The sequence below is a fragment of the Brienomyrus brachyistius genome, unplaced genomic scaffold (genome assembly GCF_023856365.1).
Source record: "Brienomyrus brachyistius isolate T26 unplaced genomic scaffold, BBRACH_0.4 scaffold49, whole genome shotgun sequence".
Taxonomy (NCBI): domain Eukaryota; kingdom Metazoa; phylum Chordata; class Actinopteri; order Osteoglossiformes; family Mormyridae; genus Brienomyrus; species Brienomyrus brachyistius.
In genome coordinates, this window is record NW_026042324.1 from 1,159,873 (window position 1) to 1,304,051 (window position 144,179).

At 41.1% G+C, this 144,179-nt stretch overlaps 2 protein-coding genes across 5 annotated transcripts; one reads left to right on the plus strand and one right to left on the minus strand.

Annotated features, from left to right (window-relative positions):
• The first annotated feature begins 17,667 nt into the window (after positions 1–17,667).
• LOC125723485 (transmembrane protein 263-A-like) lies at positions 17,668–99,139 on the plus strand. The gene is made up of 3 exons (XM_049000101.1): positions 17,668–17,847; positions 18,509–18,608; positions 97,047–99,139. The coding sequence occupies exons 1-3, from the start codon at positions 17,842–17,844 to the stop codon at positions 97,325–97,327; spliced, it is 387 nt and encodes a 128-aa protein (XP_048856058.1). The 5' UTR covers positions 17,668–17,841; the 3' UTR covers positions 97,328–99,139.
• Positions 86,172–105,860, minus strand: LOC125723482 (carbohydrate sulfotransferase 1). Of its 4 annotated transcripts, none has more exons than XM_049000096.1 (3): positions 105,442–105,860; positions 103,299–104,145; positions 86,172–86,391 (listed from the first exon to the last, which is right to left on the minus strand). In XM_049000096.1, the coding sequence occupies exons 2-3, from the start codon at positions 104,101–104,103 to the stop codon at positions 86,351–86,353; spliced, it is 846 nt and encodes a 281-aa protein (XP_048856053.1). In that variant the 5' UTR covers positions 104,104–104,145; positions 105,442–105,860; the 3' UTR covers positions 86,172–86,350. The 4 variants fall into 4 exon arrangements, with proteins under 4 accessions (XP_048856053.1, XP_048856054.1, XP_048856051.1 ...); XM_049000097.1 differs by lacking the exon at positions 86,172–86,391 and adding an exon at positions 102,433–102,779; XM_049000094.1 differs by lacking the exon at positions 86,172–86,391 and having other exon boundaries at positions 102,433–104,145.
• Between the last annotated feature and the right edge of the window lie 38,319 nt (positions 105,861–144,179).

The window sequence follows — 144,179 nt, forward strand, 5'->3', positions numbered from 1 at the left end:
TGCGACATAAACAAAATGGAAAAACACCGAAAGTACAATCCAACACAATCATGACATGATAATACCTTGATAACTTTTCATAAGGGGATTCTGCTACATAACATTTTTGTCATATTTGTTACTAAAATACAATACTGTTTCCAAAGCTGGGATGCTGTGTGAAACGTAAATAAAACAGAATGCAATTATTTACAAACTATATAAACCCATATTTACTGAAAATAGATGAAAGATAACATATCAGACTCAGAAACATATTGAAATTGAGAAATGTTATTGTTTAATGACAAATGTATGCTGAATTTGAATTTGATGCCAGTCATACATTTTGAAAAAGTTGAGACAGGCAACAAATTACTTGAAAAGTTGTGCAATGCTAAAATAAAACACCTGGTTGAATAGCTCACAACTAATTAGGTTAATTGGCAACAGGTATGCAAGTTGATTGTGTATTAAAAAGAGCCTCCCAGAGAGCCTCTGTGTGCAGTGAAGATGGGGAGGGGTTCACCAGGTTCTGTGAGAGACTGCGTGGGCAAATAATGCAACAATTTAAGAATAATGTTCCTTGGTGTAATATTGCAAAGATTTTGAGATTTTCATTATGTACAGTACATAATATAATTAAAAGATACAGAGAATCTGGAGAAATCTCTGGACGCAAGGCACAAGGCCAAAACCCTATATTGAAAAGCGTCACTGAACCATATCTTTATTGATCTTGCTTTCTGCACTGTCATGCTGGGACAGAAAACTTTCCACGAAGTTGGAAGCATAGAATTGTCTTGGTATGCTGAACCATTAAGTGTCCTCTTTACTGGAACAAAGGGCCTAGCCCAACCCCTGAAAAACAATCCCATACCATTATCCCTTATCCACCAAACTTTGTAGTTTACATTTACGGCATTTGGCAGACACCCTTAGGCAGAGTGACTTACATAAGTGCTTAGAGGTTTCACCAGTGAATACATTCTGATATTGTTTCAGTAGAACCCAGCTAAGAATATTATCACTCTAAGAAACTATTGGCAAGTAATACATATACCCTGTACATGTTTTTAATGAGTGTAGTAGTACAGTTGGCACAATGCAGTCAGGCAGGTAACATTCTCCTGCGTCTGCCAAACCCAGAGTCATCCATCAGACTGCCAGACAGAGAACCGTGATTCGGCACTCCACAGAACTCCTCTCCACTGCACCAGAGTCCAGTGGCAGGATGCTTCATACCGGCGATTCTCAACCCGTGGGTCACAAACCAAATTTGGGTTGTGGCAAATTCTGAAAGGGTCGTCAGACAAAGTTGGAAATGTGAGTGAAAGACAATAAGATTAATTCACAGAACACAGGTCATATCTAAGTCTTCTTTTAAGCCACTATGGTGTAGCATTTTAAGGTAAAAGATACAACTGCATTTACCTTGAGGTAAAATTTGCTCCATATTTTCACCATGACAATTAGAAATCATAATGTCCATGCCACAGGATGCCAAATCCGAAACAGAATGATTGTCATCTGAAAAGTGTCTTGCAACAACTGATATTGGATTAGCTTGGCGAATAGTGCTTTCATGTTCACTGATTCTAAATCTATCTGTCTCCTTGTTTTACAGGGCCTATAAGACTCTTAAGGCTAAAATTAGCTCCCAACTGCCCAATTTAGGAGAAACTAAGTTATAGTAAAATAATCCTATTTTTTTTTTCACTAAGAGTAATTCACAAAGCAATTCAGCGCAAAAGCAGCTCCTAAATCTGGAAGAACTAAGTAGTCAAGGGGACTCCTGACTCACTAAGACCAGCTCTGAAAGAATCCCAAAAAGGCTGAAATCGATCCATGCTACTATACTATACTATATACTTTGGACATACTTAATGACACCAAAATACTAAAGTGGTACTGAAGAAATTGCAAGGGAATAATGATTGTTGTTGATCTTGTGAGGGATACCATAACATCTCCAAGCAATCGGAATGATCCAGTTACTCCCAAAATTAAATGTTGGGTAACTTTGCACTTTGCACTCTTGCAACAGGCAAAATGCAACCCTGTAATGCTGATAACTTGGGGATCTCCCAGGTGTCTGTAGGTCATTGCATTTCCCAAACAATAAACATGCTCTGTAGACCTCATATTATTTCACAATTGATTCATTTCCCTTTGGAGATTTGCCAACTGCAAAGAAACAAAGCCAACTTCATGGCAATTGCTGGTCTGCCCGGGGTGATTGGTGTAATAGATTACATACATGTAAAAATAATCACCCCATCAAAAGATGAATTGCCACTCTATTCAATTTCGAGTATAAAATTTTTGAAGTTTTTGCCAGATGGCCCGGATCTATGAATGACTCAGGAGTATCGATGGAGAGTGGTTTGAGGCAGCTATTTAAGAGGACCCATGTTCCAACTTGATATCATTTGGTGGGGGACAGTGGGTATCGGACAAGGACATGGTTGCTTTCTCCATACCTCAGCCCACAACCAGGTCCACAGTTTATAGTTTATAGTATTTGTTGCAGTATTACATGGAGAACAACTTCCGGACGGCTTCGAGGAGATTCTGGTCCACCATCTGGCGGTTCAGGGCGGGAAAGCGGTGCAGCATCAACCCTGTTTATGGTGGAGATGGGGCACTGCTGACCTCAGCTCAGGATGTTGAGTCGGTGGAAAGAATACATCGAAGACACGACACGCCTTCCAATGAGGAATCAGAGTCTTGGGATATGGGGGTGGACTCCCCTATCTGTGGAGCAGAGGTCGCTGAGGTGGTTAAAAAGCTCCTCGGTGGCCGGGCCCCAGGGCTGCATGAGATCTGCCCAGAGTTCCTAAAGGCTCTGGATGTTGCAGGGCTGTCTTGGTTGACACGCATCTGCAGCATCGCGTGGACATCGGGGGCAGTGCCTCTGGATTGGCAGACCGGGGTGGTGGTCCCCCTCTTCAAGAAGGGGGACCGGAGGGTGTGTTGCAACTACAGGGGAATCACACTACTCAGCCTCCCTGGTAAGGTCTATTCGGGGGTGCTGGAGAGGAGGGTCCATCGGATAGTCGAACCTCGGATTCAGGAGGAGCATTGTGGTTTTCGCCCTGGCCGTGGAACAGTGGACCAGCTCTATACTATCAGCAGGGTCCCGAAAGGTGCGTGGGAGTTTGCCCAACCAGTCTACATGTGCTTTGTGGACTTGAAGAAGCCATTCGAGTGTCCCTCGTGGCTAAGACACAATGGCTAAGACACGAGTGGATCAGGCAAGGACTAAGTACGACCACAGTTAAGGGTACACACTACAACCAGACACACAGCACAACAAGTATTTACACTAACAACAATTACACTCTGGGGTTATTTACAAGCGCTACAATACTTTTAAAAATCTAAATGAGTATCAGATTTGTGGAGTCCTGTGGGAAGTGCTCCGGGAGTATGGGGTGTCAGGCTTCCTTATAAGAGCTGTTCGGTCCCTGTACGACCGGTGTTACAGCTTGGTCCACATTGTCGGCAGTAAGTCGTACTCATTTCCAGTGAGGGTTGCACTCCATCAGGGCTGCCCTTTGTCACCGATTCTATTCATAACTTTTATGGACAGAATTTCTAGACGCAGTCAGGGTGTTGAGGTTTGGTGACCTCAGAATTTGATCTCTGCTTTTTGCAGGTGATGTGGTTCTGTTGGCTTCATCGGACCATGACTGGGACAGTTCGCAGTTATTGAGTGTCGCAGTTATTGATGAGAATCAGCACCTCCAAATCCGAGACAATGGTCCTCAGCCGGAAAAGGGTAGAATGCTCTCCCTGGGTTGGGGATGGGGTCCTCCTCCAAGTGGAGGAGTTTAAGTATCTCGGGGTCTTATTCACAAGTGAGGGAACGATGGAGCAAATGACAGGTGGATCGGTGCGGCGTCAGCAGTGATGTGCTGCATCGGTCTATCATGGTGAAGAAGGAGCTGAGCCAAAAGGCAAAGCTCTCGATTTACCAGTCGATCTACGTTCCTACCCTCACCTATGGTCTCGAGCTGTGGGTAGTGACCAAAAGAGCGAGATCGCAAGTGCAAGCGGCTGAAATGAGTTTCCTCCACAGGGTGGCTGGGCTCTCCCTTAGAGATAGGGTGAGAATCTCGGTCATTCAGGAGGGATTCAGAGTAGAGCCGCTGCTCCTCCACATTGAGAGGAGTCAGATGAGGTGGCTCGGGCATCTGCTTAGGATGCCTCTCTGGTGAGGTGTTCCAGGCATGTCCCACTGGGAGGAGGCCCAGGGGAAGACCCAGGACACGCTGGAGGGACTATGTCTCTTGGCTGGCCTGGGAACACCTCGGTATTCCCCCAGAGGAGCTGGATTAAATGGCTGAGGAGAGGGAAGTCTGGTCCTCCCTGCTGAGACTGCTGCCCCCGCGACCCGACTTCGGATTAAGCGAAAGATGATGGATGGATGGATGGATGGATGGATGGAGCAGGACTTTTTGTATTCGTCCTAGGATTTTCGCCCAACCTATGTAAATCTGGTATTATTTAAATCAGGAGACAGTCATTATAAATAATTACTTAAAAAATCCTAAAGTATACGTAAGGTACGGCCACCAGCCACCCCCAGACCATACTGTTTCCACATCCACTTCAATCAGACAACTGTATCTCAAGCCTTCCTCAGCCAATCATCACCAAACTTGAATATATCCTGTAGGAGGGTACTGGGGAAGGGCCTTCCAAGTTTGACGCTGATCAGTCAGTAGGGGGACCTACAGCAATGTAACATGTGTCTCTAAACCTGCAAAACCAGTGAAACTGACATTTTTCTCATTTCTGTTCAAGTGACATATTACTGGTCAAAATCCGTTGTACTATATGTTCTGTGAGTCAGGCCACATCAACATATATGTACTGTCTAATGATAGTCATTTGTATTTCCTTGTGATGTTTAAAAACTCAATAAATGACATATTCCTATAACTCCTAGAATCTCCAACCCACCTAGGAAATTGTGGTAGCAAGTGAATCAGGACATGGCCATTATGGATGATTCATAAACAACTTTCACCTTCCTGTACAGTATGGCCACCAGCCACACCCAACCTGCACCATTTCCATGCCCATTACCTACAGCTGCTATCCATATACGTCTAAAACCCACCTTAGCTAATTCAGCTGAAATGTCCTTATTTTTCATAAAACCTTAAAAGATTCATCACTTTCCCTTCAGCTAACTCCACGTTTTTAATTCCCTGTCATTTTCCTGCCATTTGACTTTTAGAAATTTATCAAACTTCAATGATACTTCAGCCAGTGCAGACCAGAACAATTTCAATGTTTGAATAAATTGGCCAGCAGGTGGAGTCAGTGCCATTCAATACTTTCAAGCATTCGCATGTCTAAATGAACAGCTTAGAAAAGAACAAAGCATGATATTACTACTGTTACATGCAGCAGTCCCGCAACTGAGCACTGTTGTTAAGAATATGCAACACGGCCTATGTTCACACAGGCAGTGTAAACAAATCTTAAAGATCTAGACTGGTAGGAAGGTGCCTACTTCTACCAACTACTCAGATCATCAGACCCAAACCATACATTAAGTCAGGTTCAGGCACTACACCAGAGGATTCTACATTCTGTTCGACATCTATTGACCTGTCAGACCTGCACTCAGAAATCTCCACCCTGTTACAGCACTATGTAGTTCTGTCTAACTTTTTAGTATCCTGGCCACCAGTGACAGTCAGTCCTCCAGTTCTCCAACATTACTCCTCTACTGTTTGTCCAACCAGGATGAAACCACGCTTTGGACCCTTCAGTCACTGCCTGCAGTTACTAATTTGATCTTAAAACTGTAACAGTAATGCCTACTTTGCTAAAATGATTGAGGGATGATTAAATTATAACTATAAATGACATCATTTTAATGTATTTAATAAGTTAAGTCCCAGTATTTTATATTTCATTGTGATACATTTAACTCTGCATTAGATCTTTTCCACCCCCTTTATCAGCAGGCTTCACTATGACTTCAGGGTTCCTAAACAAGGAAACAGCCAGTTAACCTGGAGTGCAGTTGGGTCTTGAATGAGGTTTAGGTGACTGCAAAGGTTCTTCTGCATCCCTTTCAACTAGCTTACAGAATACTAGCTTACAGAATACTAGCTTACAGAATACTAGGACAGTTAACCAGTGGACAAATGTACCTATATGTTTAGACTGGACATTTGTTGCATTTACTATATTATTATTATTACTATACTAATTATTACTATATTAATATTATTATTAGCATTTACAAGTAAGCAGGCTCTCCCCTTGTGATAGAAATATTTTACCTTAATGGATGAAAAGACTTGAAAGAGTTCTACCTTCACTTGAAAGGGATTAATGGGTGTAGGCACAAAGAACAATCATTTGTTCAAGATGGAGATCTCTCCATTAGACGGTCTCTGGTCAGATAAGATGAAGACCTGCACTTGCTGTCTCTCTCTCTCTCTCTCTCTCTCTCACACACACACACACACACACACACACACACACACACAGAGTTCATATTTATATATTTATATATTCCTATCATTGTGGGAACTCTCCATTCATCCTAATCCAGTCCTAACCATAACCATAGGTAAATAAGCAAAATAAAAGACTTTTGGGCTATTTTAGTTGTATTGATTCCATTCACAGATTTCTTTCTTTTTCGCAAAAAAAAAAGAGCTTTAAATTGTGGGGACCTGAAAAATGTCCCCACAAGCTAAAAAGTAGGAGGTTCTAGGAACTGAGTTTCACTTTGACATGTATCTAGTTGCTAAGAAAGTTCAACAACGTAAGTATTATACATGACAATTTAAAAGATCTGATGTGGTTGAGTGTGAACATATATTGCATATAATTCAATTTTCAGCAAGCCAACATGGCAAATATGCACCTGGACCATCTATTTTAGAGGTTAAAGGCAACTAACAGTGCAGAACAAGAGGGGCCACATCCCTTTTTAAAGCCTCCATATCCCAGAAACTAAAGAAAATACAAGAAACTAAATTTGCACACTAGTTATTGGGCACAATAACATTATTTACACGAAGTATGAAGTAAATCCAAGAAGCTCGGTTTCTAAAATCTGATAAAGCCATTTATCTGGCGATCCTGGAGCACTTTGTGAGATTAATTTTGCCAAATGAAAATAGCACAATCCAAAGAAAATATTAATATTGTTACAGTAAACCTACCTTACATACTCTCCCTATATCTCCAAAAAAATTCCAGTGTTTCCCCTACCATTATATTAGGGGGCTGCCTCGCCCCCCAACGGCACCTCCCGCCCCCCCTTGAATGTCAAGTTAATTATATAAAATTTTACTTTCTATATAGCTCCAGATCACAACAGAAGTAATTTAAGGCTACATTTCCTATAGAACAGGTTTATACGTCGTCATTTTATTAAACAACCTAAATAGCCTTTTGTTATTTATCTTATTTACACAACAGTTTGTTATTTTTGTCCCTACACGGTTGCATGTTTACATTTCCCCTCTGCTCTCTGTATCACGCATGGCAGAGCTCCGCCCCGATACACACTCACACACACACACAGGTGAGCACACTTCCACTAGCGGACAGAGAGGGCGCGTCAGAAAATATATCACGTTAACCACCTGAAAAGCAGACAAAAATATTTGCGTTTTTTTTGACTGTTGTCATTAAAAGAAACACATGAACACCATGAATCCTGTCGGTGCAGTTACATCTTTGAGGTGATTTTGAATCTCATCAAGTGTACATCCATAAAGTGTTTTTGTGAAGTGACAATAACATCCATCAACGATCAAACAGAGTAAATAGAGTAAATAATAACCCGTCCAGAAGGGTAATCCTCTTATCATCCCATCCTTCTCTTTGCTGTCACTAAGCACTGTTACTTTAATTTTTTGTGCTTTGTCTGATAACTTGATCAGATTCAGATGTTCACCCATATAATGTGCCTCCAAGTTGAAAAAAATCTGTCAATTTTTTTTTGATATATCGTGCTAATGGGATCAAATGTGAAACTACCCCATTTTTCATCACTATTTGGTACTGCTTCAGTTTAAGGGTGATCTGTCTTCAGATTTAATCAATTCCAGTTCAGCTCCTATATAATTCCTTTGTAAAGAGATCCATCAAAAAAAATTTTGTTGACATACTAACAGGATCACGTGTCAAAACTGCCCTTCTTATGCTATCACTGTGCAACACTGCTTTAATTTTGGGGCAGTCTGCCTCAAAATTTAATCAGTTCTAGTCCAGTGAGCTGAGCCAAAAGGAGATGCTGTAGATTTACTGGTTTTCCAAACCTCCCATGTGGTCGCAAGCTTTGGGTAGTGACCAAAAGAATGAGATCATGATACAAGTGGCTCAAATTAGCTTTCTATGCAGGGTGCCTGGGCTTAGCCTTAGAGAAGTCGAGGAGTTTGGACATCCGAGATTATCATCCATCCATCCATCCATCCATCCATCCATCCATCCATCCATCCATCCATCCATCCATCAATTTACTGCCACTTCTCCGGGCTCAGGTCACAGTCTAAGCAGGGATGCCCAGATCTCCCTATCACCAGCCACCTTCCATGCGAGCTGAGAAATATATATCTGTTGGGTATGTGTTGGGGCCTCCTCACTGGTGGACATGCCCAAAGCACCTCCCCGGTGAGCTGTCCAGGAGGCATCTGAGATAGATGCCTGAACCGCCTCAACTGGCTTCTTTCAATGCAGGGGAGCAGCGGCTCTACTTTGAGCCCCTCCTGAATGTCTGAGCTCCTCACCCTATCTAAGGCTGAGCCCAAGCACCCTGTGGAGGAAACTCATTTCTGCTGGTTGTATCCATGTTTCAGTCATGATTATACTGTAGGCAGGGACGGATTATGGGTTGTGTGGGCCCCTGGGCAAAACGTTCGTGAGGGCCCCCCCCCCCCACCACCAGCACCACCACCACAACCACCACAATTCAAGGGCCCTTGGCAGCCAAACACCCTCCCTATAGGGTCAGGGGCCCTTGAAGGCAGAGGATCAAAGAATGTAGGCCCTCTAAAATAGACAAACGAAAATACATTGTTGATGAGTGTTGCAAATTGTTTTGGGCTAGGGGCCCTGTGGGCCCCCTGCACCCCAAGGGCCCCTGGGCAGTGGCCCCGCTGGCCCGGTCCATAATCCGTCCCTGACTGTAGGTGAGGGTCAGAACGTAAATTGACTGGTAAATCAAAAGCTTCGCCTTCCAGCTCATTGTGGCCCCTCTTTTGTTCTACACTATTGGATGTCTTTAACCTCTAAAATAGGTGGCCCTGTTGCATAATAATACTAATATTAATGATGAAGTGAGAAATTTTAAATTCTCTTATGTAAATTTTAATATCTTAAGTGTTAATGTTTGTACATGAAATATTTCATTTAACCTCACATGCTGGCGACATTGGAGGGGTGCCCAATATGTCGATCTCAATCTATTGGTCAATCGCAAAGGTAGAGCTGGTAGATCGCATGGCATTAGAGGATGGATGACGCGTTCAACCACGGCAGCTGCTGCAAAACTCCAGCAAGCGACTGAGTCGCCTCCAGTTTATTTCTACTAAACTTAAGGGTATAAAAATGAATGGGGGAGCTGGACCAAGTAAGAAGCCAAAAAACCTACTACTTCCATACGGAACGGAAGGAGGTCTTTTTCCCACAATGCCATATTTGAAGTGCGTTTGCCTCATCTGTCAGTCTACCATTGCTATTCCGAAAGAGGGAAATGTGAACGGCATTTTACTGTTCATAAAAACTTCCCTCTGAAAAGCAAGCTGAGAAACGGAAAGGTGAGCGAACTAAAATCCCGGTTCAATTCAAAAATGCTTTATTTATCCCAAAGGGAAATTTATAATAAATGTGGTGGAATGAGCAGGGAGGGGGCATGAAGGATGTTCGACTATGCCACCTAGGGGACTTTGACCATAAGGAATCTCTGGTTGATAATCCACTCAAGACAAAGGTCCACAGGTTCGTTCACACAGAAACAGGCAGGGATGTGATTCTAGCATATATTTTATTACTCCTATTGATCCTAAAACAAATCTGGCAGCTTAAAACCCCAAAACAAGACAATCCAGGGCAAGGAACAGTTTGGTTTAGCACAGGGACAGAAAATGGCAAAAAGTAGGCAGGGGAGAAAGACTCCCCCACCACTACACGGCACTCCACACCACACTAAGGTGTGCTACCCACAGTACTACCAGTCCTCAACTTGGCCCCCTGCCTGCAGCTTTGCCATCGCCAGCGCCTGAGACCCTGGTTTTCTGTACTGGCGGGTAATGGGGGATCCAGCGGCGCGAGACTCCCCAGGGGCTGCCATGCTCCTGCAACAGTTGTGGGGGGAGTTTGCTGCAGTCACCCCAGCGTCCCCACCCCAGCAGCTGGAAAAGGCGTAGGAGATCCTGAGGAAGCTGCTCCACTTGAGGATAGAGCAGGCTTCCCCAGCAGGAGATACCATGCCCCCCCCGCTGGGCCCCGAGGTTCTAGCTCCGCTCTCTGAGATTCGTGTTCCGGTCCCTGCCCCTGTGGTTCTTGTCCTTGAGGTACCTGCTTTGCCCCCGGTGGTTCCTACTTCGCCCCCGGTGGTTCCCGTTCCTGCTCGGGCCCCTGTGGATCCTGTGCCAGTGATCTTGGACCTGGATCCAGGGTCATGTGTTTCCGTCGTTGGTGCCCCTATGTTTGTCCGCGTTCTCCGTAGTTTGTCATCTGTTGTCTGAGGTGGTCTTGTGTCTGTTCTGTGTGTCTGTGCTGTTCCCCATGGTGCGTTGATGTTTTTGCTTTTGTTTCCACAGGTGTCGTCGTCTCCCTGGTCTTGTTCCTCGCTCCCCTTAGGTGCATCCAGAGTGCGCACCTTTTTGGGGGGGGTGGTTCTGTCATGCCCCCGCTTGTCCGATCCTCCTGTGTGCCATGCCCCCCTTGTTAACCTCGTGTGGAATCTCTGTGTCATCAGCTGTTTCGAGTTGTAGTCATTAGTCCTATGTATTTCAGTCCACGTTCGACTGTGTTTCCCAAGTGCTGTCATTGACATTGTGTTTTGTTACTAAGTGTTTGCGCCTTTGATTAAACCCTTCGTTCCCCGATTTCCCATCTCTTGCTTCTCTATCCCTGTTAAGCACGACACCCAAGCCCAGCCTACCTTGCCTGAGTGAAACTGACGATAACCTTCATTCATCAGAAGAAAAACAACCATATGTCTCTCGTTTACACTTCTAGTAATCAATTGGCAGAACCAGGTTTTCAGCGATGGAGGAGATGATGCTTATAAAGCCCAAAACACAGACACTAAAACCAGAGAACCCATTAGCCAGCACATAACTGACTCTCGCTTAAAAAAAAAAAAAAAAACAGCCCGATAAAACATACCTCTTGCTCAACACAAGTAGGACGCCCAAAAATAAAGTATCCGCTTAAAACAATAGAACACGTTACCGGTCCAGACGCCCAACTCTCCGAAAGGGCGAAACCAAGTACTTAGCATTTTTATAGTAGGTAGATCAGTTTGACTTGGTCATTTATAAGTAGCTCGCAAGCTGAAAAAGTGTGGGTGTAGCCAATGTAATAAATTGATAAATTGTTTGAATTATATTTCACCAAAATAAGGGTTTAAAGAAATGCATTTATGTTTTGAGGGCGGCATGGTGCTGCAGTGGTTAGCACTGTTGCCTGACACCTCTGGGACCCGGGTTCGAGTCTGGGTCACATGTGTGTGGAGTTTGCATGTTCGCCCCATGTCATCATGGAGTTTCCTCCAGGTACTCCAGTTACCCCCCACAGTCCAAAAACATGCTGAGGCTAATTGGAGTTAGTAAATTGCCCGTAGGTGTGCGTATGAGAGTAAATGGTGTGTGAGTGTGCTCTGCAATGGGCTGGACCCCCATCCTGGGTTGTTCCCTGCCTTGTGCCCATTGCTTCCGGGATAGGCTCCGGACCCCCCGTGACCCAGTAGGATAAGCGGATTAGAAGATGGATGGATTTTTGTTATGAACTTTTTCTTTTTTTTGTTCTGAGTAGTTGATTTGGGACTGCTGTTTTGATGAAAATGTTTCCTACAACATTGGCAGTCTTCTCAGTAGGCCAGAAGCCTTGCTGAGGAAAAGTAGTCGTATGTTGGCATTCTTACCAACAGTGTATTGTAAAGTATAAAAACTATATTATAAGAATGAGATGTTAAGTCACAATGTATTCTGCCGTGTTTACACACTGATTAGCAGTTCGCGCTAAGCTAACGGAGTTTTGTAATAGCTTTTTTCTTGTTTTTGTCCGTTAAGGATGTGTGGTGAACGTACTCCTGATGTGCTGTACTGAAGTTCTTTTCTATATTCAGGTATGTGAGCGCTAGGTTATTGTGTTATGTAATTCTTTTGTAATAATTCCTAGTTTTGTGTTTTATGTATGTGCCATAACTCTATTGTCATTAATTCATGTTATATAAATTATTATTGCTGGTTAAAGAGTGAGTTAAAGTTAAATAAGTAAATATTGTAATGGTAATATAAAATATGTTACTTATATGATAATACGGAAGAAATATTATTCTGATTATATTTTATTTTATCTGCTATGAGAGTATATTTTAGTACGCTCTGTATCAGTTGACGGAAAGCCTTCCTGAGAAGAGGATGTGTGGGGAACGTACTCCTGATGTGCTGTACTGAAGTTCTTTTCTATATTCAGGTATGTGAGAGCTAGGTTATTGTGTTATGTAATTCTTTTGTAATAATTGCTAGTTTTGTGTTTTATGTATGTGCCGTAACTATTGTCATTAATTCATGTTTTATAAATTATTATTGCTGGTTAAAGAGTGAGTTAAAGTTGAATAAGTAAATATTGTAATGGTAATATAAAATATGTTGCATAGATGATAATACGGAAGAAATATTATTCTGATTATATTTTATTTTATCTGCTATAAGAGTATATTTTAGTACACTCTGTATCAGTTGACGGAAAGCCTTGCAGAGAAGAGGATGTGTGGGGAACGTACTCCTGATGTGCTGTACTGAAGTTTTCTTTTGTATATACTCAGGTATATACAGCTCAGGTAGCCTTTTGATTCATACAACGCAGAGAACAAGTAGAGAAGCTAACCGGCAGTAAAGACCGGTCACAGTGGTGCCGTGACTCAGATACGAACTGAGGTTTCTGCGGACTTCTGAAATAAAGACTTTTCAAGAAGATTGTGCAATAAAAAAAAATCTTTTGAAATGATAACACTCAAAAAGAAAGAGAATGAACAGCTGTAGAAGTATAGGAGGTCATTTAAGTGAAGTGTCTCCTTGCTACCAGGAACAAGCAGGGTTTTGCACAGGAACCTTGTTCACCCATATCATCTATGAAATGCCCAAGCCCACTGGGTCAGTCATTGTCCAACTCCTGAAACACATCATGCAGTTCATTGACCTGCACTCCGGCTGATGGCCTGCTCTAGGGGGTCATCTGTCTTTTGTGTGTTTGTACGGTAAAATCCCGTTATAAGAACATAAGAACATAAGAACTATACAAACGAGAGGAGGCCATTCGGCCCATCAAGCTCGCTTGGGGAGAACTAAACTAATAGCTCAGAGTCGTTAAAATCTTATCTAGCTCTGATTTAAAGGAACCCAAGGATTCAGCTTGCACTACATTATCAGGAAGGCTATTCCATACTCTGACTACACGCTGCGTAAAGAAGTGCTTCCTTAAATCCAGCTTGAAATGTTCTCCTGCTAATTTCCACCTATGGCCACGAGTTCGTGTATTTAAACTAATGCTGAAGTAACTATTTGGTTGAACAGCATCCAAACCTGTTAGAATCTTATATACCTGGATCATGTCCCCCCTCAATCTCCTTTGCTTGAGACTGAACAGATTTAGCTCAAGTAACCGTTCCTCGTATGACATTCCTCTAAGACCAGGAATCATTTTTGTGGCCCTACGCTGCACCTTTTCTAAGGCCACAATGTCCTTTTTAAGATATGGTGACCAAACCTGCACACAATATTCTAGGTGAGGTCTCACCAAGGAATTGTATAATCTTAGCATTACCTCCCTTGACTTAAACTCCACACACCTGGAGATATACCCCAACATCCTATTGGCCTTTTTTATTGCTTCCCCACACTGGCGAGAATGGGACATGGAAGCATCAACATACACACCAAGGTCTTTCTCATGATCAGCTACCTTTATTTCAGTGACACCCATGAAATACCTGTACTTTATATTTCTGCTCCCTAGATGGAGTACCTTACATTTATCGACGTTAAATTTCATCTGCCAGGTATCGGCCCAGTCACTAATTAAATCAAGATCCCACTGTAGCTGCTGAGCCACTAATTCAGTATCTGCTACACCACCCACCTTGGTGTCATCTGCAAATTTCACCAGTTTACTGTATATATTGGTATCCATATCATTTATGTAAATTAGGAACAATAGTGGTCCTAAAATCGAACCCTGCGGTACCCCACTATGAACGCAAGCCCACTGTGACATTGTGCCTCTTATAACTACTCGCTGTTTCCTATCTGTTAACCAGTTATCAATCCAGGTCGCTACGGTACCTAAAATACCAGTCGCTTTGAGTTTAAGTAGGAGCCTCTTGTGGGGGACAACATCAAAAGCCTTTTGGAAATCTAAGTAGATGACATCATAGGCCTTCTTATCATCAACTTCCTGAGTAGCTTCCTCAAAAAACTCCAACAGATTTGTTAAACAGGATCTACCTCTCCTAAATCCATGCTGGCTATCCCGCAAAATGTTATTGGAGTCCAGGTAATCTATCATTTTCTCTTTGATTAAAGCCTCCATAACTTTACCAGTTATACAAGTTAGACTGATTGGCCTATAGTTAGACTAATTACTTCTATCCCCTTTTTTGAAAATAGGCGTTATGAAGGCGTGCTTCCAATCAGAAGGTACCACACCTTCAGATAAGGATTTTTGAAACAGTATATATATACTATTATAACTGACTTCAAGGGATCTGCATGGCAAAACATTCTGTTATATCCAGAGTTGCTGTTTGCCTAGAATACAGGGCACCATTTACTCATGCCACACCCCAGCAGACACACTTGTGGTATAGATAATTATATTGTACATGTAGTAATTCAACTTTACCTGACCAGATGCGTAACTATTAATAATCTCGACTACATATCTGCACTGGATATCACCGGCACGCCACGCGCCTTGTAATAGTCGAACAAAACTACAGCTAAAAGCAGCCCCGGGGACCAAATTGTTTGTCCGTTATAAGCGAAATTCCGTCATATGCGAGTCCGCTATATCCAATGCTTTTCCTGCATGTTCGTAAAGGCGAATGGCCGGGACGAGCGAACAATATTCCGTTATAAGCGAGTCCACTATAACAGGATTTTACTGTAAATTGGATGGAATCCACAATAATATAGCAATGCATTGTCACTGATAATATACAATGTTTCTTCTGTTTTTCAGTAGTTCAAATGACACCTTTCAAGAAACTATTATCCACGGGAGAAAAAGCAAATCAGTCTCTGCTAGCAACAAAAAAAGGTTGCAGGCACCCACCCACCCAGTAAGCAGGTGAGACTCCCAGGCTTATTGAGAGTCTCCGTCCTGCCTGGTGGATGTCTGGTCGAAAAAATGCGAGCCCTCAGTGCTGTCATCAAAGCTAAAGAAGGGTATTTTGAAGGGTTTAAAATTTAAGAAATTTTGCAAAGTTGAACACTTCTTTTGGTCATTGCAGTATTTGATATGTATCACTTCATTGCCTAGAGGTCTTTTACTATAAGGTGAATAACATAGCTAAAATATATATAAATATATATAAATATAAAATATAGAAACATGTATTTCAAATAGGTGTATTGTTGTGGGTTTTCCTTCCCTGTCAAATAAGAAGTCAGAAGCCGCTTGTGCAGATCCAAATTCAGGCTTTGCAACAGTGAGGTTACAACCAAGGCTGGACACCCTGTAGGAGTGTGTCCAATATTTTTACACCAATTTTTATCATTCAACAATATCTCGTCACTTAAGCATCATCATTCCTTCAACCATTCACAATCATTGTTTTTTCCCTTAATCCACACCGCTAGGTGATAAGTCTGTCCATCATTTCTTTTACTGTTTGTTCCCTCAGCTGAACATAATTGTGGCGCGACCATCTCCACTTGGTTTTTAAAAAATGCTCAGCCGTGAACTTCTGGTGAACTCAGGCGAATCCTTTCCCTCATTAGTAAACCTTGGCAGCTTCAGCTTGTTGCATATTGTCTAATTAGGAGGGTCGATATTATATTTGTCCTTCAACATAGTGATAAGGTATAACACTAATAAAGGTGGATATTCATACATTCAGGGTTAACATAAAGTAGCTAACAGAACCTCTTAGGCTAACACAAGGTGCAAATACATCCATCCATCCATCCATTTTTCAAACCGCTTATCCTACTGGGTCGCGGGGGGTCCGGAGCCTATCCTGGGAGCGGTGCAAATACATAATCAATTGATTGCATTGTGTTGATTACATTATAATATTTACATTGTAATGATTACATCATGGATATTTGGCATAATTTTTAATACTTTTTAATAATATAATACTTATATTCTACGTTATATAGTGCTAAATAATATTCCATAGCGTTCAGACTTTTGACTGGTAACTGGTACTGTACCCTCACTATCCCTCACAGGGAGTCTTATATGGAAGAGGTGCAGAACCTGACAAGGCAGTGCGCTACCCAGAATTTGCACCCACAACTTACAACTTGCACCGCCCACAAAAGAGCCCATTGTGGGCTTCAGGAAATCTAGGAACAGTGTACATTCTCCTACTCCTGCTTGTCCCTTTTCCGCATTCCTGAAATTAAGATATGATAAGATAAAATGCAATTTATTCCTAGGACAATTGTTGATATGCATATGGTGGGATGTCTGTTATTATACATGTCTGCTTCTAGGTTTTGCACACAGAAACTGGAAGTGGAAGATTGTTGAAATAAAATAACTTTTATTGTGCAGTTGTATTAATTACCTTATTTTATCTATCTATCGATCTAATAGTCTAATATGGTATATTAGAATATATAATCCATCCATCCATCCAGCCATTTTCCAAACCGCTTATCCTGATGGGTCGCGGGGGGTCCGGAGCCTATCCTGGAATCAATGGGCACGAGGCAGGGAACAACCCAGGATGGGGGGCCAGCCCATTACACTCACAAACCTTTCAGTCACACATGCACTCCTACAGGCAATTTAGCAACTCCAATTAGCCTCCGGACTGTGGGGGGAAACTGGAGTATCCAGTATCTGGAGGAAACCCCACGACAACATGGGGAGAACATGCAAACTCCACACACATGTGTGACTCAACCCGGGTCCCAGAGGTGTGAGGCAACAGTGCTAACCACTGCACCACCATGCCGCCCCCTAGAATATATAATCTCATTATACAATACAACTTGTATTTGCGTCTTGTCTAAATGTTTGAAAATATATTTATATTTGCATGTTCTTGTTGCTGTATGTAGCAGAATATCCCAGTGGAATTTATAAAGTCCATATGAATCTTTTCAATAAAGATCTTGAATCCTTTTGATTGTTATGGAAGAACACACTACAGATGGCGGCTCACTGTTTCCCTCTGGTGACAGAATTTTCGTAGTGCAGCAACACACGGACAGTAAACATTCAAAACGTCACTTCCTGTTACACTAAAGCAAGAAAAACATATTCAAATCTGTAAATCGTGAAATACTTTTATTGATTCGAGCGAAAAATAAGCCATCTTCAGCACAGCGCCTTCTCGGAAGGTAGCTAAGTCGCATTTATAAACCAGAAGTGAGACGAAGAAGTTGTGCTGTGTTTCTGACAGCGATGAAGGTTAGTGGGGGTGGATTTGTTTTTGTCAGAGTCGTAGGCTGTTGCAGTTTCTCGTTATGCATCTAGCCGGATACTGTCGGGATGCCACAATTACGGATTGACTCTTTTATGTAATGAAAAAGTATGCCTAATAATTATATATAATTCCATTGCAAACAATGTTGCATGAAATCTTCTCACCACTTGCATGAAATAATTTAGATAACTGGTCCATAGACGTTCTTGCATCAAATTATGTGGATACTGTCGCGATTATAGACAGTGCCATTTGGTTTTCTTATTTTGTTATTTATCCGCAAAATGGAGGCCTTAATGTTGTTATATGGGTACTGTTTATGACCCAGCTGTGCATACGCCTACAGGTGGTGAATATCCTATTAAACTAATAAAATAAAACCCACGTGTATAGCTGTATCAACTGAAGTATGTACTTGCTATACGTTTATTTTCATTTCCCTGCACCTTTAGTTGCTGTTGTTTCAAAGTACAGAACCCATTTTATACCAGTTTATACATGATTTACCTGTTAAATTTTTTATCTCAGTTTAGTCTTTTAATTCATTTTATTAGTGCACTTTTCTTTGTCTTTTTTCCTGTATTATGAAATGAAACTCATGACTGTGTTAACTACTGTTCTCCATCACCCATTTTCCCTATAAAGGGACCCAACTCAGATAGCGATCTGGTGGAGGATGGTAGCCCATCGCCGGACAGCAGCAGTGAGGATCTGCCCCCATATCTCCGTGAGGAGCCACTAGAGGGTGAGGCTTTACTCATCTTCCTACACCAAGGGAAGGGAGCATGGGATGTGACACAGTACTGGTTTTAGGATATACTGGGGTGCCCTCCAGACTCAGTAACTGGTGTGAGAAAGAGGTGCACACATGCTTAGGTAAACAATTATAAGAGCATTAGTGGTTACAGCTAGTTTTTGAGTACATTATTTTTATAAGAATAGAAGGTACACCCCTCTAATTGTAGCTTCTGAATCAGTGAAACTTGAAAGTTTCCTGTTTGCACATGCAAAGGTATTGTCTGCTGTACCTAAACCGTGTTTATGATAGGTTCCAAAAGGAGGCATGTGAAAAGCTAATTTGGCAGAGAAAATGGTTACGCTTGAAGGTGTTATACTGTTAATTGGTAGGGATGTAGCAATTTTTGTCAGACCAAGTATGAGAACCAATGCTGTTACTCACTGATACTGATAACAGTCAGGCCTGGGTGATGTGCAAAAAAAAAAAATAGCAAATTGTGATGTTCTAATTTATAAATAACAGGATGAATGGTAATGTGGAAATCCCCCCCCCCACACACACACAAAAGAATACACACACATGGCATCAAGTGATGCACAAATTTTTTAGCTGAAAACAATGTCAAAGCATGAAAAAACAGTAGATGGATAATCCACAGTCTTCGTTAAAACTTGCCGAGGGGGTTGATTAGAGGGGCTGATTTTCATTGTGTAGTCTCTGTGGAAAACGATGGATCGACAGGCTGTATTTAATTATGATTTCAAAACATACCACTGGCAGTTTAAAGCTATATGAAGTAGTGGCTTGCAATCTTTTTACACTGTGTACCACCTCAGAAATTACTGCGTGTACCAACATTACAACATTATGCCTTATCGCCAAGAACAATATACTGGATAAGAGCTTCTGTTCATTTCAATGCCTGGTGGTTAATGTCTCTCTTTGTCTCTGTACTAGTGTTTGTATCAGTTTGTTCACTTGTATTAGGTGCATCCATACTAATTAATGTACTTTTGCAGCATTCAGAGTTTCTTCTCTTTTGGTTCTGCTTGTTTACATGTCTGTACATGACCATACGTGTAATTCAGTGTCATCACAATACATTATATATTAGACCCTTTTTAGTTTATAAAATCCTTTAATGGGTTGACAGGTTTACTAGGAGAACCATAGTGGGGACCTAAATCAATATTCATACCTGGCATATGGGGGTTTTGCTGGTAAGTGGAAGTATAGCTTTGTTACATATTCTTATGATTGATGTCTGCTATACGCTACCCTTAGCATATTTCTTATTAGCCTTAAAAGTGTTCAGCGAACAAACAAATTGCAGTGCAGCACACCAACTGTTTGACTGCTTTTTTGAAATGGACCCTGACAACTGCTTGCAAAACGATTTTCATCTCTGCATGTGGAGTCATTCATATCTGCTTTTCTATGTACAGATTTTGTTCATTTTAGTTTAAGTGACAGAAATGGCCTTTAGTTTTGTCCATATGTAAGTCATCAAGGATCCCAGCTGTCCAGCAGCTTGTCACTAACTACATGATTATGGCATAGATAATGAAGGTCACCGGTGAAAGAACGTTCTACTGTTTTATGCCTTCACAGCAGTGGAGCTGTACTCAAGTGATCTTAACAGCCACAAATAGTAGTGATTGTGGTGGATTTGTTGGAGGTGTCCAAGGCCTTGAAAAGCCAGTTATTTCACAATATTTGTAAAGGACACTGAGTCCTGTTGTAGTTTCTGAGGATTTGTGTAAATGTAATCTTGTGTCCTTAAGAGGGCGCCATTGTCCAACTGAAGACCAAGCTTTACAGCAAACATTTAAAAGCCGTTGCTTTCCTCCATATCAGTGAAACTGGGCTTCGGGAAGTTCATAGGATGTATTTTTAATATGTTAGTGTTTTTCCTTATATCTCTGGATTAGGATACACACAGCTGGTTGCTTTAATGTTGGAATGCTCATGCAGAATGAATTTGGCTTGCCATAAACAGTGTGAGAAGATTTATTTACTGTTCCAGGTTTTCTAGATAGAACCATTATTTTTAGGATAAACGATATGCCTGTGAAAATTATTTTACCAGTATAATAACTCACCAGCTCATTGTCCTTTGTTTCAAGTGATGTGTAATATAGTGTTAGATGCTGAGTGCAGGCCCGTAGAACAACAGCTGGCAAAAGCCACAAGCTTCTTAAAGGTTTCTGCATACTGTAGCTGTAAATATCTCTCATATTGAACTGGTCTAATTCTGAATGATTTTTTTTTTTTTTTGAATAATATGCTTAGAAAATCTATGAATCTTAATGCAGATTGTGTACTGTTGCATGCTAGTAGCTCTGTTTTAAATAATGGGGAAAAAAACAAGAAATACTTCATTAAAAATGTGCAATAAAAATGTATTTTTAAATATGAGTTTGTGATCTTAATATAGCAAAGTGTTACATTTACAAAATGCGTTTTATATATTTTTATTTGAATCATTTGGCAAATACCTGCATGACATAAAGTGTAATGAGATCGATTATCAAAGAAGCAGCACTGTAGTTTTCCTGTTTACAGGGCAATGCTTCTTCATTCAATCCTCCTCTGATTCAGGCACATCCAGGTTAATCCACATAATCTACTGAGTGACAAGGGCTTTGTCAACATTTTCAGGTTATTTACTGGCCGGTTGTAACACATCACACATAGGTCTGGGGCTGCAAAAAAAAAAAAAAAAAAAACTGTTATTTTGATAATCAATTAATCATGTGATCAGTCCATCAATTAATTAGTTAGTTGAGCCAAAAGACAGGGTTTGAAGAAAGGTGCAAATGCTTTATTTAAAATACAACAATATTTATAGAGTTGTAATAAAAACTTTCCTCGGTGTTGACAGTCACTATTTAAAATGACAACGTGTTATAAAAACAAAGATCTGCTGTCTCCCCCATATATAGCTTGGTAACGATTGTACGGCAATGATTTGATGGTATTTTCCGAACGAAAGATATAATTTGTCGAACTTGGGGTGTCCTGGCTAATTTTGTTGCCCAGATTTAAAAATATTGCGATATAGTAGTACTGCCCAAGCCTAGTAACATGAACAAACTGTTCATATAAGTTTACCCATTTTATTACACTGCTTGTATTTGTGATTGTTGCAATACTTTTACCCTCTGCTGGTCTGGTGGAATACCAATGCTGCACACATGTGCTGACCACGAGCATCATCCACAGACAAATGCAGTACGTACACATGGATCTCTGCACACAAATGCGCATGGATTGTTATAGCATATACTGGGGTACAAAAGAGAAGAATGAGCAGTGGTGGTGATGTCAGCATACGCAATGTATACAGCAAACCGCAAAAATGCAACCAATCATTGACAAAATTCTCTGTCAACTATTTTATTATAGATTATTATTAACGTTATTGATTAGGTGTTGCAGCCCTGCTTAGGTCATTCTCAATGTTAGTCAAACCAAACAAGGATCATTACAAACATTTGCAGAGGAATGGAAGAAATGCTGGCTTTCACTGGCTTCTTCCAGTGCTTTAGAAGGGTTTGTATCTTTTGACGAATGAAGGATGAACGAATGTTGTCTTCAGTTGTGGCATTTATATATATATATATATATCCATCCAACCATCCATTTTCCAAACTGCTTATCCTACTGGGCCGCAGGGGTGTGTGTATATATATATATATATATATATATATATATATATATATATATATATATATATATATATAATAAAACACTGTCAGTTATTATTATTAATATGTACATGGGTTCCATAAGAGTAGGAGATGTGGAAACTAATAATAATAATTGTCTGTATGTCCTAAGGGTGAGTGGACTTAGTGGCAAGGAAATGATGTACTGCAATAATTTATGACTTCCGTTCTCCAAAGCTGGAGTCTTTGGGGACATATGGCGATCATTTTATCTTGCGTATGTGAAGTGGAAAAGTTTGCAGGTCCCAGGCCATGATGCACGTGAAATTCACAATACATGTAGAATACATAAAAAGGAATATGAAAACATTATTCTTGTCCTCCTCTTTACTTTGAAGATTTTTTTGTGCCTTTTATGTTTGATGCCATACTTTAGACACTACAAAGCAACTGGGCTATGTTAATTTTGGAGATAGGGCTGAGAAACTATTGCTTTGATACTCTAGATTCATAGTAGATGATTTCACTCTTATGCCACTGATTGCAGTTAATGTGTTCATGTGATGCTACAGCCAGGCTTACATGGCTAGCTGATTTCTCCATTTGCAGCTCTGGTGCAGGAGATCTGTGGAGGTCTTAAATGCCCTCTATCATTGTCACACCCTGCATCCCTTCCCCCTCGTTCTCTCCCTTGTGTGGTTCTAATGAGCCACACCTGTTTCTTGTTTAATCTTACCTCTCGTTACAGCTCTCGTGTGGATCACCCCAGGTGCCTCTCGTCTGGTCTCTCATGTGCCCTGTATAAAGCATCCTTCAGCCCTGCGATCCTGAGTCCAGTCATTGATGTTGCTGCCTGCATGTGCTCCCCAGTGCGCCCTATGTCTAATGTTCTTGCTTGATCCTCCCTACCCTGTTTTGACCCCTCGTGGTCTGTTTCCTTTGCCCTGCCTCTAGTGTAGTTTCCTTTAATAAAGCCCCTTTTGGTTTTCCCGCACGCCTGCCTTCGCCTCCATCCCTGCCCTCGACGTGACAGTCATATGTTTTTTTTTTTTTTTTTTTTTTTTTTTTTTGCAGAATGGCCTCAACAGTGCATTTGGGCAGCCACTGTCATGCTAAAGCTTGTGGTCCATTCAGTTCTATAAGACCAGACCATCTGTTGTGGAGGCATTTCAGACACCTGCCACAGTCATTTAGGATATTGATTCAATGAGAATTGAAGTTACATTTTATTTAATTGGCCACAGAGTATCCAATAGTTTGTCTTACCGGGATAATGACAGACTGCTTTGGTACCTTTGGATAAAAATGGATTAGTGGGGTTAAATACTTGGCAAGGCTTGAGTGACATTGCAGACCCCAGTTCATATATTCCTGGGATGACCTGGATGAAGGGACCCTGGTGGAATGATAAATAAAGAAGAAGTTATCTGAGGCCTTAATAGGCCTGTCAGAATGTGCCGGAAGAGGCCAGGAGTAGTGGTCCTCTATACCAGAATAATTTGTCTGGGGGACTCAACCAAACTATTGTTTCTGAGACCAGGATCCTTCTCACCCGCCTCTCAGACATCTGATGCATTTCCACCAGAGGTCTTGAAGATTATGTCAAGGATGCTCTTAGAGAACATTATCCTTGAATGCTGTGTGTGAAACTCTTTATTGACTTTAACATTTATTTTTTTATTTATTGGAGAAACATTTCTTCCCCTGTATGAGTACTAGGTCAATGCAAATAATAAATACGCTATGGTCCTTCCATGATGATTAGTTGAGCCATTCAGGACCAGCAGAACAGTGGCAAAATATGAGCAGTTAATTAGAGGGCTTAACTTATATAAGTGGTTTGTCTTGAATTGTTTCTGTTAGAGGTTATCTTTGTTCGAAGGCAGCAAAAGATAACATACAGAGGAGACAATTGACCCCCCCCCCCCCACCCCCAACCCACGTACATAGCCTTTGTGAACCAACAGGCTCCTGGTATTTAGGCACACTTCATATCTCTGGCTTGTGACGTGTGCCTCAGCTTAGCATGTCTCTGTGATACTGAAAGGCAGGTGCTGTTGTTGGCCATGTCTTAGTGAAAAGGACACGGTTGAGCTTCATGACCCGCTGAAGGTGTAGGAATAAGTTGGATGGATTAGACTGGCCTTTCCATAAGGCTTTTTTTTTTTTTTTTGCTGTTTTGTTGTTCAAATCTTTGATCTTTTCAGTTAAACGGCAACTGTCTCACTATTGCAGTGTTTGCCTTAGACAAACATAGATGTTTCTTTTAAGCAGACAGCATGTCTGACACATTGAAAATCTTCCCCTTTTTGAAGACAATATTCTGTTTGTGTTATCAGTACAGTCTAATTCTATACTTCACTGTGTTTTTTTTTACAGTTAACCTAATTGCAGAAGTCATGTCAAATTTAGGGATCCAGTATGAGTTTTAAATGTTTTTCTTTTGATAAAAATTTGCTGTAGAATCAATAATCTCAAATATTATCTAATTTTAATGTTGAATGCAGCTATTAAGCAACTTGCACAGGGAAAGTGTTCACATGCTAAGGTCTTCCGTCCGCTGTGAAAAGTAGCTGTGTGATACTCTAGACTCCAAACCTTATAAATAGTTTATCTAATCACTGCAGTCTTGTTTGTAAGGCCAGAGGGGCTGGCTGCACCTCACTGTGGAGATTTGTTGTTAAATCATGGTTTTGTTTTGGGGCACTTCCTTTAGCGCTGGAAGGAAAGGGCCAAGTTGAATAATTGATTGCAATTGATTTCAGTCCAGCGTTGCTGAGAATAGAACTAGGAGAGAACACAGAATATACAAGATAATCATAAGCAGTACAGAAGTACATGAAGTCATACTGCAAATTTTGTCCAGTGTCAAGTCATTGGCACGATTAATGGCAGACTGGTCTAGAAACGGATGTCTCACTCTTTTTTTTGCATCAGCAAATGTCCAACAATTTTATAAGAAAACACTGTAAAATTCTATGTAATCTCGGGCAGATTAGGAAGACTGGGGCCCCACCCTGGTGCCAGATCTGGGGGGAGGGCCTTCAGGTGAACACCTGGTGGTTGGGTTTCTACCCATGGGGTCCCTTCAGGCAAATCCCAAATGTGTTACATGGACCCTCCCTCCTGTGGGCCGACCATCTGTGGGGGGGAGGTTGCTGTGGCAGGGAGGGGGGCTGCTGTGGGGGTCTGGTGCCATGTGGATTAGGTGGCAGTTGAAGGCAGAGGCCTTGGCAGACTGATCATCAACTGCCAATATTGTTTGGTGGGAAAAGGATCCTGAGCTTGTGTCTGAGTAGGCAGATACATAATATCTAGATAGTTGGACTCACCTCAGTGCACAGCATGGAACCAAACTCTTGGAAAGGGGGTTGCCCCAGGCGAGAGGTGCCAAGCAGTTGTAGGTGTACTTATAGCTCCTCAGTTTGGCGCCAGTAAGTTGGAGCTCACCACCATGAACAAGAGGGTTGCCTCCTTTTGACTACAAGTCTGCAATATATGCACCTAACACCATTTCAGAGTAACCAGCCCTCTTGGAAATCTTGGATGGGGTTCTTGAAGATGCCTCGCTGGGGGGGCTTCTTCTACTGGGGGACTTAGTCATGGGTCACAACTGTGAAACCTGGAATGGTGTGATTGGAAGGAATGGCCTTCCCGATCTGAACCCAAGCAGTGCTCTGTCATTAAGCTTCTGTGCTACACAGTTTTTCAATAACATACACCGGAGGTGGAGATTTCAGGTCCAGAGAGCAAAAATCCAGACCAAGATTTTGTTATACTAACCAGTTGAGTGTAAAGAGTCACAGTCACAGAGTACTCAACTAGTTGGTTGAATCATCCAAATGTTGATTTATAGCTGAATTCAGCATTTAAACCAAATGGTCTGTCACGGTGAAGGGAGAGCTGAGCCGGAAGCTATCAATGTAAATTCCTGACCTCACCTATGGTCACAAGCTTCAGGTAGTGACCAAAAGAATGAGATCATGGATAAAAGCAACAGAAACTAGCTTCCTTCACAGAGTATCTGGGCTCAACCTTAAATAGAGGGTGAGGAGACAGTCGAGAGGTGGTGGCTGGGGCAAGGGAGGTCTGGGCATCCCTGCTCTGGCTGCTGACCCTGCAATCCGGACCCAGGTAATCGATGGATAGATGAATTGATGTAAAATTGTAGTGTAGTGCTGTGGCTCAGTGTTGGCCCAAGTTGTGGCTCAAGCACTGTTGCAATGCATCACACTTCCAGGATTTTGGGTTTGAATCCCACCACTGCTGTGTGTTTGTGTGGAGTTTGCATATTCTCCCCTTGTAACACCGGTTTCCTCTGGGTACTCCGGTTTTCTCCCGCAGTCCAATCACTTGCAATTACACTAATTGGCATCTCTAAATTGTTGGTTGTATGAATTACTTACTGTGATGGACCACACTCTTGTGCCTCCAGACCCCCCCCCCCCCCCCCCCCAACTCCGACAAGGAATAGCAGTAAGAATTTGGATGCATGGATGTAAAATTGTAATCTAAGCTGTCTAGACTGAAGGTGTCAGCTAAGCGAAGAAATGTCTCAATGTGATAATCACTCCTTGCCGCCCGTAAGGAAAGCTGGGCATGCGACATCTTTTTGTTTCTGAAGCAGGAATGTTTGTGGTGTTTATTGTAAACAGGGTTAGGTGGGTCTTTTGTGGCCTCCAGAAAACTATGTTTTTGAAAAATGCTATTGATTCCAGTGAGAAAGTCGTTCTACATGCCACTATTTGTGTTTCTGATGTCAAACAAATTCTTTCATACTCTTGACTATTGCTCTTTAAATGCCTAAGAGCCAAATGTAAGTCTTTGTTGGGAGGATACTGAGTTAGAAATGATTTTCTGCTTTAGTTACTCCTCATTTACTAGGCAATAAAGAGGATTAGAGGGAATAGAACCAGAGCAGATCTGCTTTTTCTGGACTTGAGGTTATTGAAATAGAAAGTCTGCAGGACACTGCTCCTTGCTCCAGCGTTGCCTCCACTCACAACCGGTACCGTATTTTGCTTTCATCGTCTTGTTTTCATGCTTAGATCTGAAAAATAAACACACTGTAGCATTTTACCATGCAGTTCTCTGCTTTTTTTGTGTCAGATTTAGTTTTTTGTCTCATTTCCATATCACTGGTCTTTTAAAGATCTTTCTGAACAGTAATGCTCTTGTATCTATCACTAAAGACTTTACATCTTGTCAAATCAAGCAATGATTTGAAAAACTGGAAAAATGAACAAAGAACAAATTTGGTTTGTGAAATAATATCAAAGACTTGCAGCAGACGTATTTCAGAATGTGTTTAAATGGCTTCACTGTTTTTTTTTTGATGTTTTTTTCTTACCTCTATAACCCATTAAGAGGTGTTAAAAATTAGTAGTATCTTTTTTAGATTAAGACATGATTTATCAATTCTGTTTCATGTGTTTCCTATGTCTGGCTGTGAATTGTTGAATACTCACTTTAATATACCTACGTGTACTTAACAGGTTTAGATTTTTTTTTTTTTAAGTTTTTCAAAAATTAAAAATTACTTTGTTTTCTATTATTTGATGTTTTATTTTGAGGATCCACTGTACCTGGAGTTGTTTCATAGTTTCCCTGCTCAGTCGATTCTTTGGTGCCCTATTACAGGCAAAGTGCTCTACAGTCATTGGGAACTGTTGGTCATCTCGCCATCACAGGTGAGAACAAATGACACATTGTTCTGGGGCTGGGAGTCCAGGCACCAGATGACCTGTGTACGAGGTTTCAGCTGTTTCCTCATCATGGTGGTCCGCAGCTTAATGTGACCAGTGGCTGCAAAAACAACAGCCTAACACCCTCTCCAGGGGCCTTGCGAACTATCCAGAGTTGCTTTGAAAGGTACTGCGCAGAACGCCATTAGGCATTATTAATATCAGAAATGAGGTATTATTGACTTTCTGCCCCCACTGTTCCATCATGATGACAGATTCAGCCCATGCCAGGCAGAGAGGTTGATGGGCTGTGCAAAGGTGATGGATGGGTTGTCAGTTGTTGGTCCTTGCTGGAGAAGCGCGAGGGGCCCACTGTCCACGGCATTCTCCCATGGACCCCAGACCTGCACGCACTCACACTCACACTCACTCTCACACTCACACATACCCTTTTTACTTAATGAGGTGTATTTTTTTTTCTCATTCCAGAACAACACCAAAGACACCATCTGTGCAGAATTGAGTGGGTTTAATCAACGTTGATTTATTTGACATTGATTCATGGGTTTTCCAGTGTGGATGTTTCCAGTGTGGATGTTTGCAGTGTGGATGTTTGCAAGGCACTTTTGTTAGTTTTTTACCGTGACCATTATCACAACAACAGCCTTCATTCTGGTACACAAAGGCAAAGTGATGTTTGTACAGAACCTGTGCCATTTCATTTATGATTCCTCATCACATGCATATATCCCTATTGGCTCTTTTTTGTTTTCTGCCATCCAACCAGGAGTTCATGATGTGATTTATATGTCAGGTCTCTTGCTTTTAAGAGACTTTAAATGGTTTTTAGAGACTGCTGTCATGGTGGTTCCTAACCTGTTAGAACATCCCTCTGAAAAAACTCCAGTCCCACAGAACCAAACTGACAGACTTACTGCCCCTCCTTGGGTGCGCCCATATAGAACCGTAGCAGCAGCCTGCAGGTCCACGGGGTGACCTTCTGTTGTGCAAACAACAGCATGGAATTCAAACATAACTGTTTAATTTAAATATACAGCTGTCTTGAAGCCTAAATAATCAAAAATAGTGACTGTATATAAATATCTCTGCAGTTAATAAAGTTAAGTTAATAAAATAATGTCATCTAATGCTGGATGAGAGGCCTTCTCAAGTCCAAAATAAATGTCTCACATCATGGTCTCACAAAAGCAGCCACTTGTGGTTGTAAACACTCACAGCCTTTGCTTACTGTGGACCTTTTCGCCTCCGCCCAGCATGTTTCAGTGCACTGTACCAGCATGTCCTACATTTCAAGACTCTATTTGTTCAAGCTTATCTCTTGGTGCTGCTTGAGGACACTGGAAAATTGAGAAATAAGCATATCTGAGCTTGCTAAATTCATTTATAACATAGTCATTACGTTGGATTATCCCCACACTGGTGATTTGTCACATATTTCTCAGTATATGCTGAGATATATTCCCAGCAGACTTCATGAAGCTTCCCCAAAGATGTTGGCCATCCAACAATATATCAAAAATAATAATAATATATTTTATTTACGGGCATCTTTCAGGACGCTCCCCTCACCTTACATGAATTAAACGACGTAATAAATTATAAAATCAAGAATAATGTAAGAAACTAACACAAGACAAATTAAAACGAATAACAATAAAATAACAATTCATGAAAAAGAAATCGAGAGAAAGCTAATATATAATATATGCTTACAAAAGGCACCTTAGCTGTGTTTGTCATCGGTCTGAGAAAAGGATTAAAACAAATTACAAGAAAGGCCTAAACAAATTATAGCAGTAATAGTAACTCCAGCCTTCTTTAGGTAGCCATGAAAAAAAATTGACAGAAACCTCTCAGTGAGGCTGTAGCCGATGCAGTTGCAATGTGAATAAAGGACTTCAATCCACTTTAAGAGGAGTGGTTGTATGTGTTTGTTTTGAAGTCTTACACAGAGTATATCTATCAAACATTATGCAGTGACCTTGATATTTCGTTGTCATATAAAGCTGCATATGGTTTATGCAGAAACGTGGCCTTCACGATTATCCCATCCCATCACTCATTTGACAGATGTATGCATATAGAACAACTTGACAAGGTGCAATGAATGATTCATATGGCAGAGGCATAAAGATCACATTCTTCAAATATATCTGAGTCAGACAGTTTTTTGGTATTCTGGAGGAAAAGCTGGTGCATTGTCCCCTCTGCTGTCCTGGTCCTGGATGTCCTGTGGTATATGGAGTAATCTGGGCATCAGCAGCCTCGGTGAAAAATACCCAGCAGATCCAAATGCATGAGTGACACGCGGCTCCCTGAGAAGTCAGTAATTATATCCTCTTGAGAAGCCCAACAGTGTCCTACATCTTCCTTGGCAGAGTGAGTGCAGTTACAGTCATTCTGATAGTGAGATATTTCTTTTTTCCTCACTCCCATGGTGCTGGGCCCCTGATCTACTGCGATTCAACTGGGAGGTTTCGGCCGAAGGTCCTTGACAGTTTGACTGCTATATTCACTTGTACATTGCAGTGAAACTGGATTAATAGCACAGAACGCCGCCATGGCACACGCACTGTAAGGCTGATGAGGATGCCCATTAGCGGTCTCTAATCGTCTAATGTTTGTGACCTAGATTTTTAGATTTTGTTTCCAGGACACAATGAAAGCCAGATTGTTATATCTGTAGTGACTACTGTACATCTAAGAAGACCATAACCTAGCCCAGGGGTGGGCAATCTTACCCACAAAGGGCTGCTGTGTATGTGGGTTTTCGCTGCAACTCCCTAATTAGATTACTAATTAGAGGACTTATTGGCTGAAGAGTCCTCACACCTGGGTTTGAACAGCTGACCTAAAGGTTATCCCAAAAACCTGAATACACACTGGCCCTTTGCGGATAAGATTGCCCACCAGTGACCTAGCCAGTGCATGATACTGAGGTCATTACTCATGGTAAGCTGCTAATATTCACATTCATATTTCCTGTGGCTTCCTATAGTCATGAAACATTTGAGTAAAGCGCTGTGGGCATACCACCGATTTGTTAAATTTCAGGGGAATTAAGTTAGTTAATCCTTTCCATTATCTGGGGCAGTCATTGTCTTATCTCTTTTTGACCAAGAGTATTTGGGATCTGAAAGTGTGTCATTTTTTTTTTTTTATTACTTTAGTATAAAATGGAGCATTTCCCATTATCTGGGGTTTTTTCAGCAATAGCAGGGTGAATGTTTCCTGTTCAGAAATCCCTGTTCATAAGGACTAGCTTAACTTGTTTTGTATGTTTTAATGGTTGACAGGTACAGACAAAAAAGGTAAATATTTTAAATGATTCTTTGCAAGGTCTTTATACTTATCGGAATGATATTCTTAAATAATTCATTAAATGTAAGGCCTCTGGCAAGGGAAATGGATTGAAGTGACTGGAAGAATGTAAGGACAAGTTTATTGTGGTTTTGGAGTTTTTACAATGAAGAGAGTTAAACAGGAAAACAATAAAGCTGTTTGTAGTCTAGCAGAGAAGGACAGAGGTGCGGAAAACGGGAAATATTTGGGGAAGTATGACCAGCTGCTCCGGCTGACAGAGAGAAGATAGAAGCCATATATTATTACAGTTTTTTGTGATTTCTTAGACACTATCTTTGAAACAATAGGCCTTTATTGCAGAACTCTACTCACTAACCGCAAAAACTTGTGCTAAACCAGCAAAACATTATACATCTCTTGAAAAAGTAAACAGCTCCTTGTGTTTTCACGTCAATACTATACAAACAGACCATCAAATGAATTTGTTAAAAACACTTGTGGCTTTAGCTTTACCTGTGTGCAGAGTATAGCACTTTGCAAAGTGCTGTCCTACATTTAGCAAACACACATACACAGGTATCCAGATGTGTAACGTATGGATGCATATTACCATCATAACACATTATCAATACAAATAAGGTTTTCTTTGTCTTCAAAATGTTATAACACTGCTCAAACAACAAAAGAACAGTAGAAGACAAAAACCTTTGTGCTAGGAAAAAAAATATCAGAAACTAGGTTAAATCTTCATGTTCTTAATGTGGAAAGTAATTGGAAAAATAGTATAGTAATGTAGAGATCAGTGTTTACAGTTTTGCTGGAAGTGTGTTATAAAATTACAAATTGAGTGTAAAGCGGAGAACATGCCTTCATTTTGGCACACTAGGTAAATGGCTATGTGTGTTACTGGTTTCAGAGACAGTTCTTTAAGAATCACTGATACTGTTTAAGCATTCAGGATCTGTTACCTGACTCTAGCCTAGATCTTTCATTTGTGATTTTATTTTTGACTTGGAAGGTGTGTAATTAGCATGGCCTTGTTTGTTTGTGTTAATGTCTCCATGTTATCTTGAATGTTCATCCCTAACAGCTGCAGTGAGTGGTATTCAGAGAGTAATAGATGATAGAGAGGGTAGCTGCTGAAAATGCAGTGTGCAGTGCAACAGTGAGTGCTGACATGAAAACCAGGCTCCTGTGAGGAACAAGATGGCCAGTGTTTATATCTCCTCAAGCTTTTTGCTGGTCATTTGCATTTTACAGCATCATGGGCACAGATAATCCTTTTTTGATGTCTTGTTTTCCAACATCGTGTCAGATCTAAATGCAATTAATACCATTTAGTGGTATTGATTTATCTGAAGCATTCATGTTGTCATCTGCACTGCTCTTGCTGCCTTAAACATTCATCAGCTTAATGCCATTATTACAGGTAATGAACAAGGCCACTCACCGAAATCTCAGTGTTTAAACATTGGTGTGTCACTGATGATCCCAAATGAAGATGGAAATTGCATTTTGCAATTTTCAAGTGGAAGCTGCCATGTTGTTCTAAATGTACAGTACATTACAGATAAAGAGTTTATAGTCTCAGAAGGTTAGCGCCAGTGGGACAATATTTTGCATAATATGTAATTTCGGTGACTCTGCTCTGATTAGTTTAAATGAGCATCTGACACTGAGGTTTTATAGGTAATCACAAAGGCAAAGAAAGCAGGAATAATAAACACCAATAGACAGAGCAGAGAGTAAATGATCAGGAAGGGTACAGACTTGTAGAGTGATTACAGTCATTCTCAGAGTGAAGACTGTCTTCAGAGCACGTAGTTCGGCCCTGTGTGTCTAACTCAAAATGGTCAAATGGTAGGTCACTATGGAAAAAAATAAATCAGTAATTTGTAATGTCTTACAAGAGAGGATAGCTAAACAGAAGTCAATGTTATGTTAACCTTCTTATATCCATTCTCTGCTCTTCAGAGAAATCAGTGGAATACAGCATTACTACAGGAATCTGGGGAACCACACAGATTAATCAGGAGGAACAACCACAGTCCTGCTCAGCAGTCAGCCTGAGCTCTATCAGACGAGGGAGCGTGATCATTCAGGGCCATAAAGCCTGCTGGGAATGCCATTGAAGTAATTGGATGTAAAGCTTACCACAATTATCAACGTTAATGAAAGAATGTTAGCAGGCAGAAGAATGTAGTGAGTAACAAATTACTCAACCAGCGGATTCCATGTGGAGTAGCATTAAGATGCTGTTAAACAAAGATTTCACTTAAATAACATATAAAGTGAGACACAGGGTAAGACAAGGAAACAGAAGCGATGAATAACAGCTTTTTCCAATCTACACTATATAGCAGAAAATTTTAATGCTGAGGACACTGTAGAATTTGAATTTTCACATTTAGATAGTCGTAGTTTCAGTCAATTATGCTCATCAAATCTAAAATGACTTTTTTTCTGTTACAGTCAGAGACAAATTCTGGCAGTATTGCAGAGGGTTTGAAACTGGCCGCCTGATTTGTTAGCTATCAAGTTGAAAATGGTGCCTGGTTTAGTATGGACTAATGTCCCCTTATCCAGGAGTGTCGGGGAGCCAGAACTCAAAGTCATTTCAAATTGTTGATGCAGACTGCCGACTTTAATGGCCAATTCTGTTACCCTGGATACTTGTCAGTCTGACTGCAGACTCTGCTAGAAGGGCTGAAACTGAAATGACTTGCTAGACTTATGTTAAAACAGGCTGCCACAGGTGTCACGTTGGTATTTTGGGTCTTCTTCCGCTCATGGTCATGACTCATGGACGCTTATAACAAAAGAACAGCTATGCCAAGGCAAAACTCATATTAATATAGCATCTTTAATGCAGAGATGGGGAGAGCAAGCAGCTTGCCTGCTGAGACCTGAATGCAGTCGGCTCTGGAGGATGTCTGGAGGTCAGGCTATTCTATAAGGATTTCTCGGGCTGTTCTCATGACTGAATATAAAGCAGTGAGTTTGTCTGCCTGCAGTGAGAGGCATGCTGTGTGCTGTGGGGTGCTCCTGCACAGCTCACTGTAGAAGTGCAGTGAGGCTCAGTGGAAATTAAGTAAACTCACCACAAAACCAGGGAAAGAGAAGCTTTATTTGCCATTTGTGCAAGCAGATACACTGGAATGTGTTTTGTTGTCTTGTTTTCCATCTTGATCTTTTTTTTTAACAACCACACACACACACACACACACACACACACACACACAGGTTTGTAATTATATATCTGTGGGGACTCTCCATTCATTTCTATGGGGAAAACTCCAATGCCAACATGATGACCTTAACCCCTGCTCAACCCTAACCTTAACCATAAATAACCAAACAAAAAAACAAAACTTTTGGCATTTTTACTTTTTTGATTGTACTTACAGATCTTTGTGGGGACCTGAAAAACGGTCCCTGCAACGTCAAAATAATAGGTTTTTAATATAATGTGGGGAACATTTGATCTCCACAATGTAATATGAACATAACGGACACACACACACACACACACACACACACACACACACACACACACACACACACACACACACATAAAATACCTTCACTAACATCCAGTACATTTGCATCAGTGTAGTGTGTAATGCTGAAAACGTTGGGGAAATGACTCTGACTTAAACTGAGCCCAAAAGAATGAATACTGATGCACTACCCACATATCCACTTAATATAAAAGTTTCCTCAAAATTAAAGTTCCGTATTGGAACCTGGGGATGGCAGTGAATTCAGGAAGGAAGTCCACACGGGGCCTTTACGTAATGTTCCTGCATGCTGCATGTTCACAGATGAACAACTGTAGCTGTCCTTTGCAGACAGAAACATTCTGTTCTGGGTTGTACTATAAATCCTTTTTGGTAGATTGTACAAAATTGCTTTAAAAAATGTTTTTCTCCCTCTCCGTAATATACTTGCATATTTCATGTCTCTTGAAGCTATTAAAGTAATTTCTGGTATTTACTGCCTATAAAATGCAGGCTGTATTATTTATTACGATTTAAATAATTGACCATTTGGCTAATTATCTGGGAAAGCCAGTTATCAAGCGGGTTTTACCAAAAGTGTCCTGAGCTATTTTAATGTAAATTCTTTGAGGGACGTATTAAACTTCCAAGTTGACTGAAGAAGGTAAGGTGAAATAATATCATTAGTCATTTGAACTCTTTAAGAAGCTGTTAACAATGGGTTAATACAAAGTAGGTTTAATACAAAATATTTATGTTCAGATTTTAATCCTGTAAACGTACATATAGATTTTGCCATTGTTTCATCATCATTCTTTTTGATGAAACTTTTCACAGTGCTAAACATTTGCAGAACTAGTCCCGTGCTGATTTTGATGGGAGACAGGAAGAGGAAAAACGCTGCGAGTTACTAAGGGCGTTTTCACACTTGGTCCCTTTCAGCCCTGAAAATGAACTAAGAGCGATTTGTCAGCATTTTTTTTGCCCATATGTGAGCAGTCCAAGCAAACTCAGATCTCTCTGAAACAGTCTGAACTGAGGTGGTCTCAGTTTGGTTTACTTTAAGTCTTCGCTGTGGTTCGCTTAACTGGTGCATTGTGAACACAAAGCAATCCAGGGTGGCTTCCAATACCATTACCATTGTATTTTAGCGCTCTAGGTTTGCCATAGACAGATCACATGCAATTGCTCTGGGATGTTTGAGTAAACAAGTACAGTAGATGAAACCATGGTTGTACTGGAACTAATGAAATTCATAATGTGAACAGAAAAAGAACTGAATCCCTTTTCTGTTGGTCCACCTTCTGCTCCACTTATACATTACATATATAAAACGTGATTTTTGTGTAAATACATACGGTAAAATTTAATTGATAACTTACGCACAGTAAGACATTATGAACATTAAATACAGTAATAATAAAGCACATTGTACACCATTACAGTACTGTACTCTCTCAAATGAAAAGGAAACTTAAGTTTTAGCCTGATTCTCAAGAGATAATATCCAAAGAAAAGTGATGATGGGGAAACGGAAATCATGCTCTCTATACCCCTCAAAGGCTGCTGTTACACATTTTATAATGAAACATATAGTATCATGTACGTCTACATAACCTGTAATGAGAATAATTTATTTGTTTAAAAATTTCTTAACCAATGGTGGCTACTCGCTGACTTACAGCCTGTATTCATTTGGCGTGCAGTTTGAAACTTTCTGTAATTTTTTAACTTTTTTTTGAACCACGGTAAACCACAGAAACAGGAGTCTCACAGTCATATTTAGCCAGTGTCATTATGCCTAACCATTATGTCATTAAAAAAAAAATCATTAATGATCTTTAACATTGTAATCCTTTTGTCTTTATGTGGTAGAAATTTAGAAGACGTCAGTTTGTTTAAGAGTCTGACAAAACTTTATTATCGCAAAGCTTTGGGGGAACAGACACTCAGCGGCATTTCATGCATCTCATGATCTGCTCCCCGAACAACTAATGCATACATCTTTTATAGCCAAAAGGGAGGGGTCAGATATCTGTAGACACCAGCTACTTCTGCTTATAGAGGTCCAAGGCAGAGTCAACCTATAGAAGCCGGTTGTTCTCATGGTTTCACTACCTCATCTCGACAAGCTGTTTCCAGTTACTTTCTTCATCTTATTTCCCTTATATCCCCTTATGCTGCTTTCTACTTATCCTTCACATATGACATCAGCACAGAAAATTTTTCATATTGGTTTCTGTAACAGTTCTAACTCCTTGGATCAAGTCTGCACCTTTTTCCGGTCTCTTTGCAGATTGAGCTATCATATGTTAGTTCCTCATAAAATGCTTCTAATTTTAAAAGTGAAAACCCATTACTTCAGCAATCTTGCATTATTGCATTACATGTTTAGTATAATAACTATTCCAAAGCAGCAATTAGTCATTATAATCATTGTAATTAAATCAACAGTGTCATTATGAATTTCTTTGGTGATTATTAATTGAAATTACAATTGTATTTGTATTATCACCGATTTTTCTACCACATGTAATCTTTTGCATGTTTGCGCACTGCTGTGAGCGAGGCACATTATACTATCTTGATAATGAGGCTTTAAAATAACAGTGAAATTACTGCTGCATTGACGTCAGACCAGGTTTTTGTTGGTCAATAGCGGAATCGCTTTCCGTTCCCTCAAAATAACAATGAACCAACAATGCACTTGACTCCGCCTCATTTTAATAACAGCAACCCCACGGGCTCCCTTATGACTGCAAGTTCCTTTACTATTTAAACGGTGTGGGCCCTGTACCGGTCTTGTGCTAGCAAAGACTCTTGCGCCACAATTGGCACTTGTGCATGTAAAAACACCCCAAAGGAACAGCTCAGAGCATGTAACCATGTCAGCAAAAGCAGGTATAGAGAGACGAAGAAAAGACCATGTGTGTGCAGTTGTGGGAAAGAGAGGGTGAAATGACATAAGTGTACTACCATTATAGTACTGGCACCTGAACGGAAAAGCACAGATCCATTATAGCAGCAGCATGCAGATTAAGAACTAAAGACAACAAGAACTATGACTGTTTCCAGGCTCTTTTGGGTGCCATAGATTGTGGCTATAATTTCAAGTTTGTGGCTGGGAGTGTGACCCCTAAGGAGCTTCAGTTTCTTAGCTGTAAGCCCCAATTCTTCCCTGGATGACTGTGTGTGTAACTAATATTGTTGGTCTCTAGCTTTGTTTGTCAGATAAGCTACTGCATTGACATGGGACCAATGTAAATGTGTACAGCTGAACTTTAGAATTTTACTGGAAATTCAATGACTGCACCTGCGAACGCTGTAGTTGTTCAGTTTCTCACAGTGTTTTCCCACTGAAATAAGATAAACTCTTCCATTGAAAATACTGAAGTTGGGACTTTAAGAAGTAAGATTAAATTAACCTGAATGACAACAAATACTTTTGCCATGACCCATGCAGTGCAGGAAGAAAGGCTTGTGCACAATGGACCAAGCCACCAGACTATATTGAATTATCATTGGTGAACACAGGACTGGTTATTAGACATCAAAGCTCTGGTACCCAGAGTACAATGCATGGCTCTATTCATTATCTGGTTCCCTCTAAATGGCACCTGAAGTATTTTCTCCAGAAAGTAGGTTCACTATAAATGTTAAAGTAAATGGTTCAAATTTGCCATAAATACTCTCCATACCAAGAGTTTGTTAAATTCTCATAAGTCTGAGAAACATCTGAGAAGTTCTTTGTTACGTACCTATGGAAAAAAAAAACATGCCAGAATCTGGAACTTCACAACTGCGCATTATTCATCCTGAAGTGATATTACAGCATTTGTCATTCTGATCACGGATGGTCTGTGTGAGCATTATAAACCTCATGAAAAGCATAGATGTTCGTACCATGTCAAGCAGGAGTCTGGCTCTTTGCCTGAGGTTAGTATTTTCCTGCTAAAGGATGTAAAGCACAAAATCAAACATAATAAAATAGTTAAACTGAAATATGCATATATATATATATATATATATATATATATATATATATATATATATATATAAATTATATAAACTGAAAAATGTATACATTAGCAAGTGCAGCTCAGTGTTTTACGTGAAAGAATATTGTAAGAGATACACATTGTGTTGACAGTCACTTTTCCAGCATGCTCTTACGGTGCATTATTACAGGGGCTGGGTGACTAATCAAACCACCATCAAATACTACAACACCTGATTAATTTTCAGTATCTTACTTAATGTCATTTTATTCCAGAGGGAGACTTTGGCAAGTGCTTGTATTTCAGGCTTCCCCACCCCTAAAAAGACACATTAGATTTCTGTTAATTTACCCAAGCTGATTGCTTCATCTAGCAGATATAGTTTTGTCAGCTTCGATTTATGCAGACGGGAGTTCTTTAGAGGGGTATTCTAAGGAAAGTTTATTAAATATTGATAAGGCAGATTCAGGTTTTGATGATTTAATGACTTAATTATTTAAATCATTCTGTGGAGAATGTCGGAACACCAGCTGTTCTGTCAAGGTTTCAGCAGAAAATGTCATTTTACCAATACCAGATCTGTCTGCTTCCAGTGGGGGGTGTCACTCTCTGCCATGGGCCGTCTCGCATAAAAGAATCTCCATTGTACCATTAAACTGGGGTAGGAAGCCATTAATGAGTACTTACTGCACCACTATTGTAGATGTAAATTAGGCCAGTTAATGAATTACTTCAATTAAAAGACTTTGGGGTTTTAGGTTCCCGCTAATGCTGCGGTTTCTTTTGACCAAGCACTGTCCTTTTTACAATGGGAACATCAAACAATTACAAACTGCTCCGGTATCAGAAAAAGGTATTTAATCTACATAAGCAGACACAGTTGTGGACGGGAATGGATGGACGTCTGTTATGCAAAGCGGGGGGACATGGGGTCTTTTGTTTTTCATAATGTCAGTCACATGACTGCAACTTTTTTTCTGCAGCATGAGAATGAAAATGTGTCTTTTATTGTGGAAAGCTCTTACCCCTGATAAGAATTAATTCACATTTTCAGAATGCGTCCATATTTGAGCTGCAATGACACACACACACACATAGATATATCATGAATCAGAAAATTGTTTGCCTCTGAGATATGCATTTGGTAACTACAGGAGCGTGTGTTTGGTACTGCGTGCTGTTTTCATAGCTTCATACTTATCTTGCTTGCAGCTATTCATGAAAGATGCAGACCTTTATAAAATTTACATCAAAATCAAAATTGTTCCTAAAGGAAACACACCCTTTGTTCAACGTAGGTAGAATGAACCCCTTACAAAGGGTAAGAGCAGCAACCAATGTCTGTAGAGTGGAGAGAGCAATGAGGCTCCTTCTTATCCAATTTGAACAATGGACAATAGGAAACGCAGGCTGTGTGAAAGAAACCCAACCGGTGGTTTTTCTGTCCTAATTATTGTCCCCACTGGGAGTTGTTCAATTACAATGTTTTACAGTTTTTCCAACAAGACAAAGAAGTAATGGTGGAAATAATGTCAGGTTGACATAGCTCCCTTCTCTCCGTTTGCAAATAAATGGCAGTATTTTTTTTTACATGAAAACAATTATAAACCAGTGAGGCATCTGGCCACCATCTGGATAAATCGGTAAATTATTACACTGCATTACTCTCAGCACTGTTTTCCCCCCAGCTGTGTTTTGGGATGGTAGGTAGGGAATAAGGGGGCTGGGCTGGGAGTCTCCTGTTCAACTCAGAGCTACGGAATCAAAACACAGGGAGCAAACAAAATACAGAGGGAGGCTGGGGAGCTACAAGGAATGGGAGGCGGCGCTGGGGGAGAAAGCGCAAGGTGTAAATTGAAAGTCAGAGGTCTCCAGCCAAGCTTAGTTACCTGGAGATTAAGGTCTCTGAAGAAGCTCCTGGCAGGAAAAGCTGCAGAGGTGTATTGATTTGTCTGGAAGGAGGAGCTCGGGCCAGTTGTGACTGACCTGGAAACGTGTAACAGAAAGATGGAAGAGCGCCGCAGGATGCTATGTATGCTAAGGAAATGGCCCTGTTGGAGAAGGAGCCTGTTAATGACACACAGTTTGTCAAACTGTACCTGGAGAGTAATCTGCAATAGCTGGAGTTCCTTAGATAAGGAGACCTAGATTTCCTTGATTCTGCTTTCATGCTGATCAACCCCAAGGACAAATACAGAGCAGCTATGAATGCATAAAGTGTTTATTAGTGTCCAGGAAACATTTTACACTCACAGTATTCATTCATAAATCACAGGAAGGCATACTTGGTATTACTCTAGGCTTAATAACTTTCCATGTTATGACCAAAAACAAAAGGATTTCTGCATTATATCATGGTGTACGAAAGCAGCATAAACATAGACCTTGTGTCTGTTTGCAGTGACACACTCTGACAGCACAGCAGAATGTCATCACTTCCTTTTGTGATTGTAGCTGCTAAGGCCACAGGGTGTCATTCCTTAATAAGTCCAGTGGTGTGGTGGAGCGTCGCTGATGATGCCTAAAAAGCGTTTCAGGTCTGAGCGAAGTGGCTGCTGAATAATGCATAGTCCACCAGCAGCAGGCTGCAGTTTCCTTGCCAGTAACGTAAACAAGGGTGGTCTACACACAGGTACCAGCCTAGCAGTTTCAGTTTCACATTCTCTTAGCAGATATGTTTATCCAAAGGTTTTTAGAAATAAAACAATACAGTACATTGACAAAGTTCCATTTCTGCTTATTTCCTGTGTCATTTTGTGTTCATTATTCAGCTCAATGATAGCATATCATTTCCCCTTGTGAGAATGTGTGACCCCCTTTTTGGATCTTTTCCTTCCTGTGTCATCCAGTAGAGATCTATGGTTAGCAGAACTTGCCCTAATGGATGTGGCTGCTGTTGTGTAGCATAGAAAGGCATGTGTTTTACCACCCCTTATGTTATTGAGTATCGTTGATCCTATGGAATAGTTTTAAAAATGCAATATGTCATGAAGCAGTTCTGGCTATTATATGTAGGCCTATATTCCTTTGTATATTACTATCATTCATTGGAGATGTTTTAATCTTATTTGCTCTTGTAATGTAGCTAAGTAGTTAGTACCTTTTTGACCTATTTCTAGGTTGTAGATAGTCATTCGCCACAGGTTGGACAGTGGTAAGGAACCACAGATCTCTAATTATAAGAGTAATATTCCCGGTTTTGTCTTATGATTAGCATGCCTGCCATCACTCCAGTTTTTCCCAGGCCTGAAACAACGCTTTACATAATAACAGCATGTTATGTAATAACCCTACAAAATGTAACAAATTTTCACTTCATTATGTAATAGCATCTGCATTCTGTAATAATATGGCACATTTTGCAATGGACAGCTTGAACTCAATATGTAATAAATTTCCCCATATTTTGTAATAAATTACAAATACATATAACTTATTTACTTTTCTTGTTTTTGTCATTTGTTTGTTTACTTATGTATTTACCCCCATCCAAAAAAAAACCTGCCATATTTTAAACCTAGATGTTGACAGGTATGGATTAGGTCATAACACTTCTGCCTCTTTTCATCTACCTCCTCCGCGCCCTTTGCCAATGACAAAAGATGGAATCAGCACCAGCTGACATCCATTTACTGTAACTGCCCGTATGGCAAATAGGACCGTGCACCAAGGTCTCTCCCAGGGGCAGATTTAACTGCCAGTTACAGCAATTATAGACAGGAACTTGCCGGAAGTGCTACCTGTCTTGTGTTTGTGGATATGACCTGCAGTCATTTTCAGCTACAGTACTAAAGATGGAAGCGATGTGTCTTCAGTTTGCACTTTCAGATGTGATCGGGCCACCATGTGATCTAAGGCCTCTGTCACAATCATATTGAGATACTCGATATTTTTGTAATTGAAGAATGTCTGTATTACTGTGTTAACTATGAATTGAGGTTGCTCATAATTCTCTTTTATGTTTATATCTTGTTAACATGACAAAATAAGATGAAGATGAACTGTACTCGAATTTTTTAAAAGCATGAAAATGCAAAATTACTCAATTTAGTTTTTCATTAGAAGCATTTCATACAAGCTCTGTAGAAAGTGGAAAGTTTGTTAGATTAATACATTATAGATATTTTGCTATCTTTGCTTTATGACCTTAGGAACTGTAATAAATAGGTGCAGTGATCTTGAACACTGTATGAAATAACCTAGAATGAATTAAATTAATTCTAGCAAGCATGATGATTGTTCTATAATGAACAGTGTGGGTAAAGGGGAAGAGTGTTGTTATTCTGACTACATTCTTTCTGATCACACAATTTTTAGTGCGTAAGTTTAGATTTTATGCTAAAAAGCTGGTCTCATGATTTATAAGAAATAGGATTTTTGAGGTGCATTGAGACCATTTCTCTGTGTATTCTTGCATTGAGCAAAGAACAGGAAAAATGGATGTTAGAAGCGCCGTAACAGTTAAATTCTTGAATGGTTAGTAAGCCAATTACGGTGCAGTTGTCTCTTAAGGACATCTGAAATCTGAACGGATTTGTGGAGGCTCAGAGATTTGTTAATGATTAACTCATCACAATGAGCACAGATTTCGTGGTATAGCTGAAGGTATATCTGTATTCTTTTTAGAGTCATTAGCCCTCTCACCACTAGGATATATTGATGAATATTCGGTGAGACATTTTCAGATCCAAAGTCATGGCTTTGTAGAAAAGTCCTTGTTATCTACATCATGCTTGAACTGAGTACACAGGTACCCCCTTTTTCTTATCACTCTGGGTTAATACATCTCAACTTATGCCCTGTTTGCTTGTTTTTTAATAATTACAGGAAGTAATTCTGTTTCCCCCTTCACATTAACATTGAGTAGCATGTCTAGAATTCAGCTGGTATGCTTTTTTGGTGATGGGGACAGTTTACTGACAGGTATATTTTTTCATTAGAGGCTGGACTCTTTTTGGTTCTCTTTTTCTCAGACATTGCTGGCTGCCATTCTTTTTTTGGGAAAAACCCGATGCTATGCAGTTTCCTTTTATATGTAAGCGGGTTCCCCTGCAGTCAGTGGCTATCTTTGTTTACTGTGAATCAATGAGAGCCAAAGGAGGTTACTGTGTGGGTGTGAGAGGAATACACGAAGAATTCCCCTGGAAACCATCCAGAATGAGGGGATACCAAAGAACATAAATGACTGTGAACATATACTGTAGTAAAGATTAATTGCCATCTCTCTGCAAAGAGGCCTTGCGTGTTGCTGTGCTCACCGACACATCATCGTTAGCATATCACTTTCACAGGTAGCTGTGAGTTGGTGCATGGGCAAGTTCAAAATACAAAGACAGGCCTAGGTCTTGCTCTGTACAGCCTTGTAAAATCAACGTCTAAAAGAAATCCAATCTAAAAGACATTTAGCTATAATCATTTAAAAATGAGCCCTCTGTGAGAGTTGTGCCTCTTTAAGCTCTTATATTGAGGTGCTATCATATTATGACAAGCATTACTAAATCTCCGGAAGGGAGACCCATTGCTGGAATGTCTTGAGGTGTGATGGTCCCCTTTATTGAGCGAGATGCTTTTGTTCCTCACTCAAGGGAGTGAGTCTGCAAGAGCAGCTGTTAAAACTCCACCTGGTTACTTCATTGAATAATTTAAACTACTCTTCATTTATCTCTTGTTATCCTCTGTGTCAAGATTTTCAGGACCATCCATAATTCAACCAAGAGTTTGAAAGTAAATGGACTTCTGGGATCAATATTAAAGAAGCAGAATATGACTACAGTGCAAGTTCCCATTTTATGCTGCCGCCTGTAGTGCCCATCTGGACAGAAGATATCACCCAGTCAGAAGTGTAGTATATCTGAATTCAATAAATCTAATAAAATAAATGATCGCTGCCCTTGGCTCTGTGCATTTGGAGTTTGAGTGACTAAGTAGACTAGCATCCCATCCCAGTAACCCTTGCCTTATTTTTCTTTGGCTAGGCTCCAGGCCCACATCTGCTGAATAAGTTTGTAATGGAAGTGGTGGATGGATGAATGAAAAACAAATTCTTCTGTAACATAATTGCCCCAATACTTTGGTACATTGTGTTAAGAATGCAGATTATTACTTCATATATATGCACTGGACTTGTATTACCCCTCTGCAATGGATTAAGGTGCTTAAATGAACTGGTATACTGACCAGCCATAACATTAAAGTGATCTGCCTAATATCGTCTAGGTCACTTTCCCCCTTGTGCTGCCAAACAGCTTTGACCCACCAAGGCATGGAGTCCACAAGACCTCTGAAGGTGTCCTGTGGTATCTGAAACCAAGATGTTTGTCTTGTCAGTTGGTGGGACCTCCGTGGATCAGATGTTTTTGTCCAACACATCCCACAGGTGCTCAATCAGATCGAGATATGGGGAATTTGTAAGCCAAGTCACCACTTTGAGATCTTTCTCATGTTCCTCAAACCATTCATAAACAATTATTGGAGTATTTCAGGTTGCATTATCCTGCTGGAAGAGGCCACTGCCATCAGGGGATACTATTGTCATGAAGGGATGTACTTCATCTGCAATAATGTTTAGTAGGTACATATCAAAGTAACATCTGCTTGAACGCCAGGACCCAAGGTTTCCCAGCAGTACGTTGCCCACAGCATCACACTGCCTCCACCAGTTTGTCTTCTTCTCATAGTACATCGTAGTGCCATCTCTTCCACAGGTAAACAATGCATACATTCCCGGCCATCCACATGACTTAACAGAAAACATGTCTCATAAGACCAGGCCACCTTCTTCAATTGGTCATCGGTCCAGTCCTGATGCTCACATGCTCATTTTAGGCAGTTTCATTGGTGGACATGGGTCAGCATGGGTACTCTGACAGTTTTATGACTACCAGCAAGCTGCAGTGCACCATCTTCTGACACCGTTATATCATAGCCAGTAACCTCCCACAAGACCTGCTGTTTTGGAAGTGCTCTGACACAGTCATCAAGCCATCACAGTTTGGCCCTTGACAAATTTGCTTCGATCCTTATGGATACCTATTTTTCCTGCTTCCATCACATCAACTTCAAGAATTGACTGTTCCTTTTCCTTATAAATAGTGGCACTCTTGACTGATGCTATTGTAACAAGATAATCAATGTTATTTACTTCACCTGTGAGTGATTTTAATGTTATGGATGATCGGTGCATACTGTACCAGCAGGTGCCATTTCAGTGTATATTTGAATACGGAGGAAATGAGAATTTGTACATACATACAGCACTACTATGGTCTACTGGGCATCTTCTCAAGAACTGCTCTGATATTACCTTGGTTTTCTCATTAAGTTTATACCCTTGAAAATAGCTGGGAAGAGTTGAGCGTAATTAGGGAGGTATGGAGAAGAGGGCAGAGGAATGGTAGCATCAAAGTGAAGCTGTGTTTTTTTCTATAAGAGAAGGACCACCAGTGAAATGTGCATGACATGGAGTACAAAAAATATTAGCATAATGGTACAAAATGTATGCGTTAGAATGCTATAAATATACAGACAATGTCACTGGAATTTTCCATAAAGGGGATGAGCAGAAATAAAATACAAGTGGAGTTGTTTCCATTCCAAACATCTTTTGTAAGCTTTGTAACAGAGAGACAGACTTTTTGTCAAGATTTGAATGCTTAAGTACAATGACTGGGTAATAACTATATGACAAAAATGATGGAGAAAAAAATGCAGCAGTTTATAGCATTATCAGTCAGGTCAAGCAATGTGTCACGATTAATGCAGCACATTTTTACAGTTTTAAGCAAGCATATTTTCCAGTCAGGCATTCAGATTAAGGAACAGGAGGTCAAAACACTGGGTTTTCCATTTGCTTTATCACAGACACTCTTTGTATTGCTGTGTGGCTCTCTGCTGGTGTAAACAGTGTGGCACTTCCTGTATCTGCGTGTGTGTGCTGCCCTGCATGTCAGCTGAAATATCTTGCTGACAACTGCGTCTGACTTGGCTTGCTAGTATTGTTTATGTTAAACCGCCCAAAGTAAACGAGTTAAAGGTTACGGACCTAGTGGACCCCCTTGACCTTGCACAGGAAATGCAGGCATAGAAAATGGATGTATGGATGGATGGATATCAATACTGGTCAAATACTGATGATTAATAGCTGACTTTTCTACTGATGTTACTGTAATTTGTTCTTTTAAAAATATATTTGTTAGTTGTTTGCTCATTATTTTATTCATATATTTCATTGTGATAAAATAAAAAGTGAGTAAGAAGAAAGAATCTGCTCATCCCTTTACTTTGTAACCTTTTTTGGTTCCAGAAAAGCATTAAAGAACAACTGAAAATAAATGTGCATTTAATTAAAGCATTCATTATTCAGCACTATATTGAACGACTCTAAAAATGGCATCAGCCACAGTGCCTGCTTCTCCCTTAGTGCAGCATGATGAAATATTGATCTCAGATTTGTGTCACCTGTGACAGTTTCTGAGACCTTGCAGATATGTATGCTTTCCCCACAATTTATTAATAAATGGTGATAAATAAGAAATTCCCTAGGTGTATTAACCATGTGATGTTAATGCATGACAAGCTGTGCATTATCTGTTGTTAAAGGACGGCTGCAGAGGCGAAGAAGCGTCTGACATGAAGCGGAGTGTGTTTAAAAACCAAATTCATGGTTTGGATTACATTAACCCTCTAATACCATGGTTACCACACATTTGGCTTACAGGTTTATATTGTTTACAAGCAGAAACTGCAATTATTAGCTTGTCTGCTTAGATACAACCAAAGCCTCCGTCATTATTCAAAAATAGTAGCCGTCTACTAATGTGGAAATTTTGACCGATACCGATAACTGTCATATTTCAGTCTAGTATCACCAATACCAAAACAAAACTCACTAAACTCTGAGCAACTTGCTGAGCCACCAAGGCAATTAGGTTGTTAGTGATGAAACTTAGAAGGCTTGCCAGCATACTGTAGATTAACGGAGTGACGTTACATCATTTTAATACTGTTAAAAATGAAAGCTCGATCTGCAGGCCAGATTTAATAATGAATTTTAAACATGTTGCAGGCCAGTACTTTCAGACCTCTTATAAGTGATGAATGAGCCGACAAAATCCCTTGTACTCCACTACGGAAAATGGCTGATCGTTCAATGCAATCATCTCAGTGTCTTTAGCTCTGGTGATGCTAACTTGGAATATTGAAAAGTTTAAATATCAGTCAAGATTCGCAAATATCAGTTGATACCAGTATGTTAAGCAATACTTCTCTAGAAGATAGTCCTTTGCTGAGACCATAAGCCTGTTTTAAATTTCTTGCTGCAAAGCCCAAATGCCAGTCTTTAGGCACTCAAAGGTAAACCAAATGTACAGTAACCTTGGCATAAGCATATTAATGCACTCCCAAGCCATTATATGTGATTGAATACAAGCAAAGAACAGAACATATATGTTCCTCCATTGTTTTTATTGATTTAACTATATGTACATCTTGTTATTCAGCTTGTTATTCAGCTACACCCAGATGGGGAATACATATGGTGTATTTTGGTTTGCTGCCGCATCGTCATCAACACGATAACTCAAAAAGTATTTGGTCTTTTTCAAACTTTGCAGACATATTGTGGGGTGAAGATCTGGATTTCATCAAATATTGAGAAAAATTGCACCAAACCTGAAGCACTGCTGCACAGTGATGCCAAAGAGAAGGGTAGCCTTAGACACTTGATCTTGTCATCATGACAACTCAAACATTATTTGGCTGGTCTTTTCAAGACTTTGCAGACAAGTTTTATGGGTGAATATTTGGACCTGTTCAGAGAAATTGCAGCAAAACTGAAGTAATGGTGATTATTGACATCAAAGAGAAGGGTGACATGATTAGAGGCTTATCTTGCTGAACAAGATATTTCTATTTATTACTACTGCATGTTTATATCTATGGAGCCCTAGAGGGGCCATGGACAGTTTTTTTTTTTTTGTTAGTTTATGTGCACAATGTACTTCAGCAGGGGTGGCATGGTGGTGCAGTGGTTAGGGTGAGGGGTGGCATGGTGGTGCAGTGGTTAGCACTGTTGCCTCACACCTCTGGGAGCCAGGTTCGAGTCTCTGCCTGGGTTACATGTGTGCGGAGTTTGCATGTTCTCCCCATGTCGTCGTGGGGTTTCCTCCAGGTACTCTGGTTTCCCCCCATAATCCAAAGACATGCTGAGGCTAATTGGAGTTGCTAAATTGCTCGTAGGTGTGCATGTGTGAGTGAATGGTGTATGAATGTGCCCTGTGATGGGCTGGCCCCCCATCCTGGGTTGTTCCCTGCCTCGTGTCCATTGCTTCCAGGATAGGCTCCGGACCCCCCACGACCCAGTAGGATAAGCGGTTTGGAAAATGGATGGATGGATGTACTTAAGCAAGACTAAGATGGAATGGGAGACATATTATACATTTTTATAAAGATTTGAGTGAATAAATTTACTACCGTAAAACCTATAGTATTCGCACACTTCATGTCACCAGCTAAGCTTTGTGGGCAATTGTGCAATGAATAGGTGAAGTTTCAGAGTTATGTGTCGCTAGTAGGACTCAGGGCATTTAGGTAAAAATACATTTACTGACTTTCACATTTCCAGTTTATCCACTTGGTGATTCTAGAAATTGTAGTGGTTGGGGAGTGTGGGAGGAGTACAGATTAGATGAGGGGAGCAAGTGATGAGGCTGTCCTGGAAATACTTTGCTGTTGTTCCAATAGCATCCCTTATAGTTGACCACAAAGCATATCTTTTGTTTATTAATGAAAGTAGAAGGAGAATAAGTTTGGAACTGGAGACATATTATACATTACTTCAAAGATTTGAGTGAATAGATTTGCTACCTTAAAACCCATAGTATTCTCACACTTCACTCCCAGTTTTGGCTTTGTGGGCACATTTTCTTTGAGAGCATGAAGAAAGTAAATCATGCACATATTTTAGGGATTTCTTGAGCTCGATTTAGTATTTCATGCTCACAAAATAAACAGCACCCTTTCTAGTTAAAACTGGAATCGTGCACCATCCCGTTTGGGCAGGTTACATTCATATCATTTTGGTATTTAATTACTAATCACATGCCCTGGTCCTCAGCCGGAAGCACCGCTGTCATGTAAGTCATATGTAGCAGTTTCTTGGAAAATTAATCACCACCCTTTAGATCAATTAGAATAAAAAATGACCATGGTATAAGATGACCATGGTATAAGATGTTATTTCTGTCTATTTGTTGTCATTGTGCCTTTCTCTGAGCTTAGGGTAGAAAAGTGAAGGTGGTGCATCATTTTCATCAAATCAACCTTTTGGTACGTGAGCATATGGCAAAGCATGAGAAGAAGTGGAGGATCACATTTTCCTATTTCATTAGATGTGATGGAAATAAAAAAAAAAACAAGTTTAAATCTGCAAAGCTGCATATGTAAAGAATGACAGATTTCTAATGTTAAATTTATATTTAAGAATGTCTGTAAGGTGTATAAGGAGATTAGTTAAAAAAAATTTAAAGCGACCCTGTCAGTTCATTATGCATGCAAATTTTAGGCTGTTAAACCAAATTTTGGCAGAAGCTAAGCAGGACCCATATTAAAACAATCCTCACATGAAACAAATAAAAATTGGGAAGTGTTCCAGAGACATGCAGCTTTGGATAAGGGTATACAGTGAATTAGGGCTTTCCCACGCTAAGGCATTCCACATAGAAAACTGACCTTTTCATCATTCGTTTACCAGTCTCCTGCTTATCTCTTTGGAAGATAAACAGGATATAGGGAAAAAGTCAGACTTTAACATTTTTAAAACATTTATCGGTATTTTTAATAAATTGCTTGACACTGAATTTGGAGCCCCATCGCTGATTTCTATGTCAACACTCCTTTGGCCATCAGAGGACGCGATAAGTATGCATGTCTGTCGCATAAGTGTGAAACTGCAGCGAGTCTGCAGCAAAGCACTGGAAAAGCAAAAAAAGTCAAACTTTTAAATAAAAATACTTGTATTCCATTGGCAATATGAAAGTAAATTACAGAGAAAAGCGAGGGTCTCTTTGAATTTCTGATTTGTTAAAAGATGGGGGGGTTTTCAGCTCACAGAGTGATCCCGAGGAAGAAGGTGAAGGTCCTCGTTTGGCACATGCAGCCTTTCCTGTTCCCTGTGCATCGACTGGGGAGTATGCAGAAAGCACAAGGAGGACATTCTCAGGTCAGACCCTCCCAGAAGCAGCTCTTCCACCTTGTCCTAGAACACAGGGCCCTGCTTTTGCGGGAGCTTGGAGGGTTTGAGATGAACTGCCCCCATGGGAGCCTGGAGATGAAGCAGACGCAGGGCAGAGTGAGCACCCCAGTGCTACAGCAGTGCTTAACCACTTCTCACTTTAGGGTTGACAAGCGAAGGTGTGGTGGGGGAGGTCTGACAACAAAATGCGGCAGAAAGCAAGATCCCTGCCGGACACTGCCGGGAAGTTTACTGGGAAGGGATTTACATTTGCAATTGACAAAGGACACTGAATGTCACGCCTCTGAGGACAGCTCTGGGAAGAGTGTTAAAGCCCCCATGTGAGCTGGTCTGCTGAGCCATTGCCTGTAGCCAGCTTCCCATCACCATGTCTGTAACCTTTAACTAATTAGGAGCTAAACAGGGAGCGTGGCTTTCTGGCACAACAGCTCACTGAAGACCAGAGAATTATTATTAATTTTTGTTTAAGGTTTAAATTTTGCCTCCATATCTACAATTCTGCTGCAAGAAAGCAACGACAATATATGTTTTTGAATATTATACTTAAAAAAAAATCACAACCATTAAATTTCTTTATCCAAAACATATCCCATGCATGCATGCATGCACTAGCTGCTGATCCCAGGCAGAGTCTGGCCGCAGGGCACACCTCAGGCGGGGCTAAGCTCCACTGTGCTGCACATACAATCATTCGCTCTGGCAGTGCAGAGGTGCCTCTTAGCCTAGCTGCATGTCTTTGGACTGCGAGAGGATATCCATGTGATATAAAGGAAACATGCACACACACAATGAGCAGACGCACGATTCAAACCCACAACTCTGGAGGTGTGAGGTATTGGTGTTACCCACAGAGCCACCCTAAGGCAGGATTTTCAAAATTAGGGCAACCAAAAATTCACAAGCGCTTTCATGACTGACTGTGATTAGAGGTCACAAGCACATTGTCCTTTAAAAAACTCATTAAAAATGTACCTTATTGAGTTATCATTGTGTGATCAGAGATGTCTTCTGCATCAAAACAATGCAATATAACTGTATATCTAAATCAAAACAGTGTGTCAGAACTACAATCACTGAGTTCAAACTTTTTTTTTTTTTACCCAACAGTCGGGAAATGTGTAAAAGAATTCAACAGAATTATGTACATATTCTCGTTATAATGTATTAATTTTGCACAAGCCGGCTGTGGTTCCAAGCACAGCCTAATTTTACAGCATGACATCTTAATTACAGCATGACTGGTTGTTATAACATTGTTTATCTACCCCAGTCATCAGTTCTCCCTCAAGTCGCAATTATTGTGATTAAAATTAGAACTTTGGTTGGTCTGAATATGAAGACAGTAGGAATGAGAATTTGATACTTTTCTAAAGAAGGAAATGCTTGTATGTTTGTGTGTGTGTATCATGTGATGAGTGTGTATGTCTGAGAAAGAGAGCGGTTAACCAGATTTAACAATATATAGCATGAATTCAGTCAGCAGGCAAGATAAAGTCACTTGTTGCAATATTCCTTTTTGTTTAGTAAGCAAGGAATTGGTATACTCTAGTGAATAAGAGAAAGAGTTTCAAATACTTTGTTTTATAAATACTGTTCTTGGTGACTTAAACTAATCCAGTGTATATGCTGTAAATAAGAAAGTTAATTTTTTCAGTTATTGAATTGTGCAATATGAACATATCAGTGTAGTCATGCAATTCAGTCTTTTGGAAAATGTGATGATTGGACTGTGGGTTCAGAGATTTCTGCATAAATTGTTTTTTTACTATGCACAGCATTAAGAATTAGATAACATAACACCTGCCATAGAATTAGTTCATGCTTTGTTTGGACAAGTGCCCAGTCTAGCAGAATGAGTCCAAGTTGGATTGGGAGACATATATCACATTACAGTCAGTCCGCAGGTTCTGAACGACAGATCCATTCCCTAAGTCTGTAGGTAAGTCGGAAAAATAATAATACAGTATACAGTAATAATAAAAGTAACTACATACGGTACGGTATCATACCTTGAACCAATGAACCGCTGAACCATGCCACGTAGGCATGTAACAATGAATCGGTTAAAAATCGATGTAAATGTTTGACGACTTAAACCGGCTGATGTTGAAAATGAATCGCTTCCTAACGCAACCCAAAGCTAACTTACCTAAGTGCAGTGAAAACAAAAACACAAGTACAAATTCTACACCCTACTCCATATCCAAACAAGAGCATACAAGATAAGCTCGCGAAACAAAAATGGCCGTCGCTCCCGATGCAGCTGACCCACATACAGAGCATATGCAGCGAGCAAAGCGTCAATGTCCGAAATCAGAAATTACATTTTTTTTTTTATTTACTTATTTTGATTTGGGTTTTTTTTTTAAAACAGTATTTTATTCAATTTCAGTTGCACTGTTAAGAATAGGACACGTTTTGCACAGTTTAGAAATTTATTTTTAAATAAATTTGTCTGCAGCGCATTCTGTTATAAAATCGTATCGTGAACTCAGAATCGTGAAGAGTTGAGTATATCGTTACATCCCAAATGCCATGTATTTATGAGCATCACAAAGTAACATGCGATTCTTTTTATGGACCATTGTATTTAGCCAGAATATTTTGTATAATTGTCCACGTGATTTAATACATCGTGGCCTGGAAAAAAGGTCCCTCCTGTGCTCCATCTGTATCAATAATGTACAGTATCTGATACATTCTTAATGTCATGTCATTGAATATTTTGGTTATATTGTCAAAGAGAAGTAAATGGAATATAAATGTTTAAACATAAAAATAATATAAATAGACATACAAATAATATAAATGAGACAGACACGGAGACTTAAAGACATGGATATTAAGACACAATACATGCACAAAGAAATACAGGTAGCCATCTAATTGGTGGAGAATATGCAACAAATGAATAGGTGTAGTTTCAGAGTTAAATGTCACTAGGACTCGGGTAAAAACACATTTTTTGGCTTTCACATTTCCACGTGATACATCCAGTATTTTAAGAAATTGCAGACGTTGATGAGCGTGTGAAGAGTATGGATTAGATGGGTGGAGCAGGTGATGGGGCTGTCCAGGGAATACAATGCCCCCTTGTCCAGGGAATACAATGCTCCCCTTTAAAGTTGTTTAAAATATGTGAATGTAGAGTATAACCTTCATGAAAGAGCATTCCTTGCAGCATTTATTATTCTGTGTCAAATCGTAGAGCTTCCACTAAGAATCCCAGCGTGCATCCTGTGCCTTCTGCATGCACTGCTGCGTCAGATGGAACAGTGGCATGCTTAAAGGCGGAGCCAGTTGGTTTAATCAGATGTGGCACATTTGGCAGAAGTAGCCCTCAGTTGCATGGACAGACTTTGGCACCATATGCCACGTGCTTCCTGAGGGGACTGTGAATTCCCATTACCTTTCAGTGAGGCTTATTCCCGTTCATGCTGCACTGTGCAGTGGCCTGCGCGCTTGTTTGTGTGTGTGTGTGTGTGTTTGTGTGTGTGCGTGTGTTAGCCCAGAGATATGTGCAGATGCTGTGGGAACAGCTACATTGTTTACAAGCATAAACAAGACAGTTACATCCCATTACTTTCAGGGAAAGGTCAGGCGGAAAAATCCTCAAGCCTCACATCCCAGATGGTCGTCAGCAGCTCTTAGGTTTGTAGACTTTTTACAATTCTCTGTTTACAATTACAAAGACTCAGAAGGCCTCCAGACCTTTGGATCAGACGTGGCAGGTTTCACCTGCAATTTTTCGTCAGCAGCAATTATGATGAAAGCAAGACAAAGTGTTTCACCCAAGAAGACGCTATTATAGAGCATTATCACATTAATAATCCCTCTGCCATGGAAAACAAAATGAAAGCTAAGAGCTCTCTGCAATACTGGCTATTTACACCATCGAAATATATATGATAAGTATGATCCAGTATAATGATATTATTATACTATTATTACTGTACTTCTCATTATTATTATTATTATTATTATTATTAGGACCTTGTGATATGATTTATATTAGGATATACAAAAAAGCTGTTAGGAAACCAAAAACCCAGGCAGTTACATATTTCTTCGGCTGAAGGTCTTTGGTTATACAGAGTTAAAGTGAATTCTGCAAATGTTGAGTCTGTTGTGCATGAGGCCAGTTAGCCAAGAAAGACAGTGTTTCATGTACGGTAACAAAGGATTTTGTTTGTTAATGTTTTTTACACAGTAGTGCATGTGTGTGTTGGGTTTAATTCAGTCTCAGATGGCAGAATAAAATTAAATAACATTTTGTTCAGTACCCTGAGGGATGCATTACGCTGTGGGGAAACTATAAGAACAGAATAAAACTAATGCATTAAATCAGAGATGCAAGACTCAAGTAAACTACAAATACAAAGGGCAGGAATAGTTCACTATAAAGTTAAAACTTCAGTCTTTCTTTGATGGCTTTCTGTTATCAAAGTCAACCCATCATCAAATAGCAAACAAGTACTAAGGTGATTTAATATAATGAGCATTGCCTTGTGCAAGCATCATGATGTCATGCTTTTTTTAAGAGTAATGAAGCTGCATGTTCATGCAGTCCATTTGGTGTGTCTGCCATTGTACAAATGAGTTGCTACCATGCATGGAAAACCTATTCCTGAATACATGTACAAGCTTTTTTGGGGCAATCATATATATTTTAAGGTTAAAATGACATTAATTTGCTCTTTTTGTATATGATACTTTATCATTCCTTTTTTTCTGACAGGGATGAATGGTAACCCTCTAACCAGAGATCTCAGTTAAATGGAGTGTTTTGCAAACAGAATCAGGTTTTAGTTTTCCAGACGTTCAACTAGAAGTGGACTTATTTTAGAAGTGAGAGTCCACAAGCAGCTGTTCTTGCACTACATTCTGTACAATATGTATAAATATAGATTTATGGCCTAAGTACCCTCCCCTACTTTAAAACAGGTGATATTTTCTGTGTTGTATAGAAATTAATACATCTTTTTGTTATGATGCTTAAGAATTCAGTATATGGGCCTCCAGTGAGTAAATCACTAATCTAATAATCATGCTGGACCCTATGCATGCATTAGGTGGAGTTGGAGGAAGTATGACTGGTTTTTCTCCTATTTTTAAACACATCTTTATTGTTTTTATTGTTTTTAAAGTAAAATATGACAGAATTGCATAAATTGCTTAATGTAGGCGTTAACATTTCTAGCTTTTTTGAAAAAAGATAAAAGCTATGAATGCAAACACAACTGACTATGTTTCATAGATGACATCTATTTATTCACAGCAGAATTCCAAGAAGCGAGGTGATTTTTGGTAGCTTATTTGTACTTCTGCACATGGATACCAGCATCCAACATCTCATTCTGAAACTAAGGGTATTAACACTACTATGAATATACAGTATATTGGTCAGCCCATTGTTGCTGTAGAAATCTCCAGTTTTCTGGGACGGCTTTTTATTAGTTGTTCGAACATTGTTGGTGGGATTTACTGCCACTCACTTTGGCTGTTGATGGTGGTAGATCAGGACCCTTTCTGTCAGTCTTTGTGGCTACAACTTCACAGCTGAACAAGCTCCCAGCCATTTGGACCTTCATAATCAGTTCACTTGTGGTTGACCAGGGCAGCTCTTGCAGGGCAGAAATGTGGTGAACTGTGGTGTTGGAATGGCACCCTGTTATGGTGCCAAGTGGAAAGTCATTAACTGTCCTGTAAAACACCCATTTTGCTGATAATCTTTGTTGCAGGACATTGCATTACTGTGTGCTTAATTATACACCTGTATCAGCAATGGTTGGCTTAATTAGGCCTTTCTTGTAATTAATAGCAGTGTCCACATACTTTTGGCCATAACATTTTTTATAAAAAATTGCATATTATTTGGAAAATCAGGTATGTCTGATGAAGAAAATAATGTGAAATACTCACCTCTCAGCCAGTTCTCATAAATTCTTTACCCTGCATTTTGTAGTTGTTGGATTAAGTCATTGGTTCATTCCAAGTTCTTCCTCAAAATAGTATCTTAAAGTACTTCTTATAAATAAATTTGGATTTTTTCATGTGTAAATGAGTTTCATATAGAGCAAAATTTATGTGGTAGGCTGGAGTTCAGCATTGCTGATCTGAATTTGCTGGGATACACATTCTGTCTCTTAAATGTAACACGTTGATTATGTAACCGATAAACAACTTTAGGTGCCTATTTTAACAATAGTAAAGTGCACCGTGCAAGATTTTTTAGGGCGTGGCCAACCCACTTTTGCTAGTTTAACGGCAGAAAAATAGTTGCTGTGCCAGGTGCATGGTGCAAAAGGGTTGTACTAAGTCTCGCAATTAGTCATGTTTGTGTTTGGGCGTAACATTAGGGCTGGGTGATAAAACATTCATGATAATTATTGCGATATACTGTACAGTAGTTTTCCTCAATATCAGTGTGAATAGTGCTTGATGGAAGTTTGCTGTGAAATGATGTCACTTTCTCTAACTGCTTGTCAGGATCAGCAAAGGAGCCCAAGTGCAGACTGAACTGTAAAAACACAAATGGGATTTATGGGTCAAATAAGTGAATGAACAGGCAGACAAAAGACAACAAACAGGACAGCTCACTGGGAGAGCAGGTAAATCTAACGCAATCCATCAAATTAGACTAATCCAGCGGAATCCAAAACAAAAGTGCAGGGAAAAATTCAATGCACAAGAAACTCACACAGTAATAATCCACAGAGAATTCAGAAATGCTAGGAAGAATGCGACCGGTGGCGTTTTGTCTGCACGGACATAAATACCCCAGCCTGCTGCCAATCACTGTGCTCTGAGAATGGAGAAACTATGCACATGAAACACACAGCAAGGTTTATTGAGTTAGTGGAACACCCGCATATTACAGTCCTGCTAATAGACACATGTCATGAGAGATAACAGTGCTCCCTCAGAGGAAACTTCAGTATCGGTGTCAGCAGCCATAGGGTCATTTTATAGAGATATTGTGGATAAACCAGGTACAAAGACACAAGTGGTATGGTAATTTAAGACTGGTGCTGTGCATGGTAATATCTGCTGAAAATTTGTGCTAACTAAAACTGGAAATACTACAAATTTATTTCAGCACTCAAAGCAATACCTTCCAGTACAACATACGGAATGCAAGTGCTTACAGTCACAGACACCAGCAATTAGTGTTGCAGTTTCCAGTCGTATCCCATATTGAGTCAAAACAGGATTCAGAATTTTATTTTTCAATACTTGGTAGGTGGCAGCTCTACCTGCAACGTCAAACCTGCCCCCTGTCACAAGGAGTGAAGCAGTCAGAGAAAAAAACCCCAGCAATAAATTGTACTCTTCCCATATTACAGGTGACATTTATGTATAAATTGTATGATTTATGTATTGAAATTTGATTTCAGTTTGCAGTTCATTCATTTCATTTGTCATATTTTTCATGTTCTGTGTAAGGGGAATTCTAAAGGAATTTTAAGCATAAGTGGAGCTTCACAAAAAAACAAATTTTTAATGAAAGTAATGACACAGGAATCGCATCATGATAATCATTGACTGATATGGGAAAAATATCGTGATAAAATATTTTGCCATGTTGCCCAGCCCTACGTGACATGCTATAAACAAGTATGAGTATCATCTCCCATTCCCTTTAAGGGGGGATTGCTATTATAATTATATTTGCCAGATAGCAGAAACGGACGCTTCTCTGCAGAGGTAATAGATCTGCTCGTATGCGAAGAGAAATAATGTGAGCAGACCATTTATGGTAACAGCAGATTCCGGCAAAGTAGAGGTCTCCATTCCCAAAGGACCTGTGCCTATAGCATGTGGCACAGGACAAATTTTCACTTTTGAATGCGGAAGCAGGCAAAATATATAATATTTTAGCTATTGTTTGTTATCATAGCAAATTATTATTTATGTTCGTGGGTAATTAAAAAGTGATATATAAAGTTTCACCGAATAAAAGAAAAATAGGCTACCGTGACTAATTTGGTTTTTACCCAGCCAGCCTATGCCAGAACATTGGGAAGGACGTTAGCATTTTGAAGGTTGTCGTCACTCTCGTGAGCGTCGGCTTACGCAAAGACACTTGCATTGCGCCTGATGCCACTTTGTGCCAGATACTAAATAGGGCCTCTAGTGTTTCTGACCGATTGTAACTGAGCTGGCTGAGGTAAAACCAGCTATACCTGCAGACACAATGGTACATCTTTACACGGACAAAAGGTTTTGTTATTAGTCTGACAGGAACAGTTGCAACTAGGCCATTAATTTTATTCATGCACTCTAAAAGCCACAATAAGATTTCTTTGACTTGGTATCTTTGCTTAGCACTTGTTTAACCAGTTGTGACGAAAATGTGCTTAGTCAGTTTTCAAACTGACAAATAAACAGCATTGAGGGTTAACTATATGTTACCAGCTGTTACTGTATATGCATTGTGCCACGTATGACTTTTTGTTGGGTTATTAGCAAATCTGTGAAAAGTAGGTTAAGGGGATGAGCCCCTTTAAGCTTTAGTGAAGGGGGATTTGAGTCGGGGGTAGGGCAGCAATGTCTTTGCTGTGGCAAACAGGAAATGCATTATTTAAATTATTTCTCATTGACGTCAGGTGAGTGTAGGAGCTTGTCATTTGACCTTGCCCTACCCTGGGATGTCCATATCAATCTCACATACTGACAATCAATTGAATGATTGATTGATCAATCAATAAATCAATCAATCAATCAATCAATCAATATTTGAATAGCACTCTTTTAACCACAGGGCTTTACATTCATTTTAAAAGAAGAAGAAAAACACAAGAAGTAAGTGCATAAAAGAAATGAATAAAATAATGATTGTTGTAGGTTATGCGGTGAAAAAATGAGTTTCAGCCTGGACTAATACATGCAGTAGCTCTCAGCTTTTCTGGGAGAGAGTTCCAGAGTTTGAGACCATAGTGACTAAAATCTGCCCCCTCCCTCCCCAGCCGGGTTTCAGGAATAATCAGGAAACTCCTCTCGGATGATTTGAGAGATATGCCAAAAAAAATGATCGTATATTAGGAAACCTACTGTAAATGACTCAATATTTTATCACTATATATATGTTTTTCATATCAGTCAATATAAATAATTATCACAATATATTCAAAAAGTCATTATTTCTTTTCTTTGAGGCCCAATTTCTGCTTAAAAATCCCTTTGCATTCACATTAAAACTGCAAACTGAAATCTAATTTTAATAAATAAATGATAGAAAAATTAGCTTTCGCCCTAGACCTTGGCGTGGCACGTTAGTGCAGTGATTAACACTGTTGCCTTACACCTCTAGAAGCTGGGTTCTAGTCTCCATCAGGGTTCCATGTGTGGAGTTTCTATGTTCTCTCTGTGTCATCATGGGCTTTCCTCTACTGTAGATACTCCAGTTTCCCCCGCTGTCCAAAAACATGCTGAGGCTAATTGGAGTTACCAAATTGTCTGTAGGTGTGAGTGTGCCTTGCAATGGGTTGGTGCCCCATCCTGAGCTGTTCCCCACCTTGCATCTATAGGCTTCAGGCCCCCTGTGACAAGCAGTTTCACAAGAGGGATGGATGTTGTATTTCTTCAATTTTCATTTGAAATCCATTTAGAATGTATTCCTTTTTATTTTTAGCTCAGGGGCGGCATGGTGGTGCAGTGGTTAGCACTGTTGCCTCACACCTCTGGGACTCAGTCCGAGTCTCTGCCTGGGTCACGTGTGTGGAGTTTGCATGTTCTCCCCATGTCGTCGTGGGGTTTCCTCCGGTTTCCCCCCACAGTCCAAGGACATGCTGAGGCTAATTGGAGTTACAAAATTTCCTGTGTGAGTGAATGGTGTGTGAGTGTGCCCTGCGATGGGCTGGCCCCCATCCTGGGTTGTTCCCTGCCTCGTGCCCATAGCTTCCGGGATAGGCTCTGGACCCCCTGCGACCCAGTAGGATAAGCGGGTTGAAAAATGGATGGATGGATTTTAGGGACATTTCTAATTCTCTTTTCATAAATTCTTTTGTTCTAGTTTAAGTAGTTTCATTTCTAGGAATAGACTGAAACTTATAGAGATAGAGAAGAAGACACAAATTAACCGCCAACATTTTGTGTGAAACTAAATGGGAGACTTCCAGAAACTTTAGCATCAATTGTCACTATTTTTCAAAACTGCATTCTGAACATAATCTCCGGAAGTGTTAGGTGCAGTGAGCTGCATGACATAGCTAAGGTCACAGAAGCTGACCCATGACCTCCACTCAATAAGGCAAACAAGCTAAAACATCAGGACTAGGCATGGACACACCTCGAATCTGATTTTACTAAGGTTTTGTGTACAAGTGAGATTACACGACTCTTGTTGGAGCAGATGAACGAGCCCATGGATGGACACCCTGTAGGTGCTGGAGGAATTAATAGTGTGAGCTGCATTTACCACTGATGGTCACTTAGACAAATACTTTAAGGATATTCACATATGACATGTCCTAAATGTTCGGTTTTAAATCTAAATTAATGATCAGATTAACTTCTGCGATTTTTTAATCCTTGGATTCTGTGCAACATCACGAATAAAGATTTCATGCTGCTTACAACCTGGTCTATATTCAAAATATTTGACAGAGCCCTAATTTTAAGACACGATAAAAGAATTTTGATATAAACGGTATTGTGTCCTCATACAGTATGTCTCATTTTTACAATATACTGATATACAAACATTTGATATACAGTTGTATCACAAATATGATCTGAGAATATTTGCACAAAAGACTGCATGTAGCAAAGGCTTTGGATACGGTTTCTGGATACTGTTGTGAGTCTGGACTGCTTTTTGAACTGAGGGCCAGATACTGTAGCGAGGGAGGCAGTGGAAGCAGAGATGCCTGTGAATATTAGGGAAAAGCTCTGCTGGACTAAGCTTTGGCAGCACAGAAAGAAAAAGCCAGAGACTGAACACAACCGTGAGGGAGACTGGTAACACTGGTAGCCTCACAGTACTGTTAGCATGGTTCAATAGACAGCATATGGTCAAGATTCAGCACAGCGGCTTTCGTTATGTAGTAAGCTAGGTCATTTTAGCTAAGATTTTGAGTTTGGGTTCTTGTTTTACCTTAATATGGCTTTCTGCGCTATGAATGGAATAGACATTAAATATGAAAGGGGATTCCTGCATGGGAAGCTAATTTTTGTGCTGTAGAATAGCCAACACCCTCCATGCAACATCTTCTGTACAACAATACTCAAGAAAATGGGAGAAATGGAGATGGAAAAGATGAATGAGTGCAAGTTAATTTAGGTAAAGATAGCCCCTCTGCATGCAGCTTGAAGGCCATGTATATAAACTAGAGGGTCCAAGTTGTTTTTGAAAGTGTAACTGAGTATCTGTGAATCCACCATATTTGCACTGCCCTATGTCTATAGCACAAAGTATCAGTTATTGCACAGATGTATATACTTAAGTTCTTGTATTTGTCTTGCTTGTCTGTCTTGCTTATTGTTTTTAGTGCACTCACCGTGGGGTCTCAGAGTAATGTAATTTCAATCCTCGGTGTATCCTGTACATATGGCAGAACTGACAATAAAGTCTTTTGACTTGAGTATTAAAACACCTAAACCGCAACACTGTCAATCCACTTAGACTAACATGATTTGTTTTTCGATACACAGGGTTGCCTATTGAGTCAAAGTGTTGAGATGACAAGTGAAGAGATATAGATAAACCTGGAGCAAGAGAGTAGGTAATTGATTATTTTGACTGGATTCATTTTAGTTATCTGTGCTGTTATTTATATATGTCCGTATATTGTTTTAAATCTGAATCTCAGTCAGAGTTTTTCAAAACATTTTTGGAAAAGAAGTTTAGAAATTATCTTTTCGAGGTGATTTTGAAGGAACTTCATGAAAGGGTCTCCAGAGCGGCTCATTTTGCGGAGACGTTCGCCCCAAAACTGAGCAGCCCTCCGCATCTCAGATCACAGTTTGAATGTGAGCTGTTTTGATCGTGACCTGAAATCCACAGGCGGCACAGTAAATTGGCACCGTTGCACGAAGGAGGTAATTATTAACTAGGGAATCTCAGGTGGAAGTGTGAAGTAGTTTCCTGGGGGTCCCTGGTCACACTGCTCCTCAAATCAGACCTTGCAGCTCTTCCGTGGCGACTGGTGATGTTCCACGCAGAAAGGAAGCAGAGAAGCACACATATAAGCTATCATCTGGTTTCTGATGGGTGGAACGGCTTTGCGGTAGGAGTTTCAGGCTGAGAAGAATTACAGTATGATGCCATAATTGTGTTGTTGATTCGGATACTTCGTGTCTGAGAGATTTTTGAGATATCATGTTTTAAGGTGTTTGTGAGACTTGCTGATTTATGAGGCTAGCCTACAATCATTATGTCAATGAGCCTGGTTTGTTGTTTCTTTGTTTATTTATTTGTCTTTAGTTCCTGCTCTCTCTGCTTGGTAATACTATGTGACTGAAGCATCTATCCTTGGCACTCTGAACTGTGGCTGAGGTGTGGTGTTTCATTTGGTTGAGTAAACATATTAGAAACATTTTTTAAATATTTCTAAATGTTTCTGTCTTATTTTATTCCCCGGACTGCAGGACATACATATTGTTTTAGCACCACTTCCTCGCCACAGACGCCTTAGTATGTAAGACGATACCTCGGATATTTTTCAAACTTTGTATGGCTGAGGAAATAAAACTAACTAAATTCTGAGACTGATCAGCCCAAAACTGAAGCTGTGCTAGAGATAGCAAAAATAGAAAAGTTTTGACACTTGATCCTGTTAAGATAACTCAAAAACCATTTGACGGATCTTTTTTTTAACTTAGCAGAAACATTGGCTGAAACATTGCCAAACTGGAAGTGATTAAATGTTTGGACAGATCACGCCAAAATTGAAGTGATGCCGCTTAGTGGCAGCAAAGAGAAGGGTGAAAGCAGACGACATTTGAACTTGTGAATGTAATGAGTCCAACAGTATTCAATGGAGCTTATTACTGCATCACAAAAACATTGTACAGTATGGATGAAGATCTACACCTGGATTAATGTTCAAACAAATTGCCCCAAAAATGGTCTTATGAACACAGTAAATCTAAAAGTATTTGTGGATCTTTTTCAAGCTTTGAAGGCACATTGTATGGTTGACAACCTGGAAGTGATCGGATTGTGAGACAGATCACTCCAAACATGCACTGCATAGTGATAGCAAAGTGAAGGCCAGCTCAGACATGATAACTAGATAGGCAGTGAGCAACCCAGGGTGAAATGCCAGCCTGTCGCAAGGCACATTCACGCCCCATTCGCTCACCCCAGCACACCTACAGGCAATTTGGCAACTCCTATTGACCTAAGAATATTTACTTTGAAGTCTCACCAAAGTACATATATAAGTTCAGTCATCAGGCAAGATCATGTTACTTGTTCACTAATTTTCCTTAGTGTTTTGTGGGCAAGGAATTATAATACTGTGAGGCAGAGTAACCATGCTCAGCAGACTGCATTCAGATCAACAAGATATGAAGGAGAGCTCCATTCTCCACTGACGAGTCAGCATTTCCACAAGGAAGGGGTGTGGCATATACCATTCATGAAAGAGCCAAGAGTTAAAACTACTTTGATTTGCAAATACTGCTCTTGTTGATTGTAGGTAATCCAGGGTATGTACTGTACATAAGAATGTTCCTTATATACAAGGAACATGTCAGTGTTGTATTGAAAAATAAAATGCTGTGTCCAGGTTTGAACCAATATCAAACATGATTTGTTTAATTTTTTGGGACCATGTGGTTGTGAGCCCTGTTTTCAGACCTAGAGATGCCTCTCAGTGTACCTCTTCTCTCAATTGTAAGCCTATTTAGATCAAAGCATCCAGGACTCCATATATACCATCAATGTATCTGTGAAAACATACAGGTGAACAACTAATTAATTGGTGGGGAGGATTGTGCAAATGTAAGTGGAATGTGTAATAAATGAATAGATGTGGCTTCAGAGTTAAATTTCACAACAAGGACTCATAGGATTCTGGTAAAATCACATTTATTGGCTTTCAAATTTCCATTTTATCCATCCAGTACTTCTAGAAATTGTAAAGGTTGGGGAGTGTGTGAGGAGTATTGAGTAGATGGGTGGAGCAGGTCACGGGGCTGTCGTTCTGACAGTCCACACTCCAGTTCTGATGTGGCTTATGTGTCTCAGTGTTATGTGGCACTTAATGGGTGGGTTTTCTGGATTACTTGTTTCACTACCTTGTTTCCCTTTGGTCATATGGAAGGTTGTATGCAGCTGAAGGGAAGTTGAAGGGGAATGCTCAGCTGTCCTATGAAAATAGTAGAAGCTTTCTTGTTCGGGGCTGACCTCTGTTTGCCCTCTGTGTTGCCTCTGTTTTAGCCTACAGCCTGTACTGGATATTGGCAACCATTAAGGCTTAGTATGATTTGCTGTAGGTGTGCTAGTATTCATGACGCCTTTCTTCCATGCTATTGAATATTTGGAGTAGTTTATTCTTGGCTTGGTTTGCATATTTTATTTGCAGGGCAGGTAACACTTGAGGTACTTGAGGGGACACTTATGCACATAATGTAGTACTGCACTTTTACTTAATGTATTAATTAACCAGAAACGAAATGTTACTTACAGTACGTACTGATGCCATTTGCTCATCATTAATCAATCATAACGGCTCATGCATTTCATGCAGTAACTATATTTGTTCATGATTTGGACTGGAATAGTAACTGAGTAGAGTTACTTAGCATCCTCACACTGTGTTACCAGAGTGTAGCTCTCACCACTGTTAAATCTAATAATTGTAGAACTTCATGTGCATGTGGGTTTCCATCCCTTTTGGTTCCTATGGTGGATTGGTTTTTACTCCCCAGCTGCTAGTAAACTAATGCGGATGTAGCACGCATGCTATTATTGTCATTCCCAAGCTTATTTAAAATGACTTCATCATTTGCTGGGAGTCATATCCTCTCGACTCACTTGTGGTCATATTTGTTGTGGTCAGTTTAAGAAGTAGACGTATAGAAAATCCAGTCTGGTCTAAATTTATAAAGTTGCTGACTGTATAGCACCTTAAAATGGATGATTGCTGGCCTCTCTGTTCTGTTTTTATTTGTTCCACCTTTCGAAATCCCATGCCCCGTGCCCCGTGCTGCACCTGTATAGTACGGGTGGAGCAGAAACTGGAAGATCAGCAGGGAAATGGTTGACGCTGCAGCTATGAGAAGGAGCGTTGGGTCAGCTTTACTGCTGACCTGCAGAACTGGCAGCCTTGCACTAAGCTTGGCTGGAACAGATACTTGGGAGTACATGTCCTTAATTCTTACATACAAGCTCCAATGGAACCAATCCTCTCTCCCACTTTTTTTTAACGGCTATAAATTAGGAACCTAATGCAGGCCACAATATTATAACAATTACTTTTGTAGACTATAAAGACAGTGACATAATTGGATTGAGCACTGGGGACAGAGTCATAAATTAAGATGATGGGGTTGATATATTGAAAGGCTGGCAGTTGCCTATGTGCCAGGAGTACTTTATTGATCTTTTTTGAATGGAGTAGAGAAGCAACACAGTGGCCCTAATAAATATAGTGATACCTGTGAAGTGTGTCCAGGCCTGCCTGCTCCTGTCTTAATCCAACAGATGTTAAGAGGCATTGATAATGACAGGATGGCCATGCCCAGGATTCAATCGTGACACTGATTTCTTTTGAACCTTGGGTTCATATTCCATGCCTCTGGCCACTTTGATCCTAGATAACAGGATTAGATGGACCATTTTATCTCTTTCGATTGTTTTAGCCAGAAGCTCTGCTGAAGTTTCTCCGCTGAAGTTCGCTGCCTCATTTTTTTGGTGCTGAAGTGAAAAGGGGACAGCCATGAGATGAGACTGCTTACTTATTTTGTTTGTAAGTGGACAATCTGAAAAATATTATGTAGCTGCCGATCAGCTCTCTCCACTCTAGTGGAATAGCGCATTTCAGACTCTTATTTTAATGCAAAAGCCATTACAATAATCATTAGCAGAACCTGGGCCTCTGTAAAATCATTAACATGGCCTCTTTTCTTTGTCTGCGTGCTGTCTTCATACCATTCCATTGTGAAGTCATCACATTCTCAAATAAATGCAGCTATTTCATTTTAGCGACCTTTGTATAATCCGTCACTAAAAGCTAAAACTCTTATCAAGAGTAGAGTGGCTGCATTAAGCAGGTTCCATTAAAATAGCCCCTGTGCCTCTCAGTCAGCAACCGCTCTATAATCTACGCTTCAGCATATCGTATCAAGCATACATACCATCATTGCAGTGCTTGCAAAACAAAGACAAAGGGCCTGCAGTTTATTCAAGTGTGGACAGCGATGGCAAATATGGCTCTGGGTTTTATTTACTGGCTTGCATCACACACACCTAAGAAAAATATTTAATCACCGTCATCTTGGGCTGGGTACATTTAAATCAAATTAGCTTGTCTTAGCAGTTAATGCAGCAAGTAATAATTCATTTCCATGGTATAAAGCACTTCTGTGTTCTCATCGTGGCACTAGTCGTGATTAATCATTTGAGCTGGTGTGGAAATGTGAAGAAGATGAAGTACAGTTGGGAAGAGCAGTGGGGCTTTATCAGGGCAGGCCCCCACTGACTGGCCTCTGGCTCGGCCTGCTGCTGGGGCGCGTGATCCCAGTTCAGTATGAAACGTGGCCAACGTGCCACTCACTGGCCCACTAACCTCAGCTCCATGTAACAGCATGTTAACCACAGCTAACCAAGTTAGGCTGTCGCATTGTGTGCGTACGTCTCGCGGTGTAAATGTGCTCTCTTACCTGCCACGTATTCTGTGATGTACTGCCTTTTTAGTCACACACAGAAAAACGTTTTTTTCAGATTGAATCCATTCTTCTGTAAGGTTCATTAAATATGCATGTTGAATGGTTAGATGAGGTTCTGATAGAATAACAAGGTTTTTATATTTCATTCATATGGGAGAACGCAACCTTTATTAGCCCACTCAAGTTCTTTGAAATAATGACACTTCTAAATAGCTGTATAAACTCTGAATTCGACTTGTGCACGACAGTTTATTTTATCCTTTATAGTGCTATTTGAATAAGTTGTCAGTGTTCTATTCCAGGGTTTCATCATCATAATAATCGTCAATTATGTAAATTGTCTTCTGCTCTATGCTGCCACTTGGTATATATGCTTGATACTCTGCCATCCTAAGTCCCTTGGATGGTGTTTCTGCTAGCAGATAATATTCTATACCCAAATATATTTTGAATCCATTTTATAAAAAAATAAAATCCTGCTGATATGTTGTATTTTGGATCATTATTGCGCTTTATATTTACTGCTTCGAGTGTCAGTCAAAAAACTATAAAGAGCTTTGTTACCTCATTTTGAGTCAGGCTGTGGGAACACTGGCTTATTTCGATACTCATATCTCCCGAGGATTATGCTGCTTTTTGGGGGCAGCTTGTAACAGCTAAACCTTAATATAATATTAAAGCAGCAAAGATGGGGCACTGCCGCATGGTCAGGTGTGTAAATCGTTGGCCACAAGGTAATTGGATCCGATTGCAGTTATCGAGGGAATGGTTTGATGCGTCAGAAATCTTCAGTTTTTAACATGATAAGATAAGATGAATTTATTATTCTGATAAACTAAATTGAAAGCTTTTTTTTTCAACTTCACTGAAAAAATATCACAAATGTTACCATGGAACACAATATAATGGAACACAAAGAATGTACAACATATAAAAAACATCTATTTTTATTGTTATTATTCAATAAGGAGAACACGCAAGTGTAAAATTGTCAAGAGGCCAACTACGAAACTAAACAGAAAAAAATCATATTAAAGGAAGTGCTACCTGATGGGGGGTTGGGGGGAATTTCCCAGCGTAAATTAGCGGAAAAACAATACATTGTTTTTATTCTGCGGGAAATGAAAGATTGATCTGCGGGCCAGAATTAATAATGAATTATAAACCAGAGCCAGCACTTTGAGACCTCTTCCAAGTGGTGAATGAACTGACAAAATCCTCCGCCATTCAATGCAGTCATGTCCATTATTTTAGTCTGTAGCTTTAGTGCTGATAACTTTAAATATTGATAACGTTTAAATATCAGCCGGCCATACTGGCCCAGACTGACACATCAGACCGATGCCGAAATCTTGGTTTTTAATGAATATCAGCCAGTAGTGATATGTTGTGCATCTCTAAGGCTAACATTACATTTTTACTTAGTTAGCTAGTTAGCTACCTAAGGGTCTTAGCCATTGTAGCTGGCTAAAAGAACAACCATTTTTTGCTCTACAAAACAGGCATTTTCCAAAAGCATTGTAGTGCAACGATTATGTTAACCATTAGATAAAACACTCTGAACCACAAGTCAGGGGTGAGTTTTCTGAAAGCCTCGTAGTTCAAAGATCATCAATTAGCTCTTCATTTATGAATAGTAATGAGCCTTAGCATTCCCTCCTGTGTTACTTTGTCCACCTACCTGCAGCACATGAATGTGAGAGTGCACAACCCAGAAATATGAGTTATTTCACCTCCAAAAATCAATGCTGATTTTAGAGATCGATGCATTGAATCGGCACCTTCATAACCGTCACACCACCAGACATCGATGCATCATTACTTCCGAAGTCGAAGCCCAAGTGGAGTCCTAGGCATGCTTCAACCAACTCCGTCTCCCCCATCATGTGCTTGCATTTTGCCGGCACTGAGGAGGGCATGCATGCCTCTGGGAGGAGGTGGTGGGGGGGCATGTGGGGCATAGAGATCACTGCATGATGCCCCCTGTCCAAGACGAAGTGAAATTTCCTGCGCCCCCTCAAAAGATTGCTCCCTAGCTGCCTGCCAACTGTATGTCACCTGATGGGTTGAGCATGGGGGAAATGAGAAGCTAATGCCGCACATGGAGTCCCGATCTTCTCTTGCTTTGTCATTTTGCTGCCTGTGCTGAATTGCATGATATCGTTACAGAATCCCGGCCATGAAGTCACCTTTTTGGTTTAATTGTTGTAGTTTCCAGTTTCAGGGAAATTTTGCCTCTTTACCACTTGGCACTTGGATATTCACGCTTTATCCAAATAGAGGATCCAGGAAATAGGACAAATACTGGCTGCTTCTCAGACGTTTGGGAACACAGGGGTCACGGTCTCATATGATAAACAAACAGTAGGCTCTCAAAGCGGAGTACAGTCAAATAGCATTGTTGAAATTCAGATAGTAAAATATGGGTACCACTGGTCAGGCTTCTCCGTGGCCGAATGTCAGCATGGTGTTGTCAACCCGCTCATCCTGCCCTGTCATCCTGGCCATCTTTGGAAGCGCTCCGCACTGCCAGGAAGAGCCCGTCACACAGGCGTTCTGCATGCTGAAGCAGGTCCGTGAAGTGATAAATTGCATCGATTTAAAATGTTATTATTAGTATTTGTTTCTTTCTGTGCCCCCCCCATAAACAGATTGCATTGTTATGTGTGGCTGCCGTTGAATTAGTTTCAGACTGCTGGGCTGCATATGTTTCGTGGAGAATGAATGTTCATGGAGAAGGGAAATGCACATATCTCTGGGCAGTGCTATGAATAAATGGCCTGTTCCTTCGCAGTAATGGATGTAGCCGCCCTCTGCCGCACTGGATCAGATGTAATGTACCCCTACATTGCCTGCTGTTGCCAGCATATTGATCTGGTTTGCTGCATTTTGTCTTATGCTTAAACAGTCTTTAAAGACTTTTATAAAGCAGCTGTTATTTACTTTAAATCACATTCTGCTGAGGAAGAATTTTCTCTGTATTTTTCCCTGTTTAATGGTGCTGCAATAATCACTGTATGCAGAATGAGGAGGGTTACAGGGATTGTCTTTTCATGTCATTTGCCCCCTCACCCAGCCCAATGTGGATGAAGGAGAACAGAACTAATACAATTTGGTTCATAAGTATTTGGACAATGACACAATGTTCATAATTTTGCCTCTGCGAAATTAAGCAGTCAAACTGGAATTGAGGTGTAGACTTTCAGCTTTATTCAAGGGGTTTAGCAAAAATATCACATCAGTCATGTAGGAACTGCAGCCATTTTTATATATAATCCCCATTTTCAGAGGCTGAAAATACTTTTAATAGTCATTAACTTTTCATACTTTTAATAGTCATTTTAAATACTTGGTTGAGAATCCTTTGCTTTCAATGGCACCTGAAGTTTGGCACCCATGCACTTCATAAGATGCTGGGTTTCCTTCCTAGTGATGCCTTGCCAGCTGTCTTCAGTTGCTACTTGTTTGTGGAATGCATGTTCAGTTGGCTTTAGGTCAGGTGACAGACTCTGCCATTGAAGAATATTCCACTTCTCTGCCATGAAAGGCTCTTGGGTTGCTTTTGCATTCTGTCTTGGGCCATTGTCTATCTGTTCTGAGTAGTGTTGTCTTAGCAGTTTTGCAGCGTTTGCTGAATCTGAGCATATAGTAGAGCAACATCCATCCATCCATCCATTTTCCAAACCGCTTATCCTACTTGGTCGCGGGGGGTCCGGAGCCTATCCCGGAAGCAATAGGCACGAGGCAGGGAACAACCCAGGATGGGGGGCCAGCCCATCGTAGGGCACACTTACACACCATGCACTCACACACGCACACCTACGGGCAATTTAGCAACTCCAATTAGCCTCAGCATGTTTTTGAACTCTGGGGGGAAACTGGAGTACCCGGAGGAAACCCCACGACGACATGGGGAGAACAGGCAAACTCCACACACATGTAACCCAGGCGGAGACTCGAACCCAGGTCCCAGAAGTGTGAGGCAACAGTGCTAACCATTGCACTACCATGCTGCCCCGTAGAGCAACATATACTTCTGAATTGATCCTGGTGCTTCTGTAAGCAGTAATATCATCAATAAACACCAGCGACCCATGTTATGCTTTGGATCATGAGCCATGAGTCCTTCCTTTTTCCATACTCTTTTCATCAGTACAAGGAATATTCCTCTAGACCTGGGCAAGGTTTTTTTAAGCATTTTTTATGGTAAAGTCTGCTCTGAGCTTCATATTATTGAGGTGAACCAGTGGTATGGACCTTGTGGTAAACCCTCTGTATTTACTTTTATGAAGCCTTCTCTTAACTTAATTGTAGAATTTAGCAAAATGTGTTCCTTCTTGCTTCTGGGATGGGCTCTGGACCCCCCGCGACCCAGTAGGATAGGCGGTTTGGAAAATGGATGGATGAATGGGTGTTCCTTCTTTTTAATAATGTCACACATTGTTGGTTTGGCCATGCGTTTCTGTTTTCTCTCTGATGGGCTTGTTTAATTCTCTCAGCCTAACGATGGTCTGCTTCACTTGCATTGACAGCTGTCAAAATCTATACTGTTTACCTGTTTAATTGATAATAAAATTACGAGGGAACAGCCTACACCTGACAATTAATAAGCTTGTTAGTCAATTGTCCCATTACTTTTGAGCCCTTAAAAATGAGGGAACTATGTATACAAATGGCTGTAATTTCTAAATGGTTAATACATTATTTTTGTTCAACCTCTTAACAAGAGGTGAAGCTCTGCGCTTCAGTCACATCTTTATTGTCTCATTTCAAATCCATTGTGGTTATATACAATGCCAAAATTATGAAAATTATATCGATATTCAAATACTTATGGACCAAACTGTACATGCATTGGGATGTGTTTCAATATTGCTTGGTATTATGTTTAGATTGGTGCCTCTTCTGGGGCATCATGAGAAGACACAAAACAACTGTAAGTCACACTGAGTAAAAGCATCAGATAATTGAGTTAAATGTGAATGTTAAATGTGTGGAAGTGCCCTTTGGTTTTTCATGGCCCTCGTTTATTGGTAAGCAGTAAACGAGGGACAAAGCAGTGGGGCACCCTGGCACTGTGAGTCACAGCTATGTGCATGTTGTGGGGCGCGCAACCACATAAAGGCTTCTAATTGATTCCCTGCGTATAGAGAAAGGTTGCTAAGAAATGGAGCTCCCAGTCAGACGGGGACTGGTGGAATGGAGAGCACTTTGTACTGCTGTCAATGCAAGCGTCCCTACCCAGGTATTTTGTACATGGTATAATCAGGATATTGGGGCTGGGCTACAAATGAGTTTAAGGCAGCATGCCGGCCACTGTAATGATGGCCACTAATGAGCGGGCAGGGGGCCTCCCATATTTCCCATTTCTTGCTCTCGGAGATTAACTGGTTCTTTAATTGAGGTAGAATTGGATTTTTGTTTGTTAGCATGTGGGAAAACAAAAAGCAGGGCCTGTTTTGACAACAGCACTTAGGCTTCCTGCTGTCGCAGAAGATGAGGAAGGGGCACCCAAGCTGTGTGATGACTATACACCTTGGACGTCACGCCGCGTTTGTGTAATCGCTTTTCTCTGGGTAGTCGTGACTTCCAGCTCTCCTCCTTTCCCTCACATGAGCTCACAAGATTGTTCATTTTTATTGGTAGAAAAGACAAACCTGATCAGACATAACATTAACATCTCCTGTCTAATATTGTGTAGATCCTCTTCGTGCCCCCAAAACAGATCTGACCGGTCAACTCTACTAGATCTCCGAAGGTGTCCTGTGAAATCTGGCACCAAGATGTTAGCAGCAGATTCTTTGAGTTCTGTAAATAACGAGGTGGGCCCTGCATGGATTCATGGAATTATTTGACCAGTATATCCCACAGATGCTTGATTGGATTGAGATTTGGAAGGGAAGTCAACAATTTGAACACTATTTCATGCTCCTTAGAACATTCCAGAACAATTTTTTCAGTATGGCAGGTGGCATTAAACAGCTGAAAGAGGCCACTGCCATCAGGGAACTCTGTTGCCACAATAGGGTGTACTTGGTCATCAACAATGTTTAGGCAGGTGGCATGTGTCAAAGTAACATGCACTGCATGGTCAGGAAATGTGAGCAATGCCAGTATCCAAGGTTTCTCAGCAGAATCAGAGCGTCACACCGCTGGCTTGCCTTCTTCCCATAGTGCATCCTGGTACCATCTCTTCCCCAGGTAAATGATGCACATGCACCTGGTCATCCAGGTAGTGTAACAGAAATCATGAATAATCAGGCCGCCTAGGCACTCTGATTGGTCTGCGGCTAGCCAATCCCATATGCAACAAGTTGTGTTTCATCATAGCCAGCTACAGTTCTCTCCTGTGGCTTCTGACCAAATGGGCTAGCCTAAGCTCCCTGTGCGCGTCAGCGAGCCTTGGGCTCCCATGACCCCTTCACCGGTTCACCAGTTGCCCTTCCTTGCACCACTTTTGGTAGGTACTGACCAGTGCACACTAGGAACATCACACAGGATACTCTGACCCAACCTCTAGCCATCACGATTTTACTCTTGTCGCTCAGATACATATACTTTCCCATTTTTCCTGCTTCAAACACATCAATTTCAAGAACTGACTGTTCAGTTTCTTAATATGTAATGGCACCCTTTACAGGTGCTATTGTGATGAGATAATCAATGATGTTCACTTCACCTGTCACTTCTTTTAATGTTATCGCTAATTGGTGTAAATATAATATTACAAAATAACATAATATAAAATAGTAATTAATATTATTTCTTAGTTTCAGAGCAGGTTGTGACACTTACATTGCATTTGACTGGAGTGTTTGTGATAAATGACTGTGCACAATGTGCATTGTGGATATAAGAACATGATAACACGTTCTCTAAGCATGCCATACTTGCAGCAGCAGTTGAGTAATCACAGTTGACTGAGTGCAGTCAAGTGTGGATAATTTTTACTGGATTGAATCAATGACGATGGCACAAGCCTGAATGCTTGAATTTAGCCTGCTTTTATGAAAGTGTGTGTATATATATGTGCATGAGCGCCTGCTGTCTGTGTTTCGCGTGAGTGGTGCTGCCCTCAGCAATTTTCATCTGTTTAAATTCCATCTTTGCCAGGGAACCCACTTGCAGTCTCATGAACTTCAAAGAAGAGTGTTGGCTCAGCTATGAATGGAGCCTATCGCTTTCTGTCTGCAGCTGCTGGGAAGGTTGCAGTGGGGCCTGCAGACAGAGCCCCTCCCCTCCCCTGCTGCCAGTTTCAGTGATCTGCACCATCTTCCCTGACTGATGTGCATCCTAACATGGTGGGCCAGGGATGAGAGAATGAGGCTCATCCCTCCTCCTAGGTATCACATGGAGGCTACTGAAGTTGAGCTGCTGTAGGATTTGTTTTGGTGGCGCCTGGCTTGGGTGAGGGCAAGTTCCATACTGTGCCAAGTGACAGGAGAGCCCTTGCTTAGTATTGCAGGCTTGGCCTGACAGAAATGGCAGGCTAGCCTGACAATGCTAATACACCATGTCAGACTGACATATATGAGTGGAAAAAGAAAGCTGACATTTAAGCCCCAAAGCATCACATTTCTCCCGCTTATAATATTGTTTGCTGTGTTTCTTTTAAAAGTGATCACTGTTTAATGTAGTTTTTAAGTGCCTTTGTTATCCTGTCCTCATATGAGTGCAGGGTTTGTAATTCCTGCCACATTTTGAATGCCCTGGGGAAACAATGATTTATTCCTGGCTCTTGTCTTTTACCTTCTTTTCTTCTCTTCTTCCGTTTCGAAATGCAGCTCTGCTGATAAAGTCGATGTGGCCTAAACTTAGAGCTGTCATGCTAGGCAGTAATATGATGTATTTCATGGTGCTCCATGAAGACACTTTTAGATATATGTGATTTGTGCTTGTAATTTAATCTGTAGAGGTTTTGATCTTATGGGATTCCTGACTGAATGACAGGCTATACCCTTTGGATCACCTATACCATAATTTTAGTTTATTTTTATAAAAAACCGTAGGCTCAATACTTTTTGGATGGCTGGTGAAATATATTAGGTTTTGTCCCCAGTGTGATCTACCCTCAAGATGAACAATTAAACATTTTCTGATATACATAGGCATTGGGGGGTGTTTCAATATTTAATAAATATATTTTATATTTAAATACTGTATTTTTAAATATGTTTTTAAATATTTAAAAGCTGTCTTTTCAGCCTGTTACAAATTTGCCTTAATTACATGAAAAATGTATATATTGGCCGCATTTTGTATGGTGTGGTGAGTCATTGAGACACACAGCTGTGTAATGCCCCCTGGGCTGGTGGTTTGAATTTTGCCTCGGCTCTGCTTGTGTGGAGATTTCCCTGTACTGTATGTAGACTAATTGGTGTTACTAAATTGCCCATAGAGTATGGCTGTGTGTGAGTGTGTATAAATGGCTTAATACAGACAGGCGTCCCAAGCAGGATATACCCATGCCTTTTGCCCGGTGCGGCCGGGGTTAGGGTTCAGGGCCCAGTACCCTTGAGCGTGATAAGTGGTTAGTATTTTCCCTTTAAATAATAATTAATATTAGTCAAGACTATATAATTATTAATATATCACATTTTAGCCACTGTTCTGGAATGCCTTTGAAGAAATGTGGTATATAATAATAAAAAATAATAACAAAGGAATACAAGTAATTACCTAATTCGTGGGGAATAATTGTCATACTGTATAAGTGGAATGTGCAATAAATTAATAAATATTTCAAGTAATTTTCAGGTAAAAACAAATTTATTAACTTTTGCATTTCAAGGTGATTGATCCAGTACTTCGAGGCATGTCCGGAGTGAGACTTCAGGGAATTCCCAGAGGGCTAATTAAGCTGTTGTGCATTTTTTTTTACAACAATGCTTCAGAATGTTAACTAGCAAGTTTTCTCATGCATGCATGTATGCACATACACAGACACACACACACACACACACAATAGACCACATTTGTGCTGCAAAGAGAAACACGCAAATACGCGACATGCGCATCAGTGTGATTGCTTGTCATTTAGAACTGCGCTTGCTATTGTTAATCACTGGAAGTTTCTCGAACAATGCACGTTAGAAAGAGACTAGGCGAGGGTAAAAAAGTCAGGCTGCTTGAACAGTTCAATATGGTATTTAGTATTTATTTTCTACTTGAAATATCAGGAATTCATTTATAGGGATAATAAGACTTGAACTGTGGCATCATTTATCGTTTATTTGTTGCCCCAGAACGAAGACAAAATGGACTGGTCTATGGCTGAAAATTAGTCCCACTCTGTGGCTGCTTCTAGAAATTGTACAAGTTGTTGAGTGCCGCGCGAATACAGATTAGATGACTGGTCCAAATGACAGGGCTGTCCGGGGAATACAATGCTGTTGTTTCCTACAGCACCAGGTCTTGTTAAACTGCAGATTTCCATGTCATCCATCCAGTACTTCTAGTACTTGTACAGGTTGGTTAGTGTGAGACGAGTAGAGATTAGATAGGTAGACTGATCGCTGTTGTTTGGGGAATAAAATGCTGTCTTTCCCAGACACCCCTTTTCTAGTTAGTTATTGCAGACCTTGGTCTCCAGAGAGACACAGTCAGAGTTATTTTTTAAGGTTTTGGGGAACATTGGGGACAACTGATGAACAGGGTCAGTTTAGGCTTGGGTGGTATCTCATTTTTCATACTCTTATCCTGTCCAGACGTACTGCTGAGTACTGTACTTTGATAGTATTTTCAAAAGCAGTGCTACTCTAGTATTTTGCAGTCTTGATGACAAAATATGACATCTTCACAAATTCAGCAAATTTCTCCTTACAATCCGCAACCTGTGTGTTGGAGAAAAACACCAGTGCGTCTATGCAGCCCTGACTGTAAATGGGAAAATAGAAAGTGGCTCAGATTGAGCCAGACAACACCCCCAATGTGTGTCCACCCCCTCGCTTCAGGCATCCCCCTGAAGCCACACCTCCTTCTTTCCACTTCCCCCATCTCCCCTCCCCTGTCCTGTGCATGAACATGAGGGTTATCGCGCCTAAACACCTTAAACGTTAGATCGTTACACGTTGTTATCTATGTGCATGAGTGAAACTATTGAGGCATATTTTGAAATGAATGATGTTATGTTTGCTGATGGTAGCTACTAGGTCTGGAGCCTATCCTGGAAGCTATTGGTGCAAGTCAGAGAACAACCCAGGATGTGGTGCTGACCCATCACAGGGCACACACTCCATTCACATGGTTCATTAGTTCTAATTCACCTTAGCATGTTTTTGGACCATGGGGGAAACAAGTATCCAGAGAAAAACCATGATGACACACAGAGAAAATGCAAACTCCACACATGGGAGTGGTGGTGGAGACTCAAACCCTCATCTCAAAGGTGTGAGGCAACAGTGCTAACCACACTGCCACAGCATCACCCCCCCCCCCCCCCCCATCATGTACCATTAAAGCATAAAGTGCTCACAGCACTTGTATTCCTGAAAAGCAGTATGCTGATGACATAGTGTGGGGAGACCTAAACATAACAGATATCATACCAAGTGTAATATACCTGAGTACTCGCTTTATCTTCAGCTACATTGTGTGTATTGGTGGTGTAACAGTTCTGAAACAGTTCCAAACAGATATAAACCTTCACTACTTCTTCTGCTGCAGTTCTGGAAGATGCTTTACATTAAGTGCACCTTAATAATGCATTCATTATGCATTCATAGAACATTCATAAGCAGCATGCAAATACATCCTAAACAATCCTTTCAACATCCTAAAATCCCTTAACAGCTTTAATATACATTAATAACAAACATTACATGATTATACAATTATAATGTTTGTTATTATTATATAATGTTTGTTAATAATGTATATTACAGCTGTTAAGGGATGTTAGGATGTAAAGGTATACATGCATGATGTTTATGAATGTTTTATGAAGACTAAATGAATACATTATGAAGGTGTACTGAACGTTTTATGAATGCAATATAAAAACATTATGAAAGTGCAGTTAATGTAAAGTGTTACCCAGAGTGCTGTAACATTTTTGGTAGTTTCTAGCGAAAGGCAAATTTCCAGAAATAATAGTAATATACTTAACTAATTTTCTGTCCCAGCATTGAAATCACAATACTCTCAATAAATTACCTGTTTCTAAATTGGTTGAATGAATATGGTCTGTATAATTGTCTGGCATTAATGTTACAGGAAATAAAAATATCCTGTACTATTGAAAATTAAAAATAGGGTAAATTATTTATGTAATTAAGGGTCATTACTCAGTCTTCATAAAAAATGTCAAGCTAGCTAGGCAAAATCTGATCTAAATTTGAATTAAACAGCACTATGAAAAGTCAGTTTTTTTCAGGGAAGGTTTGGTGATGAAAAAGTGAGTCAGTTCAAATTGTATTTATTGGTTTGGTTGTCACCACTATGATTGACTGAGCTTGGCATCGTTATTTTGAAGATTATTTTCAACTGGAGTGCATTTTGATCTTAGCAATTCTTGCTCTGTAAGCAGGGGTCCAACAGTGCTATGAGTGATTTATAGTTCATTGCATTATAAACCAACTGCACATTGCAGTATAAAAAATGCACCTTTAAATTGTAGGTTTACCTGCCCTTAACTTGTACATGACTGAGCACCCACTGCCATTTTCCGCTAAGCTGGGGAAAGGCCACAAGGCACACTATGGGCCATCTGCATCACAATTGCCCACTTTGATTTTGATATACGGGTCATTGTAAAATTATATGTACAGTGTATTTTATTTACATTTCATAAATCTGCACTGATGATGTCATTAAAAACTTTGAAAATTGACCAAGTGTCTTACCTAGTTCATCGGGAAGATTCCCTTATTATCTTTGTTCTAAAAAGATAAGATAAGAAAGATCTTTAATGTCACTATTACAGAAACAGTGAAAATTGTTCATATATTTTTTATATATTAAAATTGTTCAAATAAAAATGTTTTCTTTTAGTCTTGCAATATATTCTTATCTATGCGTATGACAACGATGCAGTACGGAGTTGTGGTTTATTGGTTTGGATCTGGTTTTGTTGTGCTATGCATTCTGATTCTGTTTGCCTGAGCATGAAATAGATAACTGATGCTGATGTTTAATGCATTAACATCCATTTCCTTTTTTTTTTGTAATTCAGGTAGTTTTTGTATGTAAATTTTCATATCATTTTGATGAACAACCTTTATTCCTCCTTGATGGGATTACGCTACTTACTTGAACATTTGTTTTTCATATTAATCCATTTACACAGACAACATTTTATCCCTTAATATTCCGGATCTTTGATGCTGCAGCTCCTCATACATAAATGAATATAGATATACAGTTGCATTTACTATTTCTGCCAGCACAGTTTTAAATCACGGGCTTCATAAGCTGCAGAAAACTTTTAACTCCCCAAGCTCAATTGTCACTCTGATCCACCAAGTATTCAGACTGCCATGAATACATTTATAGGAATATCTTAACCTTTTCTTCTGATCCCTGAAATGCCATTGTGCTGTGGCATGTATCAGAAGAAAAGGTGGCATTTACTTGTGACTATGAAGTAGGATTGACCTTTTCAGGTTCTTGGTGGATAGAGAGTTTCGAAGGAGTATTTCTTCCAACCAAGGAAACAGACTGAGAGCATCCCTTGGCATTCTTTAAAAGTGAATAAACAGATAGGTTCCTTTTGCTTGGCATAAATAATGAAGAGGCACAAACATTTAATGAGCAGTGCTAGGAGGTCACTGGGCTCAGAAACCAGGGTGAGTCCTCCATTCCTAAACTTGTAGGTGATCTCCCTGTGTGCACTTTTCACATGTTCCTGGCTAGCAGGGAAGAGATTGTGATGCAGTCCTTAAAGATTTTATGGACTTGCTGATGTAGGCTTTGCCGCTTTGCAATCCTAGTGGATGAAATTCATGGTTTGTAATGAGCCTGCGCTGTGCTATTCTCAGTTCAAGGCGAAACTCTTTTACTTGCTTAGTTGTCTTCTGCAACATGTCATTTGTGAGAGGAATAATGCATGTAAACCTTCTGGAATAAAGAGAATAAAGGAGACTTCTTAAATAAGAATTGGTTCCAAGCTTCAACATCCTTATGATTTTGGGAAATGGAAGCAGCAGGCTCTTAGTCCAACCCCCTCAGGTCGCTGAACTATTGCCCACCTGCAGACCAACTCACTTGACCTTCTTGCTCAGCCTGGGAGCACTAATTGGATTCATGCTTTTCAATTCCTTTTAATGTATTTATGCAGCATATTAATGAAGAACAAATGAGGAAGACAGTGATTTTGCTGGCAGTGTGTGGTAGAGGTTGGTTAGCGCAAACAGGCTGATTGTTGAGCTTGGACGTGAGTCAACTTGCAGCTCATTCAATTCAAAAGCAATTGTGCTGTTTGAAAATTAATCAGTGACTTGCATTATTAGTCCTGGAATAAGTTGGCTCATGAAACTTTTAATCAGGTTATATTTTACATAGTTTTTTTTACTCCATCACAAAGCAGCATTATGTGAAAGCATCACTAAGGTCAATATTCTTAGAAAAAGAATATGACTCATTAGGTATTTTAAAGGGACAACCACAATTGACAACACAGAACAGAATACCCCAGGGTGTGAAAGAGAGTGTACAGTCACAAACCATGATGAGGAACAAAGATAAATGATTGGAAATGTTCTGTATCAAAGATGCAGAGCTTTGTAGGGAAAATATCTCCATTGTAACCTTTGAACTGTCTTTATCCTGAATCTGGGCCAGTTGAGGTATTGATTTTATTCTGCTTCATATATTACTTTAGTCTGTGCCAGCACAAAAGTGAATTTAAATCCTGACAGAAGGGCACATGGGATAGAAAATGGCTCTTTTTTACCCTTGAGGTCCTTTCATCTTTTCCCTGGGCAGTGGGCACATAGTTGTATGTGGGAGATCAGTAATACCCTCAGTGTTACATGCCCGTGATGAATGTAATTAGTGGCATCATGGTAGATCGCACTCCTACACAATCGGAGTGGGCTGTCGAGAATGAGTGAGGGGAAGTGTCGGGGGTAGTTAATTGATTGTTGAGGCCACCATGGTTGTGTATGTCTCAATCATGGCTGTATTTTTGCCAGTGGCTGGCTGGGCCCATGATCCACTGGGAGCCATTGTACCTGTTAGCAGTGCAGGCACGGAGATGCCTGTCAGACTGGCGGCCCGCCGACCGGCAGGACCCCAGTCAGCAGCTATTACAGCTGACTTATGAGGAGGCTCCTACACCACAAACATTTGTTTGTGCTTGTTACAATTACACTGTCCTGGGGTCTGCAGGGAGCTCCTTTCTCTGACACACTGCTGCAAATGGTCTCCCCACCCCAATACTCCTCACACACACACACACACACACACACACAGACAAATGCACACACAGACCAATATAAGCATGGATACACTCATGTATGTATGTCTACGTGAGTGGGTAGAAAATGATCCACTTCATACTGTATATTTACTCCGTAGTATTATATTTGACGAGGGAATACATATGGTTTTGGGACTGGTCCTCCACCACTAATGACACTTTGAATGTTAAGACGATATCTCAAAAAACATTTGATGGTTGTTTTTCAAACTTTGCCGAGGCATTGTATAGGTGACAGACTGGAACTGATAACTGATTAAATTTTGAGATAGATCGTCTCAATGTCGAGGCATCCCTGCTTAGTTGCCCAAAAGGGAAGGTGAAAGCAGACAACATTAAATACTGTGAATGTGATAAGTCAAAAAGTATTTGATGGATCTAATTACTGATTTACACAAACATTATATTGAAAACACTCAGGGTTTTTCTCAGTACCAAGAAGGCAAAGTTCGTATTTGTAGTCTTGCTAACTTGCCTCCCAAGAACAAACTTAGGGCACAGTCAATCATGGGATTGGTCTCGTTTGGCAAGGATGTAGCCAATGTATCCTTAATATTTGTGGCAGAGCACGAACAATATTTGAGAATTCTTCTGTTCTTAGTATTGGAACTGGTCTTTGGCAATGGAAGATGTAAAACGGGTACAGGAGAATATAAGTATATATTGGGAATACACATATTGGGAAACACCCTCAGTCTTTTGCATACAGTAACTCTAAAACTATTTTATAGATCATTCTTGCAACCGCCATCTTGCAAGCACAGCCATCTGTTTATTCCATGGATTATTTTTGCAACCTTCCTAAGAAATTTTTACAGGTCAGTGATTCTGAAACTGTGGGGCATGAGATGATTTTCTGAATATTCTATAAGTAAGGAATAATTGACGACGGGCCGTTGAATTATTAGAAAATAATGCACACCCGAGGTGGTAATGCGGCCACGACGCGAAGCGGAGTGGCCGTTACACCTCGGGTGTGCATTATTTTCTAATAATTCAACGGTCCGGAGTCAATTATTCCGCTTATACTACGGTTGCCACACATCAAGACATCGATCAGATGATATATTTCAAGGGATTCGTCCGGTTTTTCTACTTAAATCGCTATTGTGAGTAGGATTATTTCTTCCGCATCTCATCCAACGACTCTTTTGCTAGTTCCAAAAACGTCATTTTAAAGCTGGCAATGGAGGCTTGAGCCGTTGATAGCAGACTAATGCAGTTAATAATGAAGTTATTAGAAAGAGAGCGAGAGACATAGAGAAAGAGAAACAGAGAGAGAGAGAGAGAGCTTGTATGAATTAGGCTACCTCTGTGTGTCCCTCAACAGTGTTCTGAAGCACCGTCTCTAAACTAAGTCTGCTTTAAGATGCAGCGCTGTTATTACCTCGCTAGTGAGAAATGTCATGTGTAGCCTTTAAGTTGGTACACTAGGCTAACTAATACTGCTGCAGCCCAGTTGTTGAAAGTTTCATATTCACCGTAAATATTAAAATTTACTTTCGGAAAATCGTCTGTCATGTTGTTGTTTTTGTTAGTCCTGTGTGCTGTATAGGTACTGTATGCTAATTTCCGTTATTACAGTTAAATATGCGAAGTGATATGGAACTGTAATGCGGTCAAGAGAGCTACCTGGAACTACGTTCGCCGTGCGGTTATCTGAAAATAATTGCACACCTCAGAACGTTCGTCAGCCAATCAGATTCAAGCATTCAATGGTCCCGTAGTATAGTAAAGTTTATATACTGTCACGATCGGTGCGGAACCTTGCAGCGATCGTGCGGGCAGGCGGTGAAGGAACGGGCACACAGGCAAAGATCGGGGTAAACTATGGGGTTTATTCAGGGAGTCAAGACTAGGAAACATGAACCACACCGAAACCACAATGACGGACAACGGATACAAGCAGGACCAGGACTTAAATGGACGAGACTGATCAAAATAAATCAGACACAGCTGAGGACGATCAGGGAAGCACACGTGGGTAATCAGGGGGCGTGGTAAACACGAGGAGCGTACAAGCCGGGCATGACAGAATCCCCCCCCCCCCCCCCAAAGGTGCGCTTCTCCGGGCGTGCCTCAGAGGAGGCGACGGATGGGATGAGGGAAATGGGACCTGGAACAGAAGAACAAAACCGTTAATGGGGCACAGGAAACAGGACCGAGATACAAAACATGGCCAGCGACAGGACGTAAGACAGGATCTGACTAAGGACTGGGAACGCGGACAGACAGACCAGAAAGGGTGAAACAGAGGGAACAGGCAGGACAAAAGGACCAGGAGTGCTGGGAGGGAACACCGGGGGACAAGGAGCAGAAGACGGAGGGACAAAGACAGGAGGAGGAGGAAACACTGGAGGGACAGGGACATGAAAGTAGGGAGAGAAGGAGGGGGAACTAAGGGAAGTCCGAGGGAGCCCCAGCGGCCGACGGGAGGCAGCCGGAGGGGCCGCAGGCGGCCGGGAGGCCGGAGCCGGAGGGGACCTCGGAGGGGCCGAGGAGGGAGCACCAAGGAAGGGGACGAGGGAGCTGGAGGGGACCTAGGCGAGGGCAAGGAGAGGAGGGGAGCCGCAGCAGGCAGCGACGTCCTCTGACGCGCAGGAGCAGGAGGACTCGCAGGCGACAGAGGAGCCGCACTTGGGGAACCCGCAGGCGACTGACCCGGCACCAGAGTGGGGAGCGAGGCAGGGTGATGAGGCCGTGGAGGGGGACCCGCAGGCGACAGCCGACCCGGAGGGCCTGGACACGCAGGGGCCGACCGAGCCCCAGCGCAGGTGAGGGAGGGCGAGCCAGGGGGCAGGGCGGATGGGACCCCAGCCCTGCGTCTATGTCCTCTCCCCTTCTGGGACACAGACATTACGACCCTTGGTTGGGGTCGGGCTTGCCAGGGTGAGGGCCGAAGAGTCATTAGAAGGGTCCCCGAGGGGTCCCATTCAAGCTCCTCTACCTTCAAGGAGGGAGGAGCGACTGTGGGGCCCTCTAGGACCTCCTCGGAGACTGGGGCAGAAGGGACTGGAGAGGGATCAGGAACGGGAGCTACAGGGGGCATAGTCATTGGAGGCGAAGGGAGCGCCTCGGGCGTGGGCGCGGGAACTGCAGGCAGAGGGAGCACCTCGGGAGTGGGCGCGGGAGCTGCAGGCAGAGGGAGCGCCTGCTCGGGAGCTGCAGGTAGAGGGAGCGCCTGCTCGGGATGCGCAAGCAGCGAAGGCGCCTGCTCGGGTTGTGCAAGCAGCGGAGGCACCTGCTCGGGATGCGCCTGCTCGGGAGCTGCAGGCGGCGGAGGGGGCGCCTGCTCGGACTCTGGAGCCGCTGGCAGAGAAGGCAGTTCTGGCTGCGCAGGCGGCTGCTCTGGCTGCGCAGGCGGCTGCTCGGGCACTGGGTCCGCAGGAAGGGGCGGCTGCACGGGCGCTGGGTCCGCAGGCAGGGGCGGCTGCACGGGTGCTGGAGCTGAAGCCCTCCGGAGCTGGATCAGCCTCTTAAGGTCCTCTGCCAAGCTCTCGAGCTCTCCTTGATCAGAGTTGGGAGTGAACGCGTCGAACTCCCTCTTCAGCCGCGCGGTGAGCTGTTCCGCCTCCGGGCTACGTGGCATAGTCCCTGGAGGGCGAAGAACTGATTGGTGAGGGTGGCCGACGCTTCTGGCAGAGGCGAGGGGAGCGCCTCGGGGGTGGCTGCCGCAGGCGGTGGGACTGGTAAATCCCGTGCGGGTGAGACTGCCGCGGCCCTTTTAGGGATGCGGTGCACACGCGGAATGGCGTCTCGTACTGCTCTAGCTCCCCTCCAGTTGGCTAGCTGCTCGGGCCGGAATAAATACCGCTCGAGGGGCGGCCGTTGCTCCACGGGGACTGGCTCCAGGTCCGGGAACAGGAAGGAGTCCTCGTCCTCACTCGGGAGCCAAAGCCTGTTCAATGAGCAGGCTCCCAGACGGATCGGCTCCGGGTCGGGGAGCAGGACGGGTTCCTCCTCCTTGTCCTCCGTTGGGAGCCAAAGCCGGGAGAGCGAGCAAGCTCCCAGGCGGATCCTCCCTCTCCTCAGCTTTCTTTTCTTTGTGGGGTCCGTCATTCTGTCACGATCGGTGTGGAACCTTGCGGCAATCGTGCGGGCAGGCTGTGAAGGAACGGGCACACAGGCAAAGATCGGGGTAAACTACGGGGTTTATTCAGGGAGTCAAGACTAGGAAACATGAACCACACCGAAACCACAATGACGGACAACGGATACAAGCAGGACCAGGACTTAAATGGACGAGACTGATCAAAATAATCGGACACAGCTGAGGACGATCAGGGAAGCACACGTGGGTAATCAGGGGGCATGGCAAACACGAGGAGCGTACAAGCCGGGCATGACAATATACATTGTTTTTTTTTATTTCTATTTATTTATTTTTTATCGCTACCCTCCCTGCACAGGAAAAATACCATGGTGAACTTGGCAAAATTTATCGTGTCGGGAATTTAATTGTGTCATTTTTTTTTTTGGAGAGGTGGGTAGAACATGAAAGGTAGTCTTTTAATGTTTTTATTTCATTACAGTATTTTAGTTAGGCAAAATTTATCGTGAGTGTTCAGTTTTAAACCAATTTGGGATGGAATTAGTTTCATAATTTTGCACTGCAAGATTGAGCCCCCCCCCCCCCCCAGCAAATTTTATCGTTATGAACCAGGAGAGGTTCAGAGTCAGAGAGTTTTATTGTCAATTCCTTTACATGTACTAGCCATATAAAGATATCGAGATTACGTTTCCTACTGTCCCTTGCGTACATTACACAAACAATACAGGACTGGACGAACTATAAAGTGCACAGAACAACAACATAACAACAACGTAACCTGTGTTATACCAAATTTTTTTTCAGAGTGGGTTGGGAGTGACCTCCCTTATCTCTTAAAATCAAAAGTGGCAACTTTAATGAAGATGGATAGTTTGATTGATTGCATGTGCAGTGAATGAATCTGTGTAATTTCAGAGTTACATGACTAGGACTCAGAGCATTTAATAAATATACTTTAAATTATTTCTATTTTATTTATAATACCCAATTCAATGTAATTAGTTGTTGTACTGCATGATTTGGGAATAATGAGGTAGCACTTAACACTCCACCCTAGCCTTTGAGGGATTGCTTTGACCACTTAATGGCTGCTTTCCTCCTGACTTTTTTTTTTTATGGAAACAGAATTTTTTTCAGGAACTAGGAAGTACTGTCGCATTCCCACTGCAGGAACTCAGCTTGACTGTAGTTGCTTAAAGGTAGTTCCTGAACCTTATTGTTTGTCCCTACTCTGGAGTAGGTACTCTTCACTCAAACATAAACTACTGGGGTGGGCCTTATAGTGATAAACTTGGTGCATGGTTGACCACAAGCCCTGGCACTAACTGGGAAAATTACACAGAAGTACAGGGCATAGAGATAAAAGTATAGTAGCAGAGCAAAAATTGAGCAGAATGAATTTATATATCTGTTACATTTAATACATTAATGATATTACGTGTGCACTTAACCTATGAGCTTATTGCATCTCCCATGCTTATTTAGCATAAAGGTCATGGTTTCAACGCATGAAAGTAGACAGGAACTACAAAAATTCACAGTCGGGACAGCCCAAGTTCCTGAACTTCGGTGGAAAGCACCTAATTGCTTTTTAGGGGACATTTTTTCATAGAAACAAAGGGTGCACACAACCCAAGCAGCGAAGAAATGAGATGTGAAGCGAACGCTGCTCGAACAACGAGTGCTGGAGAGAGAATGAGGATCTGTGGAATGGCGGCAGGCTGCCACTACACTTCATTCTCATGGATTCTGTGTAGTTAGTGCTCAGCATGCAGCAAATTCAAATTTTACTTTTTTGGAACATTTTTTTCTGAATATTTTCGATCCGTGGTTGGTTGAATCTGCGGATGTGGAACCCACAAATTTGGAGGGCCTGCTGTATTCACCTACACAAATCTGGCATGCAGGTCAGATATGTAACTTAGCTGCTGAATCACCATCTTTGGACTTCATTTCTAGTTGTGATTGACTGATAAGTGTAACATTGTACTGGTTTTTATTTTCCTTTTTCAATTCCACTTAACATAAATGCAAGACACAATTAATTTTTGAAGCATTTCTTGCACAGAATATGCTTTGATGAATCTAATATATGTGATATACTTGAAGGTCACATTCGGAGCCACGAAGGATAACAAATGGTAATGGCCTTTATGCAAACGTGACAAAACACAGAAACTTAAGGTGAGTGAAACAAATAAAAAGGAGACCTTTGTTAAAGTGTGGCAGCACTCCGAGGGTGCTGAGTGAAAAATTGATAATTACCACCTTTCAAGCCAAAATACTCCTAGCTAGCTAATTCCACCACAGAAATAGTGAGCAGTGGAGTACAGTAGCACTCATACAGGCAAGAGTCATCACCCTGCCACTACCGTGTTTTACTGAAGACTTCTCTAATTAAGAGCAGTGCCTAGTCACACTGCAGAGCTGAGACTGCCGTGTAATTAAGCAGAGGATTGGGGTCGTCTTGGGCCGTGGTGGCAGAGACTACTCAGGGATTGACATACTGTAGAGAAGGAGTAACTGGCACTGCCGAGTCGAGCGTGATTTGTAGAACCAGGTCCTGTGGAGCTTCTACGTCTTGGGGTCTTGTCAGGATGCTTTCAGTAGAGCACTGAGGTCTTTCAACAAGAATCTGCCGGTCTGGAGGTGGATCGACTGCATTTTCAGGTCCCACTCGTTGATGAATAATCATGTAAAAATGGAATTTATCCACGGTCATAATAGGCGCTCCCACTCTGACTAAATGTGGAGCATTTAGACAAGAAAGCAGAAAAGAGCACTTACACCTTCCTGACCGCTGTCATGAAAGAGTTGAATTATTAAGAGGGGGTGGAGGAAAGACCCCCCCCGACTGACTGACTGGCTGACTGACGGGTCATTCAGATACCTCCACTGGCCCCTCTGCTCAGGCCGGCTGTCAGAAAAACATGTGGGTTGGCTTGGGAGGGGTGACAGATGGGGGCGTTCGGGAGCTCCACAGGTGCTGCTTGGCTGATGTAGAGCACACACTGTGGAAGACATGCCGTGATTGAAATGCCAAAACGGCCCCACAGATTGACAGGCAGCATGCGTGCCCGGTCCTTTACATGTCTCCCTTTTTCACGGCTCATCTTACTCCCCCCTGCATTGTATGCTATCATAATACCTTGGAGAGTTTAATACCAGCCAGATGTGCTGTGTTAGACAGCATACGCGATGGACAGTATTGTTGGAAACACAGTTTTTAAGTGCCTTGCACCTCTATTCTTGCTTTTATCTCCCTCTTGTTTCAAAAGGCTGTGTGTTAACTGTCATTCAAAAAGGAGTGAGATGTGGAGTCCTGGTGTTTTTTTTTTTTTCACGATACAGCAACACTGCACCTTTTCAGCCTTTCCATGTCGTTCAGGGCACTATTTGCATTTCACATTCACTCAGTAATGAAGCAGGATACCAGGAAGTTATTTTTGATGAAGGTACATGGGAAGAAACATGTTTTATTTGCATAGGGTCAATTGTTCAGTCTTCCATACATGATTCTAAGTGTGTGGACCTACCAGAGACTGAATATATGTGAGGAATTACTCAACTGCTTAGGCAGTGAAGCTCAGCTTAAAATTATATTTAGGTTAATGCTGTTTATCTCTGGTGGATAATTAGTAAAGCTGGTTGATTTGTCATATCTCATTGACAGGCCATTTAAGAGACAATGCAATGTTTTTAAGTCTATTAGACAGTCACAAAAATGGAAATTAGAACATGATTTTACAAGTTACACAGTTACAATAGAAAAAGTGTTTTCATACATTTGAAAACGACAGATATTCTAGGTGACTTTTAGGCTTTATTAAACAGTAATTACATATTATGCAAATTTTTTGAGACTGAGGTAGAACCGTATCACAAAATAATTATTAATTAGAAAAAAACAAATTTGATGCATGGCTCGTTTTTGATCATAATCGGCAACCCTATTTTCAAGCAGGAATTATGTTAAGGGGATGTTGATTTTAAAAAAAAAAAACATTGAAGGGTATGAAGGGGAGATAATCGGATTATGAAAAGTAGTGCAGTAGAGGCAACCTCAGACTCAACAATTAAATCACTTTAGCTTTGGGATCATTATCCAAAGACCCCATAGAAAAGATGAGTAATGATAACAGCTCACTCTTACCTCATCAGCACCTATTAAACTCTTACTAAGTGTTTACCTGGAGGCTCCAGGTACACTATGACATCGCTTTATCGTCTTTGTGTCAAGAATAAGCTATAATGCTGTGCAGCGCAGTATATTAGACCTGGTATTATGCTCAACTGATTGAATATGTGTCTGTGCAATGATCACCCCAAGAGCAGACTTGGTTTTGTAATTATAGCAGTTACACTTATAGCAATGTGTCAAACTTTACGTGATATTCTGGTTTGACTTATACTGGTATTGAATTTTTGCACAGGCTTCCCCCCACCCTGGTCCAGTCCCCCCAGTATTGTGATTTATGAAGCAGGACCACAAATGCAGTTAGGATAGCATCTAAAGGTGTTATACCATTCAGTGTATGGCAGTGTTCGTTATGGTATCGATAATCTCATAAATTATTCTAAATTATTAGAAAACGGCCAAGATGCTGATAACTAAGAATGCGAAGTGTATGTGTTTTCTGAATTATGTCCTGGAATGACAGTGGTTTATTCATGACTTTTTCTTGTAAGAACACGTTTTACTTTTTATAAAGTTGGTTGCGATACATAATTGTATAGAAAAGATACAGTAAACCTTACATTTGCTACAATAATATTTATTCAATTTATCCTTATATATCTCATCCCATCATAGGTCTGAAAAAAGTCTTTGCTGTGTTACTCTCTCTGTAAGGTTATGATCCTTTTTACCCCACAATTACCATATCTAGAATAGGCTCTTCCTGGAACAAGCTGAGCTTATCTGTTTTCTAAACAGGAGTGCCCTTGTGCTCTTCGCCATTGATCACGGTTTGGACTAGAGTCCAGTCCACAGTGTAACCATGTTTTAGACAGAGAGGAAGAAGGGAAATAGCCCGTTCTTGGTAAATCTCCAGACAGTCATTAACACACTACAAATTATATTACCTATACTCTTTACTAAGTATTTTTAGTGCTGTGAGTCCTATTTCACTTAACAGATTTAGCTTCTAACTATCCTTGTTGACAGAGCAAGCTCATGATCAGTGTTGAATTTTTTTCTATTATGCTGTTATAATTATCCTCATAATCATGGCCAAAATTAAAATTATTAGTTTCTTCTCTTGCTTTCAATTTTAAACACTTTTCCAGCCCTTGCTTCTGATGATCTAACAATTAGATACCGTGTGTTTGTATCATGCTTGTGTTTCACACCAATACTTGAGAATCGGCTTTCTTTGAAAAGGGAAGACTGCTATATTCCTTTTATATTTTATGCACCAGTTGTGTATGTGTGGTGTCCAGATGCTTTGCATATATAAATGTTTGGTTAATAACCATGTATTCAATTTAGTGGTATTTCAGAAACCAGCGTTCCAGCACTATTGTCAGTGAATCGCATGTCCTAATTTCTGCATGAGTACCCCATGCATAAACCTTTATAGTGAGCATCTTGTGAACTGGCCAGTTCAATTTGAGTGATGCTTGACTTTACAGGTTTTGCAAAGAGGATGCATTTGTATTTTCTGGTGGCCACAGTTTTATTTTTCCTCTCCCCTGCTAGACATAAATATATAGCTAATGGAACAGAACAATGCAAAAAACCTTCAGTTCAACTTTTGTGGAAGAGATTAAAACATAATGAAAAAATATGAAATAGTGAAAAAAAAATCATTGTGTTGTGTACTGTACTTTTTATTATATATACTGTATATCTTTTTTTAGTGACATTTTTTTTAAATGTTTCACCAGAAAGATACGTTGTAAATGCATGTATATAACGTAAATACACACAGACAGACTTTTTGACAGATGCTTTAGAGATAATCAGTTTTTTTCCCAGAACAGCTTGTGAGTTAGATAATTTAGAAAAGAAATTTTTAATTCTTGCATCCAGATCTCATCCAGGTTTTTCCTCAGTTGCTTTAATATAGAGCCTATAGCGTGAAATGTTGTGGGAGACAGCTTTCTTTGAATGCTTCAAACCACATTTTAATGGCCTATAATAAAGTCCGTTCATCCTCAGTACTTCCTTTAAGCAGCATGTACGACCCTTTTAAATCAGAGCCGTGAGGCGTGAACCTGTCCTGGCCATCAAAGCAAAACATCCTCTGAAGGATATTTAATGGTCTTCAGGACAGGCACATTTGTAACACTATGACATTTCTGGCATAAATGACTTTGCGGCTGGCTTAGTAAAGCACCTGAGTCTAATCAAATACTCCCAGAGTCAGCACCTTAGGGCTCTAGCTGTCCTAACAGACACCTTCTATGGACTTCTGCCAGCCACAGGCTGGGTCGCTTAGTGGTTAAGGAACTGTGCTTGAACGTCAAAAAATGATTGAGAAATTGAGAAGCATTTTGGGGTGCGACTCCTGGCATGTTGGTGTCAGAATTTATGAATTGTGTCCCATTTCATTCATGCATTGGAATTTGAATTGAGTCTGCCACACCCTGTAAGATGAGGTCAAAGTTTTATACACAAGGAGTACTGTCACGATCGCAGGCTGACGAAGCGGCGATCGTGCGGGTCGGCCGACAGGAACAGACAGACAAGGCGAACTCAGGGCTGACAAGGGGTTTTATTAAGAGATCCGAACAGGAAACGTAGCACGATAACTGACATCAATGACGGACAAGGGAAACCGGGGAGATCAGGACTTAAATACACAGGACTGATTGAAAATAAGCAGACACAGCTGGGTACAATCCGGGAAACACACGTGGGTAAGCAGGGGGCGTGGCACACAGGAGGAGCCGACGAGCAGGGCATGACAGAGTACGCCTACAAATTTTTTTCATTATAAAAAATCTACTTGTTACTTCCTTCAAATCAAAGCCCTTCAATGTTTTTTAATGAGCAAATGCAGTAAAAATGCTGTTTGCAAGATGAATTTGTGTAGCTAAGACAGCACGAAATATGCACTACTGCATATAATTCACAAAGCAATGTCTGTTTTGGTTTCACACATGTATTGCCTGTGTTCGGTGAGAATACTGTCAGGCCTCCGGTTCTTAATGCGACTGAGTGACTTTTGTGCTCCTGGGTACAGGTAATAATCAGTGCCTTTCCAGGAAGTGCAGAGTCCGGTTATACTGGCCGGCAATGCAGACAGGTGTGCCATTCCTTATAGTGTAGTACCTGTCGCATCTGTTCCTCTTACACTGCTGTCATTCTGGACGTTTTTAAAATGTGAAAATTATTATTATTCTTTTTTGCATCGAGCAGCATACCAGGAAGCTGGTCTGTGATATTAATCGAGAATAAAGCTGAGCGTCCGGTGTTTCCCTCCAAAACGACACTGGTTTCGTGTTCTGCGCTCGGCTTCATAAGGCTCTATGCCAGAAAGAGGCCTGGCAGGCCACGGATCAAACCCTCTCAAAGACAGACAGAGTCACAGATTGATAATGGCAGGAGGCTGGAGAAGGGAACTTATAATATGGTTTTCTCAGCTCGAGGTGATAATGTCAAAGGGATTTTAAGTGCGTGGTGTCAACCGTATAGCCAAAGCACAGAGCATTTGGTCGCCATCACAGGCTGATAGCATTGTGCTGGCATTGATGTATGACCCTGCTTGCTGTTTAGAGTTCATAAAGTCTCCCTAGATAAAATTAAAATGATCTGTGTGGTGGACTGGTGTTGCACCTGAAGACATTTTGCAGGTAAACAGTTTCTTTTTGGTGTTTCTAGGAATATTTCATTTACGGTTTTTCACTTGAAAAATTAATGCAAAATAATGGCATACTATTGTCGTACAGCAAGGTGAACTGTATTTTATATATTTCCACTTATATTCAATCCCTCCATCCATTTTCTGTAATCGCTTCTCTTACGTAGGGTGGTGGGGGTCTGGAGCCTGTCCCAGCGGTTATAGGCACAAATTAGGGAACAACCCAGAATGGGACAACAACCCATATCAGTACATTTATATTATAAATTATTTTAATAAAAATTATATTATAGAATGAATGAATATGAATGAGGGGCGGCATGGTGGTGCAGTGGTTAGCACTGTCGCCTCACACCTCTGGGACCCGGGTTCGAGTCTCCGCCTGGGTCACATGTGTGCGGAGTTTGCATGTTCTCCCCGTGTCGTCGTGGGGTTTTCTCCGGGTACTCCGGTTTCCCCCCACAGTCCAAAAACATGCTGAGGCTAATTGGAGTTGCTGAATTGCCCGTAGGTGTGCATGTGTGAATGAATGGTGTGTGAGTGTGCCCTGCGATGGGCTGGCCCCCCATCCTGGGTTGTTCCCTGCCTCGTGCCCATTGATTCCGGGATAGGCTCCGGACCCCCCGCGACCCAATAGGATAAGCGGTTTGGAAAATGGATGGATGGATGGATGAATATGAATGGCCATTCATTTGTGCAGAAAAGTACCTTTGCTACAACTGACGGGCAAAGCAACACGGTTTGGATTTGGTTTTTAAAAATATGATTTTCTCGTAGTACCAGGCACAGGCAAAGGAGTAGCAGACAGCACTTGTTTTGGATGCATATGAACCCTTCGTCAGAACCTCTGCCTCTAAAGCTTGGTGTTAAGGGAACCCTGCCGTTCTGAGGGCCGCTGTTCAGATCAGCATGTGGCACTCACCACTTTAGGGTGGTTACCGTGAATAATCGCAGCTGGCTTGTACACCCACCTGAGGTGTGCTTTGTGTTGGCAGCCTCTCCAGCTCTGCCAGCTTTCGGGAGCAGAGCTGAGCTGAAATGCGACCAGCTAAAGCTTCCCCTTAATTCAGGTGTAGAGGGGAGCGTTTCCAGGCTACACCTGTTCCAGTTCAAACTCGTATCCATTATTAAACTTCTATTTGTCAGGGAGGGATGGGCGGGGCCCAGGCTGACAGACACACAGTGGCTTCCCTGGGATGTGACTGCAATGCATGTATCATTGTGTCAAATTATGCACAATCCTGACAGTCTGCACTTTATCACTGTATACGGTTATTGCTGATACAAGAGGCTGAAGGCCTTTAGACTAAGTCATAATGGACTGTTCACAGGGTTGGGCTGTATGGTGTGTGGCTCAAGGAACTGAGCCTTTGTGTCTATGAGCAGAAGGTTGCCAGTTCAAGCACTGGCCTCAGCAGGATAGGGCGTATGTGCATAGGCCCTAAAACAAGGCCTTTAACCCCAACCCCCACTGCATGCTGTGACTCCCACATTTGCACTCACCTGTCTAGGTGTCTCATGGAGTACGCAAAAAGAGGAGTTCCTCACAGGGGCTAACAAAATATCTCTGTTTTGCTCATATAAAACAGCTGATGCATTTTTAAGAGGATGTGGGGCTGGGAATTTAATTTGTGGCTTTTTTTGTTTCTGCTATAACTTAATTTCTCTTTCAATGGCAGTGGTGTAGTCTTGACATGAATCAGGTCCCTACAACTGATTTAAATAGATTTTATTTATAAGGCATAGGTGCTACCATCAAGGCTTTCTGCTTTTGCTTAGAAAAAGCTGATTCCTGGGACAGAGAATTTAATCTCAGTGAATGTCAAAGACATAGTCGACACAGAGCTGTTTCCGTTTTTTCATTAAATTACTTTAAGACAAAGCAGACGGGGGTAAACAAATAAAAACCTAAATTTTGATTGCATTTCCCCATTTCCTGCTTTCACATTCCGCATATAATATCCTTAAATTTATAAATTACATATCTGTTCCTTTCTCTGTTTCTCCTCTCTGTATTCTGACAGTCATGCATAATCCTATTAGCAGTATGGTGTTTGAATGCTTTTTATAAATATGGTTTAGATATGGTCTGCTCCCAAAAAACAAAACATGCTAACAACAACTGCAAGCTATTGACCTCGAGCATTTTAAAAAGTGCCTCAGCAATGCAGATGCCATTTAATAGCCGTTTTGCCTTTCGTCAGATTCCTGGGCATACGCTTTAATCTGTGCCATATTCGAGGGAAACACAACTGTACAATTGTTGTTTAAACAATATGTGGGCTTCAGATTTCACTCAGTTTAATCGTCTGAGAAACTTGTCAAAAATAAACTGGCCTTGTCGCACCTGGTTTGAAGGATTCACTGTAGGGGGGCGGCATGGTGGTGCAGTGGTTAGCACTGTTGTCTCACACTGCTGGGACCCCGGGTTCGAGTCTCCGCCTGGGTCACATGTGTATGGCGTTTGCATGTTCTCCCCATGTCGTCATGGGGTTTCCTCCGGGTACTCCGGTTTCCCCCCACAGTCCAAAAACTGAGGCTAATGGGAGTTGCTAAATTGCCCGTAGGTGTGCATGTCAGAGTGAATGTTGTGTGAGTGTGCCCTGTGATGGGCTGGCCCCTCATCCTGGGTTGTTTCCTGCCTTGTGCCCATTGATTCCGGGATAGGCTCTGGACCCCCCGCGACCCAGTAGGATAAGCGGTTTGGATAATGGATGGATGGATTCACATTACTATTGCACTAAATTCTGGAATAAATGCTGTATAAATACCTAATTACCTTAAACAACTTGCTGTCAGTATGTTTGGTGTTTATTATTATTATTAATAATAATAAAGAATAATCATCACCCACACCAGTTTGTGAATCTTTGCTCTCTTTCTGTTCCCATGTCCCACAGACTTAGAGAAGGACCACCCAAAGGCAGAAGGAGGTATGGTTTGGCGGGTGACGGGCGGCCTGTTCAACCTGACCAAGGGTGCTGTGGGAGCAACCTTGGGAGGTGTGGCCTGGGTGGGCAGCAAGAGCTTCGAGCTGACCAAGACCGCAGTGTGCAGCGTACCAGCCGCAGGTGTGGGCCTGGTCAAAGGAAGCGTTTCCGTGGTGACAGGAGGTGTGGGGGTGGTGGGCTCTGCGGTGGCCAGTAAAGTCACACCGAAGAAGAAGGACAAATCTGACTAGGATGCACTGGGCAGGGAGGGGGGCGGGAGGAAACTTGTAAAGGTTGCTGCAACTGGGGAATGGGGCAGAGTTTTCACTCCCCTGACATAGGACTAGGAAAGAGGCATCACTGTGCTTCAGTGACACTTTCCATAGAGAGCAGAATGAAACAATTAATTCCATCTCAAAGTAATTTTCAGCAGACTGGCATTCAGCCTTGGACCAAATTAAAACATAAAGGCCTGACATGATAGCACTTTATGCTCTATTCATCCCATCTTTGATTGGAATTGATTGACTAGTACAAAAATTTCCAAGACAGCCTTTCCATCTCCAACTCAAATTATTTAGGTGGGGTGCTGCCCTGCTTGCTTTATATAATGTAGCGTGATATTGGAGTGGAATTGTACTGCCTATTTTTGGCATGTATACAACAGCGTGTGGTGAATTGAGCTAAGCTGCTAAGAATATAAACAATGATAATCATCTTCAAAATGGAAAACAGGTAATATGACCAAAGCTAGGACCAAATCAGAACATTGGTTAATAGTAAATATTAATAATAACAATGTTGAAAAAAAGGCATTGGTATTGTCTGTTTAATTGGCTGTTCTATGTGGACAGTTTTGAAATGATGTGAGCCCTCCAGGGAGTATGGATGGCATTTGATAGTAATGAGTAAGTTTTGCTCAAGCACAGTGGAAGTCCTGAAAATAATGTCAAACATCAGTAAGCAAACAGAAGCAGGTAGATCAGCAGATTCCTGTCTTTACACAGCAGATACCCGTCTTTAATTATGTCATGTATCGCGATGTCCCTCCTGTAGGGTTTTGAAGTTAAAAATAAGTATTTTACCCTGTTTATTTTCATTTCCTCTCTCAATTAAATTTCACACGTCTTTAAAACTGTCGGGTTTTTGTTCCATGGAACACTTAAGCCTAATTTGACATAGTTTGACGGGGTTATTTAAAATATGTCTTAGTGCAGATATCCAGGAGCAATCCTACTTCAAAAGTTAATTTTCACTCATACTGGTAATTAAATACAAGCACAGCAAACTTTAATATCGCTGAGGGTGAGTCCATGGAATTGGAGCTGGAATTTTGGGGCGTTACTTTATTTAGCAGTATTTGCTTTTGTTCCACTATTTTATGATTGTTTGCAACACCACTGTGAAATCCATGTTGGTCACTATCTTTAAAGTTAATTGGCATGTGACTTTGTGTAGGAAGCACACTGGACAATGTTTACCCTGCACAAAGGTATCATTAACCAAAAACTGTACATAAATTTGCCTGTGTTGAGAGAGTAGAAACATTACGCTTTTCCCTAGTTCTAAAAGAAGCATGGACATAACATACTGTCCAGTGCTTCCTTCCAGTTGCTTTTCTGTCATGTTAAGCGTTACTGAACGTATGCTTTTCCATCTCATCACTATATACTGTTATGCCAATAAAGTACACAGGCTTTTTCTCTTTACTTTTGAAGACAGGGACAGCAATTTCTAGTCATTTTTACCCGTGTTAATTTTCAAAAGCCACTGTGAGTTTTTCTTTGTAAAATGGACCTTTCAGCTAGCATGAGAATTATATAAACTGTGCATGATTACAGGCAATAGGTTGCTTGCGTAACATTAGAGTTCTATCAGAAATTATCTGTATTTAATTTGCTGCATTTCTCTTGTCTTTTTTAAACATTCTGATAGGTATGTAATGTATTGGAGATTCTGTACTGTACTGTAAATCAAACCGAAGACATTTAGATTTTGTTTTATAGAACTATTTTTGCAAACTTGATGCTGTATTCTATAAATAAACTGTATTTAATGTTAAACTCTTTATTCATTTTCATTATATGCAAATCAGTCCATCCATTTTAATAAATTAGCTTCTCAGTAAACATATCAACACTCTTCTTTGCATTGAAATGTACTAAATGTAAAGAAGCACCTTCCTACACCCCTTCCTAAAATATTTAACATTTCTGAATTACTCCTTCCCCTCTATATTTCACACTATTTTTTTGTTTCTTTGCATCTTCAGAGATGTTCCTGCATCTTCGCCGTACATATAGCCCTTCCCCCACCAACTCACACTGGCTGCTGTCCTTCTGTCTGTTCATCAGCTGGATTTATTGCACCTCTGCTCTCTGGGCCTTTGTCCCCTGCCGGCTCTGGCAATGCCTTCCTGCTCCATCTCTCCACCCCTTCCTGGGGGTCTTTGTGATAAAGAACTGGCAGCAAAGCTGAAGAGGCTTCCACAGTATTTCCATTGACATAGAGAACCACGAACAGTGCAGCAGCATTAAGTTTAGAGCATTAAGTATTAAGTACAGAGCATTATAAAGCATTAAGCCTCGCACATGCACCTTTGAGAAGCTCCTTTTCCATACACTTTCTGCTATGTTTTCACAAAAGCTGAGGTAAAAAATCACCTGCCAGTAAATCTCCAATGCAACAGAAACTGTATGAGGAAATATGCACAGGGCTACCTAGGTATCGTGAGAACAAGTTAAATACCTTCCCATAATAAACAATATGCTTTAGAATTAATTTGTGACGAGTGAAATTTGATAGATATGTTTGCCTAAGATCTGTCATGAACAGAAACTCAGTGTAATCGATAGTTGTAAACGGATAACACAGATTTTGCAATTACTTTCCCTGACAGGAAAACTATATTATTAATGTAGATTTATAAATGTTAATGTTGTGTTTTATGCTGCATATCACAGTCTTTAGTTAGGATCAGATTTGGTCCATCAAAGCTATGTCAGAGACAGGCAGACTCCAGTCATGCAAGACCAAGAGCCAAATATGTCGTTATCAATGGAAAACTGAGAATGATCATGAGGGACATTGGATAGTCAGAGAGAGGTGGGTGCTGCCCAAATGCATCAGCTACCTTCTGTCACACAAGGTCCACTTTCCCGCTTCCCAGACCAAGGCTCGCATAAATAAAACCATGAGTTTCCACCAGGACATCAATAGACCCTCAGTGCACAGTGCATTACCAAACTTTGCTGCCAGCTTCAGCTGAAATGAAGTCATCATCAGCACAGACTGTTCCTTTCCATTCATACAATAACTCTGCTGCTTAGTCATAAAGATGACTTTAAGAGATAAACAAGAGTGAATGTGTTTTCAGTGAACAGTCCCTGGAATGTGTTGGATCACATCTATCATTCAGAATACAGGAAATGCAGTATCATCGACTTCATAGGCGATGGACTACAAATGACAAGTCCAACCTCTGTATCACGTGTGTGAAATGAGAATCACTTTTTTGGAACATTTGAGTTGTCTATAGAGTGAGGCATCCCGGAAGTCTTAAATAAACTCCCCAAATGCTCCCGCTCAAAGACTGTCAGACAAACCCCTTCACGAGGCTCAGATGCCAGACTGGGGAGGCTGCAGTGTAGTAAAGTAATCAATTTTTACCACCACCCAGGTAGTCTTTCTACACAGATATGGTGGGGGCAGGAAGGTAGAGAACTGAGTTTCACTGGACAACATATAGAAACAAAAAGGGTAGAGAATCGAGATGCATTAAAGTGGTGAGAATCACTTCAATAGCAAGCGGGTCTGCAGGACTTACAAAAAGTGGTTGTGGGTCACTGTCCATATTTTTGATACAAAGTAAAAGTTCCTGATAAAAGGGGATCAATTAGCTTTCTTTGCTACAGTTCTCCCTCAATAGGTATATTCCTAGTGTTTAATACTAGCAAGTGTAGTTACATATGCCTGACTTAGTTACATTAAGAGCGAAGACATGCCTGGATGACTGAAAACGACAAGCACAGCATATACCTCACCTATACCTTGTTCCTTTGTACACAATCATACGGCAAGCAGCACTCTTCTCCGCTTCAGAACGGCAACAGCAACCTGATACATACTGATTAACATGGTCTACCTTTGAACAGGGACTTTTTGTTTGTACCAGACTTCTTGCCCACAGAACAGTGGACATCACAGGCCATTAAACGCAATTTAGCATGCATTTGGTTAAAAATAACTGAGGTTATAGTACAATGAAAAATCCTGAAAAAATGTAAACGTACACAAAGCAGGAAAGTGGTCTTATTTCTACCAGTGTAATTTGTTACTGTAGTCACTGTGAGCTTTCATATTTTTGTGTTTCGGAACTTTCAGAACTGAGCAATTACATAAAAGGACAAGAGAAATTAAGTATTCTGAAAGCGCTATGCCCACAATCATAATTACTTGAAAAGGTGAAAAGGATCATTTTTTACCGACTAGAGATTTTAGGGGTCAAATTCAGGTTGCCATGCAACAGCTCTCATTCTCCAGTGTATACCAAGAGAAAACAGGACGTGTCACATTCAGCTCTGTGAATATGAAATATACAAAAAATGCAGTGTACACATACAAACATGTTGCAGTAACATTTACATTTAACATACCTAGCAGACGCTTTTGTCCAAAGTGACGTACAAGTGAAGCAAAGATCATATTGCAAACATTCATGCTGCCAAGATGTCAACTAGGTGTACTGTAAGTGCAGCTAGGCTTCCAATCAATGGCCAGGTTCAAGTGTAAGCAGTACTGGAACAGGAGCTACACAAGAACTACACAAAAACTATTAACAAAATAAGAACCAATTCAGACTATTTCAGGGCCAGCCAATCCAACACAAGAGCATTCAAAAAACATTAAGAGGCATCAGGTTAGTAGAGGAGTTCATGGAAAAATGACATGTTAGTGGTATATTTTATCTGACATTTTTATATAGATCAACTTAACGGTAGAGGGAAAGGTTACAGTTTATGCATGCTCCCAAGGATTTGTACCCACAACCTTTGCATTAGTAGCAGAATGTTCTACTGGATGAGTTACACTGTATGGTACAATCTGAACCAGCAGTGCAAATATTCAGTTCCTGTGCACAGTGAAAGAATTAACATCTAATGGACAAAAAAAGGCTATTGAAATAAAAGATGAACATATTTCTTTCCTTAATGTACTGATGCTTTTATATTATCTGTAGGAAATGTAACATCTTCCAAAAATCACAGGCTTTAAAAAAGCAAACATCACATTTTCTCTTTGTCATGTTCAAACTTCAAGTATCACCCTCTCCCCCCAAAATAACTGGCTATTAATGTTAGACTGTAACATTCACATTTTTATTGCACAGTTGTTGTTGTACATTTTAGAAGTTCAGTCACAGGTAATAAGTACATTTCCTAACAATATTGTACTGTAGATCCAATTATTTCAGATGGACAAATGGCAACATTCACTTTTGTCAATGCAACAGCCAGCATACACTAATTTTTAAGAGGGACGGTGCTTTAGGTTCGTTCATGTCACTGAAGTAAACATAATGGTCTCTTATAAATCACTAAACAATGATTGAATCTGTAAACAGCATTATACGTTTAAATTTGTTGTGCTGTTCTTAAGTCGGGGTATCACCCAGATTCCTTCATGGTTTTCTTTAGTGCAAATCTGAAAGAATTAAGGCAACGTTTATAAATATATCAAAAATAGTTGTCCACAACTACCTTTGTTACAAAAATGGTACAAAAGTTCTGTCTTGCACAAGTGTGAGAGACATATTTTTGAGTTCCTCAGAGGAATTGACTGTCTTGTAACCCAGCTGATGTAGAACTTGTGGACACACAGTCTGCGTGTACTCAACCATGTCGTATGACAGTTTTAGCCTCCAGCTTTCAGCATTGGCCGCTGAGTCCCTCACTGTACCATACTTATGCTTTGCAGATAATTCATTGCTGCCTCGAGTGTTGATCTGTATCCATTTGATCACATTTTTGTCCAAAGTCATGCCCAAGAATTGGTAAATCTCCTTGGTCTTTTCCAGCGGGTTCCTAGCTAAGTCCTCGTACCTCACCAGCATATATTTCCCCTTGAGCCAGTGCGGCCTGCTCAGGCCTGTGGAAACTGAATTGAGGAAATCCTCACAAACCACAGTCAGCTGGGTCAGATCCAAGTTATATGGTTTCCTACCTGTTGCCCTCCAGATCCGCCACAGTCGGTAGGTGTCCCGGAAAGTTTCAATCCTGGACGACAAGATACCCCGTGGGTCCCTCACCAGCTGAATGATCTTCAGGTTGAGTCGTGGGTCTTCCACTAGGGCCTTCAAGTCTCCGATCTCTGGCACCCGCACAATCTTAATGGCAACATGTCGACGCTCCTTGCACGAGTCAGTAGCTAGGGTCATGTTGAGTGTGCTGCATTTTTTGACGCAGTCACCTTCTTCAATGTTGACCTCGCTCGGGCCAAAGACATCGCACACTGGCGGGGAACAAAGAGCTTTACTAGCACCCCGGCGAAAGAGTTTATCTGTGGTGTGGTTTACCGGTGGAGGCTTGATGTAGCTTTCCAGGAAGTAGAGGTCACATCCATATAGGCTTCGCAATAGGTCCCTGCTGGCCCCCAACATTACCCTCCGGTCAGCTGTGCTTTTACTGTGTGAGAGGCGGGGAATCAGAGTGGTCTGCACGTGATATAAAGGCTCAAAAAGGTAGAACACATCGGAGTGTTGGTTAAAGAGCTGGCCCACAAATGAGGAGCCACTCCTCGTGGTGGCCAGGATGAGGATGTGGGTCTTTCTGGAGACATTATAAGTGAAGTAGGGGTACTCATCACAGATACGCTCAAAGGCCTCTGTCTCCTGGCCCAGGCCACAGTTCAGAGGGTTTGGAACTGGGCAGATATGAAAGGGCTTAGCTGTGAAAGTTCTGATTGCTGTGTACTGGATAGCTATGGATGCCAAGGCTAGCAGGATCACAGCCTTCCAGGAACATTGCATGGCTGAACTTCATTTAGACACTGCAGTCTGTTTTGATCCTATCTGTGATGCAAAGAGGAAAAATGTGATTACAGTGCTACAAAGTAAACAAAGCACAGAACAGCCATTCATACTTTACAGTAAACAGAGGTAGGAGATGGCAAACAAACTTGCAGTCTGTTAACTTGCAGTCAAGTTCGACATGGAATATGTACTGGGGCTTCAAGATTAAAATCACGACCTATTCCGGGAGCGAGGAAGGACAGTAAATATCAATCTAACTTTGCAAAAATTATTGTAAAAACTTTACAGTAGTTCACAAATATGAAACTGAATAGAAACATGACCTGTTTAAGGCAAAGCCATATTTTACCACATCTGGATAGTTCAAAATATATTTGTAATGAAACAAAATCACCTTGTCGCCATGTTTTTTACAAACTCTCTCTGAAGGATTCACAGTAAAAATAGTGTAAAGTATAATACAACGTTATTCCTTCCATTACGTAATGAGAGAAGCATAATTTATTATCAATATCATCTATACAATGTTTAATATTTTTTTACAATATGCTTTAGGCAACAGGGAAATATTGCATCGTTTCTTCTATACCATTCTTACACCAAAAAATAAAAAATACGTATTCTATCAGAAGGGCACGGAGCACACACCACCACAATTTGCGTTATTAAAGAAGTGTCCGACGATTATTTATATATTGTTTTAAGAGGAAATAAAAACTTGACCGGCATCTCTAACGTCCAGGCATTCCTACCATCTAAACAACAGCCAGCACACGGTTGCAGTAGATTTTTCATATTGCTTTTCGATATTTAATGAAAGTCACCTTACGATAGGTGGGCATGCGAGGTAATATATCTTCATGTAGGCTTAACATCCGCTCATATGGACAGTTAAATGTAGATTATGTTTAAGACAAGTGAGAAAGACGATTTTCGCGAGCGTTTCTAAGCTGGCAAAGTTACTTTTTTGTCAGATTGCGACCACCCTTGGAAGGTGGGGAGCGTATAAGGCGCGCTGTAACTCAGCGATACCCGCTAAGAACTTGCGGCAAGTTCATGCACCTGTAGGAAAAGTGCTATCAGGTCGCGCGCGCACCCGCCGCCTGACACGAGACAGACGCACGTTCCCTTCACAGATTAATGGCTCAGGCGCGGAAGAACTGATTTACTGCAGCGCAATAGGAACCCATTTCATTTAAAGCGGGCTGCAAAATAATGCGGTAAATGAATATCAGCGTCTGCCTCTATTTTCACGACCGATACGCGCATCTCTATCCGCAGTAAAACGTGTTTTGCTCATATAATCCGCAAACCTCAGTAACTGAATATACTTGCCTTATTGACGAATGTATTACAGATTCACAGGCGAGGACCACATAGAGGGACTGCAAACGCGCGGTTCAGTACAGTAGTTCCAGTCACAAAGGTTAGGTCCCATTTCCTCTAAAAGGAAAATCCATGGGAGGCATCTGCCCTGAATTCCCTCCTCTGCCATCTGAATAGCGAAGAGAGAAAAAGAAAAAAATATCTCCACAGAGCAGAGCGCGCTGTTACTACTCGAAGGCGATCATGTTTGTAGAAGCTACTTGTCAAAATGTAGGTAACTGTGGAGAAACTGAAAAGGAGACCACGGTTTGTAGCATCTACGTCCACTAAGCAGATTTTCATAAATAATGTGCGTAGGTGGTGGAGTGTGAGGTATATGTTGAGCAGCCAGTTCGCTCAGCCTGGACCACCCCCAACCTCCACATCTCCCTCTGTCTCTCTCTCTTTCTCTCTCTCTCTCTCTCTCTCTTTGAAAATCTCTCCCTAGCTCCTCTCTTTCATTCGCTTCCGTCAGAGCGGCGCGCGCCTTTGCGTCGTGATGTAGCATCCTTTGGCGAAATGTACCAAAAATAAATTGCAACCCGAATGCATCATTTTTGCATCATGCATTTTTATACTGGCCGTGAAGAAACGTCTGAAAATCTTATAGTTGCGGCACGGAAAAGCGACCTAAATGTACGATTTTCATAATTTGTAATGTACTCACTTACGCATACTATCCTTATAGCTCTATATAACACTGTTTACCGATCAACACAAAAGAAAACAAAAAGAGAAAACATATACCGATAGTATTTGAGATAGTGAGTGTTGACATTAAGTGAAGTATAAGTTCTGGCAATTACTGTAATTCTTATGACATTACTTTTGGTTTAAGCTAAAATATTTTTTAAAGGAATGATTTTAGAAAGAACAGACATCGATTTCATTCAAATGGGTGTAGCAGAGTGTATGTTAGGGGGATTTTATGTTTCCAGGGACACCACACGGCAAGTTATCTGTTCTGAACATCTCCCGATTTCTATGTCTAGAAAATATCTCATATTCAGATAATCGCAAAAATGTATATTGATACATAATTTCAGGACAGTGCAACAACGGTAAAACATCTGTTACTATATAGCCTATAGCACCAGTTCAGGCAGAATAATTTTGAGCTTTAGCGGGATGTTGGGAAACAAACTTTGATAGTTAGGGGGTTTAAATATTATAATGAAGAGATAGACATAGAAAACGGGAAATGTTCAGATCAGACAACTTAGTGGTGTCCCTATAGGTTATCGAAAACAAAACTATTACTTAGACGAGTGCTTATAAATTGCACTATTTTCAAGAATAAGTTCGTAAAAATCCAGATCTCTCTAAGATGTATTAAATGCGCTGTGTAGAAACGGCACAGAAATACAACTTTTGAGAATCACTCCTGACAAAATAAACAATCTATTTATATTTGCTATTTCCGAGGGTGCTGGTATCTATTAAATGGTATTAAATGAGCTTGAAATTAAGAAACAATGTAAACGTTTCATACACACACACACACACACACACACACACACACACACATATATATATATATATATATATATATATATATATATATATATATATATATATATATATATATATATATATATTTTATACACTCACAGTGTGGAAAATAAAATAATTTAAGTATTAAATTACAATTAGTTTTTGCAGGTTTTTAATTTTTCTTTTTTGTTTTAATGCCAAAAGCATAATTAAAATTAATAACTAGCCACAGGGAAAGCATTATATAGCACTGAGAAATTGATGTTTTTTTCAGCCAATGATGTTTTTGCTGTTAGCTTAAATCATAAATCATATCATAATTGCTGCATCATTCAATTCATGATAAATTGTTTTATAAGTATGACTTTCCAGTTGTTAAAAAATGGGTAATGCATTTTTCTATTGACTGGTAAATGGCAGTCCTTATTTTTAGTGAAAAATAATGGTTACCAATTTATTTTGAAATAACTGAATCTCAATAATAATAATAGATACAAGGCCGAATTGTATTAAGTCAATTATGAGTATGTGTTGGCTATAAAAGTAGTCTGACAATCAACATTTTGAATTGTGAATTTCCAAAGCAAAATGAAGTAGCAGGGAATTCCAGTGAGCTTAAATAGCTGAGCCTGAGCCTGAATTGCAGGTGCCTGAAGAATAAAAACTAGGAAAATGATTTCATGTGGCAGGGTGAGTAGCGTTGAAAATGAACACAAATGAACACAGCGTTTGCCAAAAACGAAAAAATGAACACCAAGTATTTACAAGGAGGGACAGCAATCACATGTTGATAAAGACAGACAGGCACTTAATGCAATATTTGCTGAACACGGTACATTCTGAGCTTTGCATACCTGGAGTATTTTTTTCATGATTGCTGTTCTGTAATTGTTTGCATCCAAGAGAATGTCTAAAGACTTATTATCTGGAATTTTGGATGCTTAATCAGCAGCAAAAGTTATGTGGTCTTTTACTTTTTTACTTTTCCTAGATCAGTACAATCTTACATTTAGAGAAAGCCAACTCCCAATGTCTGTTGCCAAGTGTTAAACATAGTGATGGATCTGAAAAAGTGTGGAAAAACCAGCTTTCATGACTGCTTTGCTTGAGCATATAACAGCCAAGGACTATGAAGCAATTTTGCTGAATGAGATGCACCCTAAGGGAACTACCCAATTCTCATATAGTATTCCCATATTCAGAGATAATGTTTACTCCAGGATGATGATTACTGCCATCCATGGCCTCCCCTTTCAGCAGATATAAACATAATGGAACCTTCATATGAAGTTCTGGAGAGTGTGAAGCAGGTTTACAGTATTTACATCTCATATATTCCCTAACGGTAGAAAGGCTTTCCTTCTTGAAGAACAGCCCAATAATCCACTACACAGAGCTCACAAGTCATGTATGACAACATTCCAAGAATGATAGATGTTACACTCAAGAAAAACAGCAGCCCTACTTCTGATTAGCTTCTTTAGATTTATTTATCAATATTTCCATTGTTTTGTGCACCGTCTATTTGTATTGAGTATATACCCTGATGTTTGTTTGTTTATTTTTAATGTGCTATATGCAGGTTTTTTACACCAGGAACATTTGACTTTTAAAACATGTTTGCCTGTTAACTTTTTGCATTCAGAGAATTATTTTTATCTCAGTCTGAAACAATATTATCTGTATTCAAATTTTAATTGGTACTATTAATATAGGGTTAATATACACTGGATTGTAATGTCAGATATTTATATTTAAAGACTGTCATTGAAACTATGCAATAGAAACACAGCTTTCAGCCTTCTTAAGTGTCCATACCTATCATTCTCTCCTGGTAGAAATGAAGGGAATGGACATGTGTCATCTTTTGTATTGGTATCATGTGGGCAGTGCTCTGCATCCTATGGCCTATATTAATGGGGAAATTGGTACTGTTTTAAATTAGTAACATAGATTGCTACCTGCGGTTGAGCCCGATCAGCTGTGACTAGCCTGTCATAGTTTTAGTTGCTTTTTAGGGGGTTTTTATGGAATATTTTATTATGCAATAACTTTGAAAAATATATCAATATATCTCTTCATCTACTTTATAAGTATTATAATTAAAAAAGAAGGAACACCTCATGTCTTAATACATTTTTGACAAATATGTCCTTGTTTGCTTTTTGAAATGTAGATAGTTCTCACTTTGTCACCGATTAACCCAGGGGATCCCCAATGATGTCACATGGGTAGTCCCAGTTACTACGCCCACACCCCTGGGGGAATCCCAGTCTGTCGGCATTGGCTCATTTTACCCTGTCTACATCTCTTCTCACCAGTGTTTCTCCCTGGTGTTTGTTTGTTTTGTCTAATTGACTTTGTTACAAATCGGCCAAATGTGAAATCTTCCTGGTTTTCCTGAGAGTTCGAGTGTTCCTCTTTCTGTCTGCATGCATACTTATCTTCTGACCAGTTTCTGCCTTTAGACCCTGAGACCTATCCAGCCCCTCCAGCCATCCTATACTCCTCACCTGACCATCGCCCATCCTTTGACTATCGATATACGTTTTGCCCCTAAGATCATTCCTGCTCCTCACATGACCTTTACCCGCCTCACGACTTCAACTCTGTCTTGCTTTTTGGATCCCGTTCTGGCTCTCTCTGGATTTGATCTGGACTGTTTTGACTACAATCTGTCTTGTGCCTCATTAAACCCACTCACTGTACGACAAGGCACATTACTGGGATGTCAGCAGTCAGACATCAGCACCGTGGGAGTCACTGGAATCTCTTCCTTTGGGACTAACAGCACCTGCTGCGGAGGTACAGAGTATCCACCAATATCATGCTGCCGCTCCACCAACCCCACTGGTCAGTGAACCATGGATTCCATCCCCCGGGCTGTACAACAGAGAACCAGAATCTTGCCAAGCCTATTTTGTCTCAGTTCTCTCTTGCCTTCGAGTTACAGCCATCCACCTTTCCTACTTAACGCTCGAAGGTTGCTTGTACTATTACGGGTTTGACTGGCTCAGCTAGGGAATGGGTGACTACTGCCTGGGACTCTGCAGCATCATTTTGAAAAAACTCATAGGTTGTTTTCTGAGGAAATGAGGAATGACAGGGAAGCTGTGTGTGAACAATTGCAGCTTCGCCAGGCAAACCGGTCAGTGTCTGATTATACTGTACAGTTTCAGATTCACAAGCCCAATACAACACATTTTACAATGGATTAGTGGAGAAGATCAAGGATGAATTAATGGCTTGTGAACTTCCTGAGTTTCCTTACCTATTGGCTGTCCCAGCAGAGTATCTAGACCTTCCACTGCAGAGTATCTTCATACTTTCACTGCATTGCTCTTGTGACTGTGCGATAGACTTATTGCTGGGTACTATGCCCCCTAGAGGTCGCCTGTACTTCCTGTCTACACCAGAAAGAAAGGCTATGGAAGAGTATGTTGACAGGGCTGTTGCTATAGGTATTACTCACCCTTCCTCCTCCCCAGCAGGAGCAGGGATTTCTTTGTAAAAAAGACAGATGGATCTCTCTGACTTTGCATAGACTACAAGAATCTGAATGAAAATTACTGTTAAGAACCATTATCCCCTACCTCTGTTGTCCTCTGTCTTAGACCTCCAACTTAGAAAAAACCCTAAGTTTTTTCTAAGTTGGATCTACATAATGCTTACCATTTGGTGAGGATCCGAGATGGAGATGAGTGGAAAACTGCCTTCAACACCCCCACTGGGCAGTATGAGTATCTGGTGATGCCCTTTGGGTTAACTAACTCACCATTCCAGGGTCTCATTAATGATGTCCTCCAGGATATGTTAGGCAAGTTTGTGCTTATGTAGCTGGATAACATTCAAGATGTCCGGGCAGTTCCAACAGATTGTTTGTCAAGGCAAAGTGTTAATTCCACAAATGCATCTCTTTCTTGGGTTTTATCATTGCTGAGGGTTATGATTCCGATGAATCTAGAGATGGTCAAGTGGTTAGCAGAATGGTCGTAGCCACAGACATGAAGGGAATTACAACCCTTTCTCTGTTTTGTAAATTTTTACCGGCGATTCATCCAAGGGTACAGCTTGGTGGCAGCCCCTCTTACTGCATTAACCTCCACCAAGATCCATTTTCAAAGGACTGGAGCGGCCTAAAGAACCTTTTCTGATCTCAGCGAATGTTTTACTTCAGTCCCTGTCTTACAGATTCTAGATCCTTCCAAGCAGTTTGTGGTGGAGGTAGATGCCTCGGGAACTAGTGTGGGGGCTATCCTGTCCCAACACTTCTTGTCTGATAGTAAGCTGCACCCCTGTGTATTTTTCTCTTGGAAGCTCACTCCAGCCAAGAGAAATTACAACTAGGGATCGGGAACTGATCACAGTAAAATTTCCACTAAAGGAGTGGAGACAGTGCCTGGAGGGCGCCCAGGAACCTTTTCTAATTCTAACTGACCACAAGACCCTTGTTGCAAATTGATGTTTCTGATATTTTGATTTAATCCTTATGATTTGTGTTTGTGTTAAAGAGATGTTTGAGTCATCTAAATGTGTATATAGTTGATATAGTTGTTAATGTAGTTGTTCACTACATTACCCATAATCCTGTGTAGGTTTAGTGATTTAACGGGATGGGGGAGTAGATGAAGACAGTAGTAAGAAGGATGGAGGTACTGCCATCCAACCGACATTTGCTCGAGTGTAAGTTTGTGTTTGAAATGAAGATGGAGCAGTCTCATGCGGTATTGAGGAAGCAGTTCAGGCAGACCAATGTTTTATCAAACCACCCCATGGATGACCGCCAAATCAACTGTTCATTCCAGAGTTTTTATGCTCTTAGGTTTTCCAGTGGGGTCACTCTTCCTTCCTGGCCTGCCACCCAGGGGTTCAGTGCAGCTGTGCTCTGCTCGAACAATGGTTTTGGTAGCCCTTCAAGGTGAGAGATATCCATGAGTTTGCGGCCTCGTGTTATCTGGGCACAGAACAAGAACCCCTCTTGAGCACCAGCAGGTTTTTTGCAACTCCTTTCTATTCATAGGATACATAAGGTCCTCGATTTTGTAACTGGTCTTCTCAGGGGTTCACAGGGGTCCTCTCCATTGTGGACCATTTCTCAAAGGCCACCCATTTTGTTTCTATTCCCAAATTACCTACCGGAAACTGTTACTCAGCTAGCATGTTTCCTGGCTCCACGGCTTGCCGGGAGATATTGTGTCTTATAGAGGCCCACAGTTTCTCTCCCATTTTTGGTAGGAATTTTGCAAGTTGATAGGTGCCACAGCCAGTCTTTCTTAGGGCTTCCACCCCCAGTCCATTGGACAGACTAAAAGGGTCAACCAGGACCTGGAATGGATGCTACGCTGCCTAGCCTCCCACTCACTGGCTACTTGGAGCATCTACCTCCCCTGGGCACACCCACAATCCTCTATTTTCCAGTGTTGCCTGGGTTACCAGCCGTCATTGTTCCCATCCCTAGAGCAGGAGGTTGTGGTCCCATCGGTCCACCAATTCCTTAGTTGTTGGAATTGGACTTGGAGGTTAGCTGTAGCATTCCTGTTACGCTCTAGAGCACAGGTGGAAAAGAATGGCAACCGGGATCAGTCTCCATCTCCTTTTCCTTCAGGACCATCTCCTGACCTCCCCCCTATGAGGTGTATCCATCCGCTGTTCTATTAGTTTCTGTTTAAGTCCCATGCAGTTAGTCCCCTGACCTCCCCAGCTCTCCCTCCTCCACCACCACAGCTCATTGGCGGGGGTGAAGCATTTACTGTCTATCGATGTTGGACGTTTGTCACCGGGTCCTGGACCCCTCCCTTATCGCTGATTTTCATTGTGACCACCCCAGTATTTTGGATTGTCCATCACGTGCAGTTGTCAGGAGGGGGAGGGGCACTCTCATGGATCAGCCTGGGGGATCCCTGATGACATCACAAGGGTAGTCCCACTTACTACACCCATGCCTCCAGAGGAATCCTGGTCTGCTGAGATTGGCTAATTTCAGCCTGTCTACGGCTCAGTTCGCCAGTGTTTCTTGTTATGAGACTATGCCTCCTCCCACTTGTTTGTTGGTTTGTGTAATTGCCTTGGTTACTTCGGCATGTTTGGCATGCTGACCGAATGCAAGATCTTCTTGGTTTATCCAAGAATTCGAGCATTTCTGTATCTGTCTGCTTGCCTACTGATCTTCTAACCCATTTCTGCCCTTAGACCCCGAGGCCTGTCCAGCCCCCTTGCCAGCCTATGCTCCTCGTCTGACATATCACCCATCCTTTAACTACTGATACCCATTTTGCCCCCTCAGTAGCCTCACAACTATGACTCTGTATTCCATTTTGGATCCCATTCTGACTGTCCCTGGGTTTGACCTGGACTATTTTTGATCTTTCTCCTCATTAAAGCCATTCACCACACCTGATCCCACACAAGTGTCCTCCTTTTTCCAGTGCCGTCCGTCACAGAAGATCTTGCCAGTAACGGATGGACCCAGCGGATCAGGTGTGCATCCAGCAGCTGGTTGATGCCCTTGCATGACAAGGCACATTACTAGCATGTCAGCAGTCAGACATCAGCGACATGGGAGAGTCTCTGAAGTCCCTGCATCTTTAAATGTGCACATATTTTTGATGAAATGTTGATTCTAATAATACATTTATGTTTGTTTATTTGGAAAAAAATTCAGATGATTTTTTGGAGCAAAAGTCATCATTTTTATGACATTTTTATAGCTTTTATGCATTTCTGTACCTCCTACTTTATTAATGAGGATAATTCGGAACAAAGTTGAGAATTACCTGTAATGAACTTAGTAAGCAATGTACTTGCTGTGGTCCTTTTTCTGGAAAAGAAAAACCATTGTAGTCGTGGCAAAAAGGTGCATCACACTATTTTTAGATGACATAACATTCAAGTTCTGTAATAGAGATAAAACGGTATGAAAATTTAACATCATGATTATCGTGACCAAAATCATCACGGTTATCAGTATTATCGTGGTGTTGTTAAAATGTGCTGAAAATGCTCAAAAAGTACTGATACACAAACAAATGATTTCACCAAGTTTTATATTGAAAACCACAAATTAAATTAGCAGCACTATACACTTTAAACATTAAAATAATTACAATATAGAAAAAAACTTAATTGTCATAATTGTTATGGTCGCTGGGATCACGACGAGAAGGGAAAACACAGGAGTCCAGGTGTTGGGAGAATGCAGGGTTTAATCCAAAAAAAAGGCACAAAAACATACAGCGAGACGTCACAACGTTAATGGCCGGACTGGGGAAACATACCCCGACGTGGACTTAAATACACAGAACTAATCGGAAACAATGCAAAACAGCTGGTAAACATAGGGAATTCACACAGGGTAGATGAGGGGGCATGGCACACGGGAGGATCGGATGAGTGGGTCATGACAATAATCAAACATATATTCTGTTATCATCGAGTCTGGTTTGTTCCTGCCTCTATACTTCCATCCTGAAACTGGCTAGTCAAATATCTCCCCTCTAAACACGTAACCCAAAATGACCACTTTATTCTCGAAATCTCAGAATTTTTCATCCTCAATGTGGCCCTAATAATCCGTTGTAGGAAAACCATACAGATAAAGGAAAAAAAACTGGTTTAAACAGTGTTCCATTTCAAGAATATGGAAATTCATTCTTAATAGCACATTGGCAAAAAGTGTCGGCTCCATTACACCACTGACAATGTACCATGTTTTTACAAGACTAGATAATGCTGAAAGATTCAGTTTATACAGTATTATTGGCAAACTATTACCAATTTAGACAAACCATAAATTTTCTCCCATTCCAAAGTCCCCACATCACGTATTTACTTGAACGTTAACTTACCTTGCACTGGAAAGTTACAGGAAATGGTGCCCACTAGAATTCAATATGTATAGTGAAAGGGCAGTGCTAGTCATCTACTGTATCTGAGCTGAGAATACCTAAAGCTTTGTGATTGGTTGAGATAAATGACACAAATTACCAATTCACCCAGTTAACTATTTACATATCCAACAGCCAGTGTGAATTCTGCAGATGAGTTCTATATGCAATGTGTCTGCGTCATTCATAACATTGACATTGACTGTTTACACTTCAAAGCCTGACTGATGTGAGAAAGGTATAGTTTTTGACCTACACTGTCTCCTCTTATACCTGCTGCCAATTAAATATTCACTCTGAGAATTCGTTAGTGGCCCAGAAACAGGTTTGCATGGTGCTCTCAAATGCCAGATGTGCAAGAATTCACTATTAACCAAGCACTGAAGCATATCAGAATAAATATGTTGTTATTCAGTAGAGTTTGAATTAAAGGGTGGAAAAATAAAGAAGTGCAAACCTTTTTCAACAGTAGCACAAGCTAAAACTAAAACCAGACAACATATTCATAAACTAAAACGATAAAGAGTTCTTATTTTTAATGAATCAGCATGATCATCATCCAGTAAATAAATATATTTCAATAAATAAAATATATGAAATATATTTCAGTCAGGAACTAAAATCTTAAAAATTTGTTTGGGAAAGCTGTTTAGGATCTTTTTTTACTATCTCTCCTAAATGTCAGAAGGAGGAACATTGCTTGGTTAACAATAAGCCATTGCTTGGTTAACAATGAGCATTAAAAAACGAGTTTTAGCAAAGGTTGCAGTGTCTCTCCTTGCCATGCCTGCAAAGCCAGAGGAAGATCTGCATCCTTTTTAATAGTGACATTGCACTGAATAGATAAGTCTCTAGGCAATCCAATGACCAGCACCACTCTGCTTTGACCCAGATGGTTCTAGCCCAGTATTACAGACACACACCATAACAGGGCACCATGGGTAAATACAGAAGGCCGGAGTTACACTGTACAAATTAATTACAGAGACTTTATGAATAATCTAATACTGGAGTCTCAGTAGAGAGGCGTTACAATAAAAGAAATTATAAATGGATATGAACATAGTTCTTCTAACACAGCTGAGACCAAATGTCCACTGTGTGTGTTAACAGGTACCAGGTAAATTGGATGTTCTGCTGGATAACCCACTGGTTAATTCACCTACCCAGACTCTAATACTTGTTTTTCCCCACTGCTCCCCTTGTAAAGGCATGGCAGGTCTGCCAAAGTATTTTGCTGCAAGTATTAGAGTCTGTTATCTGAAGTGCTCTCTGGAATCCCATATTTTCCTATCAAGGCGTGTTCGACCAGTTTTAGCTCCATTAGCAAACCTCTCCCGTTCTTCATCATCTCTCCATCCTGAGGGAGCCACTTTGGGTCCCTGCCGACCTAGGCTCCACATGGACAACTATAACCTAAAAGAGGGAGCAAGCTGGTTATAATGTTTATCACTACTAGGATTAAGGGAAAAAGGGAGAAAGGAGAGGTTAGCATGTGCCAATAAATGATTTTTAATCTCAATTATTCATGCCCAGTTGTTAATTTTTATTAAAGCGCAGCTCATTATAGAGAGCCCTGGTGGGGTGTGAAGAGACCTCTTGCCAAATCCAGAATTACCTTAAAATATCGATTTGACACTGTGGTCAGAAATGGTGGAGCCCCTATGTCTGTACAGGATATTGCATAAGTAAACAGGCTAATCCAGTGCATTTTTTTACGGTGAGAACTGTTTATGAAAATAAAGGACTGAAATATTAGCAACAGCTGCAATAATTGTTGCAGTAATCAGTTCATGTGAGCACTGATTGGGAGGAGCTATTCAGTAAATATCACTTCCTCATTTCAAAGGGAAAATTGGATTGTGGTTTTCTGGCAGTGGGCCACTGACTTTTAATGAAGAACATAATTGATTTAATTAAGATTAATAGGTGCAAATGGACAAAGAGGTCTGCAGCACCCATGTAGAGGGCAGGCTGGGGAATGAGTACGATGTGCAAGAAAAGACAGTCTCCGACCTGCCCAAGTAGGTTTGCGCAATACAGTATATAGTTTCAGAATCGTCATCACGATGTATGCGTGTGCAATAATCAAGCAAGGAAAATTAAATCGAATACAACTTTTTTGCTGCTTGATACAAAAGGAAAACTTGCACAGTTCTCATTTCCCATGACTAATCTACAAGAGAAGTCTGTCTCATATAACGTTTTATGGGTTTTTTGGATACATGGAGTTCATTGCTAGTGAGTGACATGCAGGCTCTGCATGCACAGTACACCGAACCAATCATTCTTGATAGAGCTGCACAATGTGCCATTTTAATATTGATTAATTATTGAATTAATATTGGTAAAACCTCTATCAAACTGCCAGTAATACCTGTTTGAGGATATGGTTAGTCCTTGACAGGAGCAATTTTGTCTAGATCTGGCTGAATTCCTTGGACTGATATCACATACTGTACCTTAAATCCCTCACAGAAAGACTCTCATTGCCCATTCTCATACTCCTCCAGTGTGTTTGAGAATATGATGAAGTCAACAAAATAAGCAATGACTTCTTGAAAGTTCCATCACCTTTTCTGAGGTTCACTGAAATGTTGGATCTGGGAGGTACACAGACTATTAGACTCCTCTATAATACCTGCAGATAAAAGATCCTGTAAGACTCTCTTCAGGTCATTAAAGTTTGCAGGTGATACATGCCAAGTTCGCTCTTTGAATGGAACCTAGGCTCCAACTCAATGCTGTGAGCAACACCAAAATGCATAGGATATGTCTTCATTAATTCTTCTCTATACAGGCTCTATGTTGAGGTATAGGACTTTCACCAAAGTCAGAATAATGGGGCCAAGGGCATGATTTCGTTTTCCACTTGAGAAAACTAATTCAGTTCACCTGTGCTATAGTAATACCTGAGTAAGCTTTGATGGCAGAAGTTGCAACAGGAACCACCCAGTCAATCGGAGAGCACTTAGCAATGACTATTTTTGAAGACAAGATTACAGTATGTCAAACATACACGTTTCGAACAGCAAGTTTAAACCAATTGTGAGAATGAGGTTTTACACTCACTATCTGGTCATACACAACCAAGCCTCCAGGAGTATGAATGTTATTTGAAGCACTAACAAGGGTTTGCAACTCTGCAACGTGAGGCTTAGTGTGACAGATGCCTTTTAATGCATGTTTTACCTTTCTTCAAATGCAGGAGTATCTTGCTACTGAGTACAATATGCAAGACTCTTCTAGCTTGAGAATCTGAGCTTTAACAATACCCTGAGTATGCCATTGCTCAGCTAGTCCAGATGAGTCTTAAGGAACTGTGTTCCTTCTATCTTTTTGCGCAACATTTTGGTACCCACAACGAGAGGGAATTTCTCATTATATGATTGGTCTGGGCTCACTAACAGAAATAACAGAAACGGAACTTCCACTTCAGCATACCCTACATATGGAACCCTTTGTGCAGCTGCTCCCTCAATGTCCAATGCACAATTAATGAAAAACAGTTCTTGATGGGACAGATAACATGAATAAAATGACTGGCATACTATCATCACATGATATTTAATTGACCCTAAGTCAATTAAACATTGGCACTGAACTCCCTCCAGCCAAACTATACTTTCATAGGGTTCACCAATAAGGCCATCCTGGATTTAAAAAAATGTCTTCAAGCGGCAGAGGATTACTCTTGGTTTGATTTATAAAACTGAAACGGGTGTGATTCTGAGCTCCTGCTTGTGCCGCAGCAGGAACTTTTAGATGTTTAAAGATAAGTTCCGTTGTGAGGATTTTTGTTGTTGGCTCTGTTTACTTTGATGCCTCTCGCACGACTTCCTCTGCACCAAGACTGCATTAGCTTAACTGTTACACTGTGGCAGGATGTGTGAGTCATATCCCACAGTTGTAACTGAACTTGCTGACCTTTCCATGACTATACAGTAGATGGACATTATTGTTGATGAGATGGTATTGTGCCCTTTTGTGTCCAATTTTAACAATCCTGAATTTGGTACTTTCATTAGATGCATTTTTTTTTAAAAACAGCCTCCAGTTGTCTAATTCTGTCCTCAAGTTGTTCTCTTGTAACAGGATAGAGAGCTCTGGATGTGGTAAGGCAAATAGAGTCAGGGTCATTTAAAATCATAAGGGTTTTGGTATGAAGTTTTACAGAAGCACCGACCAGGTGTTGGGTTATCCATATTTCTTTTAGCGGATCTTCCTTCTCATAAGTCCTGATTTTAAGTAACAGCTCAGAGAAAGTGATGCCCCCTTTATAGGGATCATTGAGTGGCTCTTTTAGATTTGGGGCTGCGATTAATTGGTCATCCCAGCATTGCAAGGAACTGCATCAATTACTATACATGAGCAGCTTGTCTAGACACACCCTCTCTTTCGGTGACATCCTGACTGTGTTAATGAATTATGATTGAAAGTTTTTTGTTTTCTTCTTCCCTGGTTCAATGTGTCCAGTGGTTTTTGCTGAAATGGTCTCTCCTTACCTGCACCCAGGAGTACATATATATACATGCCCTGATTACAAAACGAGTGAGACCCGTGGTATTCAGCCTATTTGGCATATGACATTTATGGACTTGGTCATTCGAAAGTTAGCTCAGAACAATGAAACAGGAATGTTTTTGGAACTTGACAAAAGATTGCAGAAATTCAGACATGTAAGACAAAAACAACTGTTAAAATTATTTGGGTTACATAAAATCATATAATGTATAAATATTAATAATACATACAGTAACATTTGTTCCTGTAAATGCATACTAAAAGTCTTAACTTGGGTATGTCATGCACCTTTGTCTCGGTAACCAGCCACCAAAGTCCAAAACATAGTGCTTCCAGTGAGTACAACTTTGTACATACAGTACAGGGGCATAATTTAGATGGTTTGTACATTATTTAAAAATGCCTTCATAGAAAATTACTTTTTACACGGAAAGTGTACATGTGACCAATTGTTTAGAAATTGGTAATAAATTGATTTTTATGTTATCTTTCACGTTATGCATAGCAAATAAATTGAATTGTCAAATTCTCAGGGATCTGCCTCCCCTAACCCTCACGAACATGAAGGGGCAACTGTATCAAGTCTAGAGTCACTGTCAATCGTTCATCGATGCAAAAACTAGGGTATGCAAATTAGGACAACTATTCATCGAGAAGGGAGCGACCACAACCAAATCATGTGCTGATGTGACCAAATTCAGAGGCGGTGCACACTTGGGAATTCTGTTTCACATGCTCCACTACAACACGCTGAACATTTTCTGGCAAGGGAATAAGTAAATACCGATGCGTCTGGGTTAGTAGCTTGTGTGTGACCTGCCGTTTGCATAACACCACTTGTACACCTGTCACAGGGTCGAGGAAAGGCAGTGATTTACAAAAATTGGTCAGGATTAACATCCCCTTTTCCACAAATATAGCTTACTGCTTCCTGACTCAAGATACTATGGATAATTTTATATGCAACAGCTAACTCATTGATTTGCTTATGAGTCATCTGCACCACGTGCATTCTTACCAGTGTATTTCTACGACCGTTCTACACAGGCTGTACAATAAATAAATAAATAAATAACTGTCCAAATCTTCAAGTAACAGAGGGTGTTTCTCAATATGAAGAATGCAAAGATCGTACTTACAGTCTTGGCAAACTAACTTGCCCCCAAGAACGAATTTTGGTGCAATGAATCATGGTATTGGTCTCGTTTGGTGAGGATGCAACCTATGTATCCTTGATATTTAGGGTGGGGAAAGGACAACATTCAGGAATTTTTACCATCCATTATACTTCTGTTCTAGAGTACTGGAACTGGTCATCCACAATGGAATATGACACAAAATGGGTATATGAGAAAACAAGTAAGGTCAAGTATGCATATTGAGAAACACCCACAATCTACTGAGTATGAATATCACCAAGTTGCCTAAATGACACCAAGTGTGCACAGTTTCTCATAGATACAGCTGGGTTACATAAACAGTAGTCATCACTGATGCAGTGCATTGTATTCTATATACTACACCAAAGACTGCTTCAATATGGTATTTGCCAAATTGAGATAAGATGAACTTTATGATCCCACAAAGGGATTTTTTTGGTGTTACAGTAGCAAATTATGGCAGCGCTAGTGTTGCCCAGTGTGAGCTTATGACAGTTTCCGCCCCAACTGCCCGCAGCACTAGCATTACAGCGAGATGCTCATTCATTCAGCTCATGCTCAGGCTACTGTACACAGTGCTCACAGTACAGTATAGGCTACATACCATCATGTCTGTTTGTGTCTTAGCAGCTTAAAAAGTGATATAAAGGTTATAATAATAATAAACTAAAAAAATGGTGATAAAATATGTAAAAAAACCTACCATTTTCACTCTGAGATTATATCATATATCATCGGTCAGTCAGAACCAATTGCGGTCACAAGTTGACGATGACCTGTATTATTTTTCTCTCTTTACAAAGATGGGTATTTTCAACTACCAGGTGTTTCTGATTGGTGTTTTTGTTTGAATATCAAATGGCCCCCACAATGAAGTAAATATCTGTTTTTTAAACATTGTAGGGAAAATTTTTCAGGTCCCCACAAAGATCTGCTATCAAAAAAGTAAAAACGCCAAAAGTTTTGTATATTGTTTTGGTTACTTATGGTTAAGGTTAGGACTGGGTAATTTGTAAATATAGTGTCTGTTGATTGTCACTAATTCCTTCTATATGCTGTAGACAGGAGTATTCACTTTTTCTTATTTTGGCATCTGTCATTAGATCATAAGAAATTTACAAATGAGAGGAGGCCATTCAGCCCATCAAGCTCATTTGGGGAAAACTTAACTAATAGCACAGAATCTTATCTAGCTCTGATTTAAAGGAACCCAGGGTTTTAGCTTGCACTACACTAGCAGGAAGACCATACTCTAACTACACACTGTGTAAAGAAGTGTTTTCTTAAATTCAATTTAAAATATTCTCATACTAATTTCCACTTATGGTCATGAGTTCGAGTATTTAAACTAATATTGAAATAGATATTTGGCTGAACAGCATCCCGACCTGTTAGAATCTTATATTCCTGGATCATGTCCCCCCTTAGTCTCCTTTGCTTGAGGCTAAACAGATTCAGCTCAGCTAACCTCTTCTCATAAGACATTCCTCTAAGACCAGGATTCATTCTCGTAGCCTTACTGTACGTTGCACCCTTTCCAAGGCAGCAATGTCCTCCTTAAGGTATGGTGACCAAACCTGCACATAATATTCTAGATGGGGTCTTACCAAGGAATTATATAATCATAGCATCACCTCCCTTGATTTAAACTCCACACACCAAGAGATGTAACCCAACATCCTATTGGCCTTTTCTATTGCTTCCCCACACTGGCAAGAGTGGGACATGGAAGCATCAACATACACACTGAGGTCTTTCTCGTAATCAGCTACCTTTATTTCAGTGAAACCCATAAAATATCTGTACTTTATATTTCTGCTCCCTGTATGGATTACCTTACATTTATCTATGTTAAATTTCATCTGCCAGGTATCAGCCCAGTCGCTAATTAAATCCAGATCCTGTTGTAGCCTCTCTGCTGCTAGATCAGTATCTGCTACATCACCCACCTTGGTGTCATCTGCAAATCTAACCAGTTTACTTTATGTATTGGTGTGAATATCATTAATGTTAATTAGGAACAGTAGTGGTCCTAAAATTGAACCCTGCAGTACCCCACTATGAACGCAGGGTCACTGTGACATTGTGCCTCTAATAAGTACTCGCTGCTTCCTGTCTGTTATCCAGTTTTCAATCCAAGCCGCTACTGTTCCTAAAATCCCTGCAGCTTTGAACTTAAGCAAGAGCCGTTTGTGGGGGACAACATGAAAGACCTTCTGGAAATCTAAGTAGATCACATTGTAGACCTTTTTGTGATCAATTTCACTTGTAGCTTCCTCAAAGAACTCAAGTAAATTAGTTAAACAGGATCTACCTCTCCTAAATCCATGTTGGCTATCTCTCAGAATGTTACTTGAATCCAGGTAATCTACCATTTTCACTTGGATTATAGCTTCCATTACTTTTCCAGTAATGCTAGTTAAACTGAAATAGCCTATAGTTTGCTGGATTACTTCTATCCCTTTTTTTTTAATATGGGCGTTATATTAGCATGCTTCCAATCAGAAGGTACCACACACCAGCAGATAATGATTTCTGGAATAATAAAGTTAAAGGTTGGCTAATAATATCCCTCATCTCTTTTAAAACTATAGGTAAGATGCCATCAGGGCCCTGCAATTTATTTATTTTGAGCTTAGCTAGGCTTAGTATCACATCAGCCTCAGTTATACATATATTGGTCATAGACGTAGATGTATTTGTACTAAATGGTGATAGGTTACTCGTGATCTCTACTGGACTCTCTATTGGAAGAAACTTTTATTGTCATCCTTAGCCTCCAATGCAATTTTTCTTTCTACATTTCTCTTGGAGTGTCTAATGTTCTTTCTTAACTCAACCTGTAGACTTAGATACGCCTGCTTTAGTTTGAAATCATTAGTTATTTTCCATTTGTGGAACAGAGCCCCTTTCCTCCTGGCTTTATTCTTAATCTCCTTAGTAAACCACATAGTGTGATTTCCCCTTTTTGAAAAAAAAATGCCGAAGGATGATTGTCCTCAACAAACAGAGCATTATACTAACAACCAAGAATAAGGGGATAAAATTTGAGCAAGCACAAGTAAATTGTACCTTTTCCCTCTACTCTAAACCTTTTTGGATGAAAACATCATCCATCCATCCATCCATCCATCCATCCATTTCCTGTAACCATTTATTCTAATCAGGTTTGTGGGGTTTCTGAGTAGGATGGGGCACAATTTATATATAAATGAGTCACATGAACATCTTGTGCAAAAGAAAAAATCTTGAGGCGACCCCTTCCAGACTTCCATGTGTACCATCCATCCATCCATCCATCCATCCATCCATCCATCCATCATCTTCCGCTAAATCCGGGGTCGGGTCGTGGGGGCAGCAGTCTCAGCAGGGAAGCCCAGACTTCCCTCTCCCCGGCCACTTCATCCAGCTCCTCTGGGGGGATCCCGAGGCGTTCCCAGGCCAGCCGGGAGACATAGTCTCTCCAGCGTGTCCTGGGTCTTCCCCGGGGTCTCCTCCCAGTGGGACATGCCCGGAACACCTCCCCAGGGAGGCGTCCCGGAGGCATCCTAATCAGATGCCCGAGCCACCTCATCTGGCTCCTCTCGATGCGGAGGAGCAGCAGCTCTACTCTGAGTCCCTCCCGAATGACTGAACTCCTCACCCTATCTCTAAGGGAGAGCCCAGCCACCCTGCGGAGAAAACTCATTTCGGCCGCTTGCACCCGCGATCTCGTTCTTTCGGTCACTACCCATAGCTCATGACCATAGGTGAGGGTAGGAACGTAGATCGACTGGTAAATCGAGAAATTTGCCTTTTGGCTCAGCTCTCTCTTCACCATGACAGACCGATGCAGCGCCCGCATGACTGCTGACGCCGCACCAATCCGCCTGTCGACCTCCCGTTCCATCGTTCCCCCACTCGTGAACAAGATCCCGAGATACTTAAACTCCTCCACTTGGGGGAGGACCCCATCCCCAACCCGGAGAGAGCATTCTACCCTTTTCCAGCTGAGAACCATGGTCTCGGATTTGGAGGTGCTGATTCTCATCCTAGCTGATTCTCATCATCTGCAAAAAGCCGAGACCTAATCCTGAGGTCACCAAACCGGACACCCTCAACGCCCTGGCTGCGCCTAGAAATTCTGTCCATTAAAGCTATGAACAGAATCGGTGACAAAGGGCAGCCCTGACGGAGTCCAACCCTCACCGGAAACAAGTCCGACCAGGCTCTGGCACCGGTCATACAGGGACCGAACCACCCTTAAAAGGAAGCCCGGTACCCCATACTCCCGGAGCACTCCCCACAGGACTCCCCGAGGGACACGGTCAAATGCCCTCTCCAAGTATACAAAACACATGTAGACTGGTCGGGCAAACTCCCATGAACCCTCCAAAACCCTGCTGAGAGTATAGAGCTGGTCCACTGTTCCACGGCCAGGGCGAAAACCACACTGCTCCTCCTGAATCTGAGGTTCGACAATCCGGCGGACCCTCCTCTCCAGGACCCCCGAATAGAACTTACCAGGGAGTCTGAGGAGTGTGATCCCCCTATAGTTGGAGCACACCCTCCAGTCCCCTTTCTTAAAGAGGGGGACCACCACCCCGGTCTGCCAGTCCAGAGGCACTGCCCCCGATGTCCACGCGATGCCGCAGATGCATGTCAGCCAGGACAGCCCCACAGCATCCAGAGCCTTGAGGAACTCCGGGCGAATCTCATCCACCCCCAGGGCCCGGCCACCGAGGAGCTTTTTGACCACCTCAGTGACCTCTGCCCCAGAAATAGGCGAGTCCACCCCCAAGTCCCCACACTCTGCTTCCATATCGGAAGGCGTGTCGGTGGGATTGAGGAGGTCTTCGAAGTATTCCCTCCACCAACCCAAAACGTCCCGAGTTGAGGTCAGCAGCGCACCATCCCCACCATAAATAGTGTTGATGCTGCACCGCTTTCCCACCCGGAGCCGCCGGATGGTGGACCAGAATCTCCTCGAAGCCATCCGGAAGACATTCTCTCTGGCCTCGCCAAACTCCTCCCACACCCGAGTTTTTGCCTCAGCAACCGCCAAAGCCGCATCCCGCTTGGCCTGCCGGTACCTGTCAGCTGCGTCTGGAGTCCCACAGGCCAAAAAGGCCCGATAGGACTCCTTCTTCAGCTTGACGGCATCCCTTACCACCGCTGTCCACCAGCGGGTTCGGGGATTGCCGCCGCGACAGGCACCGACCACCTTACGGCCGCATCTCCGGTCAGCCGCCTCCACAATGGAGGCACGGAACATGGCCCATTGTCCCCCGCCTCCCCCGGGATATGGGAGAAGTTCTGCCAGAGGTAGGAGTTGAAACTCTCCCTGACAGGGGATTCCGCCAGATGTTCCCAGCAGACCCTCACTATACGCTTGGGCCTACCAGGCCTGGCCGGCTTCCTCCCCCACCAGCGGAGCCAACCCACCACCAGATAGTGATCGGTTGACAGCTCCGCCCCTCTCTTCACCCGAGTGTCCAAGACATGCGGCCGCAAATCCGACGACACGACTACAAAGTCGATCATCGAACTGCGGCCTAGGGTGTCCTGGTGCTAAGTGCACATATGGACACCCTTATGCTTGAACATGGTGTTCATTATGGACAATCCGTGACGAGCACAGAAGTCCAATAACAAAACACCGCTCGGGTTCAGATCAGGAGGGCCGTTCCTCCCAATCACACCCCTCCAGGTCTCACTGTCATTGCCCACGTGAGCACTGAAGTCCTCCAGCAGAACAAGAGAGTCCCCAGGAGGAGCGCTCTCCAACACCCCTTCCAAGGACTCCAAAAAGGGTGGGTATTCTGAACTGCCGTTTGGCGCATAAGCGCAAACAACAGTCAGAACCCGTCCCCCCACCCGAAGGCGAAGGGAGGCTACCCTCTTGTCCACCACGGTAAACCCCAATGTACAGGCACCCAGCCTGGGGGCAATAAGTATGCCCACGCCCGCTCGGCATCTCTCCCCGTGGGCAACTCCAGAGTGGAAAAGGGTCCAACCCCCCTCAAGGAGAGGTTCCAGAGCCCAAGCCGTGCGTCGAGGCGAGTCCGACTATATCCAGCCGGAACTTCACAACCTCGCGCACCAGCTCAGGCTCCTTCCCCATCAGAGAGGTGACATTCCATGTCCCTAGAGCTAGCTTCTGTAGCCGAGGATCGGACCGCCAAGGTCCCTGCCTTTGGCTGCCGCCCAGATCACATCGCACCCGACCCCTATGGCCCCTCCCATGGGTGGTGAGCCCATTGGAGGGGGGACCCACGTGCCTTGTTCGGGCTGTGCCCGACCAGGCCCCATGGGTGTAGGCCTGGCCACCAGGCGCTCGCCATCGAGCCCCACCCCCAGGCCTGGCTCCAGGGGGGGGCCCCGGTGACCCGCGTCCGGGCAAGGGAAACCGTGAATCCAAGGTCTTTTTCTTCATAAGGGGTCCATGTGTACCAGTGGTATTAAAACATTCTTGAGATGGCCGCCCCTATGGCTGGTATATTTGTCATATGCGTCCTAATAGTTATGTTTTAGGTGTGTACTAACACATTTTTTGTTGTCATATTTCTGAAGGTTGCAGTTTTGACATAGATCTGCCCCCAGCTTGAAACCCCCCATCCAGTTCTATGTTCTTTTCCCATCAGCTGCACCCCCCTGCAATTCCTTCATGCCTCATCAGGGGTGCGTACCCCACACTTTCAATACCTCTAATATATTCCATTAGTGCATCTATTACAGTGCTCACTTTTACAGTACGTCACAGATTTTGGGCATAGTGCAAAAGAGATAAAAATAGAATATAAATATTCAGACTATAAATAATATATGAGACATTTTCAAATATGGACATTGAAACATACTCAAAGTAATATAACCACCTTATTGGTGGGGAAATATTCTGCAAAATGTCATATTAATAGAACGCACAATACATTAATAACTGTACTTTCAGATCTACATTCGTGTAAAAACACAAGTACTGTAGGTGTATTTGGCAGGAGTGTGGATTAGATGGCCAAACCAAATGACAGGACTGTCTGTCAAGTTTTTTTTTCCATTTAAAAGATAGAATCTAGTATTTATCCATACAACATGCAAAAACAATTAGTTGTCAATAAGTATGAGTTATGGTGTCTAAGTTTACTATTAGTTTGAAACACAAAATGAAAGCAACTATTAAGAATGCCTGAAACTTTCAGAACTAGAAAGCAGAATTTCTACACTCTGCAAAATTGGGGACAATGAACAACTTTTAGATTCTTTCACTGTCCCGGCCACACAGGTGGCTGATTTGACATTAACCTTCTCTGGAATGGACTGAGCATGAATCCAGAGGTAATGGTTGTAATGAACTGGGATAAGCTGGGCCTTAAGCTGATCGCAGCATCCACCCCTGGAGTGACAAAGCCGGAGGCCTGGAAAGTTATCCAGGTAAAAGGAACAAGCAGTTGCCTGATTGACAACCAGCATTCGGGCTCAGATACTGGTGCCAGGTGCTGTCTCATTCAGAGTCTGAGCCAGAGTACCCCACTGAGGTGAGCTCATGCTACCTTGTGCTCGGTCTTCACAGTGCCAGTGCTGTGGGGGTCCAGACAGCCCCCAGCATCACAGGATTGTGTAACCCATAGCCCCGCACGACCTGGCTGCTCTGCAAGCCAGCCAAAACAACACCCCATAGACACAAACACACAGAGAAGCCTGCTCATCAGGGACTCAATAATCAGGGACGTGAGTAACAAATCTTTAAAAACATTCTGCTTCTCGGGTGGCACAGTCAGCAACATAACGGAGAAAATACCAGAGAAACTATCAGCATGCCAACAGGATTGTGATGTATTTGGGCACAAATGACATCCCTAAAGAGCAGTCTGAGGTTCTAAAAAGGGACTTACCTACTGGAGCTCCTTACATCTCTCCCAGTACAGGTGCACACATCCCATCCGGGCCATTGTCCATAGTCGTCCGAGGGATCAGCCGTTTTTGCAGGCTGCTGGGACTGCACACCTGGCTCATTTCTGCATGTGTGAGTCACAAAGTACATTTCATTGACAACTGTAATCTGTTCTGGCAACACAGGTGTCTGTTTAGATGTGACGGGTTGCACCTCTACTTGTCAAGGGCATAAAGGCATATCAAATCTGCCATACGACATCTCTCATCCACCCAGGAATCTTATCCGAGACAGTGTCATTCATCAAAAAAACCACAGTCACCTGCTAAAGACATGCTTCGCATATGCAGAAGTGTGCTTGGGGGAGTGGGTGAGGATCTGTCCCATAAGAATGAGATTTACACCCATCTCCGTCATGCAGTGAGATCGAAATGTGTAGGAATCCATGCCACTACCCAAAAATCCCTGTTATTTATAATAGTAGGTGGCATGGCAGCATTAGAAAGAGCCAACAGAGAGCTTTAGATAAGTATGATTTGATTAGTGTGTCTTAACCTCAATGAAGAGAAACTAAATCCCCAGTTTCTCAAGGCTGCAGTACTGCATGTCCACTCATTCAACAACAAATCTTTAATAGTAGGCCAGCTGATTGAAAAGCAGAATCTTGATGTCATTTTCGTTCCTGAGACCTGACTTGCTAGCAATAGTACTGCACTTAATGAAACATGTCCTCCCAGTTTTAGTCTTTTCAATGTGTCTAGGTTTAACAGAAAGGGAGACGGACGGTGCAGCATGTTTATTTCATAGTATTTTATGCACTAAGCATAGTTTCTTATGGGGAATTTTCTATGTTTGAATACCTTGCAATGCATTTCAAGTGTGATTAGTCTCTTATAATGCTGGATATCGATCATCTACCTATAGCCTTATCTTGGGTTTTCTTAATGAGTTTGTGGACATTCTCTCTGATATTTTAACTAATTTTGAATATGTTTTTGAATATGCTAAATGCTATGGCTGATTCCACTGACACAATTAATAACCTTATTCTCTCTTTTCCTCCTCTTGAACTCTTCCTCCTCTCATTTACTGAGAGATTTAACTCCAGTATTAGAGAATGTATAAATATTATTGCCCTACTGAAAAGTAAGACTGCATCAGATAAAGTAAGAGCACCATGGAGGAACACAAGTCCAATTTTAAAATTCCAAAGAGCTGCAGGCGCACAGAAGGAAATGGACGTGCACAAAGCTAATGGATCATTGTGATATTTACAAATATATGTAACCTGAAAGCCTTAAACAGTGAATTGAAGCGTGTCAGAAACTTTTCAAATCTGATAGACAATAGCAAGGACAACCCCAAATTCCTCTTTACTACTATTGACAGATTTATTAACCCAACACCACACATCTCATCTGAGCTTCTTACAGCTGATTAATACACTGAATTTGCATCTTTCTTCGGTGATGAAATTGGGGCTCAATGACATACTCAGATGACATACTGTAGGGCATACTTACCCCCAAAACCTGGACATCAATCCACCACACTGTACTCTTCAAAGTAATCTGTCTGTGTTTTCTCCTATTGACCTTAATTCAATAGAGGTCCAAATCATGACCCCTTCAGGCTCAATGTCCCCAGCCTCCCTTGGGATGCAAGAGAAGTTCAGCAAGAGGTGTGCGCTGAAGATCTCCTGGATGGGGGCCTCTGCCAGACACTCCTAGCACCCCCTCAATAGGTGTTTGGGTCTACTCTATCTTGATATCTATGGATTTAGAATGGGATATCATAAATGTTCCTGCAGTTGTAATGGCCAGCTGTCACGGTACATTTATCTACATTTATCTCTCAGTACATTAATCTAGGATGCCTCCTGGAGGCCTCCCTGGGAAGGTGTTTTGGGTATGCCCAACCAGGCGGAGACCCCCTGACACACCCAGAACACTCTCTCGGCTGACTTGGGAACACCTTGGTATTCCCCCAGTGGAGTTGGAGGAGGTGGCTGGGGAGAGGGAAGTCTGGAAATCCCTACTTCCCTATGGGCTACCCCCATGACCTGCCCTGAATAAGCGGCAGATATTAGATGGATGGATGGATGGATGGTTGGTTGGATGTATGGATGGACAGACGCAAGCATCATATAACACAACAGTATATAGAAATTTATAGCCTTAGGATATTACCACTAGGCAGGATTCAAGTGACATCTGCCTTGTCAACATGCCTAGTAAACAAATTAGTTAGGCTAAATGACTGGTTGATTAAAAAATCTTTCAATTACAATCAGTAAAAAAATAAATTCAAAGGAAGTAGTGTGTTGTTGCAATTATATGCCACAGTGCACGTGCTTGAGCTCCTGGGGGAGAAGGACAGACAGAGACACTCTTGTCTACAGTAGGTGTACTTCAACTAACCCACACTGAATTCATCGCACGTTTCTGGATGGATCGTGAAATTCTCCATTTTGAATTCCAGTTCATCCCGTATTTTCATACACATGCATACACTACATACACTAGTTCAGGGGCCCCCAACAGAACTATCTGTCTGGGACATTTGCCTAACCATTCTTTACTTGGGGTAGATATGTGGGTTTTTAGTGGCAGTAACTTGATTTGGAATACAGTAAATCATGTCAGCCTATGTTGTAGTGTATACACTTGTTTGGACTGTGCAATTAATCACATTATTATTTTATCAGCAATGCATTCTAAACAATCAGTACATGGTGCTTATAATACTAACATTTACACCATGTCTATTGGGTAGATATTTGCTTGTTTTCAGAATTGTTCTGACTGAAGGAGAAAAAGCTGAAGTATGTAGATTCATCCATAAACACAATATGGTTCATTGTCACAAACTCATTACTGTAGCATATCAATTTTCTCTAATTTTTTAAATTTGTTTGACAGACTCACATTATCTTATCCGAAATGTCATTATGCCTGGTGGGTAGTTAATCAGTTGTGGAGTAAAACAATTGACAATACAAAACAAATAAAGAAATGATATTATACTCATTGTCTATTGAGGGTTACTTGCAATAAAGTTGAAAGATTAAATAAAATTCTATCAAGTTTTGTGTTATACGATCTTAAAACTAACGGACGTGATTATTTGGGGAAAGTGGCTGAGGGATCATTGAATCAGAGGTATAGCATACACAATTTTAATATACCTAATATATCAAGGTAATGTCAGTTGCTCTGTGCAAAATCCAAACATTTCACTGTAACATTTCATTTTTTGTCAAACGATTCTCATGTTTGTGAGAATGACCAAATATAGGCCTAAGTGTAGTACGGTAGGCTACTGCCATGCTTTCATCAAAATAAAAGTGTTTCTACAGATTTCATCATAAATGATATAGTTCATGTTGCACGTTTTGCTTGTTGCCAAAATCATTGAGGGCGTAACCTGCTTCTCTTGCTTGATGAATTATTTATACTTCTTGCGCAGCTGCACCTTCTTTTTCGGGTTAAGTGTGGTGGGTACAGTATGTTCGCGTTGATGTAACTATTTAAGAGCTTTTTGATTTAAGGACTTGATAGGAGAATAAACTCCAAAGATTTAGGGATGGGGTATGCACAGTTGGCAACCAGGGTGCTGTAGATTCTTTTAAAATTTTATTTATTTATTTATTTCTGACTAACTTGTCTGACTATTTCTGTCTTGTCTCGCGGGACAAAAGACTAAAAAGCAGGTGTTTGTCGAAACGAGAAGGGATTTTATTTAATGAATCAGGAGCAGGGAAACAATGCAATACCATAAGGCATCAAAACGAGGTTAGTGCGAGGAAGGGCACAGGCAGACAGGAGGAGGGACGGTGATGATCGGACTGGGGGCCGCGTACAGCAGGACAATGGACTCAGGAGCAGGAGTTGGGGGAAAAAAGAGGCTTTATTTGGGTCCAAGGCACGGAACAGAAACACCAACTGGATGACGGGGAATTAAAAGAGGGAGTACAGCAAATTATGGAATGAACAGGCAACAAGCATGACTAATACTAATTATGGAACTGGGGACCACGAGACTGGGAAATACTGGATCTACAAAGGAGCAAACAGGAAGCAGTTGGGAGTGATTAACACGAGGGCAGGAATGAGAAGTAAAGCTAAGGAGCACCAGGTGCGGCTTGTTAGGGCCACGCCAGGGAGGAGACAGGAGGGTCAGGTGGACATGATGGGTAGGGCGTAAGACTAACTAACTAACTAACTAATGTTTTATTTTTGTCTTTGTATTATTCTGGAAGGCCACATTAAAGATCTTCATTCATTTCAGAAAAACCTGATCTCTGATTTCCAGAGACTTTTTATGTACACTTCACTGAAAGGAAACCCTTCTACTCATTTTCTTTGTGGGTGCTGTGAAGTGCATCAGCGAGTGAGCTCTCTCGGGTTTATACTGTATTGAGACTGATCATTTTCCTCCATAAGTAAGTTTTTATGAGGAGCCCTTATCCTAATGAGATTGTGCTTTGCACATTAAGTAGCATCATGATTAGCAGAGGCATCCAGGGAGGTGCAGTAAATTGTAGTCCTGAAATTAGAGACGAAAGGATTGAGGAAACCAGGTTTAAGAAATGAATGCCAAATATTAACTCAGTGTCGGGGGAGAGGCATGTAATACTTTTGCAAAAAGGTGGTAAACTTCCCCATTTTTTTATTTGAAATCTTTATTTGCAACAAGTCAAACTGCTTCTGAATCATTTACAGATATCACCGAAGCAAATATTTAGAAATCATTTGAAATATATTTATTGTTTATGATGTTATATGTTATAAGCTAATTTTAAGGGCAGTCCGGTGGTTAGCTCTATTGCCTCATACCTCTATCTACACGGGTTTAAAATCTCCACAGTGGCTCCATGTCTGTAGAATTTGCATGTGTCATCCTGGGATTATCTCTGGGTACTCCAGGTTCCCCCCAACAGTCCAAACAGCTACGATGATTTGGAGGTACAAATAACAAACAAAAGATTTGCTATCTGCACAAGTACAGGTAATTTGGAATATAGGGCTGGGCGATATCATATCGGTTTTATATGGCGCACGTGCAATAATCACCAGGGCTTCAGCTTTTCGATACTATACAGGCATTTATTTACGCCCCATATTTGGTATGCAGATTTGTAGTACAGCTAAAATATTAATGAGACACGTTTTGTGAAACCCAAAACTTAGTAACCTTTATTAAATTTGGTTAGCGGAGCACACCACATCATGCTGTTTTGGTATACTATGCTTGGTATACTATGTTTGGTATACTATGTTTGGTATACCTTTGCACTGAAGTGTCAGCGAAGAAAGGAACAGCTCAGCAGCCACAATATCTTTTAAAATAGGAGATCTTGTGGATAAACAGGGTAAAAAGACGTCGGTGGTGTGGCAGTACTTTTTGCCAAATTTGCTAACTTTTGAGCATCATAAAATGCCTCATTAATATTTTAGCTGTACTACTACTCTGCATACCAAATATTTGATGCAAATAAATGCCCGTATAGTATTGAAAAGCTGGCGTCTGGCCGAAATGCTTTTGATTTGAAGCCCTGGTGATTATTGCACGAACGCCATATAAAATTGATATGATATCGCCCAGCCCTATGGGAATGCCTCTCTTTGCTGATCCCATCTTCCTCTCCTTGGCTTGAGGGGGGGGGGGATCACAGTGCAGGGTTAACTAACATGTAGCACTCCTGGAGCTAGGGGTTAAGGGTCTTGCTGAAGGGCCCATGGACACGTAACTCTTCTGCCAAGGCTGGAGCTTGAAATGGTGATCTTCTGATTACAGGCACAGTGACTTAGCCCACTGAGTCACTCACCACCCCCTACCAAGTGGTGTGTGTACCCTGCAATAGGTTGGTGCCCCATCCTGGGTTATTCCCCTACCCTGCACCCATAGTATCTGGGAGAGGCTCTTGACCTTCCTCCATATGCAACCCTGCATAAGACATTCAGGTTATTTATTTGGATTTCACTTTCTGTCTATAATTAAGTAATCAGTAACCCACTCCTGGAATTCAAATCTGTTTTAGTAGAAAGACATTCCTGATATGTTTAAATCATTTAGGGTATCTGAAAATGGCATTCCTTCCATTTAAAGAATACTTTAAATGTTAAAGATAAGTTAATATATTGTTATCATTGTTTTTTTTTAATATTTCCATATTACTAGGATTAAGTACTGAAAAAAGTTTGATGTCTTTTAATATCCTAATTTTTCTTAAAATATAATACAGTAAAACCTCGGATTGCGAGTAACTTGGTTTGCAAATATTTTGCAAGACGAGCAAAAGTTTTAAATAAATTTTAACTTGATAAATGAGCGAGGTCTTGCAATTCGAGTATTATGTATACTAGCGTCACGTAATCACAACTGAGCCAGTGATTCCTCTCTCTCTCGCTGTGGGATTGTGGGTAATCATTTCCCATGCTCGGTCTCAGTCGGCGTGCCTCACTCATATAGTCAAAATTTAGTAGAAAAGCACCACCCGAAAAAGGGCATAGCAGTGCGAGCAACGAATATGTTTGACGACAATGCAACGTCTACATTTCCACAAAATCGGCTGTCATTGGATAGGTTCTTTGTTAAAGTTGCACTAAAAGAAAAAGATTCCATTGAGCCAACAGATAGCAGTGATTTCATTAGTTACAGTGAAAGTCATCCTACAAAATAACCCTCCTCTTCTCCTTTCTCTCGTCTCCCACAAACCATCCACCATTCTTTTCAAAGGTAAAGTGCAGGTTAATTTGTTTATTTTCTCTTTAGATTTTGTATTAATCATTTTTATATGAATATTTTTGGGTTGTGGAATGAATCATCTGTGTTTCCATTATTTCTAATGGTAAAATTCACTTTGATATACGAGTGCTTTGGATTACAAGCACGTTTCCGACACGAATGCCTGCAGTCCGAGGTTTTACTGTACTATAAATATCCATAGATGTTTAAAGAGGTCTGTTAATCATATAAAAGCAATAAAGTAATGTATCTAAATAGCCATCTGATGTGCTGCATGTTGTAGTGATTTCACTGACTTCACTGTCCTCTCCTTGCAGTTGGATGGGGGCAAACCACAACAAAGACAAGGCTTGAATGAAATGATGAGCTGGATATGGTGGATGGAGTCCGCCCTCTCCAAAACAGAATAAAGTGGAATGTTATGACGTTTGTCCGGTATTTGAATGAGACGATTCTAAATAAAGACCATCTGAATTACATGAAAAATGCTAATAGCCACTTAGTTGCTGTTTGCCTGTAGTTGAGATTGGGCGCACGTTCACCATACACAGGACATAAAGCTGAAGGGGAGGCAGAGGCAAACTTGAGGAAATTACCGTCTTCCGTAGCACTGGATTATTATTCTTTAGTAGTGTCTTGCCTTTTCTGCCCTTCATCTGTAGCCAAGAGATAAGACTCGACACATGCTGTGCATTTGGTGGCATCCAAGTCCTTCACATTGACGAAGGGTAGCTTTGGGCCTGGCTGGGTTTTCCTTTCCACCCTTGCTGTTTTGCCCCTGCAATCACTTCCCCATTTACATAGATACTTTTTTTGACAGCAGCTGTGTTTGCTTAAAGCTTGACTTTAAAATCCTAAATAAAATCCCTATGGCTCCCCAAACAGCTAGTTCCATTGCCAGGGATCTAACTGCTGTCGGAGATCAGTCTTTTCTGGTAATATTTTGCTCTGCCAGGTTCTATGCATGTGTTAAATCTGAGTTTAATCAGCGTATTTTCTCATAAATATGCATAGTGAGATGTGAGAGATACTCAGGTGGGCCAGGAGAGTAAGCCTGCTCTTAGCTATATCCGGCTAACATGGTGATAAGCTATCCATGTTGTCAGATGGTCTGGCTTTTTGTTCTGGGACATACATGGGATGAAAGATGTTCAAAGGGTGTATTTATGCAAATATAGTAATAAGCTTAATATGTTTAATGTGCACTGAGTGATAAATAAGTACATTTATTAAAAAAAAAAAATCAAGCCTATGAGCTTTAAGAGCTTTTCAGTCTGCTTTTAAAATTTGTTCTGGTAACACTGGCAACATTTCTAAAACACACACACACAGGTTTGTAATTATATCTTTGTGGGGACTCTCCATTCATTTCTATGGGGAAAACTCTAATCCCAACATAACAACCTTAACCCCTACCCAGCCCTATCCTTGACCATAAGTAACCAAACAAAATACGAGACTTTTTAGATTTTCGATTGCATTCACAGGGACCTGAAAAATGGTCCCCATAATGTCACACACACTGTTGGTCCTAAATAATATTTTATTACCACCCCCCCACCCCCAAAAAAAGACCCCTCTATGGAATGAATTACCCCCAGGATCTAAACATGTGTACTAGGAAATATATTTAACTCTAATTTTAATTTTATTTTGCCCATAAATATTTACCCTCCATATTAAACGGCAGTCTTAATGAAATGTCCAGTTTGTAATATAATGATTAATAAACAGTCATAGACCAATTAAGTAAAACAGCAAACGCTTCAGCAATTCCTGAGCACCTAATTGGCATATCTTATTTATATTATACAGTGGTACCTTGGTATACGTCCGCTTTGGAATAAGTCCAACTTGGTATACATGAAAGATTTTGCTTGGTATATGACCTTTGTTTGGAATACAACTCGTGTGTTAGAACTTGTATCGGTGAAAATGAGTCACGACATCGCGTACTACACTTGTTTACCTCTCTCGAGACAAAGCCACGACTGTCCACGAGTGTCAGTATGCCAGTTGCTACCATTCAGTGAACAACCCGTGCTATAACTCTCTTTTCATTTAAATCATCTAGTTGCTTTTTGTATTTATGTATTGTAGTATTAAGCAGTGTTTAAATTATTTTATACAAACCCATCAATGTATAGTATGCCAATAACAATAGGATTTTATTTTTTTTTACATGAGAATGGATTAGTCATCCATCCATACATTTTCCAAACTGCTTATCCTGTTGGGTCGCAGGGGGTGCGAAGCCTATCACGGAAGCAATGGGCATGAGGCAGGGAACAACCCAGGATGGGGGGCCAGCCCATCGCAGGGCAGACTCACACACCAGTCACTCACACATGCACACCTATGGGCAATTTAGCAACTCCAATTAGCCTCAGCATGTTTTTGGACTGTGGGGGGAAACCGGAGTACCCGGCGGAAACCCCACGACGAAATGGGGAGAACATGCAAACTCCACACACATGTGACCCAGGCAGAGACTCAAACCCGGATCCCAGAGGTGTGAGGCATGGATTAATCATTTTCCCTTTATTTGTTATGGGAAAATTTCGTTTGGTATATGTCCTGTTTGGTATACAGTAAGTCCAAGGATCTGGAATGGATTAAGGACGTATACCGAGGTACCACTGTATATTGTTGAACATAAACTTTAAATGGCACAACAAAGTTGAAGATTAATGAAAAGAGAAGCCTGTCACTTTGGTGTCACTGAAAACAGCATTATCGTTGGTGAAGTTACAGTAATAATAACATAACTTTGATAGCTAACTACTTTTGGCTCTAGGGGGATGTGGAGAGCTCAGTGTTTTTGTCATTTGAAATGCACAGGCTAGGGTTAGGGTGTGTCTGATTAACAGGCTGACATGTCTGCCGAAGGGAATATAAAGTCAGACGGTGCCTTTAGCAGCATTGGGCCCCCTTAGGACAGGTCTGCAGGCAGTCAGCGCTGACCAATTCAGGCTGCTTGTCTTTGCGTCACGAGTCGGCGCCTGGTGACAGCTGACTTCATATGGAGTAATTGAACTGAGATGGGAGAAAGTGGAGGGTTTGCATAGCAGTCTGCTGTCAAATGCTGTTTTAATGAAGACGAGAACAGGCCCATGTGGCAGCGTGGGCTCCTTCAGGACGCTGCGTGCTTCATAGTAACATAAGATAGAGCAAATCAGTGCAGGGAAGGATCCAGCACTGTTCAAGGGTCCAGAGGCGAGGAATTTATTTTTTTTTTGAACTGGTTTATTAACTCCAAGCAAATCTTTCCAAGATCAAAACCATTTAGGCTGAAGCAATTGAATTAAGTATTTTGATTGATTTGGCGATCTTTTCTTATACCGCTAAATAGGTTACAAATGGCTTTTGTGTCTTGAAAATTGGAGTCTTTGTACCTCTCTAATTATTAGCTATTTGCTTCTAGCTTTCATCAGTCTGTTTTATTTGCAATAGCACCGGTATATCTGTTTGTTGTGAAGAAAATAAAATCTCGCTGTATAATATTTTTCTGTTGCATCAGGATTTAGCAGTACATCAATAGAATGATATCTGCCCAGAGTCTTTGCCAATACACATGTCACAACATTCAATATTGGCAAGAATGATGCAGAACAATGCTGACATCTGCAAGACACTTGCAGCATGGTTTTCCACTGCCCTCTAAGGCAGGGGTGGTGAACCTGATCCATGGAGAGCCCCTGAGGGTACGCCTTTTTGGCATGACCTCTCAATGGGTCAATAACAGTGGGTCCCCAGGACTGGAGTAGAGAACCACTGCTTTCTTATTGGCCGATTGAGAGGTCATCTCAAAAATCCACACCCACAGTGGCTCTGCATGGATCAGGTTTGCCAGCCCTAAAGTCCAGAATCCTGCCCCCTCTGTCTAATATGAGGATGGGGGGTAGACGTTTGCATTGGTACAGTCTGTACTACATTTTAAGAAGAATGAGGCAGACAGATGCTTTTCCGGATGCACACCCTGGGATACACTATACACTACATCTCAACCTACTCAGCTGCATGAGAGTCTGGGTGGGGAAATAGTTAACCATTTCAAAATGAAAAGCAGCAACCTGGTTTATGTGGGTCTAAAATTTGTACATTATGCACTATTTTCCCTGTAGAAGTTAAATATTGTTAAATTTATAAAAAATTGTTAAATCAGTTAAGGACAAGTAGAGAACAAAAACCTACAATACGTGTGTCTCTCTTCTGCTGTGGTTAACAAGTTCATAATAATGGTACTAGATGGACAATTTGTGTTTACTAGATTTGCACGTGTAAAACTAACACCTAGTCAGGTTGAGCACCTTGCAAAAAACATACGCTGGAACCTGCAATTTTTTGGCCACAAGTTCAGTTCCTCAATGACCACAGCACTCACTGGCCAGGGTTTAACCTCATGTTTGATAAGACTTTCATGTAGAAATCATGGCAACTATTAAGCTTCAAAGCTTGCCTGACCCACTTACAGAAACCTCTGGGTTCAGTTGTGGATTGACGAGACTGCTGTGTATCTAATCTACTTTGATTAAGAAGTCCGTGACACAGCTTGTCCAGGTCAACAGGGCCTCAGAAGCCAATATCATTATACAGACTGATGTTAGAATATCCTTATAAAGGTAAATACCTAAAAGCCTCTTATCTATCGTTGCTGTTCCAGTTGCAAGCGGCCCTCTGTGAGGCACTTAAAAGGAATTATTTTTCCGGTAATTATTATATCTTTTAATATTGAACATTCATATTAATAAACAGGGATTTCAAAGTGTCAAAGAGAATAACACGGAAGGAGCATATAAGGTAGCAGAACACTTTTTGTTGAAGTTGGATAAAGTACTATGTAAAAAACAAATAATTTATTGCATATATATATGTGTGTGTGTGTATGTATGCGTGAATCTAGAAATAGCTTGTTTCTCTGCATGAGTATCTGCATTTGTTTAGTTTCAGTTCACATCTTTAGTAGTTTCATATCATGTGCTGGGGTAGCATGGTGGTGCAGTGGTTAGCACTATTGCCTCACACCTCTGGGACCCGGGTTTGAGTCTCCGCCTGGGTCACATGTGTGTGGAAGTTGCATGTTCTCCCCACGTCGTTATGGGGTTGCCTCCGGGTACTCCGGTTTCCCCCCCACAGTCCAAAAACATGCTGAGGCTAATTGGAGTTGCTAAATTGCCCATAGGTGTGCGTGTGTGAGTGAATGGTATGTGAATGTGCCCTGCGATGGGCTGGCCCCCCATCCTGGGTTGTTCCCTGCCTATAGGCTCTGGACCCCCCGTGACCCATTAGGATAAGCAGTTTGGAAAATGGATGGATGGATGTCATGTGCTCATATTATTATCCCTTTGTAGCTTTCATCAGACACACTTTCATATGTGAATATAATAATATGAAAATAATAATAATAATAATAATAAGAAGAAGAATGTATTGAATGTTTTATAATGTTTATTCATATTGCAAACACAATGTATCCGTTAGTGGTTTCATTCCCAGAGTTTTATGCTCTGTGAATGTTTTAAACAGCTGTAAGCCCTGGTCAGAAAAATAATAGATGTCCATTCATAGGGTGAATAACTGATTGACAGTTTGTGGGTTATTATGATGCCCTAAAAGCTCTTCATCACAGACACCCCCTGTGGTTCCTGGGGGTGGAGACTCTGCTGCTTGTCTAGACCATCATTCATTCATGTGCACTGTGACTGATAGGAATGTGATAAAACCCTCCATCATTTCCAGCAGCATTTTTCTCTGCTCCTTCATACATTCCATACATTGATTTATTTTTATTTTCATTATCACAAGTAAATCTATTTCATCTGACCTTCCTAGTGTGAAACATTCTTTTCAAACAGTTTTCGTGCCTGTGTTATCAGATTCTGCCATACTGTTATTTTTTATATTATCCATTAACCATCTTGCCACTTATTCAGGTCAAGATTCTGAGCCCATCGCAGGCAGCATGGGGAAAGAGATGCCAGTCCATCGCAGAGTGCATACACGCACACAGCCCTACACAACGGGGTATGTAAGCACCAGCTTACAGTGCACACATGCACGGATGCACACACACACACATTTGTATTCATATCTTCGTGGGGACTCTCCATTCATTTCTATGGGAAAAACCCTAATCCCAACAATGACAACCTTAACCCCTATCCAGCACTAAGCTTAACCATACTTAACTAAACAAAATACAAGACTTTTAAAATTTTTAGGTTTTCTGATTTACACACAGATTTTTATAATATTGAGTTTCCCCTTTTAGGGACCGAAAAAATGTTCACCACAATATCAGAATAACAGGTTTTTATCACATTAGGGGGACATTTGGTTCCCACAATGTATTATATACATACCCCTCCACCCCCCCCACCCCAAACACGCACAGCAGTGACAGGATTACAAAACTCTAAAGGCGTGAAGCAAACAATGCTGACCATGGAGTCGCCATGTCACCCTAGATTATGTTATGTTATGTGTTTTGTTTATTATAATTATTATACTGGCTGGAATGTGTGCTGCATAATAGATTTGTCTGAATCAATTTCATGTGTATTATTTGGTAAGATGAGAGGAGTTTGAGTCTGCCTTTTTCTGGTAAACCCAGCCAGACTTTACCATGCCTTTCCTGTAACAGTGGGATATGCTTTTCTGTGCATTCATGCATATTGGATTACATGGTTAAGCTGAGTCCTGCATAAGTCTGTGTGCAGTGCATGCAGACAGACTGGTGATTAGCTGGTTTTGTGCTGTGTATGTAGAGCACAGGGATGCTGACTGAATAAACCTAGGGGAAAAAAAACAAAAAGACCTCAGTGTTTGTAGAGAGGTTTAATCAAACCATTCAAAGAAATTTATCAGAGGACTCATTCTTGATATTAATTAACCCTACAGAACTGTCAGGCCATTTTGATTGCAGAAAAATTATTAAAGAAATGATTATTTCTATGTAGAAGTGAACATTATAGTTGTGTATTTGGTTCTATGACTAGTAATGATGATTTATGGCTAGAAAATCCTTTCATTACCATTTACTGTCATTCTCTTGTGGTTCCTGTAATTTAAAAGCTATCCAAAAGAATCGTATGTCATTGTAATTATAAAAAAAACTGAACTGAAAATGCCATTAGGAGACTGATGCACAGGGAGTTTAATGTGCCTTGGTTTTTTATTTTTTATTTTTTTTGCAAAAGTCTGATATGAACCCAAGATGATTGTATTGTCTATGGGCTAGATTACAGCTGGTGCCAGGTCTCACAGTGTTTAAAAAGATGCATCGTTATTCTCTTTTGTATGATGCCTTCCTGTTTGCGTTCTGTAATTCATTATGTGAAACCTGCTATATTGTAATATTTATATTTGATAGCTTAAATTCTCTATAAGACTCTATATTTGCTCTGCTAAATTATTTGCTTGTCAAGTCTCATAAGAAATACACATTATGCTTAGATTAAGCATTTCAGCAGAGCTAAAGAATGAGACAATGTGCTTTGTTTCTGCTGGACAGTCAGTTCAAGGAATGCTGGGTGTTTGACAGCTACTGAACATTATGCTGTTTGCATAGCAGTCTCTTTGTAATATCCTCTTGTGTAAACTCTGAGTGCTTCAGATCGTCTTACACCCTTGTCAATCAACAATTTTATTCAAAGAAAGTTTATCTTATTCTCACCAAGAACTCTGCCCCCAACAGCCTATAAAAATTTATGAGTGGCTTGTGGGCTTTTGAACGTGATTCCTCGATATCCCAACGGACCCCGCATCCCAAGATTAGTGTCCATATTTTGGCAGTTCAATGAGACATCTGAAATGTATGTGGTTACTTCCAGGGGTGGAAAGTAATGGAGTAAATTTACTCTTATTACTGTGACAGAGTGGTTTTTGTTCTTTTTAAGTATTTTTAAATAACAGTACTTTTACTTAATATTATTAGTCTCAGGAATTGTGCTTTGTTACTTTTTTGTTGCATAACGATTACAAACGAGAGTGTGGACACAAGCCACTGCACACCAGCCATGATAACTTGCATTCAGCTTGGACAGCAGGACCATGGAAGGTAGATCCTGCAGGCATACAGAATCAGACTTAAATCCACCTGGTACTTCTTGAAAAGTTATCAGAAGACGTGCCAGAACATACTCCAATGACTGCATTTAAGGGAGCTTGATATTTTCAAGTTAAAAAGAGACAACAGCGGGTGGTGCTGATTAGCAGTGTTGATCATCGTTGTTTTTAGTCTCTCTGGAAAACGATTGATCGGTGAACTGATTTAATTATGATTTAAAAATATGTGTCAGGGTATCTAAAGCAGTGATTCAAAAACCTTAAACACTGTACCAGCTCAGAAAGTATTACGCTCACAAAGTTGTTGTTGGGGGCCTCGGCAACATAGGCTAGAAGGCTAAAATGAAACCCAAATTATGAGTCTCATAAATCTTTCTGTTATCTTGCTTTGTGTGTATCTTAAGCTTACTTTACCAACAAATGCTTTAATTGGCAGTGAATTATTGTCAGATGTCGACACCGAGTTACTAGCCTGATATTGTTGATAGCTGATAACATCACCATATCGCACAGGCCTAGTGCTACTCCGACATGGCGACCGGCACTACAATAGCCTCCAACTGTGCGATGAACTGTAACTTACAATGCTGTATTCAAAATTTTCTTGAGTTTATTTAAAAGGATAGGATGGTTTTTCTAAGGTCAATATATATGAACGCATAGTACTTTTAATTTTTAATACTTAAATGCTTTTAAAACCAGGTACTTAATTTTCACTTATACTAGAGTAGTATTTCATTGGAGGACTGGTGTAGTATCTGTACTATTACTTAAATATGAAAATTGAGTACTTTTTCAACCGCTGGTTACTTCCTTAAGTCTTGGGTCTAACTAACCAAAACTGGTGATAATTCAGGGATGTTATAACTCCTAAATGTCAGCATTGCTCGACACTGTGGGATCACTTCTGATATTTTGGAAGATTAGGGACACATAACTGTGGGGACTACGGAAGCTCAT

Excerpts from the sequence above, each read along its gene's own strand:
- LOC125723485 (XM_049000101.1), top strand. Across the intron at positions 18,609-97,046 it reads CCGTGAGGAGCCACTAGAGG|ACTTAGAGAAGGACCACCCA; the intron begins GTGAGGCTTTAC and ends CATGTCCCACAG.
- LOC125723482 (XM_049000094.1), bottom strand. The coding sequence starts at position 104,103 with ATGCAATGTTCCTGGAAGGCTGTGATCCTGCTAGCCTTGGCATCCATA.